Genomic DNA, 121,896 nt, shown 5'->3' on the forward strand with positions numbered 1-121,896 from the left:
TCGCGCTCTCTCTCACTCTCTGCGTGGCAGCTGTCTGTCTCCCTCCGTCGCGCACAACCAACTCCAGATGGTGTGTTTGTGTGGCCGTCTCGCTCTCGGCTTTCGCACCAATAAACAGCACTGAAAGCAACGGCACACGATGAGTGCCAAAAACACAGAGAAGAGGGCAAGTAAGCAGAGTGGGACAGCGGTTGGCAGGGGGCGGAGGTGAGAGTGTAGATTGTCTATCGAGGGGTGGGCAGGCGGAGTGGCAAAACTTGGCTTTGCCTCTTTATAGCAAATCGTTAATTAATCTTCACGGCGGGACTGGCTCCATCTCAGTACTAATCTGCCTCTGATCTGCTCTGCTACGCCATCCTGCTCGCTCCTGCGTGCCGGGTTGAATAAATTTTGACACCTCTCTGCTGCCCATTCGTTCTGTTCTGTTCGTTTCGCTGCTGGCGCTGGCGCTGGCAGCTAGGGCTAACGCTGACGTAGGCGCCGACGCAGACGCCAACGTAGACGTTGACGTAGACGCTGGCCGTGGCAGGATGTTAAGTAAAAAGCATTTTAAAAGTTATTTTATGGCATTTAATGCAGTTTTGGATACAGAAAAACTGTGCGTTTAGATACTTTGACTCGAACTTTTCCACACACACGCACACAACACAGCGACCCACCCCACTTCGCCTCAGACCAGACCACAGAGTGAGCCACAGCCAGAGCAAGAGTGGGAGAGCGATAGTCATGGCGGCGCTGTCTCCCTCTGGCTGGGGCCGAGAGCTTATCCTCCCTGCCGCCCGACGACTCCTCTCTGGCTCGACGAAAATGGCGTACGTAACGGAAACACTTTTATACAATTAGATGGCAGCTACGTGGCAAGGATGTGGAAGGAGCGGCAGCAGGAGTAGGAGTACGAGTCGAGTGGGGGTCAGTGGGGAGGGTAGGGGCACTAGAGGATGCGGGTAAGGCCATGGTTGGCTGGGCATCTAAGCTAGACACATATGACAGATAAACTTTGTACTAGTGGGGGAGTAGGACAGAATGTTTGACGACCTGGTCTTGGAGGATGGAAATTTTGTATCCATGCTCATATTTGTGGAAGTATTTATATGAAAATATGATAGCACATCTTAGCATATCTCTTGCTAAACCTACTTAAAGTAAGTAATAATAATTAATGTTCATTTTCAAAAATACTCTATTAAATTTTGAGTGGCTTTCTCGTCACATATCGCACAATTATACATAAAATTCATGTACAAAATACATTGTTAGAACCACACAATCTAGTTACTGAGATCCCATCGACACCATAAAGCTGCCACAAAAACGCCAACTTTGTGGCTCTACCAAATGTTTCATGTTAACATGACTAAAAATGGCTCATAATAGCAGCACAACAACAAAATATTGATGGCGGAGAGAATTTTTATAACGTACAATACGAGTACTAAGTAACACACAAAATTGCTTACAAAATAAACAAACAAGCTGGAAATGCCGGTCGCCGTTGGCTGGCGATGGCCATGCAAAATGACCCATTACCATTAATTAGTTGCATTTAAATAGTCGACAAGCCAACAAGCAACAACAAGCAGCGAATCGCGAATGGCGAATAGCGACAACCAGCGACATCAACGACAACGAACTAATGAAATGACCGCAGTCGATAAAACACGATAAGCAAATAACAACGGAGAGGAGCAGCAGCAGCAGCAACAGGGGCAAAAGAGTGGCAGCAGAGGCAACAAAGTCGCTGCAATTTCCAGTGACAATTTAAGTGCAATTAATTTTTGCGGCCATGCAACAAGATGGGCGGCAGCACTGAGCGGTAGGTGTGGCCGTCCAGGGTCTACCTCAACGTTAGCACACATTATTTTCCGTTTCCATTTAGTTTTGCCGTACCCTATACATATGTACATACATTTCCCTATCTTTTGTAGGGCAATATTACGTTGGACAGACGTATGAAAAACATTATTTTCGAATTAAAGAATATTTGGCAAACACTTTTCGCTTTTTCCAGAAATTATCTGAATAAATTAAACTTCTTTTTTTAAAGATATATGGATTTAATTTACACTTTATTTTACATTTTAGCTTTATCCATTTCAAGTTGATTATTTCAGGACTCATTTGATTTCAAGACCACCCATTTAAGGCATTTGAGTAATTTAATTGTTGTGCCAAAATCGACTGTTCTGCTTCTCTAAAAGAGTATCCAAAATGTCTAGCAAACGAACCCTCATGACATTGCCTGTTTTTTGTTTATTTTGCTATTGCAATTCTTACCCGTTGGTGGACGTCCAAATAGCAGCATTGAAGTGGCCGGGAGAGGGGATCTATGGGGCAAATAAATATTATGGCGGTATTATTAAATATGATTTGCTGTCACGCCATCTCGCACACGTAATGCTGATTATTTTTTAATTAATTTTTTCTACTTTAATGCTTTAATAATTTCATTTTCGCTTTGTTTCTCGCCACAATTTTGTTTACCAGCTTTGTACATTTAAAGATCAACACAGAAAGGACATTGATTTGGGATAATCTAAAGTAAACAAAAATTCTGCAAGAAACTACTGAGTTGTTGCATAAAGATTAAGAAGGGATAGATGCAGGATGTACATAAATATCCATGAACACAGCTTGGTTTCTGGCCCTAAGTCTACTTGAAACTTTCACCAATCCAAATTGTATCTGTTAATTTTTAACGATTGTCTTTACTGACACCAGATCCGCTGCGTAACGTCACATTTGATCGGCATTATACATGCGCATGAATAGTGGGGCTTCCCCATGTCATACGCAGACAGGTTCCCTTCATGGGAAGTTGTCCTCCAGCCCCGAAGGCGAAGCCATGATTCGACATGTCCAGCGCTTGATGGCAATCAACCGCTGCCGCTGCTGCTGCTGCTGCTGCTGCCGCTGCACATAACTGTTATTTATCTACTCGAGACCATAATTGGAAACGGATACATGCTCATACATACATACATACATACGTACATATCTACATGTAAACACATACGAATTTACATTCGTTAACTTAACACTCGCTTCGACTCGACAAGACTCGTCCACGCAAAAGGTCGAGGCGGTAGCCGCGAAATGGAAGAGCAGAGAGAAATCCAAACGAATGTGCTCCTGCTCCTGCTCCTGCGAGAGAGCGCGCGCTGTTACGTGTAACTGTAATTAAACGAGTCAGCGATACATGATTTTAACGCCTGTCGCGCAGCCACAGAAAAAGGACAACGGACAGGGGACAGGGGACAACGAACAGCGAACAGCGGACAGCGTGGTCTAGGCACTGCGGGTCAGGGGTTAGACTGCAGCAAACGGAAAGCAAAACAAAACAAAAAAACAGCCAAAGCAAACCAAACAACACCTGAAAAAAGGTGAAACGGGGAACAGGGAATGGAGTAAGGGGTCAGGGGTACGGAAAAGCAATGTGAGCACATGGCCGGGTTCTCTAACAGGTTCACATTACCTCAGTTCCAGCCCAGAGAGCCCCTCCAGTGCGCTAAGCGGCTTTTAAGGACATGTCGCTATGTTTATCTAGCCGCTGCGCGGACAAGGACAATGACGCCACAGAAAATGTGCCAAGTACACTGAAAGAAACAAAACTTTAACCCAAGCTGGAAAACGGGATTTTAGGAATTTTACAAGGCGCGAGAGTAACGGTCCTGCTCGAAGTTTCTTTAGCTTAAGCTCAGAGTATGAATGCCTTGGTCTTCCTTGAGTCCAACATGTAAAGTTAAATCATAATTAATGAACTTTATGGGGAGATGACTCCTTCTGCCCAGTTATAATTTCTATAGAGAGTCCTCAAGTTTTGTGCTCAGTGTAGCGGGCACAACATGTGCAACCTCGTGTGTCCCTTTGTGTTCTGTACTGTACTGTCCTGTCGCTTTCGCTGTCCCTGTCTCTGCCCTGTCATGTCCTGGCCAGTTTTGTTTTCATTTGCGGCCAACATAAGTGACCAATTTTATGTGTCATTAAAATTGGACGCGCTGCCTTCGCCTCGCAATGTGCTCGCTGCTCGTTTGCCTCTCGTTTGCTGCACTTTGTTTAATGAACACGCCAACAATGCTGAGAACAGGACTCGGCTCAGTCCTTGCTGCCCTGCCTTCCGAGTGCCGCTCTCTGTCCTCTATTCTTGCATAATTAAATTACACCTGTCCCAGTTGCTGCTTGTCCTTTGTCCTGGTTCAGGACCCTGCCTCTACCCCTGCCCTGCCAAGTGCTATCTCCGTGCGAGTATTCCCTGCTCCCTGCTCCGTATTTCGTTTTGTATTATATTTTTATGGTCATATTTTGTCTGTTCTGTTCTGTTCTGGTTCTGACACCGCTTAAAAGTTCATTAACGCGCCTGCGCGCAGCCCGCAAAGGTTTTTCCTCCTCCGCTACCGGAAATGTCTCTCGCTCGAGAGTTAAAGGCCTATTTGGGATCCATCCAACTAGGCTTAGTAGGCCCACCGGCCGACTAGCCCTCTGCGTACGATCTCTCTCGATGTGTGTGTGTGTTGGCTGTTAATAATTAGCCGCCGCAACGGGAACAACGGAAAAAATGTACAGTAGCAGCACTGGCGTCGACGTTGTGGCATGCCTCGAGGCGCCCCACGGTGTCCGCTGCCTGTTGTTTCATTCATACCAAAACGAAACAGAGACATGTAGGTAGGTAGAGTGGGGAAGGTCAAACATTAGGGTTAATCAGAAGCTCACATACGCTACGATCGCCGAGAGGGTTGGAAATGTGAAAAAAGAGATCAAATTTCTTGCTTCTTGACTTTTTTCTTACAAAAGTGGAAAGAAAATCGAACATTTTAAGACGATCTCATGGGAAAATTTCATTGCTTGCTTACAATAAAATAAATTTTCATAGCAATAATTAAAAGGGTAAGTCACTGCTTCAGAAATTACAAAAGACTGCGCCAAAAATATATTTCAAATATTACAAAATAAATCAGACGATGGTTTAGCTTTACAATCCCTGTTGTCCCAGGGAAGAAGAAATATATCTACATACACATATCTCACTCCGTCTCTAATTTTGTTCTTTTCCAAGCTAAATTCGAAGTCTAAGGTCACTGCCAGCCTGCAATGCCGAACGCTGTTGCTGTAAGGGTATCAAATAAATATCTTTTAGCAGTGGGAGAAATGTGCTACGGTTCGATTTGATTTAATTTTATTGTATATTATAGTTGGCAGCGTTTTATTGTGGATGTGAATGAGGATGTGGAATGGGGGCTGGCTCTGTCTTTCAATTTAAAACCAATTTCGGATGGAGAAAGACTCAGACTGAGGCTGAGGCTGAGAGAGAGAGAAACAATGACCTAAACGCCGATCATTAAAGGATCATTAGTGCTCATAATCTGATTATAATGCGCTCGGTTTGACTCTGTTTTAGTTTATATTTTTGCTTTTGCTTCTCGTATATGTATTTTATTATTTTTTTTAGTTTAGTTTTGAGTTTTCGTTTTATTAACAAAACTTTTACCTGAACCCAAAGAGATTTTTTATGAGTTTTGGTAGAGTTTTCAAAGTCTTTCTGTCTTTTGGCTGCCAATTAATGAAGCACATCCCGTTCCCGTTTCCATGCCCCGTTCCCAGTCCCCATCCCCATCCCCATCTCCATCTCCGTCCCGTAACCATTTCGTATCATATCGGATCTCATGGCATTGTGGATTGCGTGTCAGCGACAAATCTTTTCTCTCTCTGAAATGTCTTGACTGGGGGTTTGACCTCTCCCTCCCATGTCGGGGCATGTGAAACTGCGGACGGGGTCTCTGTTCCTCTGTCCCTCTGTCTCTCGTCTGCAGAGTTAATGGTGCCGGAAATAGAATTATGAATACGTTGGCGTGCGTAATTTATGCCATTGGAAATGCTTTTGGCTAATTGCTGGAACAGACAACGGCACTGCAGAGACACAGCAGAGCAGCGCCAGCACCAGGCCACGATCTTGGCCAAGGCTTTTAGATTTATCTATGGTCTAGCACTAAATAAACTCCAAACTCCCTACCGGAGGATGGATGGATGGATGGCTGGGACATGGGACACGGGACACGGGACATGGGAGTCGACCCTCAGTCAGTCTTCCGCTCGTCCTCTGCAGCCTCTTCAGCCTCTCTCTCTGTCCATGCCTGCTGGCAGCGTGTGCGTATAATTTACACTTGAGCTAAAATATTGATACTTGAAAAGCAATTTAGATAAGGCCCAGCCCGAGCAGACCAGAGCAGAGCAGGACTGGAAATTCCGCTTCACACCTACCAAAATGGAAGAAAAGAAGGAAGCGGAGGCTACAGCAAAAGGTGTGAAAGGTATGCAAGTGGATGAACGGACGGACAGACGGACGGACATTAAGTGCGTGCAGGCCAGTGCCAGTGCCAGGGCCAGGAGAATGCACTGGCTGGCAGCTGTCACCCGGGCAGCAACAGCAACGGCAACAACAACCACAATCGACCTTCACTTGAGGCCTCGTTAGAGGGCGCTCAAAGTGCTACCAGCTGTCAACAAATGCTAAGTCAGACGGCAGACACTGCCCTGCAGTCACACCTACTCCACTCCTCCTCCCCCTCACTCTGCTCGGCATGGACTCCTCCGCAGCGGGCCTAATGAGTGGCGATAACATCAAAAGACCAGACATGATTTGTCCCGCAAGACTATGCTCCCCGAATGCGTCAAGTGTACTCTGTGAGCAAGTCGCAAGCGTATAATTAACGTTCATTTATTTTCAAATTAACATTTGATCAATGTGGCCTGCCCAAAATGGGATCATCAGATCATCAGCTAGTTAAATACGCTCTCTGAGGGTTTTTTTTGGGTGTGCCTGGATCATTAGCAAGTCTTTTACTCCACTTCCCGTTCTCACACACACTGGAGACTGGAGACTGCATATTTTACGCCATTTGCCAGCAAAGGAATAACAGGAAGGAAGCTGATCTTATCGATGACACGAAAAATTCAGCTCTGCCTTCAGAAAAGAAAATAGAAAAGAACAAAGTCAGCTGTGCGACTGTCTTAAGATCACTTTGAAGGATAATTTTAGGATAAATACTGAAGAAAAATAATGCAAAGTTTTCCACTGAGAATTCTGCTTGCTTTTAAACCATTTTCGAGTGCATAAATCCCACTTAATTGATCTGCGTTTCAGCGACTCCAAATAATAGTGTAAATAACTTTCATTATGCTCATTTGTTCCTTTCGAATTCATTGAATTACCGTAAAAAATTCAATGTGCCAACAAATGGCCGGTTCCCCCCACCACAACCCACACCTAATGTAAAAGTTTTTTTTTATGCTACGCCGGAAAAGTAGCACCGAAAAACCCCAACTTGACCGTGCTTGAAAACAAAGTTGTCGTCAGCAAATTTCCAGCTAATTTTCCAGGGCAAAGCAGAAAGAAAAACAGGAACACACACACACAGCCGAAAAGGGAAGAAGTTGGGCAAAAACAAGCAAGAAGAAAAAAAGTGCAAAATGTTTTTAATGCGAGCACTTTTAACACTAATGGTGCCGGAATATTTAATTTGAGTGCGAACGAAGAGGACGGCAACAGTGGAAGAGCGTGGAGATAGCTGGAGATGCGGCAGGGCAAAGGGAAAGCACATTAAGGACCAACCAGTCAGCCAGCCAGCCAGCCAGCCAACCAACCAACCACCCACCCACTGTGAGGGACAGACACACCGCAAAGCATGTCAAATGTGAAGCCAACACCCGGCCCCCGCCCCTGTGTTTCACATCCCCGCGTGTATACTTGTGTGTCACGCAGCCAAACTGCGCTTTTGAGCTGGAGATGTTGGCGTAAATTTGTTAATTTGGCACCGATGACAACCAACCCAAAGCAGTCCAAAGCCAACAGGCAAGAGCCACCACCATGGCCAGGCCAGGCCAGGCCAGCCCAGACCAGACCAGAGCCCGTACTCGTACCAGCCTGAGGAGGGCAGTCAGCAACAGGCAATCCCCTCGCCACTCACACGGGGGTGTTTCAGAGCCCAGTAATTGTGAGGTGTGCGAGTACTCGAATACTTTAATGCTAAAGGCTGGCATGAAAATATACCTCAAGTTTGGACTTTTGTTATAATAAATTAAAAATGTACTAAATTTTTTACTATTTTTTAGCATTATCAACTGTAAATTTATGAAGCTATTTTTTAGTGTTATCAATTAAAAGCTTTCTGCATATTTTCTGCCCCAATTCTAGGGTATTCCACAGCTCGAACACAACCCAAACAGCGATTACTTTTTATTTGACTTTTTCTTCTCTTTCTCTGCTGGCCTGTTGGTGTTGAGAGCTAAAATTGTTTTAATGCGAAGTGAAAGGGAAGGATGGGACGGCGGCAGAGGAGAGAGAGAGGGAGAGAGCCCGAAAAATTTATGCAAATTGCGCTCTTTTTGCATATTTAAAAAGCGAATACACGAGCACTTTGGCAAAGTAATTTGTTACATAATGGTAGCCAGAACGGGGACCAGCAGCAGCAGCAGCAGCAGAGCCAGAGATGCTGTGCCAGTAGCCAGCAGCCAGCAGCCAGCAACATCCAACATTTCCCCACTTTGAGCGCCATTTTTGTTAAAAAGTTTAATTTGGCATAAGTGCGCGCCATTTTGCAGCATTTTCTTCAACGCTTTTTTATTCTTTCTGTTTTTGTTGTTCGCGCGGGGAGGGGGTGGTGGGGAGCCTACAAAATGGCGGGCATGGGCAGCGGGGGCACAGGACGGTGATGGCTCAACAAAATTATGCAAATGCCGTTTGGCTCTTAAAATATGCTAATGTTAGTCGCTCTCTTTGCGCGTTTTTCTTTCTTGTATGCTTTTAACAAATGAGGCAGGAGTGGGTGGGGTGGGGTGGGGTGGTGTGGCAGGCTGACATGTTAAAAATCCATGACGATTTGGGATCAAGTTGAAGTGTTGAAAGCAACACAAGCGATGACATGTAAATGGATATGAATTTCAATATGCTCACGGTACAGCGAAAAAAGAATAATTCTCACAAGACAAGCACCTGTGAGACCATAAAGCAGTCGCTTATGTTCCGTAACTAGCCAATAAATAAAACAAATTTGTATTATTTAAGCAACAATGCATAGAATTTGATCAAAATGTGTAAAATTCCATTACGAAAATTAATTTTTCTGTGTGTTGCCTTTTATTTTCCGGCACAACCAACTAGCTAACTGGCACTCTATTAATTCTCTCTCCCTCTCTGCATAAATCATTTCCACTGACTGAATGTAGATTACATAAGTAGTGCCATTGCTGGTCAACTGATTTTCAATGGAATTCCATTTTTTGTTCAACGACCAAAATGCAAATAAAATGTGTTTTAGGCGACTTTCAAAATATATATGCATAATACTGGGACTGCAATACTTGTACTCGTAAATTTCCAGACACGCCCCACACACACACACACACACACCCACACACACACACAGACAGATAGACATCCCAATGGCAATGCCAGACAGCACTCAATGTCAGCATTAAAAGCAAGCCAACAAATATACTGGCCAAGCTCCAACGATAATTGAGTCATAAACTTTATCTAATGACAATTTATACCATTCAAAACAAAACATTGAGAAAGGAAAGACATTTGAAGCCGAGTGAAGCCCGGTGGTGGGGGGGAAAGGGAACCCGAGCAACAGGCGACAGTCCATAAATTTTATTCTTGTAGTTTTAAATCATTAAATAATTTTAAAAACAATAAAAAAGAACTGTCTCTCATTAGCGATGGCCCGGACAGGTTTCCCTACGGCACTTGTGATACTCATAATTATTACAGTTCGGTTAGCGATTCGGACTCAGGCGACAGCTTCAGCTCCAGCTCCAGCTCCAGCTCTTGGTTCCTGCTGCCAAGCGTAAAGGCAGCGAAATGCGAGGGACTCGCACTAATTAACTTCAAAACAAAAACAGAAAAGGTTTCAATTAAAATGTCTTTTGTTCGTGTGATTTCTAGTGGGGGCCATTAGTTCATAGCCGTGGCCAACCGGAAACTTTTGTCACCCGAAAATACTAGAGACAGCAGCAGCAGCAGCAGCAGCGGCAGAGGCGAGACAACAGGCAACAAAAATGCTAATGAATGCACACACGTCCGCTGGACATACCCCACCCCCAACCCAACCCAACCCACCTGTCCATCCAATAGTTGTACACATTTCATTTCATTTCATTTTATTTCCATTCTTCCCTCCCTCTCTCTCTCCGGCTGTGGGTGTCTCGTGTTTATTTGTTAATTTTTGGTTTTCGGTTTCTGTTGCGTATGAAAATTTCTTCATTAGCGCATAAATTAAGTTTAATTACATTTTAGTTGGCTTTATTAAAAATCACACATGGCCGCAGCAAGCGCATATCGCACGTCGGATAGTCAGGAAATGCCCCATGAAAAGCATTTTCGCTTTTAGGCATGCAAATTGTGTGTACAACGTGCACAATGTGTATGTAAATTTTTATGTTCGAGTGTCTATGCAATGACAATGGAATTGGCTGGTGGTAAACATGTTAATGGTGGGGCACATACTCATATTCATATTTGTGGTATAGTGACTCGAGCTTGAGCTCTTTGTAAGCTTCCCTTTCCTTAGCAATTTGCTGGCATTATTTGCTGTTATCCTACTTTTGGTTTTGCCTTGTTCTCCTAGAACTCCTAGAAACATTAAGGAATTGCAACAACCTGTAGCCAACATACTCCAAATGCGCAGTTATTAAAAACACTTCACTTTAATAAATAAGAAAATAAATACTTTCTCGCTTAGTTGCAGGAAAATAGAAAAAATTAATCTACAAATGTTTGAGCCTTTAATCTATTATGCCGTGACCATGGCTCTCTCTCTCTCTCTGATCGCATTACAACACCTCAGGCTCACCTGTAAGTCCCTTCCCCGCACTCTCTTCGTCTCTTCATTAATCACATACCATTAACCATCGGCCCGGGCCAAGTCCCAGCCAATTGATTGTCAAATGTCGAGCGAAAAAAAGAGAAACAATTATATTTATTTATTTTTATCGTTGCGTATTTATCTTAATTACTTTTGGTCTATTGAGTGCTCCTCCGCTCCACTCTTCGTGTCGTACAATTCAATTTGATTCGACGAGCAGCAGCTGGAAAGGAGAAAACAAGAAACAAAATAAAACCAAAACCAAAACCAAAAACAAAAATAACAACAAGAAAAAAAGAGTCAACGACAGCGACAGCGACAGAGAAACAATTCAATCAATTTTAGCCATGTTATCGCCTCCCGATATCCTTTTTAATGATATGGGACCAAGCCTTTGCCCCCCTCCACACTCCCCCACCACTCCCCCGCTCTCCCTCTCTCTCTCTCTAGCGCTTGCTGAACAATTAGAGAAGGCTTGAGGAGAGGCCAAGGTCTGGGCAATGTCAGCCTCATATCAATTTACTTTCAGCTACATCGCAGCGGCAGAGGCTGGAACAGGGACCAGGGGCAGGGTTGGAATCAGGGGCAAGGCGGGAGTATGTCATCAAATTGTGGCCAAGCGAAGAGTGCCCCATGGCTGGCTGATGGAAAATGGTGTCGTTTTGATTCACCGCAAAACAAAATAGTTCATCAATCATGCACACTTGACCGAGCGAACGAACGAACGAGCGAACGAGCCATCGAACGGACGAATGAGCCAACGGACAGCCATACACATGGACGAACGGCGTGTCCGGCGTTGTCGGTGTCGCTGCTTGGATCTGGGGAGCGGTGCTCAAGTCCCAGCGATTGCCCCATGGTACAGTGGGTCCAGAAGCTGCTGGACAACGCATAAATCCATTCAAACAATGCCCCACAAATATTTAAATATTTTTGGTATATTTACGTCAAGTTATCGATCACTTTTCAAGTGAAATCTTTATGTTAATTTGATCTGTAGATCCACGCGCTAAGCACTTCCAAAATGCAAAGTAAAATTGGAGTTTAATCAGGACTCCTGTATCCTATATTTTGTATGCCACTCTACACTTAATTTCATTTATTCTAGGCCCTCCAGCCGCTTGCTGTTCCACTGTGCTCGACATGCTCTCATGTCGTTACCTAAGCATACTCATACCTTGTACACATTCCCACAAACACATCATGAAATTCATGACCCTGCCGACTGTGACCCCTTCCACTGTCTGGACCATGTTAGTGCCTTTTTGAACGGCATTAGAGCACAACCGCCGCCGCCGCCGCCGCCGCCGCCGCCGCCGCCGCCATGGCCGTCGCCGTTGACGTTGTCGCATCCTTTTTGGCCGAAATTGATAGTCGACCGTGTGACAAATTATCATCAATCAATTTGAGAGCATTGGCGTGGGCTGCTCTCGATTGCCACGCCCACGCAAAGTGCTTCAGAACAAGCTATGTATGCGCTGAAGTATTTTAATTATAGTTTATACCTCGGAAGGTGGATAAAATTGTGAAAAATTCACTAGCACTTCGATTGAATGTAACGTATTTGCATGAAGTCTCCTTTGCTGTCAATGGAACTTTTAGTTGTTTGGGAAATTTATGCGCTCCTACAGTCCCTTTCCTTGCTGCTGAAGCGTCATTTGCTTCATTTGGTAAATGTTCATCCTACATGCAAATAGGCGAAACTAAATCCTCATCCTTAGTCTTCATTGAGCCTAAAAAAAATGCAGACTTGAGCTCCTTCCAATCTTTGCACAAATTCAAGCCAAAGTAGTGAAATTTGTCTTCATTTTTGGCATTTCCCAGCACATTCCTGTGTGCCTCTGCCTGTTCGTATGACCTTATTGTTTAGGCGATGTAACTGTTTCAAGTACTCTTCTTACACGGCACTTTTCCACTTAATCGATCATAATTCAGATATTTTTAAGCCTTTGAAACCAAAGTAGCTGCTTGGGGTTACCATCTAGCGATGGATTGAAAGAAACCCCTGTGGTGTGGCTAGTGGCCAGTACTCAGTCCTCAGTACGATCAACTCTTGGCCCTTCTTTTGAGCGTCTCCATGTTGCTTATCGATCAACGATCCAACGACTTTCGCACGCTTAACGACTGAATAATTTTTAGCAATTTAGCCAAGTCCCCTCCCCGTACGGGGCAAGGAGAGGGTGGGTGTGTGTGTGTGTGCGTGTGTGTGTGGAGAGTGAATGGTAAGCAAATTGACAAACGTTCAAAATGTAATCAATGCGAGATGCGTAAACCGAAACCAAGACCTGTGCGAGTGCGAGTGCGACTCCGAGTGTCGATGTGGAGTGTGGAGCGTGGAGTGGCATGAAGTGGAGGTGCATGAATCGAGAGCCGAGAGCCGAGAGTCGAGTATCGGGTATGTGGAGCAGGCCACTTTTGACCAAGTTAAGTGCTCATTAATGCGTAACACGGAGATTGGCTTCAAAAGCCATGCACCGAATGCCTTTTAATTGTTATTAAATTACCTTTTGCCCAGACCCCGAGCCTCCGAGCACCAGAGACCCAGAGATCGATCTGTGAGTTCACATGATGAGGTGAAGTGAATGGTGAGGACCACACGGGAGTCGCTCATTTGAATACTTACACCCATTCCCATTGATGCACGAATACGAGTGCAAGTACGTGTACGTGTTTCTGTACTAGTGTGTGTGTATTTTGATATAAATATTATTTAGCAATCTATTGTTGTGCGTTGGGCTTTCGCCATGGAATAGGCAATGATTTTGCATATTGTCGGGGCGGTTTAGTGGCCAAGTTCATTCAACTATAATGCGAAACTCTAGCTGGAGGCAGAGCTAGAGCGAGACCAAGGGGCTGAGGCTGTGACTGGGAGTAAGAGCGAGAGAGAGACCCCCTCGTGTAATAGGGAAAAAAAGCGAGAATCCAAATTATTGACACTTCAGGAGAGAACGTCGACGCCTGTCTTCAACTCTTCTTTTTGTTGTGTGTGTTCCGTGGCCAAGCTACCGAAAATTGTTCATTAATGAAACTTAATTGATTCCATTCATTAATCATTAACGCACACAGGGAACACGATAGGCCAAGAGAGGATGTGAATTGGCCCTCTCTTGGTCTCTCGCTCTCTCCCTACTTTGATGTGGCCAAAAGTTGTTAACTTCCGCCCGGCATCATCCGTTGGCTGCTACACCACTTGGGATGACGCAGCTGGAAACCACGCTGCAAAGGTTCGAGTAATCCAACATCTATGCCGACTTTCACTTGAAACAGAAGAGGAAGGCTTGAAGTCTAGAAGCGGGCTGGCCTGACACCTGAAAATATTCTCAAATTACACGAAGGCTGGACAGGCCAGATCGTAAACTAAAGAGCGGCCATATATCATCTAGCTAAAGAGCGATACATTAAAATATGAAAATTATGGTAAATGGATAAATGGCAACGTGCGGATGCACTTCTTGGAAGAACTAACTGACAATATGCAGGGCAGTTTTCGGAGATATTTGAACTTCTCCTCAGCTCATCATTCTCCCTTTTCCATGAACACTTTTCTCTTGATTCCTTTGCTGGCATTTTAAATGGAGCCATAATATTTGGGCCACGTGGAAGAACCTACGACTAAACTCCATCTGTACACAGCTCACAAGCTGTCTGAGAAATGCATGGGACTGCAAACCCCAAGAGTATTCAATTATGAATTTTTGGCTGTTAAATGAATGAAAAATCCGACAAATTTATGTGACGCGAATGAAGATTCAAGACTTTTGTTGTGACAATGAAAACTTTTGACCATTTTCCCCATTTATTTTTCCCGAATGTTTCGATTGAATTTACCCACACACAAAAAATCGAACAGAGCATCGGAGTTAGGTGTTAGAATTCGGCTGTGGGTATGGGTATGGTTATGGGTACGACTGTGGGTATGCGTTCTGTGGGTACGACTGTGGGCATTGTTTGTGGTTGTTAAATTTATGTTTGGCTCTTAGCTAAATTCAAATTCTATCGCTCAATTATGTTGAGATAAAAGGAAATTGCTGCGACATTAACACTTTCTTAATCTGATGTTCTAAATTTATGTGCGGCCATGGAATTTCGAGGCGGCGTCTCGTCTCGTCTTGACTCGCCGCAACGTGCCGCATGCCGCAAGCCGCATCGTGGTCCATCTCGGACCCGGCCCTGCATCTTGTCGCTGGTGTCGCTACGTTAATGCCACGCGCACACCAAGCGGGCCAACGTCAAAGGCAAGCCCAGAGAGCAGAAGGAGGAGGAGGAGTTGTACCTGCAGATGGAGTTGGAGTTCAAGTTGGAGTTGGAGTTGGAGTAGGGTAACCCTTTGAGAGGGAGAGAGAGCCGCTTGGGCTGTTTATTTTAAAATTTATTACCAAAATTATCGACTAAACGATGCAAGCAAAAACAATCGATAAAAGTGAATTCTTTTGCCTTTGGCCGAACCTCTCTCGACGAGGATCTCCACGGAGAGAGAGCGACAACGCTGCAACCCAGTGAGAGAGGGGGGGAAAAACCTTTTAATTTGCTTGTAACAAAAATTTGTTATCTCCTAAACTGTGCCATAAAAAACGAGAACGAAAAAGGCGAGCCGAACCCAGATCCATTTTAATATATCACACACAGGGAAGGGGAGGGAAGGGAAGGGACGGGACGGGACAGAGGCTGAGAGCCAAAGCCGTGGCTGAAACTGAGACTTGAGGTTCAGATTGAAGCTGAAACTGAGGCTGAGGCTGAGACTGAAGACTGAGACTGAGTCAAAGACAACGGCCAGCAGACACTCAGTCTGGAATTGGGTTTGGGTGCCCAGGTCTCTGCGACCTGGTCCCAGGTCCACAGGTCCACAGCTCCAGCTCCAGGTCCAGGTCGCCCGTGTGTGCCCGTGGGTCTCTGTGTGTGTTTGTCTGTGTGCAGGCTCTTAAAAGGTGTTGATGTTTAAGTTTAACATTGTTTCTCGTTATCGTTATAGTTTAGTGGCAGCGACAACAAAAGCGGCCCAAAAAACAACGACCAAAAAGCCGATCAAACAACACACGAACTCCGAAAAGTAACCGAACTTGGCTAATTGATGCAACTTTTATGATGCCAGGAGGGGAGAGGCCGAACCAGGCCACAGTCGAGTAACAGACAGCAGCAGAGACTCAGAGAGAGGGAGAGAGAGAGAGAGAGAGAGAGCGGGAGAGTATGTTTGGTGATTGGTGATGGAAAGGGACGGGACCTGGCCACGATCTTGGGGTTTGTATTTTTAGCTCACACGTTTACAACCCAGCGATAAGCATCGGCAATGCCTCAGATAACAGCAGCAACAACAACTACAAACACAGGCAAGCACCCAAATGCATTTGTATCTGTATCTGTGTCTGCACAGATTTGTAAGTGTGTGTGTGCTGAATGTATCTGGAGCAATCGCGTACAACTTTTACATTATGCACTTTTGAATACATCTTGTGCAGATAAGACACAAGACTAAGACCCTGCCACATCCACACCCCAGCAGATCCCAGCACAGGCCAGGCCAGGCCAGGCCAGCACTTGGATGCGGATTCGGACTCGGCGGGCTCCGCTCATCTGTTGGTCATACAAAACAGGGTGTGTTGGGGTATATTCTGTGTGGGTTCAATGAACAGCATACAAAGCAGCCTGTGACTAAGTTTAATCAGCATAAATATGTCAAATAAAATATTAAAAAAAAACCTATTGAAAAATTGCAAAAGTAATCAATAAATTCATCTTATTGAGCTCCCCATTATTTAGCACTGAGTATGCCTTCAGTCCATCAGCTGCCTTTGGCTCACTCCACTCGCATTTCCGTGATCTTCTTTCTTGGTCAGTCGCTGGCGGGGTTGTTGTCTCCGCTAAAATATATTCATCAAGGCAAAACTGATAGGCAGGCAGAGCTTTAATGAATGGTCACAGAGAGTGTCCAGAGAGCCGCAGTACCAGTGCCAGTGCCAGTGCCAGTCACAGTAACGCGGCTGTTGCTGTGGCTGGGATTGTAGCTGGAGCTGGAGCTGAAGCTGAAGGTAGGTAGGTGTGCTAATTGATGTGCCATCTCTCCATCTCCATCTGCATCTCCATCGCCATGGCCAGAGACAGGAACGGTAACAGGAAGAGTGAAGAAAGAGAATTGTGGTGGGGGTTGAGGTTGAGGTTGCTTGGCGCACGTCATCGTCATCGCTGGACAGAGCTCGACGCGTGGGCTTATCGCGCCCAAAGTTCGGGGCGTCATAAAGTTGCACGTTGTCAAGAGCCACAGAGAGAGAGAGAGAGAGAGAGAGACAGAGGCTGGGGGTTGAGCATGTTAATGCATCAATCTGCAGACGAAGACGAAAAGCGTGGACAAAGGCAGAGAACGACTGAAGAACTATTTGATTTATGTAGATGGGCCGTAAATGAAGTTGAATGGAAGCTGCGGAATGTCGTATGTGCACCAGATATCCATGCTCCATGGCACTCTGTCACTCTGCACAAATTTGAGGACATCTAATTTCACGAATCAACAACGTGGAATACAATTCAATTAAAACTTTTAGATATATTCTTTGCCTGCTTTGGATAGGCTTTAAGTTTTGTCCACCACAAATTGTCGATCCAAAAATCTCGCGCCATTCACAGATGTTTGCTTTGAGTTGCTCTTACCATAACAAAGCGGGGACTGGAAGAAAAATTGATTTGAACAATGCGCACACGAAATCCATAACCATAACCATATAAAATATCATCGATACATGAGCACACACAAAATATTTAAGCAACACAAAAGACTGGAAGATCAACGCGGACAACGGACGGCGGAGTGGCGGATAACGAATGTCGAATAATGAGATTCGAAAATAAATAATTTAGCACTTATCTTTAAGCAAAATGTTAACTTAATTAGATAATTACTTTAACGTCATTTTAAACAAAAACAAATGAGCCGAGTGGCCGAATGCTTAAAGAGATTCCAAGTCCGAAATTGAATCAAAAGCATTCGAGGAGGAACGCGCGATGGAGGAAGCGGAACGGGGAGCGTGGAACGTGGGCAAAGATGAAACGAAAATCGAATTGAATTGAATCGAACTCGAACTCGAATCGAACTGGAAACAAAACGTGTCGCCATCATCGGGCATCGAGCATCGGGCATCGTCATCATCATCTTCGCCTTCGCCCGTCGTCGTTGTCGTCGTCTTCGTCGCATCGTTCTCCAAAACTTAATTAATGCACAATCTTTTATATTGTTGGAAATTGACTTAAATTATTTATTAGCGAATAAAATTAAAAACTTAACGCCATAAAAGTGTTAAAACCACTTAGCAAGCCATTTGCCAAAGCAAAAACCCCTTCGTCTCCATCACCAAGAAGCCCCTGCCCGAGCCCGAGCCCGAGTCCGAGCAGCCAGTGCCCCAGGCCACGCATCCAGTCGAGTCGAGGGCAAAATCATTTATATGCGTACAGCCTTTGTCAGAAATCGCTTCATTTGACAAAAATAAAATCGAAACAAATATCAAACACAGCGCGTTTCATAGCCATAAGGCAGCAGCAATGAACAAATCCGCTTACAAATGTATTAATACATTTTTTAATTATTTTTAAACTTGTACGATGGTGCCTACAATTCCAGGATTATTTATTTAATTTATATGCATTCTCAGTATCTCAATAATTGATTTATTTATATTTTTGACTAATTCAATTTACTAAATCATTTATAAGAGCTTAACTAAAGCTTTTCAAGCTATGGTATTTATTTATAATTAATAATTCACTTAAGGTTGAACTGGCGTCAGCTCAGACGTATTTTCTACACTAAACTGCTCGACCTACATCGACGAAACAGACTGTGAGTATACTCGCATCCCACCGTAAATATGTTTGCCTTTGGTGGAAAGTCTTCTTCGATTTGAACTGCCAGTCGATTGTGATTTAATAAATTAACCCCACAGACGCATACGCAGACGCAGACGCAGGCAAATCGCTTTTGGGGCCCCAAGTCTTGCCACAAGTCTTGGCACCGATCTTGGGCCACTTGTCAGCGCGCTCGATTGCTTCACCTTTAACGTTTTGCGTTTTGCGTTTTGCGTTTTGATTTTGTCATTTTTCTTGTTGATATAAATATGCCTGCGATTAGCATAAAAAAGCAGTTAACAATTTGTACAACATTTATCTAGTTTTTTATTTAACTTCACTCCCCATCCGCACTGCTAACCCCTGGCCTCCAGTTCGAGAATAGCTTTTAAGTGGTCTTTTGTATAATGCGTGTAGGATATGAATGGCAGACCATATACATAGACTTGAGTCGAGTGTCTGTCTCTGCTTTTGTCTTAGGTCTAGGCCATGTTTTGCTCTGTGGCTCATTCATTCATGCTTTGCAGCCGGCAGAATGTTGGTGGCAGTCATAAACTTACAATGTTAAGACTCTTTTTTGATCGAACCGATTCCTGGACCATGTCACGAGCTGCTCTCAGCGTGGGCTGGAGCTCGTTATGCCACGGAAAGTAGTAGATAAATATATACTTTGTCAAAGAAATAAGCATATTTAATACATTTTTCGGTGCCAGGATTCATTGATGAAATAGCAAGACATAAAAAACAGCCAGACTGCGGGTTCTCCACTTATAAAAATAGAATTTCTTGCATTCAAATTAACCAATAAGTGTTCCATTGATGGAAATGGAAAATGGTTATCAAGTCATTGTAATCAAATATCGGGATTGCTCCACAAGGAGCGACTTCCGTCGGGCGGCCGAGTGTAGAGCAATTCATTTGGTAATTTGAAACGCTTACAAAGTTACAGCAGCGTTACCCCTCCCACCAGCTCAGCCTCCCCGTGGGACATTGAAAATGAAATGTACATCAAAATAATAATCAAAAGTAATTTGCAGCAGCAACAACAAGGCGACAGGCGGCAGGCGGCAGGCGGCAGACACTTGAAGCACGCATTAGAGCCGCATCCTTCTGACTCGCATCCCGCCGGGTCTCCGGATGGCCGTATTACGGGTTTTTGGTCACATACCGTATGCTACACGACGACGGGGTGCTACCCACTCCACCACCCCTCCACCGCAGCTCTGCCATGCTCCTTTGAGTCCCCTTCACATTCCACTTGGTTTACCGCGCACATCAACACCCTCGGCTAATTGATGACAAATTATTATGAGCTGCGGCCTCGCACCCAAAGCCAATTTTGATGAATGGAAATGGAAATGGAAATCGACAGCGCGGCAGCTAGACAGCAGCGCCGCAGTGGAAATGGAAATGAAAATGGAAATGAAAATTCTCTCTCTATGTGTGCAGCAGGAGGCAGTGGCCGTATGCCAACTGACGGCTGACAACTGTCAAATTAGCAAATGAGCAAACGAGCAGCAGCCAAACACAAAGGAAATTAAGGCCAGAAATTACAATTTTGCATACAGCAGAGGACATACAGCACGAGCCAAGGACACGACACTCAAACAATGCCCAGCGGGTGGGCTGATGCTACAATTGTGGATGGACACACCGTCTGGTCTGATGTACTTACAGTTTCAAATAATTAAATAAGAAATTAATGCAGAAATGGCTCCATGGATGAGTACAACATTTTGGGCTTTGCACAGGTGCAAGTGCTGCTATTTTGATACTCTAACTTGGATATATGTATGCAGCCACGTACACTCGTTTACCACTCGCTGGGCAACCCTCGCAGAGCCTTGCATCCCCCGCCGTACCTTTCGCCATTGGCCTTGCGTGTTCGGGCCGAGCCGAGCCGAGGCATTCATCGCCTGCTGTTGCCTTTTTTTGTTGTGTTTGTTCCTCTCTTCTCTGGACCTTGGCACAATTGTAATTGCAAATTGGCTCAACTCGAGCCAAGTTGATGTCGTCTCCGGGTAATTGGATACCAATGTAACAACTGTTTGCTTTCCTTAGCCCACTGCTGGTCGGGCCCTGGCCTTTTGTTTCCAGCCGAAAATGCATTTGCGCCCAGCGTGAGGTCCATTCAGGACTCGGCTCGGCTCGGCTCGGCTCTGCTCCTGCACTGAGTGACTGATGGACATGCCGGGGGCAGAGGACTCTTTGCAGAGCTAACACGAACAATTTACATAGCCGCGGGCACAGTTTAGTCACACTTCAGTTGTCCCCATACCCACAGACACACAGCCAAAACCCAAAGCCGTTACGAATGTGCACCACGTGCCGCACTCTCGTCAAAGGCAAACAAAAGCTTGACTTTTGGCGCCCTGGCCATCCTGTGCGGCTTTGAACTCAATCCTGGGGACCACACACACGGTCAACCGAAAGCTAACGGCACTTGGCCCCCCGACCAACAAACAACAACAAAAAAACACTTCAGAAAGTATCGCCTTACTGTGCGATACACGAGCGATCGAGTCGAGTTGAGTCTGAGTATCTGAGTATCTGAGTACATCGTATCGTATCGCATCGCAACGTATCGCATCGGTCGCTCAGTCATCATCATCATCTTCGGTCGGCTGTGAGAACCTTTTGACATTGGCGTGTGCCCTGCGAAGGCTGCGAAATGAAGCTTTTGGTCCAGTACCCTGTAGTTCGAGTTGTCAGAGTTTAGAATGGGAATAACAATAGAAATCCATCTATATTTAAGTGCTGCTTAGATAAATTTCATCTATTTTTTATATATTTCTTAGCATATTTGTGGCCACTCTTTCAAGGCCAGAACGAACCAACTGAACTTTAGTCTTTTTTTGTCCCTCAACTCAACTCTCACTCCGGTGTGAGAAATACTTTCAAAGAGAGCACATTTAAGCCACTAATTGTGGCTTCAATTAGAGTCAAGAACTTGGCTATTTTTGCCAGGGTAGCATCATAGTCGAGCACGACTGGCTGGCAGTAGATTTCATGGCACGTCTGATTGCCTTGTGCAGTTTGCACAGTTAGAATTGATTGAAAAACCGAAAACCGAAAACCGCAAATGCAATTGCAGAGCGAATTGCAAATCGAACGCATGCAAATTGGGCCGCGGTGCCGACTGTGGAGGCAGGTTCAAAAACCAGTAGCCGCCGATGCCGCCGATGCCACTGAATCCACTGAATCCACCGCGGGGCCAGTTACAGTGCAGCACGGAGCGGAGTGGAGTGGAGTGGAGCAGCAATTTGGCAGCGTTTAACTGGCGGCGACGACCGACAAATCGATTTTTCTGATCCCTGGCGCCACAAAGCCCATTTACAATAATTTAAAGGCAACGTCAGATAGATGGTAGCGAAGTCAGAGGGAAGAGGGAAAGAATTCCAAGAGCTGCCACAGAGATGAACGTATTGACATAACCTTGTGTCCAGCATCCATCCCCTTTGACCCATTTAGGCACATAAATTTCCAGCAAAAACTTCCTGTACTTGGGCCTCTCTGATGCCGACCAACCATCCTACTTCCGGCAGCGTCTAATTCGATAAACACACGCATTTAAGCGCACGAATTTATTAGTATCGGAAGCTCCAAACTCACCCATTCAACCCCATTGCCATTACCCCAACCACTATCGACCATCCACACTCAGCATTCCGTATTCGATTCCATTCCTTTCGGTTCGGCTACTGTGTTCCGTTCAGCCCTGTTCCGTTTCGAGCTGCGCTCTTTGTGCGCACCAAATTGCCTGTGTAATGAAGCAGCATCCCAGCACTCTCTCATCCCAGCCGATCCTTGGAGTCCCCCGCAATCGCCTGCATCCTGTGACAAATTAGCCTCACAAAGAAGTCGATAAAAAAAGAAACGTCGCCAAGTCGATGGCGCGGACCTTGAGCAGAAAGTTGTCAATTAGCTGGAAAAGATTGCGACAACAATTCAGATGGGAGAGCCCTAAGAACGAGCGAGTGCCAGAGAGCAGGGCACGGGCAGCGGGCAGCGGGCAATGGTAATGGGATGTGGGTGGATGTGGCGCGACGGCGAACGCATTGCAATTGCTTCCGGTGTGAAAGCACTTTGTCAGCTCGGATGCACAAAAGAAGCCAAGCCAGTGGCAGTGGCAGCGTGGCAGCTCGGCAAACTTGCAAGGGGAAACGTAGCAAGGAATTACTTACTCGCACAATAGACGCAATCATTCAAACGAGTGATAAAAAACGATGGGAATTGTCTGTCAGTGCATGGGGATGATGACTTAAACTTAGAGTGAAATGCAAAAACGCTGAGACACGACAATAATCAAAGTCAATGTTTAGCTTTAAGTTCTGTTTTGTGTTACTTTATTTGTATCTTATTTTTAAATGATAAATGAAGTTAGTTTTTCCTTTAAGTGCAATGCATTTGCAGCACATAGACTTGCACTTACTGAGAAATCTTACAAAAATAAATAGTTATAGAGTAACATTATGCACATAATCGCGTTGAAATTAGTTTCCATTCTTTCAGACTTTAATTCCCTCAAAAAGAGGCATTCGACATCACTCTCATCGTATTGTAAATGATTGAATGAAGCAAACTCTCCTTCAATGCAGGCTTAAATCTGAAACAAGCACCCATAAAATACATGAGAACAAGTTTTTGAAATTATTAAATAAAAGTCCCCGATTCTCTCAGTAAATGTTAGTTTGATGCCAGGCAAAATAGGTTAAGAATTTGGTTGCCCTTTGTTATCGATTAGGATGCCATCAATGTGACAAGCGATATTATTAGTTTACTAAATACAAAACAAGGAAAGCGGTGGAAGATCCATCTGCAAGTTGCCTGGTGTGGGGCTACGCCCTGATCTTATATAACTGCTCTCAATCCTGACGATCTATGTAGCTATTGGGACACGAGTATGGGACTAGAATATTCCCACAAAATCTGCGTTAGCTTAGTTGTTTGTTATCATAAAGGATTCTCCTTCAATGTGTATACGAAACCCTCATATACTTATAACAGCATCAATATAAACATAATAATGATAACCAATTCCATGCGATTAAATAGCCATAAATTGTGTTTGCATGGCAACCCACAGTTGACCCACAATTTACACATCCTGGCAGCCACCTTTTTTGGGGCCCAGTGTGAGGGCTCCCACTGACACTTTGTTTGCCCAATCATCTGTGAGATGAAAACAATAATATGCAAATTTGAGGCTGAACCGAGCACCCAGCACCCACCACCCAGCACCCACTACCCCATGCCCAAAAGCCCAAAGCCCTTCCATTGTGGCTGCGTTCTCAGTGAAAACTTTCGCACGGTCGGACGATTTGACGGGCCACTCATAAATTTATAAGTACTCCACTCCACTCCTCGCCGCTCGAGGCACTCATAAAAATTTCAAATCGATGCGAAAAAAGAAAAAACGACTCGACTCGACTGCAGATACTCGTATGAACTCGTACATAGAGAAAGAATAACTGAAACCGAAGAAAAACCGCACCGAATAATCAATTTGTTACAGAGGCGTTATGCAGACGTCGTCGTCGATGACTCCCAGGAAACTCTACGCACAAATCGCGGAACCCTCCGACACTTGACTTGGCTGACGACGCAGCCACTTCACGCAGAGAAGAGAGAGCGAGAAAGAGTGAGGAAGAGGGAAGGGGAGAGAGAGTCAGAGATTTGAATGGTATTGGGTTCCGATTGCATGTAGGGGTTGCGCTGTGCGCCACTCGAAGGCAACGCAAATTGAATTCGCTTAGCCGCAACCCCATAAATTAGAACATTAACATTGGCAACGGCCCAGACCCAGGCACGGGCACGGGCAGTGGCAGCGGCAGTGGCAAGGGCAGAATGCAAAAATTGAAATTGTCATAAAAGTAGCGAAAATGGCAAGCGGCATGTAAACAGGCAAAACAAACAGCGACGGGGTAGGTACGAGGAGTAGTACCACAATCTAGAGATGGCAGCGTGACGCGGGAAGCCCGAGAACCCTCAAATGGATGGCAGTGCCGATCAGGGAAGAGTCGAAACTTAGTAGACTCAAGCAGCTAGAACCATTGGAAATAATTACTAACAAGAACATATTCGATTACTCAGGTACAGGTGGTTGAGTGGAGGCTGGAAACAGATCGCGAACCAGCTTAGTGCTAACATATCCATCCTCAGCAGTGATCTCAGCTCACGGTGCCATCACCAAAGCTAAAAGCCAAAGCCAAATCGCTCTTCTTTGACGCTTCTGCAGGGTTGTTCCGGGCGAGTCAATTAAAAGCGTTTCGGCATCCGGCACTCGAACGGAAAGCGAGCGGCGTCTTTGGCCTGGAGTGGTCCGAGTCCGAGTCCGAGTCGGAGTCTTGCCTCTTGCCTCTTGCCTCTTGGCAAATGTTAACATTTCTAAGTGAGCAGTTTAATGGACCACAGACGCTTCCCAGGCCACAAAAATGCAACAGTTCTTCGAGTGGCCCTATCAAGGAGTTGCCCCTTGGGTTGTTTCCCTTTGTGGCCGCTCGTGTGTCAGCTCGCATTAGGCTCAGGCTTCGGGGAAAGTCCTTCAGCGCGACTCCTTCACCCGGAAAACAAAGGCCAGTTCGCTCTTTCATTTTTGGATTGCTCTTTTTTTTTTGCTTTATTATTACTACACACAATAGACATCTTAAGACTAGGCACAAAAAAAAATTAAAAAAAAAAAGATTATTGTTTGAAAAAAAAAATAGTTTTTTCTTTTTAGTTGTTGTTGCTGCTGCTGCTGCTGCTGCTGCTGTTGTTGTTGGTCTGCTTCGTATGTACAAAAATCATTTACAAAAATTTACAACATTTCCACTAGTCTAAGTACATTTAAATATTTATTTATTTATAAAAAAAAGTATTTTGTTTTCTCTTCACAATTACTGGGGCAGATGGGAAATCGGGAAATTTATTAATACTGCGAGCGCTTCAAGCCGTTTCTTTTTGGGAGTCAAATTTTGCAACACAAAACTAATGGTTTTGCACTTTTTCAATAAAAAAATAGTTGGAAATATTCAGGAAATATTCAGATGATATGCAGAAATACAATTTAAGCAAATAACAAAATCAAATTTTCAGTTTAAAATGCTAAAAGTTTCGAACCAATCCTGGCACTAGTATTTCCATTCTTTAACCCTTTTTTTTAGACAAATATTGAACTCCATTTAGTAAATTTTCACATTACATTTAGCAAACAATTTCAAGACTGCTTATAAAAAAAAACAAAACCAAAGCAAAACATTTCCCGAACATTTCGTAGGTGCTAGACACGAGTGTGCCCCATGATGATGTTTAGACAGTTTGTGAGATCCAGCTTAGAGAGGGTGCACTGGGGCCAGCTCATCAGCTCATCAGCTCATCAGACCTCCAGGGCCAGTTCTTCGTCTTCGTCGTCGTCGTCGGCGAGCTCCCGCTCCCGCTCCCGCTCCTGTTCGGCGCCGCTTCTGTGCTCCTCGTCGGCGGGCAGGGGCGAGCAACGCATCAGCTTGAGGGGTGCTCCGGGCAGATCCTCGACCTCGTTCAGCCGCTCCTGGTCCCGGCGCGGCGGACTGCCCGGATTGAGGGGCGGACTGGGCGTGAGCAGGCGTTGGCGACTGCTGCTGCTGCCCCGCTCGCAGTCCGCCTCGCTGTTGGCGCTCTGGCTGGTGGCCGGCGAACGGTCGCGCGGCGGTATCAGCTGCTGCTGCTGCTGCGGTGGCTGAGCAGTGGCGGCGGCTGCCGCGGCGGCCGCATAGTAACCGCTCAGCATTGGCGCAGCACCGGGGGGCGGTGGGGGCATGCCGGGTAGCGACATGCCCGGCGGCATACTGGTGGGGTACATGCGGTAGGAGGCGGGCATCGCTGGCTTCTGCAGGGCCGCTGCGGCGGCCGCCTGGCGGTAGTAGATATCGATGGCCGAGGGCGGTGCGCCGTGGGGCGATTGGGCGGCAGCGGCTGCCGCATACGGCCAGGCGCTCAGATAGGGCGTGGCACCGCCGTACAGCCGCTGGAAGGCCGCGTAGTTGCCAGCCTCTGCCAGCAGTTCCAGGCCCACGGCCGTCTGTCGCTTCCATTTGGTTCTGCAATCGAAGAAACAACAAAAAGAGAGCGATGAAGATGACGCTAAGGCAGAATGGCCAACAAATAGAGGATGAAGGAGAGCAAAAAGACAGAGAGAGAGAGAGAGAGAGAGAGTCCTCTCCATTAATCATGGCCGTGGTACTGCCGAGTCACCGCCCGAGTCCCGGGAGTTCTCTCTGCCCTCTCCCAGCAGTCGGTCCGGTGCCGCTCCTCCCCGACTGTTTATATTTCGCACTTAATTGTTTTGTCATTAATCTTGTGCCAGCCCACCGAAAAAAGTCCAACAAAAAAACTAATAATATCCAAAAACTCTAAACTGAAAACGGAAAACCGAGTCCTAATTGACAGCGTCCCGCCCCGCGCCACAGCCGGGCTGCTGCTTGCATTATTTTTATTTTTTTTTGCGCAAATCCTTTAATTGTTCGAAGGCGCCAGGCCCTTGACTGCAACTGAATCTAGAATTAGAACCAGGTCGGGGAATGGAACTGGAACGGCGACTGGGCATAAGGGTCGAGTTTTTTACACATTTTTTGCACATTCATCGCCTGCAAGGAGCGACAGAGGGAGAGGGAGAGGGAGAGAGTGTGAGGGGAAAGCAGCTGTGAAGTGTTCCAGCAGGAGCAGGAGATTATGTGTTGACTTTGGCATTGGGATAATGGTAGCACATTTGTTTTTCCTAGCACATTTGAGTGGCTGCCCCTCCGCTTAAAAATTCACAAAAAAAAAAAAACTGTTACTGCAGTCAAATCTAAGCCGCAAAAGGCGTAACAAACAAAACTAAAAACCAATTACGAGTGCGTACAATAAAGAAATATAATCCGTACTCCAGTTTAAGAACCGAATGCCAGACGGGGGCACAGCGCATCCGGTTCGCAAGATGTTTTGGCTGCTCTCCAACTTCAGCTAAGTACTGCACTAGCCGCTGCCCCGCCACCCAGATGTTCTTGCTGCTGTTGTTGTTCTGAGACAGCGAAATAGTGACAAGTCATTGGGCAATAATTAAAATTGAAAATAAAACGCCAAAGCAGCAAGAACGTAAGACAGCAGCAGCAGCGACTGATCAGCGACTGAGCATCGACTGCGCATCAATTCGAACTCGAACTCGAATTCGACAACGAAAGACTTAGGCAACAAACTTGCACTGAGAGAAAATCGAAGGGGGAACAGCCTCAGATTGAACACATCGATGACCATGATAGTCGGGCTAACAAAAAAGTAAACAACTCATTTAGTAAATCGCCGACGAGATTTTACGACTCGCAGCGCAAAATGCAGCAAATTAAGTAATCAGCATAAAAACACTCCACACAAAAATGGGGAAATGGATACGTGAATATCTCAATACTTGGGGAGGAGGTTGGTCGCCATTAAAATGATTTTTATTGGAAAAGTGCGCGAAGAAATGGGCGCAACCCATTAAAGGCGCTGATTAGCGACCAGTTGAGCTGAGTGCCGCACTGCCGGCAATCAAGCCAAGCCGCCTGACAAAGCCTCAAAGAAAAGCCGCTGCTACGCAGGGACGGGTAGACGGGATAGAGGGGATAGAGGGGGTAGTGTGGTGGAGGGGCAGACTCACCTGCGATTCTGGTACCAGGTTTTCACCTGGCAGTCGCTCAGCTCCAGCTTGTTGGCCAACTCCATGCGATCCTGTACGCTCAGATATTTCTGCCGCTCAAAGGACTTCTCCAGCGTCTGTAGCTGGTGATCCGTAAAGGCGGTGCGCGCCTTGCGCTGCTTCTTGCTCAGACTGAGGCTCAGGTGGGATGAGGAGTCACCGTTGGCGGAGCTGCCGTTCTTCAGGCTGTCCTCGCCATCGTCATCTTTGCCACCTAAAAAGGGGAGTCGATCGATCATCAGTATAAGAATGTTAGCTTTTAATGTGTTGTATGAATGATGGCTTATATATTTTAAATTCATTTATTTATGCACATCTGATTTATCTGAGTGTAGTTGTTCCTGGTGCCTAGTTTTCTATCCTCCCCCCACACCGCCCCACCCAGTCATTCATTTGCAAAACAATAAACCCACTCACGGACATCTCTCATATTTTTGCAATTTTCTGCAACATTTACGCGCTTTTTAGTTCTTTTTATGACCAACTCACATGCAACAAGAGCAACCTGCCACTGCCACTGCCACTGCCACTAGCCACTGCCACAGAGCATGTTCAGATGTGGCAACATTGTTGTTGCCGCTTCGCTGTCCGAATGCCTTCTGCTAATTTGCAATTAAACAGTTTATGAGCACAAATTACAACAACAGCCAGCAAAACAATTATCAGCATTACATTGATGGATGTACATACATATACATACACACACATGCATATGCATGTACAGTGAGCACTGGCAATGAGGGTACACACATTGCCAGTTCAGAGTAGCAGGGAGCAAGATGCAGAAAGATCAACTTTTGGCTTACAAATAGTTAAGAAAACAAATATTAATTTGAATGTTAATCACTTCACAGTGTTCCCTTATTGGCAGCCCCAATAAATTCTTAACTTAGAGCTAGAACCTTAAGCAATGAAATCTTATTTTCCTTCTTTTGTATCCCTAAATTTCGCTCAGTGTGCGCTTGAGTGAGTTCATGCTGAAAATCTGCTAAAATCTTTTATACTTTGTTGAATGTTTCTCTAATAACCCATGCCGGACTCTCCGAAATCCAGCCACTCCCCGATCTTTGCTCCAGTGGATGTGGCTACATATGTATGTATGTATGTACAGATGTATGTATACTCCATATTTATCCAGCCCACACCACCCCCCTTTGGCATGTCTTTCCTCTATCTCTCTCTCTCTCTCTCTGTCTGTCTCTCTGTGCTCCTACATTAGCAGCCATTCTCAGGTCTTGGCTGCAAAGCATTTCCGCAATTTCTGTTCCACACTTTGCTGTTGAATACACAAAGATAGAGCGCCCCCCTCCACACTTTGCTCTCTCTCTCTCTCCCTGTGCTCTCTACTTACACCAACCCCCTCCCCTGCTTTCCCTAGTCATTCGCATTTGTAATTAAGTGCTTGTGGCTAAACTGTATTAAACATGCTTAAGTGTGCAGCGACGACTTCCTTTTGCGCTATCTCTCACTGTCTGTCGCTGCGCTCTGCTCTCCTTTCCCGTCGCTCTGTGTGCAATTTTTTGTATTTTATTTATGCTTGCATTTTAATTGCGCAACATCAACAGCAGCAACGAGCAGCGAGCAGCAGCAACAACTATGAGAAGCAGCCAAAGAGGGGAAACACATTTGCAATTGGCCTTTTTGCATTTTAATTAAAGGCGATGCACCCTCGCCGCCGGCAGCAACTTCCAGCTAACTTTTGTATAACTATCGTTCTGCCTGCACTCTTTGGGCCGTTTTTCTTTTCTTTGTTGTTTCGTGGCTAAACGTTTATCAACATTTTGATAATGTTGGCGTTTAGTGCACTGAAGAGAGAGAGAGAGAGAGAGAGAGCGAGATGTAAGGAGGCGGAGGGAGAGACACAAGAAGATGGAGAGGCGCAGTCACAAGTAGAGGGAGAGGCGCAGACATAGGCAAAAGCTCAGGCAGAGGGAGAGACACAAGCAGAGGCAAAAGCTCAGCTAGAGGGAGAGGCAGAAGCAGAAGCAGCGGCAGCGGCTCACGGACCTAACCTTACATAACGGTTACTTGGCTCTCGTGTTGGCTGCATTATAATTTATAGCCATAATTTATAGCTATAATGTTGTTATAATGTAGTTGGGTCTATGATTTAACATTTCCTTTACATCAAATGAGCAAAAGAGGAACCACCTTGCGGTGGTTCCAACGATTATTGAATGCCCTTACAAGGCGTGAAGGCCTCTCAATGTGTCTGGCGGTGGGAAGCTCCACCCACAGCTTACACAACACTGGGAAATAACAGTACAACTATGGGTCAACAAATAAGCTCCACTGGGTGTTAGCTCTTGTTACTTGCATTTACATTTAAATATGTAACTTAAACTTACTCTTAGACTTGGACGAGCCGGAAAAACCCTTCTTCAATGTTCCCTCTAGAAGAGCTACTTTCTTAGGGTATCCAACACTGACTGCAAGTCTATGTTTGGGCCAGGGAAGAATGCGAAAAACAAAAGACTTGGGCAACGAACTTGGTTCGCTTTTTGCCGACGATTTTCGTGGCGCACGTGAGCATTTATTTATTTTTGTTGTTGGTTTCCATTATGCGAATTAAGTGGACTTGCTTTTGTCTTTATCTCTATCTCGGTCTGCTTGCTGCTGCTTCTTATTCTGCTTCAGCTTCTTCTTCCTCATTTACTGCCTCTTCTTCTCGCTGCTCGCTTTCAGGGGCTTGGAAGCCAAACAAAGAGACTGAAGGCATTCCTGAAATACCTACAAATTCGGCCACATACTCGTCTGAAAGATGATTCCCCAAAATATCAATTTCAATTTGAAATCAATTTTTTATTATTTATTTTTTCGTGTTCTTAATATTTTTGCTGCTGCTGATCCTTTGGCACTTGATGGTGGGCCACGAAGGCATTGAGGCGGCAAAAGAAATGTGATTCAAGTGATTTCGTATGCCCGCCGCCCCGCTCCACCGCCGTTTTGCAGATCGATCAGTGAACAGTTCAGTGGGCAGGGCAGGGCAGGGTGAGGCAGCCAGCTTTTGGGTCAATTTCAAACGCGGCTATAAGCCAGTGACAACGATCCGATCCTTTGAGAACGAGAGCCAGAAGAGAAGAGGCGGCAGCAGCAGCAGCACAACAGCAACAACTGTCGCTCGCACGCGTCTCAAGTGACACGCGAGTGTTGTGTGTGGAGAGCGGAGAGCGGAGAGCGGAGAGCGGAGACTCGTACCCTGTGGAGACTCGTACCCCAAGCACAGACCCAGACGAGGTCCCTCTCTCTCTCTCTCTCCCTCTCTCTCTCTCTCTCTCTCTCTCTATTTGTGTGTGTGCTCCTGGTCTCTCCTTCTTTGTGTTGTTGCTTTAGCTGGTGGGCTTCGATTAAGCCGTTAAAAGCTGCGTTTTGCTTTTGTTTTTAATGTAGCAAAAAACAATGCAATGATATTGATGAGAAACCCGGCCATGAAATACCCCTCTAAGCAGGCGCAAAATTACAAAAAAACACGCTCGATAGATTGATAAAGAGAAGCGAAACATAAGAATTTAGCTGATAGATTTCGACATATGTGGAATGGCGACATACAATATGTTGAATACTTTTTCCAGTCTAGGAATTTGGCACTGTTAATGCAGTGGGTTTTAAAAGGTTCGACACTGATTCAAAAGCCTTTCTTTCTTTCATATTTTGTAAGCAAACCGCTGCGCGTGGGCCCAGCCAGAGCTGAGAGCAAGAGCGAGAGAGAGAGAGCGAATCAGAGCCTAACCGAACTGTCAATGGGATTGACTGTGACTGGGACTGCGACGGGCACTGCGACTGTGATTGTGTGTGCGTGTGTGGGTTGTGCTGTTGTCCCCGCCAGCAGATTAAACTTTTATTTCTCGACTTTTATTTGTATTTAGTTGTGGGGTTTTTGTTTTCTTATTTTCGTTTGGCTTGTGTCTCAAATCAAAGGCAATTTCGGTTGGACAAAATTGACAGCGGGATGTCAAAACAGAAGGGGGTCCAGTCCGGGGTGCGGGGTACGGCTGTGTTGCAGTGGGCTGAGTCGATTTCTTTGATTTAGCTGCGCTTTCTGGTTATAGTTTAATTTGTTAATTGATTTTGGCACAAGTCAAACACACACACAAACAGCCACACACGGAAACCAAAACGAAAACAAAACTGTGAAAATTGTGCGTGAAATTGCAGCAAATTGTTGAGCGTAGAAGAACAAAGAGATAATGAAACAAATTAAGGAACAAGAAATTATAGTTCCTAATGTCTGCTAAAGCTAGAGATATGCACATTATATAGAGGTATCGTTTGGCTTTAATTTAATTCAAATGGTGAAGAAGCTTTCCCTGAAGATATGAAGAATTAATATAAAAAACATAAATATCTTCGAGCAAAACTATGGCTCAGTTGCTGACAAAGAAGCACTGAATATTGATGAATATTGCAGGTGACTGGCAGACTAACGAATCTAGTCTAAGTCATTCAAATTGCCTGTAGAAGGGGAGAGAAACGTTGAAGTATTAATGCCGGAACCTATCAACGTTCACAGAATGAGTCATGCAAACAAATCTTTTTTTCAGAGCTCAAAATCGAACTTATTTGTCTGCCAATACTAGCTGATAAGTCGGCTATAAATGTGTCTATATATTGGCACTGGCCATTAAATTCGATGTAGAACTCATTTTCTAAACAGTCTACAAATGTCTAGAGTCACAACCCTCACAATTAGCTATCCGCTACTCTTTCCCCTGCCTCCTCTCTGCATTTTCTATCAGCACAGAACAGAAATCAATTGAAAACGCACGATTACGAGTATTTAATAGTGATTTGTCATAATTTGCATAACGTTTAAAAGCACTTAACAGGTAAACAAATAAACTCAAGAATACTAAGTAGAAACTGAAACCGAAACCGAAACCGAAACTGGCAGCAAAATCAATTAAATTGTTGCACGCATTGGAGGAAAATTAGGGGAAGAGATGGAGGGCACAGTGGGTACAGGGTACTGGGCTGGGGCACCGTCAAGGGTAGTCCAACTCGGACACCGTTGACAGTTTTGACTGGGAAATTATATATGTACATATGTATCTACATACATATGTACGAAAAGTGTGCACTTTGTTAATCTGCTCGAGAGACCTGGCAAAGTCTCGCGAGTCGCGAGTGGAACAGGCCAACACAGGCACCTGCTTCTGCCTCTGCCTCTGCCTCTGCCCCTGCCTCACCTCTATATTTATATCTACCCCTGCTCTGCCCTCCCCTCCCCTTCCACTCCACTATTCTACTGCCACTTGACTGGGCTGAGCGAGAGACTTCCACTATCAAGCCAACATTTTCCCATTTCGATTCTGGCACGGCGCTGCCGACGCTAACCGCATGCCACACAGTTCACAGTGGTTTCTGTTGCACTTGTTGTTGTTGTAGTTATCTTGCTTATTAGCCAACAACAGCCAGAACTGTTAGCGGCTTAAAACTGCACTCAATAGCTGCTCTCAGGCAACTGAACATTTTCGGCAAAAATTGGCTTACAAAAATTGCAATTGATTTTTGTGCACTTCCCTAGTCACTGCTCATTTTTAATGCTAAAACAACCCCTCTGTTTAATTGCAAATAAATCATCAATTGAATCTAGTCAAATTGATGTTTGTAAAAATATGAATGCTTTTCTTTTTGTACATAAATGCACAAAAAATTAGATATTGTATGTACATCATTTTGCACTTATAATAACCATCTCCAAATGTATCATTTCCAAATAGTTTCACAGGAACTAAGGGCGCATATTTTTATATACATATGTGTAAAAGATTCCTAGATACATTTTTATGAGGATTATAGTTGTTGGTGCAACAGTAGCGTAAGTTTCAATCAGTTTTTTTAGATATATCGAACGCTACGCTACTGAAGAAGCTCAAGCTCTTTCTTTTGGCTTACCAATTATGATCCAGTAACAAGATGTAATTTGAATATTTCTGTGTCTTCGAAACACAATTGTTTTCCCAATAAGCGTATTGCAACCAAATTCCTCATTCCCGTCTCTCATTCACCATTTCCAACACCCATTCCCGTACGCAGAATCCACTTATCAAAGTTTCAGTTTCCTAAATAGATTTCGTTGACTTAAAGTAATTCTACGGAGCAAAAATATTTCCTAAAAGTGCCTTAGAGCTCCATAATAAATTACACATAATATTAACAATATTCTAATAGCTTAAGTTTGCAGTGACTGTAAATCCAATCCCCTTCAAAATCACTTCCTTTCCCAGAACTCTATTCTTCTACATTTAAATTCTCTAATGAAATATTTCGTTTCGCACTCTGTAGATCTGCATCCCCTTTGATCCTAAATGTATTTCTCCTGCAACATCAATTCCAAATCGCACTTACCACAATCGTCGCTGTCGCTGTCGTCGATGGTGCTGGCCTGGTCGCCGCTGATGCTGCTGCCCGCTCCTCCCAGCATCATGCCGCTTCCACTTCCATTGTTATTATTATTGTTGTTGTTGTTGTTGTTGCTGTTGGAGCTATTGTTGTTGTTGTTGTTGTTGTTGTTTGAGCTGCTGTTGTTGTTGTTGTTGCTTCCAATTTGTTGCAACATCAGCGGGGAGCGTGATCGCTCATCGTGATGGGGATGAGCCGCATGGTGGAGATGCTGATTGTGATGAGGCTCCAAGTGGACACCGGCCCCCACTGCCACTCCATGCCGATGCAGGGCCTCCAATCGTTCCCGCTCCAGCTGCTGCTGCAGATGATGCGGATGCGGATGTTGCTGCTGCTGTTGCTGTTGCTGCTGCTGCTGCTGCTGCTGCTGTTGCTGCTGTTGGAGCACGGCGTAGTGGGAGGGTGGAAAGTGGGCCAGCAGATGAGGCGGCATCTGGTGGTGGTAGCCCAGTGCGGGGTTCGCTGGCGGCGAGTGGCGCTCCCTGAAGTGCTCTCGCTCTCGCTCCCTCTCCCGCTCGCGTTCCCTTTCCCGCTCGAAGCGCAGGAGCTGCTGCTGCTGCACAATGTACTGCTGGAGGGCGGCCTGCTGATGCTGTTGCTGCTGCTGCTGGTGATGATGATGGGCGGCCGCCGCTGCTGCCGCCTGCTCCCGCTCCCGCTCTCTGTCCCGCTCGCGATCCCGCTCCCTGCCATAGCAGTCGGTGTCATGTCCCGCGGAGGCTGCTGCCATTGCAGCTGCTGCCGCCGCCGCTGCAGCAGCCGCAGCGGCCGCACTGCCAGCCAGAATGTCCGTGATCATGAAGCGCGAACGGGTCGCCTGTGTGGTGGTGGTGCTGGTCGCATTGGGGCTGGTGGTGGCAATGGCCACGGCGCCACCTCCGGGCGGTGAATCGCGCGGCATGCCGCCGCCGACGGCAATGGCCGGACTGGGTGCGGTGCCAACGGGAGCTGCCGTTGCTGCGGACATTTCCGGTGGCATTGTGGTCATGTGTGTGTCTGCTCGCTGCCTGTCCCTGCTCCCCCTCGCGCACACACTGCTTGCTCACTTTATGGGGCACAACAACAAAAATATTTATAACACGCGCGCTTTTTCGGAGTTTCAACTTTCAATTGATTGCTGGCACCAACTGGCCTCGTCTCTTCTGCCACTCGATTACAGTTAATGGTTAATGTTACGAGTATTTGGGTTTACAGTTACAGTTACTTCTGCTGCTGCTGCTGCTGCTACTGCTGGAAGTCGTAACTTGTGTGCTTGTCTACCGCGAACCAGAGCCGGTGTGGACAACCGCTCGCCTGTGGATTTCGACCGAAACTGAAGCACGGACCCGGCTCAGTCACTCAGCCAGGCCCGACCCGGCCCGGCAGAAACCAGTTGAGCCCCGGCCGCCAGCCTCGTCGCCGTTCGAGCCACTCAGAGGTGCGCTGCCACCTGTCGTCGTCCCGCTCGCACTTGAGGGCCTGGCCAAGTGGGTTGCTGCTTGGCGTGGTGAGTTCCATGCACTGCACTCCGAGTTTCGTTCTGTGCGCCGCGCCGCGCCGCGCCGCTCTCTGCCTCTGCTCTCTCGCTCTCGCTCTCGCTCTCTCTGCGATGCGAGGCGATGCGATGCTTGTGTGTGCTTGCGCTCTCCTCGCTTGTGTCTATTGCCCGCATTTATTGGTCGTAATTGGCGGCAATTGACATTCATTAGGCTTCAATCAGCAGCAGCGTAGTTGTGTCTCTGTCTGTATGTCTGTCTGTCTGTCCGTCTGTGACTCGCTGTCGTGGTGAGTTTCCGCCTGGCAATGGCCGCGAACCACGAGGAAGATACAACGGCTTTAGCCTTATGGCGAGACTTAGAGATTTTTAATGAATGTAATTTTGTTTAAAATATTTCATGGGCTCTGAAAAAATTGAATTCATTTTTATTTGTTTTTTTTTCTTTTTAATTTTCCATTATTTAAAATTCAAATAATATAAATATTTTTGTACAATATTTACTTAAAGTACATTGTACATACATCCATTGTTTAATACAGTGATGTTTTATTTATTTGGAAGCAGAACAAAACAATTTGAAATCTTCCACCAAAGCTGATCCTCAAACTTACCCTCAGCCATAAACTTTTTATAGCGGCTGCAAACTCAACACTTTTATGGCAAGCCACGCGCGCTCTTGCTGGTCTCTAGCGGACGCAGACAGACGGCAAGATGGATGGATGGGATGCTGTCAACCCTATTGCTGCAGGCAATCTCTGGCAGTGCCAGGCCACGCCCCCGAAAACTGGTTCACTGTCAGGCACACACGCACACACAGAGAGACACACAATCAGAAAGAGATATGCGGGATGGATGGTGCCAGAGAGCATATAAATATGTATATCTGACTCGCTCTTGCCCGAGACGTTGTCTTACCAAAATCGCCACTTGCGCTCTCTCTCTCTCTCTCTCTCTCTCTCTCTCTAGCTGTCTCTCTTTCTAATCGTGGTTGTTGCTTTTTGTTCTTCTTTTGTTATTTTTGCGCTTGTTAACACTTTTTGTTTGGCATTTAAACAGTAAATTGGCAGCAGTTAAATGGATGCCCGCTGTTCCTTCTCTCTCGCTCTCTCACCCTCTCTAAGTGTGCTCGGCCAACTTCTGCTCCTTCGTCCTCCTTCGTATCGATGTCAATTTGCCGCCTAATCCTAATGTGCAAGTGAATGGACTCCCAGTCTCAGTCTCCGGCCTCATGGCTCCTACTCCAGCCAAGTGGTTGAGTGGTGAGAGGGGCGCTGGGCTGGCACTCTCGTGGTGTCCAGCCCCTGGCGCCTGGAGGCGGGATGCTTCGCCCGTTGTTGCATGTGGCTGGCTGCTCTTAAAAATGGCTTCATTACAAACACAACAATGACAGCAATTGTCTGAAATTATTTGTTGCTTGCTCGCAGCCTCCGCGTGGGGAGGGCAAGTTCCTGTCGCAATGGCCATCGAAAATATTTCCAGGAACGAAACGCTAACAATCTATCTGAATATGCGACTTTCCAACTGTTATGAGCCAGCTAACAATGTGGCAAGCAATCAGGCTCACGCTTCAAAAGGGGTGAAGCCAAAGGGATGGGCATACATTTTGCTGACAGCTTCAAGGTACTCGTATTTAGGGTCCCATCTCGTACAGTAAGGAACGATTTCACATAGCTAGAATCCTTCATCTGTTTATGTGATGCTTGATGCTTCTGAAGGAATTGTTCAACTAATTTATATCAATATCAAAAGAGAACCATTTGATGGAAAAGTCTACAAAATGATTTATTAACTAGAAATATAATCTTTAATTATTTTTTAATTATTAAAATGCCCGATTTTAGCTGGATTTTGAAAAGAAATTTCGTTTAAGTAACTTCAATTTTTAGTTCGAAATAAATTATTTGAAATTGAAGAATGAATGTTTGTTGCCATTTGATTAGATTTCATTTTTTATTTGCGTTAACTTTCTAATTTTCTTAATTTCTTCTTCATTAATTAACAAATTGCTCACTTCTTCTGGCATATCTCTGCCAAGGGTTTCCAACACCTTCCTGCCTTTTAGTGCGCGCATTAATTAGATTCCCATAAAACAAAACAAAATGTGACAACAATTTGTCTTGCAGCCTTCCAGTGGCCGTTGCCTGCTAATGAGGGGCAGCTTGACTTTCGCCCCCTTGCACACGAAATTGTCCAGCTGTGGCCGCCATTTTGTTGAAACTAGCTAACGGCACTTGCTGCTCACTCAATGCACCATCCCCCCACCCCCACACTTCCACCACGCATCCCCATGGCAAAGCGAAAGATATTACACAGCACAGAGAAATAAGTTAATTAAAGATGAGATGGAAGCGAGAGAAAAAAAGGGGAAAAAGTACACGACAAAGACAACGAAGCTGAAATGCTCTTCGCGGAGAAAGAAATTACATTTTGCCATTTATATTAATACATTAATTGATTGAATTTGTTTATTCTACTCAGGCACATCAAATCTCTCCAGACTATCACTTATAGAACACCAAAGAAGAGTGGAAGTCGAAGACAGTCTGCTGTCTGTCTTTATTTTAATCAGAGTTTTGCCACACATCCAAATAGTATTTTGATTGAAGACTAAGCAGAAATATTAACTTAAAATAGAAACCATTAAACCAAAGAAATTTCCAATACTCGTATATAGCAAACTGAACTGTAGCACAGAAAATATGAGAATGGAGTAACCAGCAAAAAAATCATAGAAACATTTCGATGGCAATTACTCAAGTGAAAGGCGTTGTCCGGCCATAAATCTAGGTAAACCCAACGAGGGAGCCATTAAAGCCATTCGTTGGAGTGTATTTTCACCTTTCTCAACGCCACACGAAATTATTTAAAAAGACATTAAAAATGACAAATACACAGTTGGCTGGAGCGGGAAGGTGCGAGTACTTTTCCCAAGCAATGAATGGCTATGGGAGCAGCAGCTCGGGACTTGCTACTTGGGACCTGCGACCGGGGACTCTCATTAAAAGTGGCTACAAAATGACCGACTGACCATTAATGTGCCACTCTCCTCCGCCCCCCACACCCGCGCTCGACCGTTGGTGAGGTCTCGGCACCCTCGATGGGAGCTGCGTGTAAATTTCAGAGTGACGCCCTGGAAAGTAATTTTAATTAGCCATTGCCACTCGCCAAAAGAGACAATCGTGCCGGCAGCTACCAGCTACCAGCTACCAGCCAACAGTCAACAGCTACCACCAGGCAGCAACCACCCACTGGGCCACTGGGTGGGAGAGCCAGCAACCCCCTGGGGATGAGCTTAAGTGCCTGAGGAATGATAGAATGAGAGGATGATGCCGCCCTGTGGCCCTGCATCCGCGTATCCTGTATGGCTTTTGGAAGGTGTCGTAATTGCACTCAGCTCACTTGATTCTCGATAAAAGCGGAACACAGGGAATTCTGATTCAGATTCCGAATGCAAACAAATTAAAAAGCACTTAACGCTGGTACGAGAGGCAGGGAGACACCAGCAAACAGAACAGAGAAGGAGTAACAACAGGGGAAAAAGGAGGAAGCAACAACGAGCCACGGCGGAGAGCCACACAGCCAAGATCTTCGCTGGAAGCTCCTTCTAGGCGCCGCTGCAGCGGCAGTGCGAGAGGTGAAGATGGAGACCCGAGACCTGAGACCTGAGACCCTCCCTGGTGGATAAGTCGTAAATTCTCAAATCTGACCCTGGCGTGTGGCGTCAGTCAAAGCGGATTCAAATTGCCCCCCAAAAGAGTTGAACATCCTGTTGGCGGCTCTCGGCCCGCTCTCTCCCTCTACCTGGACTTCCTCGCTCTTAATTGAGGTTTAACACAACATTTACCGCTTTTCGCTAATCGCCTTGAAGCTGCCGACGCTGCCGACGCTGCTGTCCGCACACTGCTTCCAAGGCAATTCAAATTCAAAACCAAATACAACCTTCTGGAACTCCAATTGCCTCTGCCCCAGTGTGTGCCCGCGATCGGGGAGTGGCCCTCAGGTATGCTGGCATCGGGAGCATCGGGGGCAAGTGGTTTTGGGGCCTCTCTAGTAGCCAGACGTCTCCTTTTCATTCATAAAAATCTGTTTGGCTGCTTGCGGGGCTTTGTTTTTATTTTTTACTTTGATTATGCGGCTTAATAACAACACGTCATGTCATTTCATTCCATTTCATTTCGGTTTTCGGGCCGTCCACCCAGCTGTATCCCCGATGATTCCTCTGATCTCATTGGGAAATGCTCGACGTTTGTTCATCACGCAATGTCGCGTCCGCGTTTAAGACACGAACAACAACAACGACAACTCGCGCGGCTCTTTTCATCCGTCATCCTACGAATTTGTTTTGCGTCATTTATATTTAATAATATTTACGTTGGACCAGAGTATCGACGACCCTCGTTAGGGTGCTCCCAGAAATACATTTAGAGAAATAATTTTTGATGTTCAAGCGCTTCAAGGGAAAGGATGGTGGCGGGGAGATCGTTGATAACTGAAGAGCGGAGAATATCAGTTGTTAAGGAATCGTCACCTACTGAATGCACTTTCTAAGCAGATAATTATGGCAACATGAAGTAGAGATTTGTAGATCTAAAATGCTTCTCTTTAGGGACATTTTTCCATGCTTTATTTTTTTTTTTCAGCATTTCAATCAAATCAATTCCCCTAAGCAACCATTTTCGAAAACTTCTGACTCAAAGTGAAATGTTTTTTATAATTATATAATATATTTTTGTCTATTTATAAATATTAGAACAGCCAATCATCATAATTCCAATCAAATTTAAAACTTGCAGCAGAAAGTCTTCTCAAAAATAATTACAACAATTTTTAACTACTTTCCGATTATATTTTATTCATGTATTTTTTCGAGAGATTCACTTATAGTTAAGACACTAATTACACTTTTGTTAAGCTTTTAAATGCCTTTAAACACATTTATTTGTGTAATGTTAGAAGTCTCCTCAATCGCTATTGATTTCTTTTAATATACAATTACAATTTTATAGGCATGGGTTTTGCTTTTATTTACCATCAAACATTTGATAAGTAAATTAAAATCTAAAGGGCTTGGACGAAAAACTCTTGCCGAGAAAAACCCCCCTGGAACCGAAGTGAATATCCCAACCGCCTGCGAACCTCTATGCCTGCCAATCCTCTTCCGAATTTGTTCAACGAATTTCCGATCGGCCGGCAACGATCATCGCCAGCCATCGAGCGTTTCTTTGGTGCCTCGCTCCAGTTTCAGGTTGAAAGTCGATGGGGAGGAGTTGGCCCAACCCCGCGCGGGATGATTCGAACTCGATGCTCCGAATGATATATGCTCACATCGAGGCGATTAGGGCGTTATCGCCTGTTATATATCACGATGACCAAACAAAGGCCGCCCAGGGCCCGTGACAAAACCGTACAAAAAGAGCCCACAAATAAAACTCAAAATCAGAGGAGAACGACAAAAAGGCAACAGAAAAGTTTTCCCCGCATTTCTTATCAGCAACGGAGTGGGGCGTTGGCGGGGGGGAGGTTTGGTAAGTTTTATGTTAATTTCTATGGACCACAACCGAAGCGAACAATATGCATAAAAAAATAAGAGCTAGACAAACCGAATCTCGAAACGAAAATCGAGACACAAATCGAAAGGCGAACGGCCAGCGAGCGACAGAGACGCTGAAAACCAAATTAAATCAGTTTAAATATGGCATAAAATAGAAGTACAAAATCATGTTTGTTTAAAAGGCCAACAGCACACACACACACACACACATAGATAAAGATAGGAAGAGTTGGAGTTGGAGTATCTAAAATCGAATTTATCGCCGCACAATTTGTGAAATTAATTTACTCGCCTCGCCTTCCAGTGCTTCACTTCTGCACTTTAATGCTTGTCAAACTGTGCTAATTACGAGCACCCCCTCCGCTCCCTCCACTACCCTGCACAACTCCTACTACTCGCTGATATTTTTTTTGATTGTCAGTTTTTGCAGATAAGTTAAAAGTCCTGGCTGGCTGGCTGGCCGCTTGGTTGGCGCATAAATCGCAGCTCTATCAAAATCTTATCGCCAAAACACATCAAAAGTCAAAAGTTTTTCCTCCCAACAAGCACACAACAACAACAACAACAACAACAACAGCAGCAGCCAAGAGGCAGCAACAACAAACACAAACAATCGAGAATCGCCATTTGGCGTTGACAATATTTTTCATGCTAAGAGACTTTTAAGCTGTCAACGCGCGGCGCTCATAAAAATCGACCACCAGACGGGCGGACCGGACCCGGACCAAGACCCAGACCCAGACCACAGGACCGGTGCACTGCTGCACCGAATGGACCAGATCGCCTCAAACAAACAGAATCGAATCGAATCGAAACGGCACTGACAGCGGGACAGACACTCGGAGAGACACTTTGGAGCTTTGGAGGCCTCTTGGCCTGGTGCTTGCATTTTTAGGTTGCCCAACAGCGTCAAACTGTCTGGCAATTGTTTTATGCATTTAATGGGCTCCAAGATGTGGCAGGGGCTGGGGTACACTGCCCATTGGACAGCGCCATGGGGTGGGATCAGTCCGAATGGAATGTGAATGCGGCCAAAGGCGTGGAGTGGCATGGACGGGGCAGGGAAGTCGCCTTTGAGGAGACAAGAAGAGGTCGCAGAAAATGTTTATAACAGAGTTTTTTATTGCAATTCTATTCGTATAGGGATGGATACATAATACGTGGAGCTCAAGAGCATAAGCATAAGAATCTTCATGGAAACTTCTTTGCTCGAGGACAAACTGTTTACATTTCATTTTGGAATTAGAAAAGAGTTCAACCAAAATATGGATGTGACTTGAGCGACTTTTCATGACTTTCTCGTAAAGCAGAACATTTTTTTAGCCATCAACACAGCCCAGAAGGCGACAGAGTATTAATCCTTTTGGTTTTCCGTGTTTAATTCAACTGAATCCTTGAGGCTTTTCAGTTTTTGTGTGCCTTTTTGTGCCTTAAACTGTTCTATTTGGTTCCATGACCAAACCGAACGTCAGCTTGCTGCAAACTCTTACACATTTCGGTTTGAATATCTGTAGAAAAAGTAAACTCTATCAAGCTGATCCTCCCCTTCAAACGGGAGTGATCTTAACGACTAGAAAATACATTTGATGCCCTGTCTGCTGCTGCTCCTGAGGTCCCCGAGGAAGTCGACAGTGTTTTCATCTTTATTGGAGCTTCCAATTGACACGCCCACACAGCTACTGCTCCCTGTAATCCCATCGCCCACCAGCACCCAGCACCCCAAAAGCGACATGATAAAATCTGGCAAAGGAGAGAGAAAAACAAATGAAACGAAATAAAATGAAATGCAACAAGAGAGAAGTGGAGGCCGAAGCGTTCGATACACTAGCTTCGAAATTACAATTTATTTACGCCATTTACGGATTGCACATTTTATCTTATACCTTTTTATATTACGCTCTTTTGCCACCTATCTGTTTTTGTTATGATAACTCAATTACGTTACAAAAAGTAAAGCCAGCAGCGGTGGCTAAGACACAAAGTTACTGCCTGAGAGATTCGTAGAATTCTTCGTAGATTCCGTTACATATTTATGTACAAACTTTCCTTACCGCGCAATCATGTCGTCCCTTTGGCAAGTGTATAATGAAATGAAATGAACAAACAAATTGGCGTCGCTGGCGCCCTGTGTTCATGTAACAACTTGACATCAGCACGTGCCTCGGCCACACCCACCCGCGCACACACCCGCTACTCTGTGTGTGTGTGTGTGTAAAAGACTGTTGACAATTGGCAATGGCTGCTTGTAATTCCCAATCTATGAATATCAAATAGGCTTGGTGCCCATCCAGGACCCAGTACCCAGTACCCATTCTCGTTGGTGCTGCTGCTGGGCTGGGGGTGGAGTTGTTTGGCAATCAAATCATAATCTGAATTTTAGAACAACAACAACAACAAGGAACTGGATGCTGGATGCTGGATGGAGGCCCCGTCCCCGAACGGATGTGAGAGAATGAGAGAGCAAATGCAATTTTACAATGTTACATGGAACGAGAAAACGTTCCATTTGTATAGCCAAAGGTGCGAGCGGGATGCAGCATATGTGTGTGGGGTTGTGTGTGTGTGTGTGTGTGCGAAGGAGAAGCATGGATGCAGCGCAGGACTTGTGCTTTGACGCCTTTTTGATTTGATTGTCCGTGACATGACAGTGGAGAGTGGAAGGAGAGTGGAGCGGGAGCGGGGAGCGAGGGTGTTGACACCCGCCCACACCCCCTTCTCTCTGCCCTCTCTGCCCCCTTGCTCATCAGATGCCGTTGCATGTGCGCCATTTGTAATTCAAGTCAAAAGGCAGTCCTCGACGGATTATAATTTTCTTTTCCGTTTCAATGCATTTCATTTCCGTGCCAACGCACGAACGACCCCTGATCCCGTCTCTACATCACACACACACACATGCATACGTGAGTGCCTATATTCAGGTACAGTTGCGCACAAAAGTGTAGCAATCGATAACGGCAAGTACAAAAGACAAGAACAAAAAAAAAAAAAGAATTTCGAAACATTTCAGAGACCAGACTGGACTGCAGACTATTTCCAATGCTCATTCGAAAGCCAAATAATTATTATAATTTATTATAGTTAATATTTATTTATAGCACATATTTATTTGCTTTTTTTGCTCTATTTTTTAATGTTTCTTCTCATATCTTCAGGGTCCTCTCTGTGCCTTAAGTACATTTCCTTCATTTTCGTCTCTATTTAAATGCGGAAAATGCATTCACAGGAGAATGAAAGATCTTCAGAATCTCATCCCATACATGTAGACGACGTCGATTTATCAGGTCTCAGTTATCAAAACGAATCAAAACTCCTAAGGTCATGCTAAACGACTGAATATATCGCCTGAGGCTGCAATGTGAATTATTATCTTCAAATTCGATTCATCCAATTCCCTTCAAGTTATATTTTGCGTTAAGAATTCCCTGAAACTTAATTCCCAAGCCGCATTTTCCCCTTTAAATTCTTTTTCTTCGATTCTTGATCCGAGCTTCATGGAAACAGCTAACATTTTGCTCCCCACTGTGAGAATACAGATTTTTGTGTGTGTTTTCTGTTGCATTTTTTCGACTCAATTACAAATTTTGCTGCAAAAGATGCTGGCAAGACGTTTGCCGGCAGCCAGGTTGCAAATGGCGCGCATAAATAATGCCGCTCGTAATCGGATTGCATGACTTGAGGAATATATCACAGCAAAGCATAGAAATGTGGATGATGCTACACATGGTTGGGGAAAGTCGTCTGGAATGGTACACAATTCCTAATTAAATTTACATTAGAAGCAGATTGAATTCTGCTTTATTTGGCGGCAGCTTTTGAATTGAAATTCGTTTCACTGTGAATGGCAATAGTGCTGCCCTATCAACCAACAAAGAAGGAGTGCCGGATTAGAGTTGCCAGACAGAACGAAAGCGTTGGCTTACCTTGAGTGTGACCTTGCCAATTGTACGCCGAAAATACCACCAATGCAGTAAAAGTACATTTTTATCGCTTTACATTTTTACATCAAAATCGACTATTAAATTGTACATCGCTAGCGCTAATTTCATTTTCTTACATCGATAATTACATTGAGATTTCCGCAGAGTGACCGTGTAGCTCCAGACAGAAAATACCGACTGCTTCATTTAATGTTTATGTTTAATGTTGCGTTCAGTTGCAAAAACAATACTCTTTTTTTTTTCGTTCCTCTTGTGTTTCTTAGGCTTAGTAAAACACTTAAACACTTATATGTCTAATTTTGTTACAGGTTACAAAGTTCTTAATTGCGGGAAGAGAGCAAAAGGACAAAATAAGATCCAAAATCAAGTAAAACAAAATAATAATGGAGAATAGTTGCAAACATTCTCCGCTTATGCTTAGAACAATTTAATTTCATTCTCAAACATTGCTCTAAATTACATTTCCGGCGAACCTCATCCTCGTCGTCGTCTGGCACCAAAATACAATACAAAAAAAAAGGGAAAATAATTGTGGTAAAGGCAAAATGTAAACTACATCTGAACTCAACAACTTTGTTTATACATATAAGTATGAGGAGGAGTTGGAGTTGGAGCAGGAGTAGGAGCAGGTGCAGGAGGAGGCACAGCTACATAATTTTTGCATATGTATTAAAGGGGGGTGTTGTGGGTGGGAGAGGGAGGGGCAGGGGCAGGGTTTCATCATACAAAATCCACTACTGAGAATATTTATGCTAGTCCAAAAAGTATATAGGGACACAGACCTAAATCTTATAATAAAACTTGCTCAATTTGAATTATCCGAAATGCAGTCCATCTGCTGAGAGTGGGGAGTGGGTAGGGGGGGACATGCGTCAACAGTTGTGGCAGCAGCAGTAGCAGGAGGGGAGGGAGAGTCTAGCTTCTCTCTCTCGAGTCTCCTCCTCCTTCCTCTGTGCCCGGGAAGTACGCTGCTCTCTTTCTAAATTATTTGTTGTCGTGTTTTTGTTTTTGTTTTTGTTGTGTTTGTTTTGTTTTGTTTGCTGAAATTTCTTATGAAAATAATGCTGGAGCTGCCGCTGCTGCTCAGTGTGTGTGCGCCGTTATCACGATGTTGATCTGCGGATAGACCTCCGGCTTGGCCTCCGACGTGATCAGCTGCACCATGCGCTGCTGCAGTTCATCCTGGCTGGCCTGTGTGCCCGGCGGTATCATCCAAATGGCATCTATGTGGGGGCAGCAAGAAAAATAAAACAATTAGGACACTTTTCTGGGCATGCAACAAGTCTGCCCTGCGGGCAACTCGGTTGTGTGTGTTTCGCTCACCGCCGAAATACCAGCCATTTGGTGTGCAGAGGCGCCACATAATTGGCGGCTGGGTGGGCATCAGATCGGCCAGAATATCACAAGTTTCGCCCGGTCGCAGGGATGGTACATTGATGCGTTGCGTCTGGATGGGCGAGGTCAGGTAGCAGTTGTTGGGCCACCGCTCGGTGCCATCGTTTTGCACCTGGAACGCCTGCTGCTGGGCATTCACATGCTGCCCCTGGACGATCTTCATTGATGGCAGCGACTGCAGACTGCAGAAATCCAAATAGCAGCCGACGGCTGTTTGCAGACTCCTTTTGGGGCGAACAGAACAGAACAAAGGATATCAGATGGGATCTGTGGATGGGCCAACTTGCTCTTACCAATTGCTCATCTCCAGGTAGAAGCGCGCCGACTCCCGATTCATCTGATTGTTCATGAGGCTCTGGAACTGACTAATCAGATCCTCATGGTCTGTGGTGCCCATGCAGCTGAACTGCTGCAGCAGCAGCGAGTCGATATCAAAGTCGTTCGTGGGCAGGCCCTTCGGCTGGTGCGGCACCGCTGGCGACGATGCCGGGAGTGAGGCTGGTGCTGACGAGGAGACAACAACGCCGCCCGCTGTCCCGGGCGGCGCCGGCAGCGGTATGGCGATGCTGTTCGTCTCCATCATGGGATTTGTGGTGGTTGTTGTGTTCGTGGTCAGGCCAAACAGCGGCTCGCATTGCATCTGCTGCTGTTGTTGTTGCTGCTGCTGCTGGAGATTCAGCTGCAACTGCAGATGCTGCTGCTGCGGGTGTTGATGCTGCTGGTCCTGGTTCTCTGTGGCATTCGGGGACTCGTAGTTCTCCTCCACATCCATTGTGACAGCGGGCGACTGCAGCGGCGTCGGCGGCGTGCACTCTGCTTGCTGGGTTTGTTCTGCTGCTGCTTCTTCTTCCTCCGATGCGCCTGTGTGGGTGTGGGGTCTTGTTATTGCGGCGAGCTCTGCTCTGCGCTGCTCCAAGTCTCGTGGGCTGGGGGGGGCAGGTCTTTTGTTGCGGCGTACACTGCAGGAAATGCTGAAATGAAAATGCGTTTTAGCTCTTGCTTTGTTGTTGTTTCAGCAATCACATGTACACACACATGCCAACACTGGAAACACACACACACACACACTCATACGGACGCACGCACACTCACACTTGCATGGACGGCTCGGGTACAGGTACACCCACACACACGGCCAATTCCGGTGTTCTGGTGCTAACGACCTACCTCGGGATGAAGCGGTGTCCTCCGGCGGATTGGTAGCAGACGGACGTGACCTTTACGAAAAGGCTAATCTAATATTTTGGTGCAGGCGATCTCCGGGGTTTAAAACAGCAATGATCTCGGCAGTGTGGCCGCGGATTTATCGACAAAACATACCTTCTGACGCTCAGAAATATACCAAAATATTGCTTCTCATTCTCGAAATATACATTAATATTCCATTATATAGCGATGTACCGTGAAAATACTGTCAATACTGAAAAGTATTACAAATACAGAAAACAGTCAACCTGGTCCAGTGTCCAAAATTGTTTGAATTTGTTAACAGCTGTGTGTTTTGCAAGCTCAGTCGACGGAAAATTGATTCATTATTCGGATAAAATTATAGTTTCAGTGGTGAGAGTGCTATGTTGCTAGTAATATCAAGCAGATTATCAACATCGGGGAATATGATTTTGATCGGTATATTTCGTAAATAAGAACGTATATCAAGGTATATTTCCGAGGGTCAGGCGGTATTTTTGATCCATGTCTGCGCGGCCACACACTGCCACCAATTGTTAATATTGTTAACAACAGTGTGTGTTTTGTACCAGTAGCCGGCAAATGCAGATAGCACTGAAAAAAGTCTACGTATTCAGCATCCGAAATAGATGATTCCGGGCAGTTGCTTGTAGATCCATTCTGCAATCGATTTTTTTATACAATTTTTTTGTTATTTGGGAAAACAGTTACTTAAGTGCAAATATAAGAAGCAACAACAATTACGAAAATTGTTTGTGTGTGTGTGCGTGTGTTAGAGAGAGGGGACTTGACGAAAATAACTTAAGCAGTAATTAGAAGAAGGCATAGGGCTCAGCGAAGCGTTTGTAAGAGTTTTAAACACACAATAATTAATAAAATATAAAAAACGTCGCCGACGCCACCCAAAAGAAAGTGTCGCCGCAGTCGCGTCGCTGCTACCACTCCAATATACACAAACACAGACGCTTACACAGCCGTACACGTACGTGGACGTCAAGAGGAAAAAGGAGCGCGGCAAAACAAGATTGTAAAGAGTGTGAGCGAGAGAAAGAGAAACGAATAAACGCCGACAGGCGACAAAGTGAAATTAACAATAAACGCATAATTTATTTAAAATAACAACCAATCAAACAATCACTAGAAATAATTAAGAAAGCGCGTCCAGCGGCCAGCATCCCAAGCAACAAAACAACAAAATGGCAACATTAAACAAATTCACAAAAACCCTCTCCATTGATGAAAAGACGGAGATCAAAGAGAAATTTACAGAGGTAAGTGTAACGGTAAATCAATAAGAACTGTTCGACCGCTCTCTGCGTTTTGGGGGTGGCCCCTCTTCAGCAGTGTTGTGTGGGAGGTGAGTGTTGTGTGGGAGGTGGGGCAGTCTATTAACATTAAATGCCAATTGCATGACTCACACAAGCCCATACAGACACACACACACACAAATACGAAGCTACAGCAGAGACAAACAAGAAGATGTGGAAGAAGTAGTAAAGGCAAAAGAAGCTGCCGTTAACCCGGTGCATGTGGGCGTCGTCGTCGTCGCCGGCGGCGGCGAACAGCGAGCGCCATGGATACCCCGCCGCCGCAGCGGCTGCGACTTCAGTGCTGGCCTTGCAAAGCAACCAACCCCCCATGAAGAGAAGAAGAGATGAGACGAATCAGACACAGACAGACACACCACATATGTATGTAGATGGGAGGTAACGGTGCATGTGGTGGTGCCATGTGTATGTGGGGGTTGAGAGGAAGCAGCAGAGCAAACATCTCTCTCTCTCTGAAATGTTGTCTCAGATATTTCTGGAACTACTGATAAAATATGCAAATTTGTAAAAGTTGCACTTATCTTACTGTAAAAATCCTCTCTGGGGAGTCGGCAGGTACTGCAACTGCCAAGAAACGCATGCGCGCTCTGTCAACGCACAAGTTCAATGTCGCTGCCGGCCGCGCTGCCTGTGCGCCCATCCCACATCCCATTCACCCATCCACTATGACGCTATGACTAACAAACGATGGCCCATCTTTCACTCGAAGACCATTTCAAGGGAATTTCGGGTGAATATTATTTGAATATGAGCGTTATTCATTTATTTCCATAGTATGACAACACTAAAACGGCACGTAAAAGAGCTTGCCGCTGCCAGAGGCGCTGTTGTTGCTGCTGCTGTCGATGATGGCTGTAAGAGGCAGGATGGTTGTAGGGAGGGCAAGAGCGAAGAGACAGCACTGAAAACCAGTTTCTGCTTAAAATAAAAATCTCAAGCCCGCAACCACACACACACTGACAGACACATGCAAAGCCACTTGGAGAGCGTGAAAAACTACGTCTCAGCTCTGACAACGCCAACGTCGCACAGTGGGTGTTTATGGGGTGGTTCGCTGGCATCCCAAAATGTTGTACTAGTGGGTGGTACAAGCAAAAGCTTCCAGAGCAGCAACCACAACTACAATCAGGCATCCCGAAATATTCATAAATTGTAATTCTTCCACCCTGAAAACTTTGTACTCTTCTTAATTTTTCCAAAATATCCAAAATTTTAACCCGATGCTCTGCATCAGATCGATTCGGCCCCACTGTGCGATCGCTTACGACGTCTACCTTGGTTCAAGGGGCACACACCAGTCTCAAGCTCGTAGCAGTTTCTGTTCAATTATTATGCACAAATTTATTGTTTGCAATTGTTTTTGTTTCCCTCTGACCTCACTTCAATGCATGTGGCTGGCCAGTATTATTACTTTACTGTTTTTGCTTAGCTCGTGATTCTTGGCAGTTCCAAAAATCGAAACGAAATGAAATGAAACGCCCACGCTGCACTTGCCCTGGGGGCCTGCGCTGCCAGCACAGTCGTAAAAACTGGCAGTTCATGTCAGTTGATGGTTGATCGCTCGATTGCAAGATTGCGCGCCAGCAAGTTGGCAGCTCCTTCTGCACGCGCGACCCGTTAACCAGAAGCACAATGCGGGGGCATTGTGTGCGTTATGGGGCCAACGAGTGTGCGTGGCCAACGAAACGATTAATACTCGAGAATCGTAGAATGAAAACAGGATAAAGAGAAACACACACACACAATACAATGGGCGCGCATACCAGAGCAGGGACCATGGAGCAGGGGCGAGGTCAGTGTGGGGGCAGCGTTGCACTGATTGACACTTGAGAGCTTGGAATCTGTTTTTGTTGTTCTTGCTGCTTGTTACTTGTGTGAAGAGAGGAGGGGGGGAGGGGAGTTGCGCGCGCTTAACGATGACTAATGCAAAGAGAGTGAGTGGCGGCAGGGCGGCAGATAAATACAGTTCCGCATTCAATTGCTCAGTAACGGTTCTTGTTTCTTTTTTTTTTGTCTTGCTTTGTTTTTGCAAATGTGTCTGTGTGTGTATGGATATCCTAAATGAAGATTGTACGAGTAGTGGGAGAAAAACCCTTTCCATATGCTAATGAGAAATGCACATGGCATATGTACATACATACATAAAATTTTGTTTGGGGTTGAGACTGCTTACAGGGAAAATCCCTTGGGAGATCAAATTATTATTCTTGTGGAGTATAAGATCTGTTAATCCTACACGATATGCACGTGTTTATTCACTCGACTCCAAGCAAAGCAGTGCATCGTTTTTGGGCAGGATTAACCTTTATGTACATACTACATACATATGTATGTACATATACATATACATATACATATACATATACATATTGATATACTTTATGTGTGGGTGTGTGTGTGTCCACACTCCACAAAAACACACCCACTCTCAAAGCAGTGCTTTTGTTGTCTCTGTCTCTGCGTCTGCGTCTTCGTCTTTGGTTTTTTTTCTGCGTGGGAGTGTCAGTGTTAATTGCCGCAAAGCCGCGCATGTTGAGTGGCAGTGGCAGTGCCTCCCTCCAAAGGGGGATGAGATATGCAATGTGTTTTTATGGGTTTTATCGTCGGGCTGAATAATGCTCTTTGTGGAGTGTGTGTTGCTCTTGCTGTTGCTGCCTGCCTCCCTCCCGGCGGCACATAATTCATTTGGCTGCGCGTTTATTAGGTCTTTCGGTTGACGCTGGTGTTGTTTTTGTTTTTCTGATCTTACTGTTCCCATTCACACACACACATGAGAGCACTCTGTTGCTGCAGCTTGGCTTTTATCAACATTGCGGATGCCCCATGCCTCCTCACTCAAGTGCATTTTGAGTGGCCCTGAGGGGCAGGAGAATGATTGCTATGGTGTGGGCAGGGGAGGCCCACTTAAACATACTTTTCCATTCCATACCGTTTTGTATTGTTGTTGCTGTCCGTTTTCATTCACTTTGTTTTTAATTTCTTTGTCATTTGGATATGCACATGCCAAAGATTTTTGAATACACTGCCACTCAAAGTCGTCGTGCCACACCACCACAATCCTCGTACAGTGGGTCGTGATGTATGCAAACACAACGGACAATGGATTAGCAACGATGATGATGATATCACTTCTTCAAGGAAAGGAGTCACGTATGTGAATGATACGTGATTGAAGATTCTTTCAATACAATCAAAAAACAAATTAAAACACAATTAAATATGTAAATATTCTTGTGTATACATATATTGCGATAAATCGACTTTTAATCTGTTCAGATGGAATGTTCAGCCATGCCATTCCTTGTTCCAGTGTAAAAACAGTGAAAGTGGCCTCCATAATGCGTTGCATGTGCGGCAGTTCAGTTGCAGCTGCATCCTTTCTTTTTCTCTTATTCTCCTCCTCTCTTCCGTTCCACTAAACATCTCTCTTTCACTCAACTGACTGTCCTTATGCAAAAGTCGTTTGGTCGAACTTTTGTCGAAGCTTTTTATTTCTCTCTGCATTTTTTGCTTTTTCTGTTTTTGTTTTTTCTTGCTGCCGATTGCTGCTTTTGCGTGCAAAGTTGCTTGAACTCTGGCCAGCATTACCTTTTTTTGGGTGCACCATGGAATGGTGTGGAGGGGAGTGGAGTGTTTGAGTTTTGTAATTTCATTTTTTTTAAAATAAATTTTTGCCTTTTAGTACACATGCCAGAGGGGTATATTTTATGTTGACAAGCATTTGCAAGCATCAAAAGTATGCATACATAAAGCTAAAAGGTATCCCAAAGGTCGACACAGCGTACTATTCTCTCTTTTTGGGTTTCACTTGACGCAAGAAAGAACGCGACTCTCAGACAGTCAGAGAGCTAGAGAGAGAGCGAAGCTAAGAGCGAGAAAGGATGAAGAGGGAGGAGTGTTTAAAGAGTTAAAACATATAGTCAAACGAAGAGTCATGGATGATTTAGTGGCTCATTTTCAATATTTACCCGACTGTAACGGCCCTCGCCCTCTCGCTGTCTCTTGCCCTACCGCTCTTTCTCTTACTCCTCTCACTGTGTTTGATTGTTTGTTTTTTTTTTTCATCGCTCTCGTTGATTAACTGTAAATTTGTCATAATGAAGTGCAGAGCCGCAACAGTACCAGCGATGTTGACGTTGACGTTGACGTCGACTTTCACAGCGTTTTGGTCGCGTGCGCCGCCTGGAACTGGTAGCAGCATTGTGACGGCAACGGCGGCTTTGGCTGTTGGAATGCTTTGTTGGAATCCATTCAGGCGTATCCAATGCAATTAACACCCACCCGCCTTTACCATTACATTTACCTGTGCCTTTGGCTCTTCTCCGCTGTGGTGGAACCAGAAGTTCATTAGTGAAACTAAACGATCTTTTAGTTTCACAATTGAACCCGTTTGTACTGCCACTTGACACTGACACCACTGACGCCCCCCACCACATTGATCATCTGGAGCTGCGCCCTCAATTAGCAGCAACATACACCACCCACACACGCCACACTGGGCTGCCTTTCACTAATTAGCAATTGGGGTAGCTCCATGAGTCACTTTGTGTAATTTATATCCTTGTGACTAATATGTGTGCATATAATGTATCCACTAACTCACTCGAAAGTGTAATCAGTCGCTGTCCGGCACTCGGGACAAGCGCCACTCCTTTGCCCGCAAACAAAAACAAAATAGAAACCAGTCGAAACGTTTGGAGTACAAGATATTCCCTGCAGTCCGTCTATACTCTTTGCACCTAATGATAAATACTCTAGCCAAGATGAAGAGTATTAAAAAGGTGACGTCGTCGGCCTACCATCCATGGTAAAACTTTATAAGAAAGTCTGATAAGGACTGATTTCAATGAATACTTCAAAACAATCTGCCTATGAATGGTCTTCATGTTCTGATAAATAGTCTTGTAGTACCAAAAATCCATTGTCCATTCTGCATACTGTTTCCTGGATGTTACATTTGAAAACTGAACTTCTGAAGTGCAGTGCAAGTCCCATCCCACACGCAATGGCAGTACATGAAATGACACTCTGGGTGGTCCGGTCCGGACACAGGGGATTGTTGGCGGATATGTGTCACTGCTGATTATACAATTTACTTAACTTTTAACATGCTACCAAGCTGCACATGATGATACGCGTTGTCTTGAGTTTTGCCTGCGAATTTATACATAAAAATTGACTACACTCAAAGTTTGAGCGCGAGTAATAGCAGCAAAAGAGACAGACAATCAGACAAAATGTTATATGTACGTGTTACAAATTTCAATTGACAACGCGAACGAATATGCTCGTAAAATGAATAATACGAATACATACAGTGGCTCCCAGCTTAAATGAACCAAAACCTTTTTCAAACTTCAAAGTCGTATAACTTCTGAACCGTCTAACTCACCGCTGAAAATGAAATGTATACCGATAGATAAACATTTAATCTTCAACAAAACCAACTTCATTTATTTTTAAACAATTTTTTAAAACACTTTTCACAATTAAAACCAAAGTAAGTGCCTAATTTCATCTCTCAGCTTATTTGAACCAAAATCCCCAACCCATATTTTTTTGTTTCCAGATAACTTTTCACCCAAAAACTCATATGTTTTAAGTTCCTCCTATTGTTTATAGCAATTATCAGCAATTTTGGAATCGATTCGACCAATTTTACTGTGACTTTTAGCGTAATTGTTCCCCACCCCCATTTTTAGGAACATTTTCACGTTTTTTAATGTTCTGGTCCAACATTAGCCAACAATTTTTAGTGGAATTATAAGTTAGGATGTAGAGCAGACGGAATCATTAAGTTTAGGCACTTTAAAATGGCACTTTTAAACGCCAGACGCCCGAACAGCCATGCAAGTGTGAGGATATGGACATTGTAGGGCCCGTACGGGAACTCCTGCTGATCGGATTTCGGATTTTTTTTATGAAAACGTGGACATATATCTGTTATCTATCGATACAAAAAATAGCATCAGTCAATTATTCCAAAATCTCGGCCAAAAAAATATTTTTGGATTTTAACCGTAAATGACCGTATCCAAAAATCGAAATAAATCGGGATTTGCTCGGAACTCGACCATTTTAAAGTGCCTAAACTTAATGATTCCGTCTGCTCTACATCCTAACTTATAATTCCACTAAAAATTGTTGGCTAATGTTGGACCAGAACATTAAAAAACGTGAAAATGTTCCTAAAAATGGGGGTGGGGAACAATTACGCTAAAAGTCACAGTAAAATTGGTCGAATCGATTCCAAAATTGCTGATAATTGCTATAAACAATAGGAGGAACTTAAAACATATGAGTTTTTTGGGTGAAAAGTTATCTGGAAACAAAAAAATGGGTTGGGGATTTTGGTTCAAATAAGCTGAGAGATGAAATTAGGCACTTACTTTGGTTTTAATTGTGAAAAGTGTTTTAAAAAATTGTTTAAAAATAAATGAAGTTGGTTTTGTTGAAGATTAATTGTTTATCTATCGGTATACATTTCATTTTCAGCGGTGAGTTAGACGGTTCAGAAGTTATACGACTTTGAAGTTTGAAAAAGGTTTTGGTTCATTTAAGCTGGGAGCCACTGTACAACGAATATAGCGAATGCGAACAACGACCGACCGGCAAACAACAGCAGAAACAGCAGAAAAAGAAACGAAGAGTAACGCGGTGTGACACCGTTTGACTTGGCAGGCGACAAATGTGTCGCCAGTGAACTAAACAAAACATTGCTTTTAAAGTCCCCACCGTATCAAAGTCTCAGATTTAATTCGTAAAACGATTATTTAATCAATCAAATTCATATTTAAGCCAGCCTAAACTCTTCAACGATTTAAACTCTGAGAGTTCCAACAGAATAGTGGGAAATGTTTCAGGAATGTTAGTCCGCTGTTGTAAGGTGTGTAGGGTGTCCCTTTAGTGCGTCGCTCTATTGGTGGTCTTTTGTCAGTCGTCACCGCCACAGTCACAGTCATAGTCGTGCAACGGTAAACGACTATCTATCACTGTTCACGTGTACACATGTATGTGTGTGCATCGTGTAGCATATCATCATCATCATCATCATCAGCATAGTCGTGGGCTCATTATAAATTTTTGTTCAATTGATTTCCTTTGACTATATTTGAACAGCACTTGGCAGGAGGATCGCGGCATCGTAGTGGTGCATATTATTATGTACATATACACATATCTATGTATCTATCATTCAAATGTTGATTAACATGTTTCGGGCTCATGTTGTTGACTCACGTTCAATTGGTGGTGAGTGGTTGGGGTTCCTAGTGGTTGATGTAATGCTGCCATTGTTGTCGAGGTCGCGACACACTGAAACACTGAGACACAGAGACTACGGAGAGCGGGATTCGGGGGGGCATTGCATAGAGCATATAGGATATGTAAACGATGCAGGGGGGAGATACAGTGTTTCGTGCCAAGCATTTTGAATGGAATTTCAACTTCGTACCATGAGATACTCGCTGAAAACCGGTTCAGTTCAACGAAAGCGAAAAAAATAGCACACAAAATAAACAAAGTATTTTCTTAGTTTTGTTTTTTTTGTTGGTTTTTCTGTTTTTACTTTATTGTTTTTTTATTACGTTTTTATGGGACTGGGACCAGGTGACATTGCAACGTGGGTTCAGATATTACCTCACTCCACAACATCTGGCGTACTTTGTCTTTGGCGGCAGCCCCCTCACTCTCTCTCTAAAAAACATTTTCCCCTAAAAGCTGAGCAAACAATGCAAAAAACAAACAAAAAAAAAACAATCTTAAAGTCGGTTAGCATCTCTCTTGTACCGCTGTACCCTCCCTATCCCCATCCATCCCCCTACCCACAGTGTTGCTAATAATGAACATCATTTGCTGTAAATTGACTTTAAGTGACAATGACTAAGCCTCGTCGAAAACAAAAAATACAAAAAGAAAGAGTGTGGATTATCATCGACCCCTGAAATACCTTCCAGCGGATGACAATATCATTAATATAAAAAAATAAATAAAACTACTTACTATATATCAATTATAGAACTATAAATAAAATGGAACAAAATCCTAGAATTTTATTTTGATTGTTTTAGGCAGACACTGCAAACTGCAAACACTTGGGATCCCTCTTCTTTACAGTGCCCTTTTCTTTGCTAACTTTGTTTTCAATGAAATGCTTTCTTATCTCCATTAATTAACTTCCATTTAAAAAAGGGTATTCACTCTCCAGCACATGCCGAAAAGTAGCGCTCATTAACAAATATTTCGCGCGTTTTTTGCCATAATTAACATTATGCAGAGATCTCTCGTTCTCCGTGGCGACTCTTTTTGTGGCATAGAAACATCAAATGATGTGAAGCAGAGATCTGTACGGTAAAGAGTTCCCCCAACAAACCAAAAGCAATCTATCGAGTGACACCAAAAGGCGGACTCTTAGAAAGTTTTTGTTTTTGCTTTGTTTCTTTTGCCAACCAATCAAACATTTTGATGTTCCAGGGGTCACGTGTGTGCTGCGATTCGATTGCGTATAAAAACGGAAACCAATTAATGATTATGGTGTGGTACCTCTTATCAATGGATGAATGGTTGTAATTTTGCCGGTTGCATAATGGTTCGATAAAGAGATTTAATACCGAACCAACTTCCTTTATTCGCTGTATAAATTTGCAAAAAGAACAAAATGACACGAGCAGCGATGATTTCGGATAATGGGAATTATTATAGGATTATAGAATGCTGTTATAGCAAATAAGAACCACAAGCAATCGATGCATTTTTCTTTTATCCTCAATCAAAATAAAACTCGAACAGAAAGTACCAAAATCGTTTATAAAAATGGCAATTGAGGGTCCCGCCGATAATGTTATAAGTGATATAATAGCAACCCTCGTAGTACGAATATCAGCTGATAAATTTTTCTTTTCAATTAAATGGTAAATTGCCAGTCACGTGAGAATGAGAAATACCATTATGCATTTGTTTGACTCCATGGAAGATCGAAGTTTCCCTTGGAGACTGTCCCATTTTGCGTGACTCATATTCATGCAAAAAGCTGCCACTGATAAATTGTTGGTGGGGTCCATTATGATTGTAAACAATGACTGAAATGTGCCCCATGGGAATGGAGGAGTACTACTAATCGTTTGTGTACATGGAGGAGTACTACTAATCGTTTGTGTACATTACAGTGTAAAGCAGTGAAGAGCGTGGATCATTCAGTATCTGTAACTCTTTTTCGATTATGTTCCCCTTCCTGTTGCTGCCACTGCCACTGCCTGTCTTATCATGGCACAACTTTTCATTATCTTTTGTGGAATTTGATATGCCATTTGTTGTACAAGTTATTACTTAAATGGCAATTGCCACATAATTCCCTTGGCTGATACAATGCCTATTAAAAAACCAATTACGTTTAAATATCATGTCTACCTCCCTCCAACCAATACCTTACGCTGGCTCTCTATCAGAGGGGGGCTCTCTTCTACATATGTATGTATGTACATATTTCCCTCTCCTGCTGTCTGTTCTCGCTGTTACTCTCTCTCAGCCCAAAAATTATCGATGCGTAAGCAATTCGCTAAAATGGTTTTAACACTTGAGCAGGAGAATTGTGTCGTTGGTTGGCAAGGGTTGCCCTGCGGTAAAACCCAAATTGTCCAACTAAACCATGACTCAATCGAAATTTGTACGCGCATAAAAGCTTACATAATGATTTCACTTTTTGAAACTCTACAAAGTGAGTCATAAAGTGTATTGGTATCATTTTGCGAATGAATCCTTAAAAACAAAACAAAAACTTTAACTCTGAATACGTGCGATTTATGTATGCAACCTGGCAAGCCTATTTGCAGTCAGTCGCAACTCAAACTCAGGTGTAATCATATACACTCCCATTGATATTGACGTAATGCATGTGCACATATGTACATATGTATGTACATACATAAATACTATATGCTCGGACTCGTACCGCAGATATTGACTGACGAATTGGACTCGATTCCAGGCCAGGGCAAGGTGTCGTGCTCACTCGTCGCTCGCCTTATCAGCCACTGTACAAAATACCAAAAATGTTTGCTCATACATACCTATGCATGTGTGTCGCTGAGTATCTGATTAATTGGGTGAACCATCAAGCGTATGGAAATGCATTTCAAGAAAATCCACAAAGCCTTTCGCAAGTTTCACTTGTATTTTGTTGGAATCTTTTAGTTGGGGATCGCTTAAAGTGGAGTGACTAATCCGTGTATGGGCAGGCTGATTCAGGATAGGCATGAGGCTCCGCGTCATTCTGCTATTGAATGGGTATTGGCATACCCATTGGCCCGCTCTCTCTTTCTCTGTGTGTCTCTCTGCCTCTCTGGCTCCGATAAAGCTGTGCGCTGGGTTACTCTTCGATTTACACAAAGTTCTGATAAAAGAAAAGGCATAAATAGTTCGTGGCACACCAGCGCTCCAGTTAGTACTTATTCAGCGACAGCTTGTTCCGGGTGTAGCGGTATTTAACGAAGAAGAACACAAACAAAAAAACGCTTAACAAATCCTTGGCTCTCTCGCACTCGCTCTCTGCTTCGTTCCACCACTCGTCACTCGTGGAGTCACTCGTTCAATTCGTACGATCTCTTTCTCACGCTCTCGCTGCAAGCACAAATAACGGTTAACCCGAGTGCCTGGCGCCATTCCGTTCGTAGTTCTTGCCGGTACTCCATCCATAGCGATCGTCTCGTGTGCGCAACTTTGACCCCCCTCCTTCGTGTTCGTGCTCGTGCTCGTGTGTGTGTGTGCAAATCAATTAACTAAATTTTTTGTTGTTGTTAATTTTTTGTTCCCGTCGCTATTTGTTTATCTTTGCTGAGCCATTAAATTAAGCAAAGAAAAACCCGAGAAATCAGGCCGACCAAATACAGTAATTCCGAGTGCAAATCCATAGAAGCAGAAATGGCCGATATTCAGACCACCGAGGAGTACAGGCTGCACTTGGAGGAGATCTTGCCCGATGTAGGTGGAAAATCATTTCATTCTCGAACGATTTCTTGTGGTATCTTTACGATTTTTATTACTCACGATTACGCGACTCACGTAATCACAGATGTGTGTTAACTTTGACTCTCTCTCGCTCTGCTATCGGTGCTGCTGCTCGGCGCACTTTATGGCTTTTTAATCGATAACACAGACACACGCCTGTGGCGCACACGCACACCAATGTACGGTGAACAACCTTACAGTGAACACCTTCGATAAAGTGCACGCGCCTCAACTTGACACACCACTCCCACTACCCTGCTCCAAATCAAAATCAAAAATCACTTCCGTTGGATGTCAGTCATGGAATTATGTATGCCATTCCCCATCGTTTTTGCCCATCAATATGTGTTGGCCAAGGACAAGTGTGTGTGTGTTAGCCCTAAGGTTTCCCCGCCTCTCTGATATCATTACCATATACGTAATCGAGAGCTGTGTTTTTCGATTTCATGTTCACCTTTTTGTTTTTGGCGCACACAAACATTTATCTTATCAGCAAACAGCAAAAGCGAAGCAATCAGCGAACCAACCCACACCAACCCGCCCCACACGATCCTACAGAATTTGGCGAACCGCCGACCCAAAAGCCCCATAAATTCCACAGTCCACTAATGTGAGACCGAAAACCATTTTACACCATACGAAAGACAAACAATTGCGGTAACTCCCCATCATAGCCACTGACGCTGGCACTGGCCAGACCAAATGTTTGGTTTTCCCCTGAAATGGGGATTAGGAGTACATTTGGTTGGCGATTTCTTTGGGATATGCGCACAATCTGGTCACATTACCATTGATTAGAGGCATGTGTTCTCATTTTGGCCATAAAATAAAGCTTTAGAAGCATTAAATTGAATGATTTCCGACAGAGAGACGCTGCCGCATGACGCGCGATAAATTGAATGCTGTGTAGGATACAGAATTGCATTACTAAAGCAGGAAATTGATGAGCCGTTTTGTGGAGCACCTAAATGTATCGATGATTGATGGATTAAAAGGAGAAATTGTACTCATCCATCTGCTTGAATATTTCATCTACTAAATGCAAATAACAATCAAATTTGGAGTTCATTTTGTTATTTCAATCAAGTAAATAAAAATGAGCAAATGGCAGAACGATAGGTAGTCCATTTCGATGCACACCATTTAATGACTGAGATACACGCATCCATACCCAAAACCAGCTATTTGTTTGTAAAATCATCATTATTTGTAAATCATTTTAAAGTCTTTCGTTGTGCATACTCGAGTGCAAAGAATTTTCTTAGTCATCGCCATAAGAGGGGAAACGCAATTTGGATAAATAAAACAAACACAACAAACCGTTGAGCACTCAGTGGACTGTTTCTCAAGTAGTTTTCCCCCATTGATTCATTGGATAATTTACAAACCAAAAATTTGTTTTGGCTTTCACTTTTGGGGAATCCGCAGTGTCCGCCTGCTGATGCCGTTTGGCCTCTTGGCCATGATTACGCTCTTGGATCCAAGGCAGACAGACAGACAGACACTTCAATTACTGGCATTCAACTCTCCAGCCAGCATTCTCCTCCCTCCCACACACACTATCCAGCACACACCTCTGCACTATATAATTTCGTATGAACAATTTTCAGCGATATGTCAGTCAGTCAGTCTGTCGGTTGGAAGATACATAGATACTTCCCTCTGCTAGCAGGAAGAAAAAAGACGGACGGAGAGATCTAAAGAATAAAAGTGGAAATTAAATTCGATAAGGCAGAGCGCGAGCGCACACGGCGCGGAGACGACCGATAGATAAAGCATGTGGGGGTTGCTGCGTGTGTGTGAGAGAGATAGAGAACAAAAAAAACAACAAATTTTGCATACCTGTGCTGCATGGGCGCAAAATTCCAAAGATAAACCAGCAGGCGCCTCAATGGAAATGGAAGTGGGATTGGGAATGGGAATGGTAGCGAGCAGAGCGTCGGCTGGCGGCTGGCGTCTGCTTAGCATTTCGATTTCGATTTGATTGATGAGTCAGAGAAATGGTCAAGGGGGAGTGGTGGAGGTGTAGCTGATCGTTCGATCCGATCCGATCCACTGACCCAAGCAATCATCAAGTGCCGCGCATTACTCATCGCAAATGGATTACTCATAGATTGTTTTTCTTCTGAATTCTGTTTTTTCTAGCTGGATGCCAACAAGGATGGCTTCATCGATCTGCACGAGCTGAAGGATGCCCTCAATCAGGTGGGATTCAAGCTGGCCGGCTATCAGGTGCGCGAGATGATCGATGAGTTCAAGAGCAAACAGAGGACGGCGCATCAGGGCAAGCTGAATCTGGAGGAGTTCGAGACGCTGTGCTTGGACCTGAAGAGCAAGGATGTGGCCAGCACGTTCAAGACGGTGGTGTCCAAGAAGGAGAACCTGGAGACGCTCGGCGGCATGTCGAGCAGCTCGTCCGAGGGCACAACGCACTCGGTGCGCCTGGAGGAGCAGCTGGCCTTCTCCGACTGGATCAACTCGAATCTGGGGCACGACAAGGACCTGCAGCATCTGCTGCCCATCGACAGCGAGGGCAAGCGGCTGTATCTGAGCATCAAGGATGGCATCTTGCTGTGCAAGATCATCAACCACTCCTGCCCCGACACCATCGACGAGCGCGCCATCAACAAGAAGAACCTGACCGTCTATCGCGAGTTCGAGAACCTGACGCTGGCCCTCGTCTCCTCGCAGGCCATCGGCTGCAACATTGTGAACATCGATGCCCACGACCTGGCCAAGGGCAAGCCCCATCTGGTGCTGGGTCTGCTCTGGCAGATCATCCGCATCGGCCTCTTCAGCCACATCACCCTGGACAGCTGTCCCGGCCTCGCCGGCCTCCTCTTCGACAACGAGCGTCTCGAGGATCTCATGAAGATGTCGCCCGAGGCAATTCTCCTGCGCTGGGTCAACCACCATCTGGAGCGTGCCGGCATCTCGCGCCGCTGCACCAACTTCCAGTCGGACATTGTCGACTCCGAAATCTACTCGCATCTGCTCAAGCAGATTGCCGGCAACGATGCCGACGTCAATTTGGATGCGCTGCGCGAGGCCGATCTGCAGCAGCGTGCCGAGATTATGCTCCAGCAGGCGGGCAAGCTCAACTGTCGCAGCTTCCTCACGCCCCAGGACGTTGTCAACGGTGTCTACAAGCTGAACTTGGCCTTTGTCGCCAATCTGTTCAACAACCATCCCGGCCTGGACAAGCCCGAGCAGATCGAGGGACTCGAGTCCATTGAGGAGACGCGCGAGGAGAAGAGTAAGTAACATAAAGCATAAAGAGAGAGAGGGAGTTTATAATGTCCTTCGATTGGATTAGCTTATCGCAACTGGATGAACTCGATGGGAGTGTCCCCGCACGTGAATTGGCTGTACTCGGACCTGGCCGATGGCCTGGTTATCTTCCAGCTGTTTGACGTTATTAAGCCGGGCATCGTCAACTGGAGCCGCGTCCACAAGCGCTTCACGCCGCTGCGCAAGTTCATGGAGAAGCTGGAGAACTGCAACTATGCCGTCGATCTGGGCAAGCAGCTGAAATTCTCGCTGGTCGGCATTGCTGGCCAGGACTTGAACGATGGCAATGCCACACTGACGTTGGGTAAGTTTCTCTACCCTTGGACATATGATGTATTAACGCTTTTGTATTGTGCACATTTTAGCGCTCATTTGGCAGCTGATGCGCGCCTACACGCTGTCCATTTTGTCGCGACTTGCCAACACCGGCAACCCCATCATCGAGAAGGAGATTGTGCAGTGGGTGAACAATCGCCTGGCGGAGGCCGGCAAGCAGTCGCAGCTGCGCAACTTCAACGATCATGCCATTGCCGACGGTAAGATTGTGATCGATCTGATCGATTCAATCAAGGAGGGCAGCATCAACTACGAATTGGTGCGCACCAGCGGCACGCAGGAGGTGAGTCCACCAAGTAATGCTTCAAGCAAGTTGGCAATGTTAATTAATATTTGTGTTTCTGCAGGATAATTTGGCCAATGCCAAGTATGCCATCTCCATGGCCCGTAAGATCGGTGCCCGCGTATACGCCCTGCCCGAGGACATTACCGAAGTGAAGCCAAAGATGGTAATGACCGTCTTTGCCTGCATGATGGCCCTCGACTATGTGCCCAACATGGACAGTGTCGACCAGAACAATCACAACAACAGCACACCAGTTGTTGCCACCAACAACAGCAATTAGCAAGCAGCCAACCGCCAGCAGCAACTCAATTATAAAATATATAAAACAAAATGAAGGAATTATGGATAAGCATGAGATTGAGAATTAGAACGAAGGGGAAGACTAAACAAAGCGTTTTTCGTATTTGCTAATTTACTCTATAAAGATCTAAAATTGTAAACAATTTGATTGCCGCGTACCCGCCCCTCTGGCTACAGCTTCAGCTTCAGCTACAGCTACAGCTCCCCTCCACATCAACTGTTTTAACGTTAACTTTTTTTTAATATTTCTTTATATTTTGCTAATTTTGATCATTTTTTTATTATGTGTATATTTTTATATATATATATTGTAATTAAGCAAAAACCATTTTGAGAGAAGGCCGCGCATCTTTTTTGGGTGCCTGGCGGCGGTGTCGAGTTGAGGTTTTTTTTATTAGATTTGTTTAACAATCGTTTAAGTTATTCAACCATTTAGCAAAGAGCAATCGCAATAGCAATCGCAGTAGCAAAGGCAACGGCAAACTGCAACAACCCCAACGGTAACCTTTCTTTTATAAATAAAGGTACATACATTATGTATTGCGTTTTCTGCTATTAGTTTAAAACAAACAAACAAAATACGAGGCAAAGATTTACGTGCAAGATTAAGATGGAATACAAATTGTAATATTAACAAACGAAATGAAGAGAAAAACAATTAACTTTGTAATATATATACAAAAACAAAAATATATTTATATAAACGATTACGATATGCGCCTATATACATACACACACACACACACACATAGATATATATATATATATATAAAGATATATATTTTTGCATAAACGGAAACGACGAATGGTTAGAGAATCAAAAGTAATAACGGAATTCAAATCGGAGTAAAATGAGTGAAGGGAATGACGGGTGGAGTAAATTAACTTTTGTATTTAGCTCTTTTTTTTTGCAAATAATTGTAAGCCGCTTTTGTTTATGTTTTTTTTCGTTCAACATTTGCTTAATTCTATTTCTATATGATTAAATATTTGTTTAACTTTTGCGTTTAAGTGCGTTAGAGCGAGATGGCAGCAGGCAGCAGGCAAGCGCTTCCATGGCATAGAAAGAGCAGGAGCTATACACACGCCAAGAAACGAGGGAGAGAAGGCAGGTGGCAGGTGGCAGTTGAAATAGAAAGCCAACAAATTCTTAGTGCAATGAGGCGACAAAACAAAACAAAGAATGAAATGAACCCAGAAACAGATATAGTAATAACCTATGCATAATACAAGTAAAACAATAAAGTAAATATATCTACTATATACAAATATGATGGCTCCTTGCAACATTCCGCGTATTTCCACGTTTTATTTTAATTGTTAGCGATTTGTTTAATCTCTAATTTGCATACGTTTAAAGGCAGAACTTGCAATGAGAGACTTTTAGCTCATGCCCAAAGAGATTAAAGAAAAACACTTCCTCATCCTGGATAGATTATGCCATCTGGCATTATTCATCCATTTAAAAACATTTAACTCTCTCTACGTATGATTCATGCATGTATTTTATGCGCTATTTTACCACCTAAACATAGTCCACGAGAAGAGTTCCATTCGATTGCAGATATGAAAAATGAAAATATTTATGGCCGTGCGCGCAAGTTCCGTAATAAAAGCCTAGCGATAAGGCAACTCAACCTCTAATCGACTGGCAATCCACTGAGGTTTTTTTGGACCCTCGAAGCTTATCTGATAAGACAACACTCACGCGGGCCGGTGACAACACGAAAAATGCGGCACACAGGTGTCCGGCGGAGACGCGATTACAGACACAAATCAAAAGGGTTTATCCCTTGTATCGTTTGGGTAACATGTCCAAAATGTATATTTATTTGTTATTGAATAATTGAAATTAAAATATGCAAACATCTTTTCAGTGGAAGCGCTGCATTTGGCTCAGCAACTTGATGGTGGCACCCACCAAGGGTCGGGAGCCAGTCACGAGCACATCAACTTCGCGCTTCATGCCATACGGTTGCTGTCCGTATTTCTCTTGGACAAAATCAAAGAAGGCGCTGACGGAAATGGTAATGTGCGAGGAGTCCTTCTTGCCTGCCTCCTCGCACAGGTCACGCCAGGAGCGTGCATTGCGCTTGGCGCGCTGCAACTCCTCCATGCCGCGCCATTGCTCCGCTGCCAAGATTTCGCCCTCAAAGATGTTGGGGCAGGGCACAAAGAACGCCTCGTCGAAGCTTACGTTGAAGCGTAGTATTGTCAGCAGATCTTTGGCGTTGAAATCGCTGTTCTTGTTGTATAGCAGAATTTTTGTGGAGCGACGCGAGCGTGTGATGTTGTAGAACCATTCGCGGCAGACCATCATCGACTCGACGGAGTCGGCGCTGTCCAAATAGACATTGTACACGCCATGCTTGATGAGTTGGAAGCTTCCCACCGCCTCGAAGGTCTCGATGCCGCGCATTGCTGCCTGGGTCAGTTTGGTGGTCTTTGGCTCCAGTCCCACTGCAAATTCGGGCTTGTGGCGCCGCAGATAGTCGTAGGCCAATTGGGCCCCCAATGCGGCATTCAGCTTCACCGAATTGTTGGCCTTGCTGAGGTAGCGCTTGTGCTCTGGATTGGCATCGGTCAGCGCACTGAAAGTCGGTACGCGATGCATCTTGGTGCCCATCTGTTTGGCCTTCTGGGCCAGAACCTCCCGGCACTCCGGCTGGCTGACATTTGTGAAGATGGTGGCCGCTGGCTTCATGATTTCGCCCTTGGCCCAGGCAATGTCACGCATGGACTCGCCCAGATTGGAGCCCTGCTCCCAGCCCAGAGCGCTGATGCCGATGGTTTCGGCATGCAAGGCGACGTTGGTACAATCGCTGGCACCGCCAGGTCCCACCTCCACAATGGCCACCTCCACCTGCGCCTCGCGGAACGCATGAAAGCCCATGACTGTCAGAATTTGGCTCTGCGACGGTGTGCGATCCATTTCAGCCAGCTTCGGATAGATCTTGCGGAACAGCTCCGTGAACTGAAGCTCGGTCAGAGTCTCGCCACTGATGCGGATCCTTTCGCGTATGTAGAACAGATGCGGAGAGCACAGCAGGCCGGTCTTGATGCCATGCGCCATTAAGATGTGCTGCACAATGGCACAGGTGGTTCCCTTGCCCTTGGATCCAGCCACCTGAATGACTGGAAGGCTCTCCAGCTGCTCCTTGGACACACCCACCTTGCTCAGCAGCGCCAGGGTCTGCTCGATGATGGGATCCAGCTGCAACTTGCTCATCTTGGTGCGCATACGACCAGGCACTGGCTCGAAGGCCTGGTAGATGTTCAACTGTCGCACGGCCTCGAGGTAGGCCAAACGCTCGGGCGACTTCTCGGTAGCTGCATCCGGGTCTTCTTTTTGGTTGGTTCCCACTGCCTTGAGCTTGTTCTCCATTTGGGTAAACTGCTGCTTCTTTTTCATTTGCAGCTCACGTCCCGCCTGCTGTTTGGCGCTCAAGTCCTTCAGGAGCTGAGCTTGATGCTTCTGTGAGCCGTGCATGCGGTTCATCCAGGACTTGCGCTGCTCCTCGGCCGAGGAGACTTTAGTCTCATTATCGGACACCGCGTTGACCTTTTGCACCGACTGCGGCCAGTTGGATTGTCCGGCAGTTGGCTTCTTTTTCTGTTCAATGTTTGCTTGGGCATTGCCTGCTTTGACAGCGCCTTGGGCTGCCAGCTTGGCCCTCAACTGCATTTCGGCCGAGTGTTTAGTCCACTTGGCCCGCTGGTCGGAGAAGCTGGGCACCGCTGAATTGGCTGCAGGAAAATGGGTATATTAATTGGCTTAACTTACCACTGCCCAAATGCCCCAAGGGAGTACACGTACCTGGTTTCTTGCGGTTCTCCGAAGCCTTCGGCTCCTGTTCCCCATTGGGCTTGAAGCCTTTTTTGAAGAATTTGCCGCTCGCACGAGCTGTGCCCTGCCAGACCTTGAGACCCGGAGGACGAGCCTTCGACATTGTGTTTATTAACGAAAGCATCGCTTTTATTTTTGCTAGAACAGTTTTATTTTTGTTGATAGCTATCCGGCAGCGGTCTGATTTACAGTTTTTGTTCAGCTCGGGAAAATCACGAAATATTTTTAGACCTTTCGCTTGGAAAGATGTTTGGGGTACTGACTCCAGCAAGGGATACAGTCCCGTAATGAAGTTTGACAGAAAAAGAAATGGTAGAGTTGGATGAATTTTCTACTTAAGTTTTCTCCAAATAATAGTAATTGTAAGGTAATGGAACGGTTTGACAGTTAAAGAAATGGTAGAGTGGGGAAAAAAGAATTCTAGTCTGCAAAGCAAAGCACGAAGGCTCTTAAGATAGTCTCCACTCTGATATGTGGATAGCCGCCACAGAGTATGCTGCAGCATTGTTAAGACCGACGCCTGGAAAGCTGCGTTTGGCTCATTTTTGGCTCTTTGGTGCGACCCAGCCTAGTGCTATGCTATGTACCCGAAGAATGGATTCATGCTTCCGTTAACCGTTGGACATCGCTGCCTGATCGAGAGAGAAAGAGAGAGAGAGAGAGGCCAGTTATCAAGTGGACACGCGGATATGCTGATAGCTGATACGCATTATCTCCAGCTCCTTGTTGTTGTGCAGTTCAAATGCTCGCATTTCGCGTCTATTTCTATGAAGTGGAAATATCAATTAGCATTCTATGCCCAGTATGGTTAAGATCAATTAATTCGGAACGATTTGCCTTATCGATGGCCAATGGAACTATGGGTAGGCCAGCCATATATAAAGACCAGTGGCGCAGGCAGTTGGCATAGTTTGTTCAAAGCAGCGAAATCAACATGAAGTTCACACTTTTCTTCCTGGCACTGTGCCTGCTCGGCGTAAGTGAGATGATCAGAGGGGAGAGTAATTATTTGCTATTAATTGTGGACTCCAAACTGTGCAGGTTAATGCCTTCGTGCAGCCCATTCCCCATGAGAATATGTCGCCGGAGCTGTACGATGTGACCGAAGATGGTTTGGTCGATATCGAGGCTTTTGGCACCCTCGGGATATTCAAAAAGGTTCTGCGCTCTGTGAAGGGCTTGAACTGCGCCGTCAAGTGGGTGTTGGGCATCGAGGACAGCGCCACTCAGTTCAACAGCAACGTTTTCCTCTGCGGCACCACGGCCAGCAAGGATGTGACCAATCTGATCAATGCCAACATCAAGATCATCAAAACCGCCAACAACATTATCAACTACAAGTCGACCATCTGCGCCTCAGCCGAGGACGCCGACCAGAAGGTCACAACTAAATGCTCCGTGGAGATTTTCCGACAGTTGTGGTCGCTCAAGCATCAGGTGCAGAACGTGGTCACTCTGGCCAAGAAGCTGCCAAAGACTGCTCCCAATGCTGGTGCCTGCGTCCTCGATGCCGTAAACACCCTGACCAGCTACTACACCCAGTTCACCCAGAACATCGTCGACTGTTCCAAGCTGACCTCTTAGACAGCTCAATCGTCTGTATTCGAGTGTACACCATTCCATGAAGCAATTAAAAAATAATCTGTGTTAACCACAAAATGCTAGTGTGTATCTGTTTATACTTGTGTATATGTGTGCACATATGTACATAGATACATATGTGTGTATGTATATATGAAGTATTTATATTTTCATCATCGCTTGGTTCACCAATTGCTTCTTTCATTTCGCTTAAGCGAAAAAGCAAAGCACCGTTAAAAGCGAAGGTGTGGACGAGCAACTACTCTCTCCCAGCAATGCAATCCAGAGCTCCAAAGCTGATTGTAAACGGTGCATCCATGGCACGCGGAGCTTTTGTGTTTGTGTGGCGGCTGGCTTTGCGTAGGCTGGTTGGAAACGGTGCTTTAGCTTCACGGGGAGCTTTCGTTTATGTGTGGCTGCTCGCTTTGCGTACGGGCTGCAGCGTTTTGCATGCAGCTCTGATCAGACAAAGGGCAAAAAGAGACGGACATAGCTCAAAGCTCAATGCGCATCGTTTACAAACAGCTTCAGAATGTTACCTGCGACAAAATTACCATTTTCCTCTCCGTTTCACCCACACCTACCACTGCAGAGAAACACGCGCGACATGCGTTTGATACTCTCTGAGCGACAGTAGCTAATCTCGCTCTCTCTCGCTCACTGTACTGAACTGTAAGTCGATCAAGGTTACGAGACATACAAGAAGGAGAAAAGTACAAAGGAAAACGTGATAGCACACTTAGAATGACAGGGGGGATTCGTGAGGTGAGCAACCGACTGACCGAAGTACAGTGTGAACAATTAATTTAATTTGTGCATTGGCTCTGTCTTTCTTTGAGCAAAATACATATATGCGAGAATTATAATCTACAACAGAAGCTCACCTTTGTTTTCATTGCCTTTCATATCTGGTCGGCAGACATCAAATGTTTTGCTGTGATTCGGTGCTTAACTTAAAATCAGTTCTTATCTGGCCGATTGTCCATCTGGCACTCCATTCCACAAAGACTTTTATTTGAAGTGCATTTTGCATTAGATAATTTATAGATAGACTCTGGGGGCGCAGCTCGTTCAAAAGGAACACAAAATAATTATATGGTATATTTTTGTTTGAAAGCAAAAACCCGGCAGAAAAGGGGGATGTAAATTGATCAATTTCATGGGAATATAAACGCTACTTTAATCCCTATTAATAGCTATTACGATCCAGTAAGTGGTGCTTCAGTTACTTCAATTTGTTCTGAATATATTTGTGTATTTTTATTTAAAGTGTTTACATGGAAGCAATGCAGACATCGATGTTGGGCAGGAAGGCGTTGCAGGCGTCCTTGACGGTATTGGTGGCACCCACGAAGCAGGAGCTGGTGTCGGCGGGCAGGTTGGCGATCAGGTCGAGGGCGACGTTCATCTTAATGACCAACAACATGGTGGAGTCCAAGACCTTACGGAAGCACTTGCCAGAGGTTTTGCCGGTGCCGTTGGTGGTGGTGTCCTCTGTGGCGCACAGCTTTGAGTGCAGGTGGATGATGTTGTCGCAGATGGTGATCATGGACTTGACGGTGTCCACAATCCTGGCCACATCCTTGGTCACGGCCACTCCGCAGCCATCGATGGCATCGACGTAGGTGGTGCAAGCAGTCAGCACGGCCAGAGTCTCCTTGAGGATGCAGTTGGTGCCACGGATGCCCTTCAATGCCTTGATCAGAATGGAGCGGCAGGAGTGAATGAAGCCCTGCTCGGCCACACCCATATAGTCAAAATCGCCATCGAGCCCAGACAGCAGCTGTTCAATCTCGAAATCATAGCCAAAGTTCTCGCTCGGGCCAACAGCATTGGCCTGCAAAAAGGATTCGCTGTTGTACTTTACTTCAATTCGGACTGGAATCGATGGGAACTTACATGAGTGGTCAGCAGGCAGCTGGCCGAGACCAGAACCAAGAGGCAGACAGTAATTACTTTCATATTGTAAGACGATTCACTGACCAATGTTGGCTACCATCTCCTTGGATTGTGTTTATATAGACCACTGAGTGGTGTCTTAACCCGCCTCCATATCAGGGGGCTATCACCAACGGCACCGGCAACGGGTCCGGTCCGGTCCGGTCTGTTGTAGTTGTGTTGCGCCTGATTTATCTGTAACCATTTGCACAGATATTTTCGTAAATTAATATGCCATTGATTAAGCCACCCAAAGTCCGAAACTAATTTCGCATTATCTATGCAGCGTGCAGACAAAAGAACAATAAAAAATTGCCCAGCGCTGGTCAGTCTAATCTCCACAGCAGATAAGTGCCAAACACACATTCTGATTACAGGTGCGATCTTTTTCACCTCTAAGATCGATTCAACCTGATACAAAGAACTCCGCCCGCACCCATAATGAGTGGATGGATTCGTTCTTATCGCTGTTGCCGCTGCTGCACCTGTCCACTGTTCGTTGGACTTGGTGTAGCTCCAACTAGGTCGGGCCACGTCGATAACTTTACTCAAAATCGTTTTGTTTTATTTTAGAACCATCAAAACAAAACCCTTGGAAAAGTTTCCATCGAAAAATCGATGCATTAACACAGCCTTTAAACTGGGAAATTAAACTCGCAGTAGCATGATTCTGGTACCGAATCCGTCATCCAAAATCGTACAGAATCGCCTCTGCGCCACTCGTTAATCGTTACTTCAAGAGAGTTGCAGAATTAGCGAATTACAACAACGAGTAATGGCCAGTTCTCGCTATTTCGCAGGAAAATTATATTATTTATTATCAGGTTGCAAAAGTTTCTGTCAATGTGTGATGCATATTATTTATTAGCCGCCTATTTATACCCAGAAATCTACGCGTGCCCCTCCCAGTATTCAATCTTTCAGTCTTGTATTCATAATGTTGTATGTATTTATTGATTCAATCATTTTGTTGTGTATATTTGATGTATTTGTGTATATGCATGTGTGTATGTATGTTTAGATATTAATTATAAAATTGTTGAGCCGATATATAAAAACAAATAACAATAAAAAAAAAGTCTTAAGCGAATCAATTAAATTAATGCCATTAAGTATTAAATTCATGCCGAGTCAAAGTCAAAAATTTCATTATTTATAAATAGTTACAAAAAAATGGTCGAAAATTTTAATAATAAAAGTACAACACCAAAAATGTAATTGCATATGCAGATAAAATGTTATTAAATCAAATAAATCCGAGTAAATCGGTTCGCTTTTCGGTTCGGGACTGCACGAGTCTGATAGGAATAACAATAGGTTTTTTTTCGAGAAACAATTATAATCATAAATTAAGAGTAATAATATGTATATGTAATATAATATTATACGTTTATCGTACAAGTTAGGTTTCTATATACTCTTACTTTCACATCTTTCAAGCGGTCAATCTTCGATCTCCGATCTTTTCGATCTTTCGTTTATGTTTTCTTTTTTTGTTATTACTTTTTTTTTGGGTTTAAGCTTGCCTTGGATCTGCAGTTGGTTGATGAAACAATGCCTAATCTTAAGCTAGTATAATATTATAATATAGTAGGTTTAATTATCATTTCATATCGTAATTGCACAGTTTTTAAGTTAGGAAAAAAAAAAAAAAAAAAAAAAAACAAACAAAATGCACCACTTATAAGACTCATGGGGGAATCAGAATCAAAATCATAATCATAATCGTAATCAAATCAGATGAGGCTGAGGCGACTGTTGGTCTTTCGTAGCTGGGCACGCCAGGGTATGATGTTGTCCTCCTCCTGCTGCTGCTGCTGTTGCTGTTGCTGCTGTTGCTGCTGCTCGTGGGTCTCCCGGTCTATCGGCTGGTCCACGGTTGGCTCCAGGGCGGCGGCTGCGGCTGCGGCAGCGGCGGCCTGTTCCGGCTCTGGGTTGGAGTCTGGGCTGTGGCTGTGGTTCTCCTTGTTGCCGCCCTGCTGGGGATGCTGCTGTGGTAGCTGCTGGAACTGGATCTGCTGATAGTGCTGCTCCATGCCGGCTAGATTGATGTTGATGTTGTCTATGGACATGGCGCGGTTCTTCAGCCGCCAGGTGTCCGCAATGCGGTTGTTCTCCTCCACCTTGGGCGTGTAGATGGCCGCTCTGGAAAAGGCCACACATACACAGCGGTCAGAGATGAGTCCGCCCTGCCATCCAGCTCGCCCACGTGCCGCCAGCCCGCCCGGCCCGGCCCTCCTCACCACACGCTCACCCAAAACTCAACTTACTTCAGCTTGTTCTCGGTCTCCTCGCGGCGGGCCAATAGATCGCGCTTCCACTGCGGTATCTGCGAGAGGCGACGCGATTCGGCCTCCTGGGCCATGCGCTCCTCAAAGTCCTTCTTGGCCCGCTCGGCCGCCTTCTTGGCCATCATTTGACGCTTCCAGTCGGGTATGGCATTGCCGGCCTGATCCTTTTCCGGTATCTGCAAGTAGATCTTTGCCACGCATCACGAACGCTCTTAGTCCAAGGTCGGGATTCACGGGGGCAATGGATGGATGCCTGGACGGAGTCCAACTCACCTGATCCACGTAGTGGTTGGCCGTAAACTGCTTGGTTATCTCCACATAGTGCTCGGAGTCCATGCGGTTGGCCATCTGCTGCTCGACCTTCATCTTCTTGATGCCCGGTATGTCCTTGGAGATCTTCAGCTCGGCAATCAGATCCGATTTCAGATACGTGTCCGTGCTGGATGTGAGGCACTGCATGCTCAGGCTGCGGGCTGGCATCTGGTACGGCTTCGGCACCTTCTGCGTGTCCGTGCGTCTCAGCTGGGGAATGTTCGGGTTAATGTGAATCCCTGCACAGGCCGAGCGTGTGGGGAGCCTCACCTGAACGCTGTTCAGATCCTGTATGGAAATGGCCGAGAGCGGCTGGTGCTGCTTCCGTGTGGCAGTGTCCTGACTATTGGGCGTGGCACCGTGCGGCTTCTTGGTCTTGTGCGACTTGCCGGCCATGGTGGAGTCATTGCCGTTGCCGTTCATCATGCCGGGCATCATCATGGGCGGCAGCGGCACATTGTGTGGCAAGGGCGGTGGCGGCGGCGGCAACGGTGGCTGCTCCCCAATTCCATGATGATTATGATGTGGATGTGGATGTGGATGCTGATGGTGATGATGCTGCTGCTGCTGCTGCTGGGGATGAATCTGTGGCTGGTGTTGCTGGCTGGCAATCTGTATCTGCATGTAGTCCTCCGTGTCCGTGGAGCTGCACAGAGAACGAAATAGAAGCGGATTAGTGGCTGGAAGCTTGCGACTTTCACTTGTGGCATTGTGGCCATTCGGACCTGCGCCAGGCGTGGTGGCGTGTGCGCAGTATCATCTTTGGATTGCAACTGAGTTGCAGCTACGGCTACAGCCATGGCCATGGCAGCCGAGGCAGCCGTGGCAAGCGGCATGCCACATTCACAACTGGCACGCATAAAATTTCATGCACTCTTGAGCGGCGGAGGAAGTGGCTGACTGACTCTCAAGACTCGGGATCCCATCCACATCTCGCTCTCTCTCTCTCTCTCTCTCTCTCTCCCTCTCTTTCTGTAGCTGCTAATTGCAAAGATGCAGCCAAGCTGCTGCCAAGTTGCATTCAACCAACCATCCATCCATCTCTTGCATCCATCCATCCATCTGCTGGATGGCTAATTGAGGCGAGGCAACTGTACCTCTGCCACTGCACTAATTATGCTTTTGCCGTTGCACGAGATGTTCAGCCAAATTAAATCGGCTGCCATCTGCTAATTGAAAGTGGTGGCAGTGGCAGTGGCAGGGGCACGGGACTGAGACTGAGGCTGAGACTGAGACTGAAGATTACTCACCGGGCCGAGGATGGACACGAACGCTTATCGCTGATGCTCTTCAGATACTCGGACGGCTTGATGAGGTGCGTGATGCCGTCTTGCGATTTATTGGGAAAACTGGGGGGCACAAACGGCAGCACCAGCTGCTTATTGACCAGATTGGGTCCGCCCGTGCGACCGCTAACCGATCCGTTGGCCACGCTCCCAGCCTCCCCATAAATGCCCGCATACTGCGCCTGCTGCTGGGTGAGCTCGTAATGGTCCTCCGCCGAGGATCCACCGCCATAAAGGCTCGGCGCATACTGATGATGATGATTCGGATGCTGCTGCTGCTGCTGTTGCTGCTGCTGCTGCTGCGGGTAATGCGGCGATGTCGTCTGCTGATAGTTGCCGCCCCTCTGGGACTTGGGTGCCTCAGCATAGCCATAGATGCTGCCATTCGGATTACGCGATTCTCCTCCACCTCCACCTCCACAGTTTGCCTCCCCATTCGGTTGGGCGGCTGCTGCTGCAGCTGCTGCATTGTTGACTGGAGGATTGGCGTTACCATTGAGCAGCTTGGCTTTCTTGTTCGCTGAAATTGAACAAATTTATTTATGAGTTTCATTCGTCGCTCGCTTTTGTGGGTTAGCAGTCAACACGACGCTTCCCTCCCCAGCTCTGGTCATGCTCACTTGGGCAGCCAACACCAACAAAACAATAGTTCATTGCGTATGCAGAGACGCGGCGCCTTTCACCAGACGAAGCGCCACAAGAACAGAGCCAAAGGCACAGCCAGAGCCAGAGCCAGAGCCACCAATGTGGGACTAGCAGCTGCCTCCTGGCATTTAGCCACCAATTAAATATGTTTCAAATGGCCCCAAAGGGTGGGTCACGGGTGTAACCAGCAGTAGGAAAACCTGGCTGTACATGGGGGCTAAGTTTGTATAAGGGCAAGGGGCTTCAAGTAAGTCGCAGGGCTCGACTATATGCTGAACCGATGCTGCACATTCCAAGCCACATCAATCGATTTTAGGGCCACTATTTTATGTTCCAGTTTTATTAAATGTTACTAAGCTTTGAGCGATTCCTTCGTATTCCTCTGTGATTTTATATGGCAATAGGTAGAACATATATTGAGCTCTTTCCCACACGGCTGTAGATGCTGTTCGAGCACACAAATTAGTCCGTAAAACTCGTTAAAGAAGAACTTTTGAGATGCACTCCGAGTAGGCGTGATTGTAGCCCACGACTATGCCTGCTGCTGTCTGAAGATCAGCTCAAAGAACTGTACAAATGATACTGATTAGCGGAAGGTACTACTGATAGTCCAAGTGCAAACTTCCATTTGATTGGGTAAAGCAGCAGCTGCTTGCAGATAAGAGTACACTCAACTTTACAGCTCCACAAAGATGTACTTAGGTTGGCTCAGATAAGTTGTCTTTCATCTATGAAATGATGTCTGAATTGTAGAGACTAACTTCCGATTGGAATATCAAATAATAATTCAAATAATGCTCAAGAAAACATTTCTCCAGCCACTGCCGCTGTTGTCTTCCTGGCCATGTGACTGTCGCAAATTATAGATAATTCCCTGAAAAGTGTTCCCAATTTATTTGCTTGGCTGACACAAAAGCCAGCGATTGTCTTCCCTTTTATGACTTTGTGGCCAACGATACGATCACACGGAAGTGGCAGTCGCTGTGTTTTTTGTTGCCAGAATTACTTCCACCACCTCGGGCTGTCGTGGGAGTATCTCTTGACATGAACAAAAAATATAATTTACCCCACCGATTTCCTTGGAAAACCACTTGTGTGTGTGTGTGTGAGTTTGCTGCTTCAATTTCCATGCCACGAGCAACTTAATTGGGCAAACAATCTCCGCTCAGGCTGCCAATAAACCAAACCCGATCGAGTAGTCCTCGGCCAGCGTCTTGCTCCGACTTTCACGGCTCCACCGCTGGCACAACTCGTTTCGTTCGGAGACCATGGCCATTACGTGAATGTGGATGTGGACGTGGACGTGGATATGGACTTGTGGCACTGACTGTGGTGACGGTCATGGCTACCCCCCACCCGGCCACTGTCTATGGGCAAACCACTTAAAATCGAGTCGAGCCAGTTTGGTTTTTGATTTTATGCATTGCATTCAATCGCATTGCAGTCGAGTTGCATTTTTTGTTGTATTTTGGCCACATCAAAAAAGGAGCAAACAAAATGCGATTGTGTCCAACAAGCTGCAACATTTTATCTATCAATTTGAGCGGAGCAAAACCGAAACCGCTTTGTAGCTGTCAACTCCTGCAACGGGTCCATGTCGCGGTGAAATTTCAAATTGGAATTGCAATTTGATTTGGTTTCGCGAGTGCAATGCCTGCCGCCGATTGCCGGCCCTCAAAAATATTTGCAATATTTGCTTGAAGCGAAAAGAAGCTGTACTAAATCTATCGATGGAGCATCGAGCATCCGAGATTCTCTCGAGCTAATTGCAATAAAAGTCACAAAAGAATAATGCAATAATAAATGTACCAAAAGTGGTAGCAGAAAACGCGATGAAACAGATCCAACTTTTGTTTAACTTCCAGTCTCAACTTCTACACATAATCCCTTCGTTATCCTTTATGTTCTCTTGCTACTTTTTATGTGCACTTACACCGAAATATATCGAAGCGTTGAAAGCTCAGTGTGAAGTAATTCCGGCGCGAGTTTTTGTGGATCTTCACCGAGCCCAGCATGTTCATGGTGATGTATGGATGGGTCCAGGGTCACGGTCAGGGTCAGTATGCTTCGCGTATGCACAGAAGTGTCTTCATTCACATTCAAGATAAATAATCACATTCTCAACAAGTTTTTGGCACATTCAATAAAAAGAAGATCGATGGCACACGCACACTTTTTCGACGGAGACTCTAGGTACGATTTGGGAGACTCCAAGAACGCTAAGGGAACTTCACGAATTATTTGGATACTTCACGATTGGATTTAAGAACTGCACGAATAATTAGGGAACTCCACGAATGATTCGAGGACTCAGCGAACGATTTGGGAACTCGACGATGTTGTCTGTGCGAACGTCGCTGGCAGCCTGATCCGAGTTCAGACGATCGACAAAGTTATTCACCCAAGACAGTGGATCGGCAAAGCTCCGAAAACACACAACGACAAACAGGCAGGCAGGCAGGCAGGCAGGCAGGCAGGCAGGCAGGCAGGCAGGCAGGCAGGCAGACACAGGCAGAGGCACAGCCACAACGGCGACGACAATGTGGAGGTTGCCATCAACTGCAACTGCAGCTCCAACGATCGTTTGTCTCTCTTTTTTTGTTGTGCGGCAAACACGTTCACTTTCATTGGTAAAAGTTTTGCCAGAGACCGAACTACTACCGCCCAGGCCATGTGGAGGCGTTGCGGGTGGTGAGTGAACTATCGTCGGGGCCAATTATGGGGAAATGTGTGGGACATGTTGCAGGTCTCGGGTCTCGGGTCTCGGCACTGGGGGTCTGGGGTCTCGGCTCTCGGCTCTCCTCGGCTTTGGGTGCCTCGTGTCTTGCTGGCAAATAGCTTCCTCATTGCATCCCAGGGATTCACTCTCCCATGTCCAGTGTGTCTGCTGGCATGCCCAACGCTTTTCTGGTTTCCCTCAATTTGATATCGGGCATAGGGATCTGGGGATCAGGGGGTCGGCTTTGGCCCCCATACGGCACTTGGATTGGATTGGATTGTTTTCAATGGTTTCAGCCATTTCCACTTTTCCACTTCCACTTCTTTGTTTGCGCAGCACAAATTTCCACGGATCTTTTGCCGCATTATCGTGTGAACGTCGTCTCAATTATAAGCAGCCAAAGCATTTCCAGTTTTCCATCTGCTCCGCATCCACCGCCACGGCATAATAGGCAATTAGCAAATGGAAAATCGAGCCAAACACATGTCAAACATAGCAGCTATCCATCACATTTTCTACTGTCGCCTGTCGCCTGTCACTGTCTTATTTTGCAGCTCAAGTTACGCAGTTTGCTTTGCTTTAATGTGGCAGCAATTAAGTCAAAGCTCGATATTTAGTGTGTGATAATGAGGCGGCAAATATGGCTCAATGGGAACTGGTTGTCAGACGCCTAGTGGGGCGTGCGGCATGATCGGGTTACGCCTGGAAAACTCAGTCTACAATGCAGCTGAGATGAAACTCACTGCTTGGTCTTCCAAACACATCTTAAGCTATCCTTACACGGCCCACAGAGGCATCAGCCTGCAGCCTTCTCATTCTCCTGTGGACACCTTCCAGGCATGGCCTGTCTTAAGCTGATTCTCATTGCTGCCAACTTGTTTGCAGACTGCAGGGCATCTTCCTGCTCAATCGACCCACATGACTGGCAACATTTCCCCTAATTGATCAATCAATGCAGACAGTCACAAGCCACTGGACGCTGACGACGCCAGACCCCGGACTCGGCCCCGACCCCACCTTGACTCCTAACGACTGTCGTCTGCTGTCTGCCGGTTGTCTTGTCTGAGGTGAAAGACCTCGGAAATGACAGCGTAATATGTTGCTGTATGTAGAAATCTTAGTTTATTCGACTAGTGAGGAGCATCGGTCTTCTTTTCTTGCTTCGGCTGCAAGTCCTTCCCAGGCGCCGTGTCCTGCGAGGCCCGTCCTTTGTTGGTGCTGGCCTTGGCCGCCTGCCGCTTGCTGTACGACTTCCGATGGGGCACCGTGGAGGGACGTGGAGTCGATGCCAGGCCACGACTGGTACTGGGTATGGCGTCGGGATCCACTCTCGGCACAGCCGCCTGACTAACGTCCTCGTGCTTCGGATAGATCCTGACCTCGCCACATGCCGCCCTGTATCGGCCCTTGACCACGCCCTTGGTCGGCTTGACCCGGCTGGAAGTGGCCCTGCTGGCCCTCTGCTTCACATTATTGCGCTTCATGCCCTGCACAAGTATTTGTGGATCCGGGAACATTGGCATGGATGGTGGCAGTACCTTCACGTCCGTCAAGTGCTTGTCGAGCAGCTGTGACTCGGCAACGGTCAGCTGCTGCGGATCCAGGGAATTGAGAATGAGCGTGGGATTGCCAACACTATAGACAATGTACTTGTTCTTGGTGGACGTGTTAGTGCTCAGCTCCGACATCAGTTTATCTAGGCTGAGCGTCCACGGATCGGGCTGTTGCTTTGCCCGCGTCTCATCGTTGTCCAGTGTGGATGAGGTATCTGTCCCCAGATCGGTTAGGTCCACGCCGTCGCTTGTCTCTGATGTATTCATGGCGATTTCTTTTCTGTTTCGCTTACAAAAATTTTTGAAATTTTCCAATGTTGCCAAGGAGATGTGAAAGTCGAATGAGTGGGGATTGGATGATTGCTAGCTCATGACCGACGTGATGGAATATTCTTAAATAAAAATCTACGTAGCACCTGGCTAAAACTGATCAAGAATTAGCCACAAAAAAATGTAACCCAGTGGAAAGTAGTTGCAGTTTTCCCAGCTTACATTTATACGATTTATTCATACGGCTCACCTGATATGGTGGACATGGTCCGATTGTGATTGCCCCGCACCAGCTCCGATGGTCGCAGACTTGGCTCCTCGATCACCTCCAGGCCAGAGTCGGAGTCAACGGCATCGTTGGCCACAATGGGAGCAGCAGTTGGCACGGCACCACTGGACACTGCATTCGCTCCAAACACATTCTTCTTGTAGATGTTGCTGTTGCTGCCGCTGTCGTTGTTGCCGTTGCTCGGTTGTTCGGCATTCAAGTTGTTGCGCTGCTGCTGAGCTGGAGCGCGCAGCGGTGGTGGCAGTGGCGGTGGTGGTGGTCCATTCACTGCGCAAAATAATAATAAAGGAGTTTGAGTAAAATCTTAAATGTGACGGCAGGCTGTTAAAGCGGACTCTTTTCCAAATCTATACGCCTCTATATATTTTAGGCATAGCCCGCAAATAACTGTCAACACTTTCAGGGTGTCTGGAAAAAAGCTCTCAAAGCTCGCGATCATATTTGTCTTTGCTCATTTCGCTCTTCGCTCAAGCAGAGACCGATTTCTGCCCTTCCCTTTTGTAACTGTTCTTCACTGAGCACATCGCGATGCATCGTCGCGAGAGAACGGCAACAGTGGCTTGCTCTTGCATTGGTACAAAAAATGTTCGCTCACAGCGAGAGGCGAGCAGGTATGCGTGGTTGGCAAAGGCAGAAACTGTTGACAGTTATGTGCGAGCTTTTTGGAGACACAGTTTTTGTTGGTGTATGAACTAACCCAAAGCCACGTTCTGCATGGGTGGCGCCGAGGATACCCGCTTCAGGTTCCTGCTTCCCAGATTGTTGTTGCTGTTGTTCTGATGGTTGCTGCCGCTGCCGCTGCCGTTTACATTCTGTGCAATATTGGGACTGCTGCTGCCGAGCAACTGTGGCATGGAGGCATCCACCAGATTGTTGCGTATCATGGAGTTCTTGTGCGTCTGCTTGGTGCGTTCGGCCACATCCTCGGGTGGACAGACGCTCTCGTAGGTGTCGCTCTTGATGCCGCCATTGAGCAGCTGATTCTTGAGGTTCACATTCTTCGAGCTGTAGTTGTCCTTCAGCGAGGAATCGTATTTGCTGCTGTGCAGACCGATGATTGAATGCGATTTGTTGCGATTGAGCAGACTGTTGTTGTTGTTGTTAGCACTGCTGATGTGGTTATTGCCATTATTGTTGCTGCTGGAAATGCTGTTATTGCGCTTGTTGTTCAAATGCTAAAAATGAGAATGGAAAATAATTCGTTAATTTCTGTGTTTTCTGTGGAATTTGCTTGCAATTTATCCTTACATGATTGCTGTACTGCAGGACAATGTCTGTGCTGCGTGTGGAACTGGCGCTGGCCGAACGTGAGTGGGAGCCACTGTCCCGGGATCGAGAACGTCCCACATTGTATTTATGTTGCTGTTGTTGCTGCTGTTGCTGATGTTGCTGCTGCTGCTGTTGCTGCTGTTGCTGCTGATGTTGCTGATGCTGCTGCTGATGTTGCTGTTGCTGCTGCTGATGTTGCTGCAGCTGTTGCTGATGTTGCTGCAGCTGTATCTGGTGTTGCTGCTGATGTTGGTGCTGCTTGCGCGACTCCTCACGCACCAGATAAATATCCTCGTAATCGTGATCCCCGCCACCATTCTGATTGCCATTGCTGGCCATGCTCTTGTGCTGCTTGTAGTTATTGTTGCTGTTGTTGTTCTTCCCGCCGCTGCTGTTGCTGTTGCTGATGTTGCCATTGCCGTTGCTGATGTTGCTGTTGCTGCTGCTGCCATGCCGATTGAAGCTTTGGCTGCGCATCTGCTGATGGTGGTGGCTGCTGCTCTTGGGCGAATTGAAGCTGGACGAGATGGAGACGGACTCGTCGGAGCCGCTGCCAGCGCCGCTCGAGCTGGAATGGACATCCGCCTGGATGGTCATTGCGTTGCCAGCCTTCGACTGCATTATCTGCTGCTGATGATGGTGGCTGCTGCTGTGATGACTGTGGCTGTGACTGTGGCTGTGGCTGTTGTTGTTGCTGTTGTGCTGCTTCACGCTGCTGCAGTCCGAGTCCACGAACAGGTCCCGCACCCGGTTGTAGATGATGTCCTGCGGATCGTGCAGGAAGAACGACTCACCCGAGATGCTGCCGTTGGGCGAGGGCGTGGCATACATTCCGCCGTTCCTCATGGGATTTACATACAGCCCATCGTTGGGCAACAATGCCCCGCCGCCGCCGCCGCCACCGCCACCGCCCGTGGAGCTGCTACCTCCACCTCCGTTGCCTCCCCCCATGGATGAGCTGCCATTGTACAGCTTCTCCGAGGAGCTGCGCGACTGCTGCGAGTACAAGGCATCGCTGTTCTTTCGCGAGATTCCCATACCAATGCCCATGCCCATGCCCATGCCCATGCCCATGCCTAGGCCCAAGCCCATTGCTGATCCTCCTCCAGCGCCTGCAGTCACTGCTGGCGGATGCAAATAGAATGGTTCCACATCGGAGCTCAATGTGGACGATGACTTGGACTTGATGGTGTTGCTGCGACTCGTTTGCTTCGAGGAGTTTGAGTTTGAGTTGCAGCTGCTGCTCAAATGTTGCTGCTGCTGCTGCTGCTGCTGCTGATGTTGCTGCTGTTGATGTTGCATTTGCTGCTGCTGCGCCTTATGTCGCTGCACGCTGTTCTTGCTGTTGTAGTCCACCGACGTACCATGCTGGACCAGCACATTCAGGCACTGCAGGTGGTCAGACGGAGTCAGAGTCAGAGTGTTAGCAGGTTCAAGCCAGGTTCTGCGTACTCACCTCAACCTGCTGGTTCTCGGCCGCATCGTTAATGGGCGACTTGCCATACTTGTCCAGCGACAACTTGGCACCGTGATTGAGCAGCCAACGCACCACGGACAGATGACCCCGTGAGGCGGCAAAATGCAGTGGCGTGGCACCGTCGCCATCCCGCAGATTTGGATCGACGCCTTGGTCTTGAACCTGGCCAAGAGAAATCAAAGAAAATGTATTAACGCTGGACACCCCAAATGGTACCCAAAAAGCATCATCCTGTGGCAAAAATCGATGTAATTGGTGTAGTCTCTGACTGTTGATTCTCTGAACTCTTAGTCGGTGTTTACGACTCTCTTTTTGCTACACATCTGCCACACAAAATACTTGCACAAATGTACCCATATTTATCTACCTTCTCTTTGCTTTTGATCTTTTATGGCAAATACTTTCCCACTCGTGTCAAGTGTTGGTCTGACTGACTGACTGACTGACCGTTCAGCCTTCTGTCCACTCAGTGTCCACTCGCACTCCATTCGTTCAGCAGCTCATTGTCCTGTTTGATGCGATATTTGCTTGTTTCTTCAGTGTGTCTTGCCTGTCCACTCACTGTCCGTTGAGCGTCTGCTGGCCCATTGGCTGTGTGTGTGCATTGTGGAAAGTGGTTTTCCACCCGTCAGCTCTTACGGCAAATGGAAAACTATTTAGTTCAATTTAGAAAGGTGATTTTCTACTGCCAGCACACACTTCTTCGATGATCTTGAAAAATGCATTCTGGTTCTTGCTGAGAGAGGAAGTGCGGCAGAGCGGCAGAGCGGATACAATGCAATGGGCCATTGTCAGCGGGCATCTGCATACTGCGCTCTCTCTCTCTCTCTCTCTCTCTTGCTTCTTGGTCTCCTCTGGGGACATTCCCCAGTTGATAGATTGTATAGGCCAGGCGACAAACTGGTCAAGACACCAGAACCCCGTTAGCACGAACAGGACCCACAAAAAAGAAATAAGAGCGCACCAAACGAGTTCGCGGCAAGTTGCTGTGCTCCAATTGACCCCCATTGGCTGCTGCTTCAGTTTGCTAACTACTCGTACAGCCAAATGGCAGCCGAAATAGTGTTGAATGTGTTGCACGGAAGGCACTTGGCCAGTGGCTCAGCTTACCATCCATTTGAGGCAATCCAAGCAGCCCATTTGTGAAGCGGCATGGATCGGTGCCATGCCGTCGCGTGCACGAACATAAAGTGAGCCGCCGGCTTCAAGCACCAGAAACTTGAGCACCTCCAAGTGGCCCTCCTGTGCTGCCAAATAGACGGGCGTGACATCATTGTCCATTTGCGTATTGGCGCTGCAATCGGCGAGGAAAAGCGTGCCAAAGAAAAACAAAACAAACGAAAAAGACGTTCACATAAATTGCCAACCAATTAACAGCCAAAAAAACAAGTGTTTAATGAGCAAAAAAAAAAGAAGCATTTTGGCATTAACGCCAGATTTGAGGCTGCATAAAAAATTGTAGCTAAGCTCCTAAAGCATTCACTTGACAGTCGCCATTCACATGGCATTCACACTGCATTCAGACGGTCTATGCCCATATACAAAAATATAAAAAAAAAATACAGCAATCACATTGATATCATGGCATGGGTAATATTATCAAAGAAATGCACTGATTGAGCTCTGGGCTTTGCATGAGTTCAACGGCAGATCTTTGTGGATTGCTGTGCATTCGTCTGCTCTTGCTTCGATCATTAGTCGATCGATCGATCACAATCCATGATCAATGGAATGCGACTCTGTGATTGTGTGGGAAAATAAATTCTAAACGGGTCAAAGTGTGTGGACAATGTTTGAGGAATTATATAACAAAGATCCATTTCAATCAATAAATTGAATCAAATTTAAGAGTCAGAAAAAGGCTATAAGAATACCCCCGTTCGAACCTCACAACACTGCGGCGATTGTTCTGCTCCTTTCGCCCCACTCCGCTCAGCATGGGCGTCGCCTCGTCATCATCGTTGGAGTCGTTCTCATCATCCTCAACATCCAAGCGATCCCGCACAGCCTCCACAGCGGCCTTCCTCGGCTGATGCTGATGCTGGTGCGGATGCTGGTGCTGGTGCTGGTGCGAGTGCTGATGCTTGTGTGCCTCCATCATGAGCTCACTTAGATCCTGCAGATCGCTGCTATTCGAATTGCTATGCTCCTGTTTGTGGCTGTGGCTGTGGCTGTCCTGATTCTGGCCTCCCAGCTCCGTGGGGCTTTGCTCGATCTCCGAATTGCTGCTGTGGCTGCTGCTGCTGAGGATGGCGGCCGTTACCTCCGTGGCGATGATCGTGTGGATGTCATTGTTCGATTTGCTCTTCTGTTTGCTGCGGCGGTAGGAGGTCAGACTTGTGGTCATGCGGCCCAGCAGGCCCTTCTTAACGTTGATGGTGGAGAAGTAGCTAGAGAGTGGTGGCAGAGGGGATTTGCGAGGAGAGGAGGAAATGGACAGTGTTGGTTTATGATAAGGCTCAAAATATCAATTTGCAGTTGCAGGGGCTAGGGGGCTGGATGGGTGGATGGGTGTGTACTTGTGTGTCACAGTTTGGATTGATTGCTTGATTGATTGCTTGATTGATTGCTTGATTGATTGGTTGGTTGGTTGGTTTGGTTGCTTGCTTGATTGATTGGTGAAGTGCTTGGTGCTCTTGAATCTCGCTTTAATTGGCCTTCGCTTACCTACTCAACACGTTAAAGTTTTTCAACGTTTTTCAACACTCTTTTTTCATAATTATTCGATTTGCACTTTCGTTTTTTTGGCACTCGTGTCTTGAGGCTTCTGCTGCCGGGTTTTCCGTTTATTTCACTCTGATTTTCCCAATACCGTTAGACACTGAATCAACACCAAACAAACAAAAATCAAATCAAATATGAAACTGGTTTAGGAAAAATCACTTTGAATAATTTCAACCACCGCTTGATGGTTTCGTGGGTTTTCTTTTCGCTTTCGTGAATTTGCATATCGAGTTTTATCCGAACTCGTGCCACATGCCACACGAACTTGTAGCCCGGTTCAACCGGGGAACGCTTAAGGTTTACCTTAGGTATCACCGCTGTCCGTCCGTCTGTCCGTCTAACTGTCTTTCAGCTGAAACCGAAAGTCTGTTGCGGCCCGGCCCTGTATCTAACGCTGTCTGGCTTCCGATGTGGCTGCTTACAGATTAAACCCTCGATGCTCGATGCTCGATGCTCGATGCTCGATCTGCTCGACAAACTTCTAGCAAAACACTATTTCTGCTTTCTGCTGCCTCGGCTCTACCACTGATCTGGCATTTTTGTTGTTGTTGTTGCTGTTGCTATTTTGGTGAAATTAACGCTTAAAAAACTGCACTGGCATGAATAAGCTGGAGTGTGGCAGGGAAAGGGGAACGGGAGGGTGGGCGCTGCACCAGACGTTTCTCTGTGTTACGCCTGACTCCCAGCAGATGCCGCGGGCCGTGTGGCGTCTGCTGCTGCTGCTGTTACCATTTAGCTGGCAACGCGAGCACAGCTCTGCTTTCCACATGCCGCACAGTGGGGCCAGCATGGCATCATTTATGGGCAGGAAGCTAAAACTTTGCAAATGAATATCTGCTTTCCAGTTATTTATATTTATTTTGTTGAGTTCTTAACATGTTCTATGCTTTTTTCTATATTTTCTGCATCTGTACAATACAAAGCCTTTCTTTTCCGATAAATATTTTAACTTTCGAACATTCTAACATCATTGCATTTGCATTTATTTATTATTTGTTTAGTTTTGTGTTTTCGTTTGACTTTTCTACTCTTTCTGCCATAGTTTTCAAGTGTTTTTGAATATTTCTGCAACATTCCATTGCTAATTTAACTATCTATCTGCCTTTTCCACCTCTAAGCTATTCAGTTTATATATTTTTATGTGAAAAATCTTTTTGCAGCCTAGCACAGAGGTGATACGTAATCCTCTAGGCTTTTTCTTTTTTTTAGCATTCTTGTTTCATTTCATCTGTACCCATGGCCCTTTTATGGTTTGTGTCTGAATAATTGTGCACAGTTTTTAGTTTTTATATTTGTTTTCCCATATTTTGCAGCTCCCTTGCCATGGAAGTTGTCCCACAGTCCCACTGTGCTTTCGCCCCTCGCCAATGATGCTGGCGCGAGCAACGGAGGCGACGATGATGGGTAATGTGCAGATACTCGCATCTGTACTGTTCACTTAGTCAACTGGCTTACGACTTCATGGGTATTGCACACACGGAATACGCGAGGCGGCACTGGCAGATCCACAGACAGAGGGGCAAAGTGGCGGGGGAGAGACATAGAGATATAGACAGAGAGAGACAGAGAGAGAGAGAGAGAGAGCGTGGAAGAAGGCGCTTCAAGTGGCTTTCTTCGTCCGACTTCGGACGAGTTGTTACATTTTCCAGCTTTTCTCGCTTTAGAAATGAATTGTAAACCAATTAAAGTTGATTTTTTTGTTCATCTTTATCACAACCTCACACAACACCTCTCCCCCCCGCACTCCCATCACGTGCTCTACTCTGTTTCGGCTTCTGTTTGGTTTTTGTCTTTACCAATATACAGGGGGAAAATACAGTGAGATATTTTTATATATATCCCAATTGAATATCTTCTCTTAGCTGCTCTTCTCTTCGCTGTTGTTTTGAGTTTTGTTTTTCTTTTTCTAATTGCAATTTAATAATTATTTTTTAATTTATTTAATGTGTCTTGCCATATAGAAAACCAAATTGAAGCCCCGACAAATGAAAGGCGGAATAATTGAGCTGCAGACGAAAGCAGGAGGATGCCAGACACTGAGACTGAGACTGAGACTGAGGAGGAGGAGGAGGAGAGGCCGCACACGAACCTCGTTAGATGTGCCTGTTGACAGTTATATGTATACTCGTTTATGATGAGGCAGCCCCAATGTGTTTAATTGAACATTTGCGTGCAAAAGTGTGGCCGCTGATTGACGATCGCCCGCCGATCACTAAGAGAATGCAGAATGAAAGCAACTCGCCTGACACAAATAGACCACGAAGACAGACAGACAGACAGCGAATGGGACAGTACAGATTGTCTTGCAAATCGATTAATAGATAATTTTTAAATTGACAGCGACAGCGCCCACTCCCCATGCTCGCAACATTCTCGAACCGATTCTCTGATAATTGTTTTGACCATTTTTGTGGGGCGCACATTTTGTGCTCCACTTATCCCGCATTGAGTGGGTGAAAACTTTAAGATTTGAACTCTCTGGCGCTGCATTTTGGTTTTGCTATCATTTATTTTAATCGATCTTCTATTAAACATATTCGTTTCCAAATTGTTTATCTTTTGGGTCTTATTTGGTTTCATTTGTAGAGATCTAAATGAAAATTGTTAGAGGTTTCTGTCTATCGTTTTACATGCCTATCTATGCTTATGTTCCTCTTCCTCCATCTCTGTATATTCTCTATCTAAATTCAATGAAAAACTCTAACCACAAGCTCCATTCCTTTTACTTAACATCGTAACAGCTTACTGCTCCTTCTTTTCCTTCTTTCTGGCTGTTTATTTTTATTGAATCCAACATTAAAATTAATGTTTATGGCCAGAGCATCATGGCAAACAGACTGCATTCTCTCTATCTATCTTTTCTATGAACAAATCAAATTATCAATCAGCTTAGCAGCTACGTTTTGGTTCTCTGCCACACTTGAAATACGAACTGCAGTTTCCCTAGAGGTTTCCTTTTATCCATTCTTGGGTCCATTTATAGGTATTTCTGTACCGGCAGTTACAGTTTCAATTAGAATTATTTTCTTTGCTTAATACTGTTTTTGTCTTCTCCATTCGTGTCAATCCTGTTTAATTGAATCCTCCACAAAGCACAAAGCACTCACAGAATATTTGTATGGTCGGAATTGTAATTATTTTTACTTTAATTTTTGTTTGGTCACACACAAACACACACCACAAACACACAGCACAACACAAAACAAAATAGGATCAAAATATTGTTATTGTTATTATTGGGATATACGATTTGGGTTCTTTTGTTGCGGGACAATCTTTCGGGGCTGGCGGGCATCCTCCTCGCTGCCTGGCCAATTGATTGTTTGTAACTGAACGGCTCGAAGATGCGGCCACCGAGGCTACCTTTTCATGGTTGCGGTTACTGGATCTCGAGCTCCACTTGGCTTCAGCATTAAGCCCAATGTTGTGGCTACTGTTTGATGAGTGTTGTTGTTGTTGTTTTTGTTGTTGTTGCCGCTGCCACCGCTGCTGTTGTTGTTGTTTCTTTTGTTGTTGCTGTTGCTGTTTCTTGCAGTTCTTTGGTACACTGAAACTGTTAATTAATTCGCGTTCCGATTCGTTAACTGCATTCGAAATACTTTGAAGCGCGAAATTTTGTCGGCTTCTTCGGGCTGACCAGCACGTTGCAAGCACTCTGAGGTTGGGGCTGAGGCTGGGTGGCAAAAGGCGGAGGCGGAGGACCGCCCGAGCTGCTGCTGCATCGAGCATCAAGCATCAGTGTCCGAAGCGAGACGAAGCCGTGCCAGATCCCACATTGAAATCAAAATTCAAATTCATTCTTTGGCCGCATGTTGCTGCCACTGCCACTGACACTGCCACTGCTGCTGCTGCTGCTGCGTGTAACGGTTTTGCGATCGCTGCGATGTGGGTAAACGGTAACAAACAAACGAACACAGGCGCTGGCGGTGCGGTGCGGTGCGGTGCGGCTTGCTGCAGACTCAAGACGGAACGGAACGAAATGAAAGCACCGTTCGGTTCGACTGGCCAAACGCGAATAGCCAGCGCCAGGCCACATCGAGTGGCCAACGCTCTGCACTGCCGCAGCTCAACCCAAGCTCAGCTGGGGCAGCCACCAGCCACCAACCACCAGCGGACTCGAGAGCGTGGCGGGGGCAAACCAGCTTTGTGCCCCAAGAAGCGGCAGCGTTCATCGAGCTGCTGCTGCCGCCACTGCCACTGCACGCAAAATATTATCAAATGGTCTATGGCGAAGGCTGCTCGTTCGACTTGCCGGACTCAGCGGTAGGTTGCTCCACAAAATATTATCAGCAAACAAATCTAGAGATAAAACTCATCGAGCAGCCCTCGTTCTGGAGCAAACATGCTGCGGCTACTACAACGTTCGTATCGTCTTTGCATACAGCATTATCGAATAGCTTACAGCGAGGTTGGCTTCAAGAGTTCAAGCGAATTCTTGGGAACTTGCCGAGAACTGATCGAGCAGCCCGCAGTCAACTGTTGTTGCTTTCTGTGTCGCTGTGTCGCTGTGTCGCTGTGTCAGTTGTCATGTCAATTGATCTGGCTCGACGCGTTATAAATATGAATTGCAGCTTGCAGCTGACCAGATCCAGCAGCCAGGGGAGAGCATCGCAGAACAGGAGAGAAATGGCGGAGGCATTGGCATTGATTCTGATTCCTTGACTTGGTCCGAGGTTGCTCCACTTCGATGCGAATGAAAGAAACTTGTTGCAACGGTGCTTTTGTGGTGCCACAGATCCCCTGCCGACATCCAGTTTGACTCCAATTCAAAATGGCACAAGATGGAACCAAACTTGGCTCCAAAGCCGGCTGGAGGCTGCAACTCGCTCCGCTGGCTTGCCTTGCCCGAGAGCTCGAGAGCTGAAGCTGGAACAATTAAATGAATCTTCGCTGTGGATGGACGCGCGCTTCTTTGGGGCGATTGGCGATGGGAATTTGGGTGAAGCCAGTGGAGTGGCCGCTGGATCGTTGGCCCACTTGCTGGAGCCAACTTCTGGTTTGGCTAACTTCATTCTTTGTTCATTGTTCGATGCGCTAATAAGCTTTAATTGGCGCATTTAATTGACTGTTTGCATAGCCCGAAATGTTCAATGGCGGAAGATAATCAATTCTAATCGCTGATGCAGGTTTTCCAGCGATGATAGGGCTGAAAGAGGTTCTACTTTGCATCTTGCTTGGGAAATGCTTAAATATATATTCAAATTAAGTTACTTTAGCACATGTCCACGCAGTGACCCATTCTTGAGCTCTTATTTTTCTAACGCAGTAGAAATTAAGCATAAATCTCTCATTGTAGTTTAATTGCTTAAACGCTGAACAACTCCATCGAATGGGAACAACGACAAATTAAGGAAATAATAAAATACAAATGGAACTGCGACAATCAATCGTCGATTGTCGATTGTCGGCCGTGCATTTAGCATCGGATATTGGATCAAAGCTTTCACTCTGCGACAACTTGTGAGGGGATCTTGACTGTGATTTGACTTACCAAATATCTACAGATGCTGCCACCAGCAGTTGCACACAATCGAGGCAGCCACGCGCGGCAGCATAGTGCAGTGCCAGAGCCCCTCCGTTGGGCCTTTCGTTTGCCGAAACATTCCCCGGATGGTGCAGTTGGCCAATGCTGCTCATGTTCATCATCTGGAGTGGTCCTCCGCCCAGATACGAGTCCAGCTGGTGGGCGTGCATCATTCTGTTCAGGTTGCTGCTGCTGTTGCTGCTGTTGCTGTTGCTGTTGCAGTGGCCGTTGCCGTTGCCGCTGCCAATGACTTTGTTGTTGCTGTGCAAGTTGTTCAGCTTGTGGCTGTTGTGGTTGTTGCCGTTGCCGTTGCTGTTGCTGTTGCTGTGCTTCAAGTGCAGATTCGAGCTTAGAGCATAGTCGTTTATGGTTCTGCAAATATTAATGAGATAATTATATTAGTGAGGGTTTCTGCTAAATAAAGCAGCTTTGACTGCGTTCATTTCTCGAGCAGAAATTTAATTTCCAGATAATTCTTTTTGGTGTTTCAATAATCGTACAATATGAATCAAGCGCAAGCGTATAATTTTTCATGCATTCCCCTTTGCTGTCTCGGAAAGGCTGTTTGGAAATGTTCAAATATGTACGAGAATGTTGGAGTTACTGCAGCCAAAGTTCCTGCAGAGTGCTTCATGAAACTGAAGGAAAACTCGCAGCTTTTCAGGAAATTGTTGTCTACTTTTGGGCACGAGCGTGAAAATAATTCGCAGTCAACTTCGCTGCTGGAAAAACAAACGACTTGAGACACGAACTGGCTGCTAGTTGTTCATTAATAGATGGTATGAAAATGCAACACGCATTTATAATTTAAACACAAATTTATAGTTTTTGGTGGCTAATCGAAAACACTTCTCATTAAATGTATTTAAAAATAAATTCAATTCACGTTCATACAGCAGGAAAATGAACGTTAAGTCTGTAAGAATATTTTGTATACATTTGGATGATTGAATAATGGCTGTGGCACATTGCATTTAATTGAACATTGCTTAAACAATGCAAAAGGCACATGGAAACAGTCCAAATGTTTATAAATGAAACAAAAAACAAAAACGATTTGATGCTCCTCATAATTATCAAAGGAAGTACCGGCAATTAATGTTGATTGCGGCTGTCTGCGGGAGCCGAAGCCTCCTTCGACTGCAGTGCCCTTTTCCAAATCACTAAACCAGGTCAAGTCTACTGCCTCCACCTCAGTCGTAGTACCTTTATGCGCCTGTATGCCGATGCTTTGGCATTGCTGACTCACGTGATCGTTGATCGTGAGCGTCCCCTGCCGTTTCCGCTGCGGAGCCAGCAATCATAATGATAAAACTAAACAAAACTGCCTGCCTCAGACCTGCCCCTGTTCAACGAGAAAACGCACGACAACAAATTAATTGTTGGCAGCAGCGAAAATGGCAGCGCAGTTCGAAGCAAGAGATACCCTTTAAAGCAGGGCTCGGCACGGCCCTATCCCATGGGTGCGGGACAAGGCGCTGCTGCTGCGCTGCGGCTGCGCTGCCCTCACGTACAAGCGTATTACAGTGATTCGTACCAATACCAATGTTCCGTTTTGCGTGCGTCTTCACACACAAACGCAAAAACGGCTCGTTAACTGTATGGGTGCCGAGCCCTGCTTTAAAGCCAAGCGAAATACATCCAAATTGATACTCGTATAAGTCACGCAATGAGCTGTCTCAATAAAGGTTTTTCCAACTGTGGCTTTACTCCTATGATACAGCAAGTCGCGTATACCCTGCTGGGTTGGAAGTTGTTGCTTTTGGTTTGTGCTTTCCCAGTTTGGCGCATGATAACGAAACAGAAAGCCGAGAAGACGACACTTTCTTCCAGTTTATTGCATCAACGGCAGCAGCAGCAGTAGCAACAGCTGTGGCAGTGGCAGTGGCAACTGTAAAATGAATACGGGCCGGTAGCAGGTGTCAACTAAGCAGGGCGGCAGGTGCCACAAGCCGCACAAAAACCAACAAACACCGGCCATAAACACACAAACACCACAGCACAAAGTGAGGGAAACAACAACAAAAAAGTATTTGGCAAGAGTATTGCGGGGCAGTTGGTCAACCAAATTGGTGAACAGGGTTAGGGAAATGTTGAATTAAGATTTGTTACGACTCCCACAGATAAGAGAAGTGCTAGGGGTCACCTTGTGGGCTGCTGACAGACTTCACTTTCCTTTTGAAATGCTTAACACTTTCATGACAAATGGATGTGGAGGAGAAGAGCTTCATAGACAGTTTGTTTTTCAGCTAAATTCAAATCGATCGAATCCAAGCAGACATTTGTAGACGGGCAAGAAAAACTAGCAAAAAAATGTACACATGGAAAATGACTTTAGATGACTTTTTAGCAGACCAGACTAAAATCTATTGAGAAAGAAAGCAAAGAGGGAAAGCTGAGAACGGAAGATGATAATCAATTTGTGATTTAATATTGGGTGAATGTATCCGATGATCCTATTGGGCTCTGAGGTGGCTCAGAGGGGGCCTAGCTGAGGCCACCGGACGGGTCGCAGGTTGCGGATAGCGAACGGCCTACCCCAGTGGGTAGGTCAGCTGTGAATAGGCGGGCATCCTAAAGAGCATCAACTAAGTTGGCTCTGAGGGAGAGTACCGAAATAAGCAGTCCCGGACAGCCAGCGGGTGTTCGCGACGCAGCAACACTGACGATGCGCTTGTGGTGCCGCCTCTCATTAAGTAGCTCACACAATCCCATCCCTACACAACACCTACCCACATCCTAGCCCCAACACTCACCTCACACCGGGCCGGACTAAGGTGTCACTCGACCCGTGCCAAGAGTCAGCCTGGCTGGGGGCCCGGTATAAACACTAGCCCAGTCGTGAACGGAGAGCTCAGGGATTTGGCAGCCCCCTGTTCTAATTATGCCTTACCCGGGTAACGCAGAGCTCTGCCGGGGTGGACCGTTCCCTTTCTCTGCAGCTCGTGGGAACTATATGGAGAAATCATTAAATATTGTAAACAAAACCAAAAACGAGAGAGGCACTCCCCAAATGCCTGCAGGGAGAAATCCCAAGCGGGAGAAGGCAGCGGCCCAAAGGCCTGGCCCGATCCGCTCAGACGCAGGAAAGACCTGCACGGTGAAGGACGCGGGTATGAATCCGGGTGGATCTCATCCCAAACCTGGGATGGGTGGAAAGTCAACACCCAAAACTGATACCATGGTAGGGCAGCTAAGCAATATTGCGGCTGCCCAACCTTCCGGTGAAGCGGCGGGTGAGGACTTGCCATCTACCAGCGTCCAAGCCAAGAAGTATAGCTATGCCGAAAAGAGAAGTGCTGGGCACATACTCCGTCGGCAGAACGCCAGCCAAGAAGTCAGTCCGACAGCAGACTGGCTGAAAAAAGTAGAATGGGCCTCGACGGTGTTGCCCAACTTCAGTGTGGAGCCACAGAAGGTGGCCGCACAACAGAAGAGGCAACGCTCTCAAGAGACGCCCGGACCTGCCGCGAAGCGATCCAGGATTCTACCAAACGTATCCTTCGCGCAGATTGCCAAGGAGAGGACGCTGATATAGCGTTCTCGATAAAGGCAGCGCGGAGGGGAAAATACCCAGAAGCCAATGGAAGTGGGTGGAAGCGGCACTGGCCGACCGCTGCTTCGAGCTTCTAGAGAAGGATCCCGGGCCACCCCCAGTCTGCAAGGACATGGGATGGTTCCAGGGTAATATAAAAGTGGTAGCCTGCGAGGATGAGCGCTCCGTGAAGCTATACAAAGCTGCGGTGGCGCAAATCGGTGAGGTCTACGCAGGGGCGAAGCTCGTCGCTGTAGACTGGAGCGAGGTGCCAAGTAGGCCAAGAGCCCGTATATGGGTACCGGCCACTTTCAAGGAGCCCGAGCGGATCCTAACGATGTTGCAGAGATGCAACCCCACACTGCCAACCTCAGACTGGAAGGTGGCTAAAGTGGAGGCATCAAAGGGCCCCACAAACCAGGCGGTAGTGATCCTGAACAAGGAATCGCTAGCCCCGATCGAGGCAGCCAGGGGAGAGCTCAACTTCGGGTTCAGCTCGGTGACCATGAAGGTCTACAAGTCGGATGCAGCGGCCGAGGCGCGTTCTGCCAACAAACCAGTTGAGCAGGACGTTGCCTCGGAGATCGAGGCACCGGAAGTAGACCCGGAGCCGGAGCCGGCCCTAGAGAGCTACTCCTCGGAGACGGAGCTGCTGCTCGATTTTGAGGCGATGTGTCGGGACGACATCCTCGACGACTCAGACGCCGATATAACAGTGGTGGAGAATGTTTCTAATGAAGTCTCTGAGGCTTCTGCAGATAAATCTCCACCACTGTAAAGCAGCATCCGCTGCTCTTATACTCCGCTTAGTCGCGAGCGGAGGAGACATAGTCCTAATCCAAGAGCCCTGGGTGGTAGGAGGCAGGGTCTGTGGATTAGCGACAAAGGACTACAACCTAATTGTAGCCCAAACGGAAGGTAAAATAAGAACCTGCATATTAGCAAGAAAGCACTTAAATATCTTTCTGATCCACAACTTTAGCAACGGCGACAACACGGCGGCCAGCCTAGAGCTACAAGGGACACGCCTGAACCTGGTGTCGTCCTACATGGCTCATGAGGAAAGCGATCCTCCCAGTGACCTCGTTCGCAAGATTGTCAGCGAGAGCGAGAGGTCGGACACAAGCCTACTAATAGGCTGCGATGCCAACGCTCACCACACCCAATGGGGGAGCTCGGATACAAATGTAAGGGGTGAGTCACTTTTAGCTTCATCCTTAACTCCAACCTATTTATTGGAAATCGGGGTAATGACCCCACTTTCATTATAAAAACCGCCAAGAGGTTATTGACCTCACTCTGTTATCTCACAAACTGTTAGACACTATAAAAGTTGGAGAGTCCTAGAGGACCACTCCTTCTCCGACCACAGGTACATCGAGACAACCCTATCGCTCGAAAGCACCATACCCACTAGCTATGTAAACCCCAAGAAAAACCAACTGGGATACGTATAGCGCAAAATGGAGGAATTACTCCCCTAGCCCCAAAATGCCCGGATACACAAGACGATCTTAATCGTCTTGTGGACAATTTCACGGAAGCTTGCAATAAGGCCTTCATGGCAGCTTGCCCCTCGACCAAACCAAGAGGGAAAAGAAACCCCCTGGTGGTCTAAACATATAGATACCCTCCGAAAAGACTGCAGGACTCTCTTTAACAGAGCCAAAAGCAGCAGCGAGGTAGCGCACTGGGAAAATTACAAAAGTAAGCTAACCCTATACAAAAAGAAACAAGGAGAGCAAAAGGGCCTCTTGGCATAAATTTTGCTCGAAATTGAGGACACGTCAGAAGCCGCAAGGCTACGCAAGGTCCTGTCAAAAACATCCCCCTCGGTGGGATATCTCAAGAGAACTGATGGTACGTGGACAAACTCTAGCGAGGACTCCCTACACATTCTTCTCGAAACTCACTTTCCTGGGTGTACGACCATCGAGCCGGCAGACACCCCAAGTGAAGGCCCGGAAACCTCGATGGGGCACATCCTCACAAAACGGAATATAAGCTGGGCAGTAAACAGCTTTAAATCCTACAAATCGCCTGGCCCGGACCAAGTCATTCCGGCTCAGCTACAAAAAGCCGGGGACGTGGCCATCAACTGGCTGCAAAGTATCTTCAGGAAGATACTGACAGTGGGAAAAATCCCCGCGCTTGGCTAAAGGCTAAAATAGTCTTTATACCCAAGGCAGGTAAACCCTCTCACACAACCCCAAAAAAGACTTCAGACCAATAAGTCTATCGTCCTTCCTTCTTAAAACCTTTGAAAGACTAGTCGGGCTGCAGCTGAGGAAAACCATTAAACCTCAGTGGCTGTCAGGCGCTCAACATGCCTACCGAAAAGGGAAATCCACGGAAACGGCACTCCATGAAGTAATCTCGGCGGTAGAGAAATCTCTTCACGTCAAAGAATACTCCCTAATCGCTTTCCTAGACATTGAGGGAGCTTTTAACAACGTCATACCGGGAGCCATCACAGAGGCACTGACTGACCTGGGGGTGGATCGTCACTTGGTGATGCTCATAGATCAATTGCTCACATGCAGGACAGTGACATCATCAATGGGATCGTCCACTCAGTCAAGGTATGTCAACAGAGGCACCCGCAAGGCGGTGTCCTGTCTCCCCTTCTATGGAACATAGCCGTCAATAAGATCTTGTGTGACTTGGAAGGGGAGGGCTGCAAGGTGGTAGCATACGCGGACGACGTTGCCATTATCTTCTCGGGAAAATTCCCTCAAACACTCTGCGAACTAATGACCGCAAAGCTCGCACGATTGTCAGAATGGACAAAGTCGCGTGGACTGGGAATTAATCCCTCTAAAACGGAACTTGTGTTGTTTACAAACAAATACAAAATCCCGCCCCTCAACCCCCCAATACTAAACGGATGCAGGCTCTCCTTCAGCGACAGTGCCAGTTACTTAGGGTTGGTAATTGATAAAAAGCTCAGCTGGAACCTAAGCATCAAAGACAGAGTGAAGAAGGCTACGATAGCCCTCTACACTTGCAAGAAGGCCATTGGGCTAAAATGGGGCATGAACCCAAGAATAGTCCAGTGGATCTACCTAGCAATAGTTAGACCAATACTGCTCTACGGAGTCACAGTGTGGTGGACTGCCCTATCGAAGGGGACCATCACAAAACAACTAAGCAAGGTGCAGCGAACTGCAGCCTTAAGCATCAGTGGAGCTCTGAGCACAACGCCAACGGATGCGCTAAATGCTATACTTTGCCTGCAGAGCCCTGACCTTGCAGGAAAGGAGCAGGCAGAAATGGCAGCAATCCGTCTCAGAGACTCCGACCAATGGGTGTCACAACGCACCGGCCATGCATCCATCCTAAATGGAAACAACATCGTCCCTGCAAAAACGGACTACTGCGTTCCGAGGGAGTATACAGATACCCCTTTGAGACAATCATCCCTCACAGAAACGACTGGCTTGAGGGACCGCCTGGTCCAAAGGAAGCCATTCAAATTTTTACTGATGGCTCAAAGCTTGACAACAAGGTCGGAGGAGGAATATACTCCGAACTGCTGAATATAAGCTACTCCTTCAGGCTCCCGGATCACTGCAGTGTCTTCCAAGCGGAGGTCATAGCGATCAAGGAAGCTCTGAGCTGTCTTCAGGAACTAACCCCTGAAGCGACTTACATAAACATCTACAGTGATAGCCAAGCTGCAATCAAATCATTGAATGCGATAACGACAAGCTCGGCCACAGTTGCGAACTGTCGCAAATCTCTTCACGAGATGGCTTATCAGTTCGTCATCAGCCTAATATGGGTCCCGGGCCACCAGGACATTGAAGGCAACTGTATAGCAGATGAGCTGGCCAGAGCTGGAACAACAATCCCCCTTCTCAATGATAAGGAGGATATTCGTATGCCAATGGCCACCTGCAAGCTCAGAATAAAAGAACATTTTAAGAAACTTACAAATGACAGATGGCAAACTGTGCCACTATGTCGCATAACTCGGCAAACATGGCCTAACATAAATAGGAAGCGCACCGATGAGCTCTGCAAACTCAGTAGGAGTAGGTGCAGCTCAGTCATACGCTCCCTTACGGGACACTGGCTAATAGGCACACATGCAAACAGGCTGGGAGCCCCTTATAACGATTTCTGTCGAAGCTGTAGAGATGAGGACGAGGAGGAGACTGTGGAACACCTCTTCTGCTCCTGCCCGGCTCTCAGTAGAAGGAGACTCCAATACTTGGGCTCTCCTTTTCTAAATGACATTTCGGACATGTCTACAATAAGTCCCAGACGGATCGCTGGCTTCATAAGGGCATCCGGATGGGATAATGGATAAAATAGGGTCTCACGGGAGAGAAGGGAGCGAAACATGCGGTATCACAATGGGCCGAAACCGGCCTAAGTGTGTCGGGTCTCTGACAATCCCCGACAGCCGCCTCAACCTAACCTAACCTAACCTTGGGTGAATGTACCGGGAAAGCTACAGCAAAAACAGGAACACAAATTTGATACATAAAATATGAATGTGGAACAAATCACTGGAGGGAACACGCTGCTCCTCAAGCATAGACAAAAAATGTACATAATTATGTACTCTACATAATTGCATTTAAATCACTTTAAAAAAAAGAACAAGTTCGTCTGTAGTTTTTTGATTGATTTTGATTTGTTTTCTTTAGTCACACTTCACTGTAGTTAATTAAGTTTTGGAGTTTATTTTTAAAGTTATTTTTTCTTTCTTGTGTTCTTGTTTACCGTTCGAAATTCGGTCTAAGCAGAAGATTGGCGAAGATTTCACTGACCGTCTGGGTTAGGTTTTTACCTTAGTTTGATGGCAATGTGGCGACACTTGACGCATGGCACCTGACCCGATGCAGGAGTTACATTGGCAGTGACAGCAACAGGAGGAGGAACAGTGGCAGTGCCAGTTGCTGTGGAAGCTGCTCTCTTGGCTCCTGGGCTGGCTATTGTGGCATAGAGAGCCTCATCGGCTTCCGCTTTATCCTCCGTTTCTGCCTCTGTTTCGCTGGCAAAGTCCACCACAAGCTGCTCATCCTGCGCTGGCTGCTGTGGCCTTCTGCTGAAGTAGCCCACATGCTGCTCCACTCCCGCATTGGCATCCAGCAGCACCCGCTCGTAGGCGGCGCTCTCGTTCTCGCTGAGAGCGAACCGCTGCTCAAAGACGCGCACGGGCAGCGCGCTCTTCCGGAGCACCTCCATCCGCTTGTGGCGCAGCTCGATGGAGAAGATGAGGCGCACGCGCACGAGGCGCCTCAGGCCTTGGTGGGTGGACTGGGCACGCTGCAGGCGGCGCCGTTGCTGCCGCAACTCGAGCTTCTCTAGGCCGCGCAGCGACTTGGCGTCCACCAGCAGGCTGTGGTTGTAGTCGGCCACCGAGGTGAGGTCCAAGGCGGAGCGGGTGCGTCGCCACGGCACCAGATCGAAGTGGGTGCCCGGCCAGGGATGGAAATTGACCTGGCTGACGGTCTTGTCCTTATCCTGGCGCAGAATCCAGTCCGAACTGGAGCTGGAGATGGGACTGGGATTGGGATTGGGAGTGGCGCTGGGCTTTCCTGCTGTTGGCTGTTGCTTGACGTGCTCGTTGCGTGCACTGGCCTCCGGTTTGTGGCGTTTGTAGCGCGGCACAAGGGTCGCCTCCAGCATGCGTGCATCCAGGCCGTAGTCGCGACGCAGCTGCTCGAGCTCTTTGCTGCTGGCCGTATACTGAGCACCGTTCCACACGATCACCGGCGAACTACTGGGCATGGTCCCGTCCCGTCCCGTACCGAACCGTGCCGTGCCGTACCGTTCCCAGTTCTCCAATTCCCCTATTCCCAATTCCCCTGTTCCCCTATTCCCGCTCTGCTTGGCGTTCTCGTTAGCGTTCTCTGCTCTTTCTCCTGCTCTTTCTCTTGTTTTGTCGCAATCCGCTGATGGCTTTTAATTCTATTTTTGTTGTAGTTGTTGTATTTTTGCTTCTGTTTCGTTTTCCGGTTTCCGTTCGATGTCGCGTTGTCGCGTTTGTCGCGTCTGCCTTCCGTGACGACGTTGACGCAAATGTTGTTTGGCCAAAAATAAAACTTCGACTCTGACTCCGACTCCGACTGCGACTCCCCAACTGAAACAAAAACAGAAACTCCTAATGCAAAAGTTCCGCCAACTGCGCAGCTGGCATCGCTGCCAGCGTCTGCGACAGCGCCAGCGCCAGCGCCAGAGTATGATTAAGAGTTTTTAGTTTTGTTTTTCTGTATTGTTGTGTTTTAGTTTCATTTTTGTATTATTGTTGGTGATGTTTGCTCAACATTGAAGAGACGGCAGCGGCATGAGCAGCCCCGCATTTCATTGTATTACACGTATTTATTTATTTTTCACGCTCACTGCCATGACAAGTCCGGCCAACGCCAACCCTCCTGTTGCTGCTGCTGCTGCTGGCTGCTGCTTCTGCGGACGGCGACTGCGACTGCGACTGCTCCCAGTCATCGCTTCAAATGTTTCACTTGGCTGCGCACGCGCCAACAGCAACAACAACAACAACACCAACAGTCAGAATACAAACCCTCCACGGGGTCGATCAAAATTTTGTTGTTAATAAATGTACTCGTAATATGCTGTATATTGTTGCTGGTGTTTGCAGGGCATTCAACAATTTCCACAGCGAGTTCTATTCTCAGCTAATTGACTGACAGCCAACGGGCCATTGGCATTGTCCAAGCCAATTGGCCAATGATGACAAAATACGATGCAGATAAATGTACATATGAAGCTACCATATTTTACATACATTCATACATAAATATGTACAGACTGAGTGCAGATGCGATGCAGATTTGTACTCTCTCATATATAATTAGATTACTTGAAGTGAAAACTGATTGAACAAAGTTACTTCCAAGATAATAGCGCTCTAATTAGCTATTTTTGCCAGCTCTCTGCAGCTTCTGTGGGCAGCCAGTTAACGGTTCTGGGCCCCCTCCGTCTGTAGGCAAATATCCAAACTGAATGAAGACGCAAAATGAAAATGCCTTGCGCAATCGGCAGAGCAAGACTGCCAGCGGGCAAAGTGTGCCAATAGTTGTATAAAGATCGGAAGGTAGCCATACAATATCCATCTATATATTATTGATATTACTTTGAATGTGTGTCAGATGTGTTTTTGTGATGGACAGTGAACGCATGCGATGAATGCGATTTCTGCAAGCGACATCTGTTCAACCTTCAAGCGAATTCAACTCAAAATTTGAATTTGAATGGAATGAATGCTGCTCGTACGTGAAATGCGGATGGATGGCCAAAAAGCAGATCTGTTATAACGTGCTCTGTTATATTTGCATTATGGATGCTTTATGGGCCCAGCCGAGGCCCTCAATGACAGCCTTTCCAAGCGACATTTACTGGCCCCCCCTGAAGGGTTACTTGGCGCCCACTTAATGGACTTCATCTCTGACATTTTCATTTTCATTTTCATTTTCATTGGCCTTTCTGGGTCACATTGCCAAAGCACAGATAAACGTTGGATAAACAAGAGCGATGATGTAAAATGAAGCTGCAGCCGAAAGCGAAGGTTGAGGATGCCGAAAGCGAAGGTCGAGAATGCTTTCAGGTGCCAGATTGATCTAATACATCCGAGATAGATAGATAGAGAGAGAGAAGGGTGAGGCGCGATTGCGGATGGGAACACCATTGAACCAGAAATCATGACACTGTTCACGCCATTTGAACACACGCCACCATGACTCACGCTCCAAACTGAAGGCGCACACATTTCCCTACTTTTGCAACAAGTAAATACATTTTATTATGAAATCATATTGAGTTTACGAAAACCGAATCCCAAGCAGACACGACTCAGTCAATGGAAACACCCCCATGAGCTACGATTCCCTTTCCCCAGCTACTCCCATCCGCCTCAGACGTGCCTCAGATGCCCCCTGTTGCTCCTGCCATCAGTCAGCTAATTGTTGCCACGCTTGAGCTGATCAAGAACCTTCGAGACTTTGTATTATAAGGTAGATACATCTACATAATTGATGGATGGTTGGGATGGCCCCAGCGCTGATCGAGCCAGGCACAAAGTGTCTACTCCTCTGCAAGTCTAAATTGAAAAATTTAACAGAGAACAACAAGAAATTATTCCGCTTGTTGCAACCCAATTGGATATTCGCCATGGAACTTACTCTAAAATGAATAATAATATATAATTTATGTTTTTAAGGCAGCATTTTGCTGCCTTATGACTCTGATTATTCTGAACCGAATTGTGTCTTTGAACCCTATGAATATCCCCAAGAACGCAGCAACTACAATTATTTTAAGTATTTTTTTTTGAACTAAACAATTGAATCTGCCATAAAAATTGTTTAATGATTCCGCCATATGCCCAAAAAATTACAGGAGAACTTTAATCGGTCTGTAGCCCTAATAAATAAATATTTTGTTTGAAAATTCTGAAGTTTCCTCACAGCTTTCACGTAAAGAACTTCCATCGAAGACTGAATGAAGTCTACAGCATTCAGGGCAAATGTATCCGGCGTAAAGGCAGCCTGCCATTTGCAGTTGTTAAATATTCCAAAAAATGAAAACAAACAAACCAAATCACACCCGAAATCACCTCAAAACGATGCTTCAGTGATTTTGAGGGGTAAAACCATAAAAAGAGGAATAATTTCTTCATGCAGGTGGAGTTGGAAAATAGTGCTGTGCTCGGAATTTGGTGGGTAACGGTGCCCCAGTCGTCGGATGGGAAATGATCGTAAAAGCACCGTCTCCGAGCAACAGCAAAAGCCGCAAAAACCCAGAGGCCCAACCCCAATCCCAACCCCAAAACTCAACAATAATAACATTAATAGTGGAGCAATAAAATAAAAGTGGAAAACGAAACTGCTGCGGGTTGCGGGTTGCTTGTTGCTGCTTTTTGGGTTTTGATCCATTTAGTTATGGATATTAGGCCATTTTGCAATATGATTAAGGATGAGACAGAGAAGGAGAGAGAAGCAATAAGAGAGGAGACGATTCAGTTGGAGGTTCGCATTTTCTGCTTAAAGTTTTCATTTAGAGACAGCTTCTTAAAGTTTTCCGTCAGCTAAATTTGTGCTGTCAGAATTTCCAATTGAATCATTTTCATGGATAGAAAGGGTTTATGGTCACTCAGCTAATTATTAATTTCGATATTAACGCATAAGAATAATTTTTAAAGTGTAAAAACTGCAACTTTCAGTAGAGTTTCCCCAGGCAGAATGAATATTCCGATTGAATTATTATTCAGAAATGGAAACACCACAAATTTCGATGCACTCCCTTCCCCCAAGAGTTACAGTGAGGAAGTGAAGCAAGTTTGTTGGACACTCATCCGCGCCGTTGGCGGAGTTCATTGGTTGTTCGAATACTTTTACTTTTCGCTTTGTTTTATTTCATTATGTGTGGACTTCCATTGTTGTATTTTGCCTGCCCATCAAAAGCAGAACACACCGCTAGTAACGGTCTACGATCGATCGATCGATCGATCGGTGGCGTTCGTTTTCGTCTTTCCATCTCTGCTCGTTCCCCCATCCATCTCGCTCGTCAGTTGCCAATTCAAATTCAAATTCAAAGAATGGAGACGCTGTGAGTTTTCACTTTCGTGTGTGCGTGTGTTTCAAAAGAGCAAACAAAACCGAAAAAATAGAAAGCAAAAGTAAATGTGTGCAAGAAATTTGTTAGACTCTAAACTCAACAACTAAGTAAAGAGCACAGATTCATTCTCTCTCCAGAATTTCCGGCAACTACAGCCAAAAGCTCATCTGGCACGACTCTCTCCCCCTCGGCCTGGCTGTTTGTCTTTCCATTCACATGCAAAATGCATAAACAAATTCAATCATTCAGCGATTCAGACGAAGTGAGTCTGTGAAAGTAAGCCAGAGTCAGAGCCAGAGCCAGAGACCAAACATTTGCCTAACAATCAGTCGTCAGGAAACGGTGCAAACATAGGCAGAGGCATCTGCTTCTGGCTGGGGCTTGGGCTCTGCACCTGAAGCCTCACTCGAGTTGTGACAGGTCGCGTTTCCACTCAACTCTCATCTCCCTCTGCGAAAATAAAAGGAAAACTGCCTGCAGAGACGACAAGTGAATGTGTGGTGAATGGCCCACAAAGGTCCCTCCCGACAAGGCGACTGGAGTGGCTGTCCACAGAACTACTTTGATAAGTTATGCTTTGATTTAATAACAAATCGAATTATGAATCCAATTGATTTGAAAGCTCTTCTAATCAGAGTCTCGAACATTAGTCGAAACGATGAACTTTGCGACTCTCTTTTCGCTGTTCGCTGTTCGCTGTTCGATGTTTGCTGCTGTCGGCTAATGACCAAATGTGTGGAGTGGATTAGCCAAACCGAGTGGAGGCAGCTTGTACGAGGCGAGCACTTGGACAAATGACCAATTATGATGGGCGACACAACACTGAAGACACTCACTTGCCGAGAGAGGGAGAGAGAGAGGCCTAACCCGTTTGCTCAATGCAAAGGAAAACATGAAAATCCATGCAGCGGAGTTTTCTAGTTCGTTTTTGTGTGTCTGCGTCTTTGCTGGAAAATGTCGTATGTAAACGGTTTGGTTTGCCTTAATAATTGACATTGGTGGAAAGCTGCGACTGGCCGCGCCACACCGAGCGAGCTCAGGCCTGGGCCGGTTGTTGACCGCATTGAGAGATTGGCTAACTGCTCTCCTGTGCCCGCCTCAGGCACCGCCCGTCCAGCTAAATAGCCAGCGCCCGCGCCTTCAAGTCTGCGGCGGCACTAAGCACACAAAACCAACGAAAGCAAAAGGATGATGGCTGGCCCCCAGGCCCCAAAGCAGAGGAGTAGGATGATGTTGAATTGTGGCTGATGAGGCATTGCAGATCAGAGCAGAGCAGAGCTGAGCAGAGCTGAGCAGGAGGCGTCAAACGAGTTCCCCCGAACAACTTTAACCAACGTAGTCCTCTCTGATAAGCGAAATTTCACTTTTTCTTTTGCAGTTTCTTGGCTTTTCTTTTTCTTGGCCTCTCCGATTGAAATTTGTGTGCGTTTGTCAGAAAAAGCGTTGCTAATTAACACAAAAAATAAATACAAACAATGATAATTGTCTGGCGATCTACTCAAGTGTTACCCGATTGGCCTGCAATCATTCGATCATTTTGCCCCCATCAATGCAATCTCAGCAAATAATTGCAGTGGGTGTGTGTCGGTAGCTATCTATTTGTGTGTGTCTGCAGATTGCAGTTTGAACGGGTTGAACGAACGCCGGGCAAGAGTTTAAGAGACTCAGTTTCCTTGACCAAAGCAGCATCGAGCTAGAAACAATCACCCCCAAGCCACATACACATGTTCGAAATGAGGCACAGAATTACAATAATATTTCTCAAACTAAGACCAAATGAACGGAAATGTTAAATACAAAACCAGTAACAATAAAAGCAAAATGAAAGGAAAAGTATCTTAAGCAATTCGACGACTCAAATACCCTAACAATATTTAGTTTGAGGTGAACATTTTAGAACGAAAAGAAACAAAGAATTTTAATTTGAAAAATATATTCAATATTAAATTAAATGCAAGTTAAATAGTTCTACCAAAAATGTAAAGAATATGAGTTTTTACACGTTTTTTATTGGAGGAAATGGAATGGAACCACGTTAACAAAATCTTTCTCTTTACAAAGGACTACTCCTGGATTACAGCTCTAATACCCATGGCCAAGCTTGCACCGTGGGATGCCGAAACAAGCCTCTAGCCAAAATGGAAACACCCTGTTGCAAGAGCATTCAAAATAATGCAAGAAATGTTATTAAGCTCAGCGATTGCCGTGTCACAATGAGCGAGTTTTCCCAAAGGGGAGAAGGGGGGACCAGAGGTGTTTGGATCCATTAAGAGAACGGGGAACGGGCGTGAGTGTGTGTGCAACTCCGAAACAAAATACAATTTTAATGCGGTTTTATTATTATTTTGCTCGTTCGTTTTTGGTTTTGGATTCTACACAGCTCGTGCATCGTGGATCACGTCAGTGAGCAGCATGGATATGGATAGCTGCCCCGTTCATTTATCACGGCGCACGCTTTAGAGATGGTATGAAACACAGTCTGACATGGTGTGGCATGCGATATGGAGTTGCATTCAGTCCATTACAACACACTGAAACCCCCCACCAGACAACCCCGGAACAGGGGGCGGGGAGTGTTGCGGAGTGAATTGGAGTCGTAATTATCGCAGCTGGTCGTATAATCAGTCGCAGCCCCCAAAGGGTTGTATAACTTAGGCAAATCCAATCGTGATATGACCAGCTGTATAGAGAAAGCAATCTGAGGCGCAACTTTAAGCACACATTGCCCCTGGGGCATGGAAGATTTTTGATGCTAAAGAGTGCCCCAAAATATAAATATTTCTATCGACTCTCAAGAAAGTTAGGGTCCAAGAAGGGGGAAGATACACCGAACGTTATCGGGAGATGGTATGATGAATCAATCATATTTGAGAGCCTCGTTTGGATGGAAATCAGTTAAGCTTCTCGCCAAATTAATGGCAGACTTCTATATACATATATTATATTTATGATTCTACTTATAATCTGTGTAAGTCTCATATGGCTGTAAGAAGATGATGCTAGGATCAATTCCGCCATTTATTGTTCAAGGGAAGTTGTTAGGCAAATGCACTTTTCAATGCAATAGCTCGGGTTTCTTCAAGGCATTGGCTCTTGGGAACCTTTTGAGCTCCAATGTTAATGTTCCAGCAATAATTGAGATTTAAGTGCATTATCCTGGAGTGAACTTACCGCACACCATTTCCAGTTGGAAGTGCACTTGTCGCCGCTTCTGTCCAAGTGTTTCTCTCTCTCTCTCACAATCTCTTCTTCACACACAAAAGCACTGGCACAGCACACATCATATCATAGTATCTACTATCCCCAGAGTTTCACAAACAATGCCAAAAACAAAACAAAGAAAACAAAAAATATACAAAAACAAAAACCGTTAAGTTGTTATCAGCTGCAGTTTGTGTGAGCAACTAAGATTTGTTTTTTGTTCTGGCTCAGTTTTAGGTTCAACTATCGATCGGGCGGCGTCTCGTGCGGTGGTGTTGGCGGTTTGTAGAGCGCGGCACGTGCTGGGCGTACAATGGTCGCGGCTTGTTTGAGGCTTGAGGCCGGTTGGTGGTTGTTGCAGACCAGCTCGGCCAGCGGTCGCCAAAGAAATGTAAGAGCCAAAAGCAGCGGACCCCAAAGAAGTGCCGATCGAGAAAGCTCTTTGGACTTGTTGTTGCTGTTGCTGTTGTTGATGTAAACACAAGCTCAGTCGGGTATGCAGCAGGTAGGCGCGTGCGTTTGCTTGTGTGTCAGTGTGTGTGTGTGTGTGCGCGCTCGGCTGCCGCTGCGCTGTGGCTGTGGCTGCTGCTGCGGCTGTGGTTTGTCTTAAGTTGATTTTCGATGCGCTTTTTGCACATTGCTAGACTTTTTCTTGCTCGCCTTTTTGTATTTTCAGCATGCTGGAATTTCTATATTACCCTATAAGCGGGTACTCTGACAACGAGCAAAGCGCTGAAGCTCAGTAGTGAGCTCAAACATAAACAACGAAGAATCTACTCATCGAGCTTTAAGCATAACTGGAGCTTAATTGCAATCTATTTTATTTAGTTATTTTGTGTATTTACCGTTTATTATTATTATTGTGCTTCTAAGCTTAATTCCTGTTAATCCATCGACAACCCCGAGCCGCAAGAGCATAAAAACTTCGCCAAGACATGGCTGAACTTAATCCATATTTTTTTGTTGTTTTTGTTTATACGTTTGTATTCGCTGTATTCAATAGAATTTTTATGCTTTTTTATGGTCAAGCTGGCGGCGTCATGCGCGTTAGCAGCGCTAGATGATGGGGCCTCATCTTCCCATCTGCCTAACGGTTGTTTATGGCCAGTTTAAGGTTTTATGCATAATTGTTTGAGTCGTTGCTCTCTCGCTCTCTCGCTCTCTCTCTGACTCTCGACACTCCAACACTCACCACCACCGCTGCACAAACACCAAGGTGGCCACTGCAAAAGCTCATTTAAATGCAATCAATCAAAAGTTTACAGCTAATTAGCCGCAACGATGGACAATGCAATTTAATAGAATTATTGAAGTCCCCCACACTTCAACAGTGTTGCCCCTCGATCGATCGATCGCCACTAATGAGGCAACACTTGATTGGCAGTTGACCATCGATTGATTTGTTGCCGCTTTACGATGTGTTTACGATGCAGCAATTTGCACCGCGAGCTTTGACCCTGCTCTTTGCAGCAATCGATTATTTGTAACTGTCGCAATGCACTCACCTGAGAGCCGTCGGTTGATAGTTGGAGAGCATCCTCATGCTGCCACCAAATCGATGCTGCTGGGAGGGCAACGGTTGCTGCTGCTGCTGCTGCTCGTGGTCTGCCTCGGCCTGGGGGTAGCCACCATTCCGACTGATGCGGCTGGCATGGGAGCCCCGCTCCGAGTTGCATTTGGAACCGCAGAGGGAGTTATCGCAGAAGCGGCAGCACTTGTTGTAGCTGAACGTGGAGGTGCAGAGTGTGCAGAAGGAGTCCAACTGGGACTCGGCCCGGTCGTCCTCCACATCTCCATCGACATCCATGTCCATGTCGTGGCTGTGTCGTCCAATCTTGAGGGTTTGTGTGTTGCTGCTTTGATCCTCATCCGAACAAAAGTTGTACCTATCGCTCTCCGTGTCGTCCTCCTCCTCCTCCCCCAGGCTGCTGCCAGCACTGCCGGCGCCCTCATGGCTGGGTCCGTTGTGGGTAGCGGGGGAGGAGGGTGGCAGCCCAAAACTGCTCAGCGGACAGGAGGGGTAGCGGGTGAGTGGAAACTGACGCACATTGTACTTGCTGGCCATCGACAGGTTCTCATTGAAGTAGATCACATTGGCACCGTGGGCGAGCTGTCGCTCCCGCTCCCGCTCCCTCTCCCACTCCAGCTCCCTGTCTCTATCTCTATCTCTGTCCCTGTCTTTTTCGCGTTCTCTATCTCTGTTCCTCTCCCGCTCCCGGCTCTGCTCAAGCCCAGCAATGCTCCTGCTAATGCTGAGGTCATGGTACTTGCGCAGAAAGGCCGCATTGCAGTCAGCGGCTGTGTATTCGTGGAGCTTCTTCGGCTTCTGGGCCGCAGGCAGCTGCTGAATTGTGTGCTGAATGTGTGGGATGCCATTTTGATTGCTGCTGCCATTGCTGTTGTTGTTGTTGTTGTTGCTGTTGTTGTTGCCGCTGCTGTTGTTGCCGCCAGAGCGTAGAAGGTCGAAGAGCCGCTGTTTAAGGTCGCGCATGGCGACATGGGACAGAGCGGTTCACTCAAATCTGCAAGGAAAGAGTGCCAGAATGAGTGAAAAGTATAACTAAACATAGACTATACATAGTTACAGTAGTAATTATTAAACACTTCAAAGCAGCAAAAAACTAAACACAAATAAAGCATCAAATTTCGATACACTTGCCGCCAAACGATTATCGTTGACAGAGGTGAGTTTCATAGCAATAAGCACTGAGAGCGGTGCAGAACCAAATGAGTTGTATATCACGCAGCTCATCACAGTGCGCATGCCATGGTATATTGGTATATACCAACATACGTGCCACAACATTTTTCAAAACGTAGCATTCCATTTCCACTCACGTAACGTTTTGTGGCATTTGTGGTGGTTGACCTTTGTAATTTTAAACTTAATTTGAAAACTTTCCAACAAATGCAGGTAGTGAAAACTAGCCAGTCTTATGGAAAATCTATTGATAAATCTGTTAAAATTACAGTTTTACTGCGGAAACTTCTAACTAGCTAGTAATATCAAATAGAACATCAATATCGAGGAATATGATTTAAGATTACAGTATATTTACGGTATATTTTGCAAATTAGAAGGTATATTTCAGAGTTTCTGACAGTATTTCGATATTTATCGATTATCGATAACTCCACGGTCACACTGTATAAAGCTGTATAAATAAATATTCGTTTATTTTTGCTGTACATTCACAAAATTCTATAGTTGCTACAGGTAAATTAGACACCCCAATCAACACCCTATGCCGAATCTGTTAATCATCAACGACGCCCCTTTTAGTTGCCTGCTAGAGCACGATGAGTTCCCAACGCGGTAACGTCAACCGCACACGTGCCCAGAAACACAAAAATCGTTTTGTATTCAAGAATGATCTGCACGACAAAACGCCTCAACAGATGCGACTCAACTCGATGCATGTCTCGACGGTGTGCCAGCGCTGCAAGGAGGTGATCGAGTGGAAGATCAAATACAAGAAGTACAAGCCGCTGACACAGGCGAAGACCTGCAGCCATTGCAAGGAGAGGACAGTGAAGAAGGCCTACCATGTAATCTGTCGGGAGTGCGCCATCAAGGCACACGCCTGCGCCAAGTGCCTGAAGACCGCCGACGAGGTGGCCATAGAGGCGCCCGAGCCCACGCCACAGGAGGAGCAGCAACTGCAGGTGGAGATGGATCGCTTGGTCAAATCTTTCTCGGAACGCAAGCGTCGCGCCTTTCTGCGCTTCATGGCCAAGGGCAAGAAACCAGAGACAGCTGAGAAGGACGAGGAAACTCAGGAGATCGAGGAGAAGGCGAAACGTGTGGCCCACACTCGCGCCGAGCTGTTGGATAAAATTAAGCAACTGAACCTAGCCGAAGAGGACGATGAAGAAGATTACGATGATGAAGATGATGATGATGAGGACGCTGAGGAGGATGATTCCGAGATAGATTCAGAGGATGATAGCGAGGAAGAGCAAAAACATGTTAAAGCGAAATAAAGTTTCTAATTTGTAATTGTTGGCCCTACTTTAATTATCATGGTATATTAATCATGAAAACTAGCCAATATTGTTTAATAATATATGCAAATCGAGGAATATTTTTGGTATATTTTGAAAATGATTAGGTATATTTCTGAGAGTCAGGTAATATATTTTATCGATAAGTCGTCCGCGGTCACACTGGTCCATAAATACACCTCTGCCTCGATGCCCACGTGCTGCTGGTAAACTCGAAAGTGACCCGAACCCTGGCCTCGTCGGCATCCAAAATTGAACGCGTGCTGGCCGCGGCGGCACTCAAAGGCAACGGCTCTCGGGCAGACCTGAACAGGCAGCGGAACGGCTTCGGCTTGGTGGGTGTGCGGCAAATACCCCCACATCCGGATAACCAAAATAATCCGCTGTATGGGAGCGCACCGGTCTACCCATTTTTCGCTATCGCTCAATGATTCAGAACACGCTGCAACAGCACCAGGTGAGTCCCCGAAGCTCTCTCTTTTCCTCTCTATCTGTCTTTGCTTAACGCTTGTCCTCTCCTTCCGTGCAAAGGTTCTCGTTGTCAAGGGTAGCACTGGCTCTGGCAAGTCCACGCAGGTGCCGCAGTATGTGCTGGAGTGGGCGGCAGACAGAATGAACGAGGTGCGGATTGTGGTGAGCCAGCCGCGACGCATAGCGGCCATCAGCGTCTCGGAGCGAATCTCCAAGGAGCGGGGCGAGCTGCCAGGCGGCACTGTGGGCTATCAGATTCGCATGAACAGTAAGTGATGCCTGGCAATGTGTTTTCCGATGATGTTAAATTCCATTTTGCTTGCAGGCAATTGCACCAGCCACACTGCGCTCACGCTGACCACCAGTGGCTGCCTGCTGCGGGCTTTGACCATGGATACGGAGGCGTTCTTTGAGACCGTCACCCACTTGATTATCGATGAGGTGCACGAGCGTGACTTGGACACGGACTTTCTGCTGCTGGTCATCAAGCTGGAACTGCAGAAGAATCCCCATCTCCGGGTGATTCTAATGTCCGCGACCATGGATCTGGATGCGTTGTCCGCATACTTTGGCAATGTGCCCGTCCTGGATGTGGAGGGGCGCAGCTTCGGGGTGCGCATCTTTCAGATGGAGCAGATTCTCAGCGAGACTGGCTACATGACCGCGGCCATGAAGCACATTTTGGGCAAGAAGATTGACACCGCCACAGCGGACGAGCTGCTGCATGCGTACATTCTCACGCGCTACATGGAGTCGGACATTGACAACAATCTGATTGTCTCCCTGCTGGAGCTGCTCGTGAAGAATGGCGAGAAGGCTGCGGTAATTGTGTACCTGCCGGGCTACAATGACATGACCTCGCTGATGGAGAGTCTGTACAACTCTCTGCCGGCTGACAAAATACAAATACTTCTGCTGCACAGCCAGGTGGAGAATCACGAGCAGAAGAAGATATTCCGCAATTACCCGAATGTTCAGCTGACGATCATTTTGAGCACCAACATTGGACAGACGTCCATCACCATACCGGAGCTGGTGTACGTCATTGACTTGGGCAAGTCCAAGATGAAGATCTATGACGCCAAGACGAACGCCTCGCAGCTGGCCACAACGCCCATTTCGCAGGCGGATGCCCTGCAGAGGGCCGGTCGGGCTGGTCGCATCCGTGATGGCATCTGCTATCGTCTGTACTCCAGCGAGCAGTTCGCCAAGATGAACTTCTACACCATACCGGAGATCCAGCGACGCACGCTGGACGAGATCTGTCTGCTGACGAAGATTGCAGCTCCCGAGCAGTCCATACCGACGTTTCTGTCGCAGGCACTGGATGCGTCGCAGCCGGAGGCCGTCGATCAGGCCTGCTCGCGGCTCAAGCTCTTGGGCGTGCTCCAGGAAACCAATGAGTCGATCACCATGCTGGGCCGGATCATTGCGGAGCTGCCGCTGAGCGTGCAGATGGGTAAGTGCGTGGTGTACTCGATATACTATCGATGCCTGGGCAGCATGTCCATCATTGCCGCCTTCCATTCTGTCCGCGATCCCTTCGTGCTGCCCGTCGATCGGCGCCGGAGCTTCTATCCGCAAGAGGCGCGCCTCAAACTGACCGAGAACTGCCACAGCGACTTGATCGGAATGATAAGTCGACGCGGCCACAAGGAGCTGGCCCAGTTCTGCGAGCGCAACTATCTGTGCTCCAACTCCATGGCCATGTTTGTCTCGGCCGTGTCCACGCTGCGGGAATCTGTTTGCCGCATCTTCAAGCTGGATCAGACCGCCAAGCGCCACGCCAGCGCCAATGACAGGGACAACAACATGCTGCGGCTGGCCCTCACCGCTGGCCTCTACCCCAATCTGGCCTATTACGACTACACCAAGAACGAGCCGGTGGCCGAGTGCGATCCGAACGTACTTGTCTCGCGCAACTCTTGCCTCTTGGGCAAAAAGAAGATGCGCACCCTGCCCAGCGAGTGGGTGCTGTATGTGGAGAAGACACACGTCTCGGAGTACAAGTCGTCGCTGGAGCACACCAGTCTGGTCAGCACCCTGCACGTGGCCATTGCCGGTGGAAAGGAGCTCAAGATAGCCAAGCGACCGAGCAGCAACCTTGGCCTGCTGGACACTGCACCCAAGGGGCAGCTGTGCATCGATCACTGGGTACGCATTTGCCTGCACCCGATGTTCGGGGAGCAGTTGATCACTCTGCGAGCGCTCATCAAGCGTGAAAAATTGTCTTAAAACATATTCCGATTAAGGATGGCAGATGCCGCAAAGGAACCTAAGTTCCAAAATCCACGTAAAGTGGTTCAACAGCCCAACCCCGATAATTTCGAAGAACGGTTTGAGGAACGGCCTCCTGCAGTAAAGCAGAAACAAAAATCAGCAATACCTGATAAGCGCACAAGAGAGAAGAACAAAAAAGAAAGCGCCGAGAAAAAGACTGAGGAACAATTCCGTGGAAAAGTCCAAACTGCACCCAAGGATGAAGATCTATGGGATGTACCTGGCTTTCAAAGCTCAATACCTATAAGCAGCGGTTACTCACACAACCTCGACTTCTCAGGTTACCCAGCAGTGATTCAAGCGTCATACAGAAACATGCGAAAACTAAATCCCAGGATAGAGAAGAGTTTGCCTTACTGTGTATACCAACACAGCTGCGTTTAACCGTGAAACGGCGTTTAACCGTTAAACGCAGCTGTGTTGGTATACACAGTAAGGCAAACTCTTCTCTATCCTGGGATTTAGTTTTCGCATGTTTCTGTATGACGCTTGAATCACTGCTGGATAACCTGAAAAGTCGAGGTTGTGTGAGTAACCGCTGCTTATAGGTATTGAGCTTTGAAAGCCAGGTACATCCCATAGATCTTCATCCTTGGGTGCAGTTTGGACTTTTCCACGGAATTGTTCCTCAGTCTTTTTCTCGGCGCTTTCTTTTTTGTTCTTCTCTCTTGTGCGCTTATCAGGTATTGCTGATTTTTGTTTCTGCTTTACTGCAGGAGGCCGTTCCTCAAACCGTTCTTCGGAATTATCGGGGTTGGGCTGTTGAACCACTTTACGTGGATTTTGGAACTTAGGTTCCTTTGCGGCATCTGCCATCCTTAATCGGAATATGTTTTAAGACAATTTTTCACGCTTGATGAGCGCTCGCAGAGTGATCAACTGCTCCCCGAACATCGGGTGCAGGCAAATGCGTACCCAGTGATCGATGCACAGCTGCCCCTTGGGTTGGTATACACAGTAAGGCAAACTCTTCTCTATCCTGGGATTTAGTTTTCGCATGTTTCTGTATGACGCTTGAATCACTGCTGGGTAACCTGAGAAGTCGAGGTTGTGTGAGTAACCGCTGCTTATAGGTATTGAGCTTTGAAAGCCAGGTACATCCCATAGATCTTCATCCTTGGGTGCAGTTTGGACTTTTCCACTGAAACGAGGGCACCATTGCCCTCAACTAAGTCATGCCCAGGTCATGTTTATTGTTTTTCTGTGATAATTGTTTCTCGATTAAGACTGACTCGTTTTATAATTTGTTTGCCAAATTGTAACCCAAACTATTCATTGACTTTCGGCTACAATTTCATGTCTCGACTGATTTGATTGATTGACAACAACAACCAACCACCCACCCACCACCCCAATTCCGTACTTATTAACTATCAATTAGCGACTAAATTTGTTCTCAAAGCCCACAAGATGACTGCGCCCACACACACTCAAGGAACGTCTGATTTAAATTGCTTGAACTGGATCAATTACCAACATGAATCAAAGATAGAAACACAAACAAAATAATCGTACACCAGTAGAGCTGAAGCTACGCGACAGTATTTTAAAATCTAAATGTATTTCAAGTAAGCAAGAAAATGAGAAAACATTCCGCACATTTCTTGCACTTCTGCAAGTATTTTACTTATGAATGTTGTAACGAAACCAAACGAAAAACAAAACAAAACTGGATAAACAGGGATCTAATCTATCTTGTGCGATTTTTGTGTGTTTATAAATGTATTCAATCATTCAATGCAACAAAAATAAACCAAAAAAATGTGTGCTAGTTAGACCCTTAATTGATTGAGTGGGGCTGGGGCATGGGGCAACGTAATTGCTGCGTGAAAATACATATGTGTGCCACAAGTGCCTCCTCAGTGTCAGAGTCAGAGTCAGCGTCAGTGTCGGAGCTGGGTGTTGCCGCCCTCAGGTGCACTGGGCCATGCTATGCCCAAAATGTACATGCAGCTGATGATGCTTCTGTTTCGGTTCACCTGCCACACCTGCCCCACCTGGCTGCCCCCCGGTCGGACCAAGTGCGGCCCATTCAGGCGAAAAACAACAAAAACGAAAGAGTAAACCTAATTGCATAGACGACGCGCAGTCAATAAACCTGAGGCAGCCGCCGGCTCACAGCTTTGGATCTTGTCTTGTCGCTGCAACAACAATGGGGCACAAATATACCGGAGCGTGCAGCAGTGGCAGCAGCAGCAGCAGCAACAACAACAACAACAGCAATTACAACAACGCTGCTCCAACTAACTGCAAAGAAAGTGAAATTATTATTTGTATTTTTTCATCTGTCTGTTGTACGAGTATTGCTGCCTATTTTAGATTTGTGTCTGTCAATGGGCAACGCCAGGGAGAGCATTACGAATCTCAATAGCCCTCTAGCCAGCGGACCCTCGACTAATGCCCCAACAAAGCTTCGTTCAATGCAGACTTATTTCTAGATATTTTTATTGGCTATTCATTGGACACCGCCGCGAAAGAGTCGAGCATTCTTTGCAGTAGAATAAATTCCATTGTTCGAATTCCAAACTGAGGAAAACGAAAGTTGGTCACTTTTTACACCGCTTGCATTGTGTTCTGAGACTACAGAAGCTTTACTTTTATTTGGCTAAATAAATCGTAAGGGGTGTTCAAATTTTAATAAGAAAAGTTGCGCGCTCTGTGGCTTTTTTGCAGCTTAAGAAAATGTATATAAATTTGCGATTGATTGGGGATTAGTTAACCATTTATCCAGCAGCTATAAACAGTATGTAAATACGTGGACACAAATCGGGAGAAAACTAATTTTGTTGTGCATAGAAAGCAAAACTATTAAAATATTCTGTCTACATATTTATCCCATACTTAAAAAATTAACGCCGCAATAAAAGCTAGGCCAAGACGTGCCCAACGAGTCCTGGCGTCCAAAAACCCAAAGTATGCGCCTTCCATCCGCCCGCTTAACCACAATACTTGCAACTTGCAACTTGCAACTCATCAATGGCAATTGCTGTAAATGGCTGTTGTAAATGGTCCTCCTCCATTAAGCTGAAAGCAATTTGGTTGCCTGTCTGGTGTCTAACGGAGAATGAGAAGCCATGGAAAATGAGTGCCACCAAGGTGGCAGGCCTGGCAATCAAGCGAACTGCAAATCAATTTTCCAAGATGCGTTAGCCTTTGTCCGCCATGGCCATAGCCATTGAACTTTTGTTTGGCTAGAGGTCTGATCGGGGAGACCGGAGATCGGGTATAGTGGCTGGGGCCTGTGGTTTGGGAGGAGCGCAAAAATGGTTGCCGATTGGCATTTGCTCTCGAAATCAAATGGCATGGCTCGGCTCGCAGGCAACGCTAATGGATCGACAATAAACTTGGCTAACAAGTGGAATTGGTAGCGGCAGCAGCGGGCGCCGGCAGGCAAGACTTTGCCAGCTGTAGGTTGAACGCACTCGGTCGCCAAACAATTTGAGCTGAAATTGTTATCCGTTCGGCTGGTGACTTGCTCTGCAGGTGTCCACAACAGGAAGGCTCCACCACCACCAACAACTACTGATCAGAGTGGGATCTGCTGTAAGGGGTAAGCAGCATTTGAGCCCAGTTAATAACTGAAGAAACGAGCGGGAACTGTCTTAAGCCTCTGTTGAACCTATAATTGTGAAATTCGAGACGAACCTTAGTCATGCGCATGACACACAACTCTTCAGAGTCATGCACACGACATGCAATGTGTTTTAAGTTGGTCGAAAATAGTTTAAACATATTCAGAGGATTATATTTGGCTTTATTTTGGGTCATGCACACGACATGCAATTCTTCTGAGTCATGCACGTGACATACAATTTGTTTTTCGGTGGTTTTTAGTATTATTACATTATACTAATTTCATTGTAATTCGTAAACTACAAATTTGAAGCTGTAAACTCACTCATTTGTGAACCAAAATAGTTTTTACATTTACTTTAAATATTTCTTACAAGTCTTTGCCTTCGTCCAGCCATCACTGTACGTTTCAATATTTGATCGAAGATCTCCGTTTTGTCTGTGACGTTTCGATGAAATGTGAGCTAATGATGGGGCCCTCAACTGATTGATGATGGCTCCGCGGCACGGCCGTCAGCATCAGTGTCAGCTTTGGGTCTGTCTTCGGGACCGACAGATACAGAGACAGATACAGTTACATAATTACATCAAATTGATTTCGTTGGAGTCGCTCGCCGCCGGAGCTGTGCTGCTCCCAAAGCTACCGAATGGCCAGAGGCTGGGAACGGATGACATCACCCAGCGCCCAGCGGCATCATAAATAAATAAAAGCAAAAAATCCAAAAATGCAACAACGATCGGCAGACAGTGCAGCACGGAATGCGCCTCGGTAATGCCTAATTAGGAATTACAATAAATATATGTACGAGTATGCATCCAGGAGGGGGTAGGCATGTCACGGCATGAACCAAACTCCGGCTGCCGTTGCATTGGGTGAAAGTCTGCGCCGCCGCTGTGGGGTCAAATCAATAAGGCTGGGCGGCGACCCGGCCTGTCTGAAGTGGCAGTTCAGTTAAATGATTTAGTGGAGCGTTTGCAGCTATGTGCCTCGTTTGGCCGCCCTTTCATGGGGCAACACCTTTCAAAATAACGCCTAATTATGTCATTAAGAAGCATGGGTAGGTAGCTGGGTCTGTGGGTACTCTTTTTTTAGTTTGTGAAACTGATTACTGAACCTGGTGAGCAGTTTTGCATTTGAATTTGGCTGTGAATTTGTGGCTCTAACTGTGTGGCTTTTGGGCAGACTTCCTACCAATGGGGTATCTTCCCTCACGCTTGCTGCTGACCGCTCAAGTGGGTTTTATTATTGTTGATTTGCAGTTTGCTTTCGTTTTGGGTAACCCTCCGCTCGATCTGTGCGGTAAAAGCGAGTCCGATGGGGGGGAACCGAAAAAAGTAAAAGCCAAAACGAGAGTGAAGTGCTGGCAAAACAAGCTCGAATCGTGATTCGCATTTGGCCATGGCCAGCAGCAACAACAAACGGAGGCAGGAGCCGGAAACCAGAGCCAGCAGCTCTGACCCGATCGAAGAGCACGGAAGTGCACGTTCGGTCAACCAGATGCCGCAATCAATCATTCAATAATATTACAAATATTACAAATCCATCAATCCATCGATCGGCTTATGTATATCCATATCCATCATGATAAATAATGTATGCACAAATCAAAAGTCACGAATGGTGTAACAATTTCAGTTTGTTTCGTTGTCACAACGAAATGTCTTAATGACCATTAAGACTTTGCCATTTCTTTTTTTTGTTTTTGTTTTTGTTTTTTTTTACCTCTCGATCGGATTCAGTCATTAAATTGCCAACACGAAAAAGAAATGGTGTGTGTTTGTTTCGGCAGTTCCCGAAAACTGATAATCTTTTGATGATCTTTTCATTTGTTTTATGTAAGACAAAACCAGAAATTGCAACAGAGAGGCCGAGAGATTGGTGCCGGCCAGCCGGAGGCGTGGCAAATGGCAGCAACAACATTGGCGATAACATGACCAGCAGGCAGGCAGCAGCAACAAGCAGCAGCAGCAGCAGCAGCAACATCAAAAGCAGAGACACAGGCAGCAATAATCGGCAACAATCTGCAACATCAGCCGGTCTGCAGCGAACATGAGCATCAACCGTGTACAACTTGTTGCAGAGGCTGGTGTCAAGAGCCTACACTCCGCCTCTCCGCTGCACTCCGTCCCGCTGCTCCTCACGTTTCGCTTGGCCATTTCTCTGGTCAAGCGCCAATTGAGTTGTGAGATGTGACAGGCTGTCTGGTCAAGCTATGCCACTACCTGTACACTCTTCACGACAGCAGGTTCCCCCCTCATTCAAAAGGTCAGCAGATTCCAGTGCACGAACCCGGAGGTCCCCCCCTTTGCCTTCGCCTTCGCCATCGTGTGGCGCATCGTGATGTGGCTTGGGAGCGAAAGAGGTGAATTGCCTGTCATGATTATGTGATTGCACCCATGATGTATAGCCCCTTTAATCTCTTAAGTTTTAATTTGGCTGTCTGGCTTATACAATTGCCAACTTTTTCTTCGTTTTTTTGGGTTTTTCAATTTCTCGCAATGTGCGATGGAAAATGGAAACACATACAGGATAAGCATGGAATTATAAGTCCAGAGGGTTTCAAGATGCGAGTATTCGTGGCTAATTTAGATTTGTCCGACGTCAGCGATGAACGATTTGTGTGCAGTGATGTACTGATGATGTCGGGCCACTAACACCTTTCATT

At 46.1% G+C, this 121,896-nt stretch overlaps 9 protein-coding genes across 12 annotated transcripts; 4 read left to right on the forward strand and 5 right to left on the reverse strand.

Annotated features, from left to right (window-relative positions):
- Window positions 1-25,423: 25,423 nt before the first annotated feature.
- On the reverse strand, window positions 25,424-35,757 carry LOC117899571 (homeobox protein B-H2). The gene is made up of 3 exons (XM_034809684.1): window positions 34,708-35,757; window positions 28,321-28,573; window positions 25,424-26,743 (listed from the first exon to the last, which is right to left on the reverse strand). The coding sequence occupies exons 1-3, from the start codon at window positions 35,747-35,749 to the stop codon at window positions 26,044-26,046; spliced, it is 1,995 nt and encodes a 664-aa protein (XP_034665575.1). The 5' UTR covers window positions 35,750-35,757; the 3' UTR covers window positions 25,424-26,043.
- On the reverse strand, window positions 35,100-48,437 carry LOC117899777 (protein ILRUN). Of its 3 annotated transcripts, XM_034810061.1 has the most exons (6): window positions 48,215-48,237; window positions 47,416-48,081; window positions 47,051-47,346; window positions 46,811-46,950; window positions 35,752-35,757; window positions 35,100-35,129 (listed from the first exon to the last, which is right to left on the reverse strand). In XM_034810061.1, exons 1-4 carry the CDS (start codon window positions 48,220-48,222, stop codon window positions 46,811-46,813), a joined length of 1,110 nt encoding a protein of 369 aa, XP_034665952.1. In that variant the 5' UTR covers window positions 48,223-48,237; the 3' UTR covers window positions 35,100-35,129; window positions 35,752-35,757. The 3 variants fall into 3 exon arrangements, with proteins under 3 accessions (XP_034665952.1, XP_034665961.1, XP_034665944.1); XM_034810070.1 differs by lacking the exons at window positions 35,100-35,129; window positions 35,752-35,757; window positions 48,215-48,237 and adding an exon at window positions 48,290-48,437 and having other exon boundaries at window positions 46,769-46,950; XM_034810053.1 differs by lacking the exons at window positions 35,100-35,129; window positions 35,752-35,757 and having other exon boundaries at window positions 46,769-46,950.
- A 10,849-nt stretch (window positions 48,438-59,286) lies between these two features.
- LOC117895854 (putative folylpolyglutamate synthase) lies at window positions 59,287-78,761 on the reverse strand. Its single transcript, XM_034803824.1, has 3 exons — window positions 78,756-78,761; window positions 67,882-68,383; window positions 59,287-59,314 (listed from the first exon to the last, which is right to left on the reverse strand). Exons 2-3 carry the CDS (start codon window positions 68,349-68,351, stop codon window positions 59,287-59,289), a joined length of 498 nt encoding a protein of 165 aa, XP_034659715.1. The 5' UTR covers window positions 68,352-68,383; window positions 78,756-78,761.
- On the forward strand, window positions 60,110-64,972 carry LOC117899579 (plastin-3). The gene is made up of 5 exons (XM_034809696.1): window positions 60,110-60,612; window positions 62,785-63,895; window positions 63,956-64,234; window positions 64,296-64,549; window positions 64,614-64,972. Exons 1-5 carry the CDS (start codon window positions 60,553-60,555, stop codon window positions 64,830-64,832), a joined length of 1,923 nt encoding a protein of 640 aa, XP_034665587.1. The 5' UTR covers window positions 60,110-60,552; the 3' UTR covers window positions 64,833-64,972.
- Window positions 69,578-70,358, forward strand: LOC117899956. Its single transcript, XM_034810113.1, has 2 exons — window positions 69,578-69,675; window positions 69,741-70,358. Exons 1-2 carry the CDS (start codon window positions 69,634-69,636, stop codon window positions 70,281-70,283), a joined length of 585 nt encoding a protein of 194 aa, XP_034666004.1. The 5' UTR covers window positions 69,578-69,633; the 3' UTR covers window positions 70,284-70,358.
- On the reverse strand, window positions 71,510-72,289 carry LOC117899946. Its single transcript, XM_034810101.1, has 2 exons — window positions 72,180-72,289; window positions 71,510-72,117 (listed from the first exon to the last, which is right to left on the reverse strand). Exons 1-2 carry the CDS (start codon window positions 72,240-72,242, stop codon window positions 71,554-71,556), a joined length of 627 nt encoding a protein of 208 aa, XP_034665992.1. The 5' UTR covers window positions 72,243-72,289; the 3' UTR covers window positions 71,510-71,553.
- On the reverse strand, window positions 73,722-101,882 carry LOC117899471 (putative uncharacterized protein DDB_G0293878). Of its 2 annotated transcripts, XM_034809499.1 has the most exons (14): window positions 101,682-101,882; window positions 100,914-101,630; window positions 92,545-92,949; window positions 86,216-86,719; window positions 85,440-85,623; window positions 84,309-84,491; window positions 82,832-84,241; window positions 82,281-82,758; window positions 81,545-81,850; window positions 76,072-76,627; window positions 75,092-75,467; window positions 74,783-75,031; window positions 74,489-74,697; window positions 73,722-74,363 (listed from the first exon to the last, which is right to left on the reverse strand). In XM_034809499.1, the coding sequence occupies exons 1-14, from the start codon at window positions 101,855-101,857 to the stop codon at window positions 73,955-73,957; spliced, it is 6,162 nt and encodes a 2,053-aa protein (XP_034665390.1). In that variant the 5' UTR covers window positions 101,858-101,882; the 3' UTR covers window positions 73,722-73,954. The 2 variants fall into 2 exon arrangements, with proteins under 2 accessions (XP_034665390.1, XP_034665384.1); XM_034809493.1 differs by lacking the exons at window positions 92,545-92,949; window positions 100,914-101,630; window positions 101,682-101,882 and adding an exon at window positions 90,417-90,512.
- Window positions 101,883-111,987: 10,105 nt separating this feature from the next.
- LOC117899930 (uncharacterized protein C9orf85 homolog) lies at window positions 111,988-112,901 on the forward strand. Its single transcript, XM_034810099.1, has 2 exons — window positions 111,988-112,118; window positions 112,185-112,901. Exon 2 carries the CDS (start codon window positions 112,202-112,204, stop codon window positions 112,883-112,885), a length of 684 nt encoding a protein of 227 aa, XP_034665990.1. The 5' UTR covers window positions 111,988-112,118; window positions 112,185-112,201; the 3' UTR covers window positions 112,886-112,901.
- Window positions 112,902-113,079: 178 nt separating this feature from the next.
- Window positions 113,080-115,824, forward strand: LOC117899627 (ATP-dependent RNA helicase DHX29; the record flags this gene model as incomplete). Its single annotated transcript, XM_034809785.1, is given in 4 exon segments — window positions 113,080-113,293; window positions 113,296-113,363; window positions 113,438-113,645; window positions 113,703-115,824. Coding segments are annotated over 4 exon segments (2,400 nt in total), but the record flags the coding sequence as incomplete, so codon positions are not given.
- Window positions 115,825-121,896: the final 6,072 nt, after the last annotated feature.

Source organism: Drosophila subobscura, chromosome A (assembly GCF_008121235.1).
Source record: "Drosophila subobscura isolate 14011-0131.10 chromosome A, UCBerk_Dsub_1.0, whole genome shotgun sequence".
Lineage (NCBI taxonomy): Eukaryota > Metazoa > Arthropoda > Insecta > Diptera > Drosophilidae > Drosophila > Drosophila subobscura.

Bases quoted from the DNA above. Each gene is read 5' to 3' on its own strand.
- LOC117895854 (XM_034803824.1), bottom strand. From the start codon at position 68,351: ATGAACCGCATGCACGGCTCACAGAAGCATCAAGCTCAGCTCCTGAAG. The intron at 59,315-67,881 runs GTTCTACATACG...TCATTATGTAAG, and splicing joins CTGCTGTGCTCTCCGCATCT to CTTTTATGCGCGTACAAATT.
- LOC117899579 (XM_034809696.1), top strand. From the start codon at position 60,553: ATGGCCGATATTCAGACCACCGAGGAGTACAGGCTGCACTTGGAGGAG. The intron at 60,613-62,784 runs GTAGGTGGAAAA...TGTTTTTTCTAG, and splicing joins TGGAGGAGATCTTGCCCGAT to CTGGATGCCAACAAGGATGG. The intron at 63,896-63,955 runs GTAAGTAACATA...CGATTGGATTAG, and splicing joins GGAGACGCGCGAGGAGAAGA to CTTATCGCAACTGGATGAAC.
- LOC117899956 (XM_034810113.1), top strand. From the start codon at position 69,634: ATGAAGTTCACACTTTTCTTCCTGGCACTGTGCCTGCTCGGC. The intron at 69,676-69,740 runs GTAAGTGAGATG...CAAACTGTGCAG, and splicing joins TGGCACTGTGCCTGCTCGGC to GTTAATGCCTTCGTGCAGCC.
- LOC117899571 (XM_034809684.1), bottom strand. From the start codon at position 35,749: ATGACCACAATGCCACCGGAAATGTCCGCAGCAACGGCAGCTCCCGTT. The intron at 28,574-34,707 runs GTAAGTGCGATT...TCCCCTTTTTAG, and splicing joins CAGCGACAGCGACGATTGTG to GTGGCAAAGATGACGATGGC. The intron at 26,744-28,320 runs GTGAGTCTGCCC...CTTCGATTGCAG, and splicing joins ACCTGGTACCAGAATCGCAG to AACCAAATGGAAGCGACAGA.
- LOC117899946 (XM_034810101.1), bottom strand. From the start codon at position 72,242: ATGAAAGTAATTACTGTCTGCCTCTTGGTTCTGGTCTCGGCCAGCTGC. The intron at 72,118-72,179 runs GTAAGTTCCCAT...TCCTTTTTGCAG, and splicing joins GCTGCCTGCTGACCACTCAT to GCCAATGCTGTTGGCCCGAG.
- LOC117899930 (XM_034810099.1), top strand. From the start codon at position 112,202: ATGAGTTCCCAACGCGGTAACGTCAACCGCACACGTGCCCAGAAACAC.
- LOC117899777 (XM_034810061.1), bottom strand. The intron at 47,347-47,415 runs GTAAGAGCAAGT...TCGCCCCAAAAG, and splicing joins TACCTGGAGATGAGCAATTG to GAGTCTGCAAACAGCCGTCG. The intron at 46,951-47,050 runs GTGAGCGAAACA...GCCCCCACATAG, and splicing joins AAATGGCTGGTATTTCGGCG to ATGCCATTTGGATGATACCG.
- LOC117899471 (XM_034809499.1), bottom strand. From the start codon at position 101,857: ATGCCCAGTAGTTCGCCGGTGATCGTGTGGAACGGTGCTCAGTATACG. The intron at 75,032-75,091 runs GTGAGGCTCCCC...AACATTCCCCAG, and splicing joins AGGATCTGAACAGCGTTCAG to CTGAGACGCACGGACACGCA. The intron at 74,698-74,782 runs GTGAGTTGGACT...TGCGTGGCAAAG, and splicing joins CCAACCACTACGTGGATCAG to ATCTACTTGCAGATACCGGA.